The sequence below is a fragment of the Mauremys mutica genome, chromosome 13 (assembly GCF_020497125.1).
Source record: "Mauremys mutica isolate MM-2020 ecotype Southern chromosome 13, ASM2049712v1, whole genome shotgun sequence".
Taxonomy (NCBI): Eukaryota; Metazoa; Chordata; order Testudines; family Geoemydidae; genus Mauremys; species Mauremys mutica.
Window position 1 is genome coordinate 8,121,672 of NC_059084.1, and position 113,943 is coordinate 8,235,614.

Genomic DNA, 113,943 nt, shown 5'->3' on the forward strand with positions numbered 1-113,943 from the left:
TGAGAAGAGAAGTTAAATAAAACAACATGAATACAAATTGAGAGGTTTAAGAATATTTTGGTTCTGGAGGTAGGGGACCTGTAACAATATGAAATCACAAACCAGGGTCATTCCATTTTTTAAAAACTAGTCCTGGTTAAGAGACATGAAAGCAGCACTAAAATAAGTGAAAAGGGGGAAAGTGATGGCAGTTTCATGATTGCTAACTTATAGTCATTGTTCCCAATTGATAAGGGAAGCTAAAGATATTGAAATCTATGGGCAATAGATGTAAGAACATTAAGGAATTTTCTTACTATTTCAAGAATAAGAAATACATAGCATAGTATAGATCTGTTACTAGACAGGGACATCAAAATTGTCAGTTACGATATACAAAAGGCAGAAGTGTTAAATATTTGTTCTGTATTTGGAAAGAAGCTAGATGTTTGCATGCAGTTTAGAGTGATTAAATGCTTTCTACTCCAGAGTAACTTGGGGGATGTTAATCAGTCCTGCAGATAAATATTTAAACAATAGTAGTTACTGCTAATATTTTGCCAATATTTAAAAAAAGCGTAAACAGGACCTGTTAACCTGACAGATCCCAGGCAAAAAAAACCACAAAAAGGCTGATCCAGGACAGTTTTTAAAGGGTAGCAGCATAATTAGTGAAATTCTTCATTGTTTTATTGAACATTGATGAGACCTAACTTTATTTTTTATGAGAGGATACATTTGCTTTGTAAAGGCAATTGTAATATATTAGATTTCTGTAAAACATTTGATTTAGTACTGGCATGTCATTTTGATTAAAAGTTAGCATAAAAAAAAATCAATGTAGCACAGTAAGTGGATTTAAAAACCAGCAGATCAACCTTGAAGTAATTGTAAATGGACAGTCAGCATTGGGGGAGGGAGACGGGTTTCTAGTGGACTCCTGCAGTGATCTGTTCTTGATTCAGCTTGTGAGAGCTACCATTTCTCCCGTCAAAGAATCCACTTAAACTAGCTGAGAGCTCAGTGAACAATACAAGGCAGCATGGGTTTGTGAAGTGTCTATGATACAGACAGTAGCTGTAATCAAGAGAAGAATGCAGACTTGAATCAAAGATGATGCAGTTGAAAACTCTTCCAGTAGGACAGTGCAGTTCCTTGCCCAGAGAAGTTCTCTGCTACCTCCTAGGCTGAGACATAATCACTCTTGCCACCAGACAGATTTCAGTCATATCCTCAGCATATAAAACTATAGAAGAAAACAAGCCATTTACTAGGCAGTAATTCTTGAGACAATGTCACACTTCAAGTCAATTGCTTGCACTAAATCAAGATTTTTTTTGCTGACAGGAAAACATTTCAGACTCCTAAAAAAATATTTAATACCAAACATTGCATGTCTTCTTCAAAATGACCTTTATTCAGATTTACAGTTTAACATTTATGTCCACAAATCTGTACAGACTTATCTGAAAAGCTAAATATGATTGATTGTTATAGATGGGTACTGACTTGTTAAATATTATAAAAATAAATCCATTTCACTAAATCATTTTTATTATTTGATATTTTCATGCAACATGGATAAGGCAAACACAGTGTGTAAATATTTAATCAATAGAAATACAGCAACTGAGTAAGGCAAAAGAAAAGCAGCTCCATAAAAGTATAATCAAAGTGGACTGGAATTCTGGGTATAAGCACGTTTTAATTTTTTCATGCTACAAAACATACCAAAAATGAATATTCTATGATAGACCCATTTAGATTTACATAAATTTAAATATTGCTTTATTATACAATGGACCCAAACTACAGGTGTGTTTTCAGAGAGGCAAAGTTACAGTATATTATCAAATTATGTAGTGTTAAAGCATGTTTAGTGTGTGGACTATTTTTAACATTAAGATACATTGAGTACACTGAACATGAGAGATAAGGACTACATTTATGAAGAAATACATCAGGCATATGTACTGTACAGATGGTTACAGATACAAACCATTTTATCACAGACTATTAGTATTTAAAAATTAGTGATCCGAAGTCTTTTATAACCATTTTAGGATTTAGGAAAAATCCTTGAAAAGTAAAACAAAACAAGACTGCAAAGTGTTGAAGAAAATATACCTTTCAGCCATCACCTCTTAATTTATTGAGAATTTTAAACTGTGTTCAAATGGGACACCATTGCTAATAATTTCGGTGGTTTTTCTACTTACTTTGGAATATAATTCCCCTCCCTATATAATCTGGGCCCCAGGAATTACAGAGGTCCAATATCCCAAACAGTTGTCACATATCTACAGTATGGTGTATCCTCAAAATGACCATGCTAGATGCTATGCACTGGCTATAAACTTAAGAGTTTCACTTGTGTTGGAATTTAAAATTTTACCAAAAGATTAATTTACCTTTTTCGGAGAGTTCCATACTGTCCCCTCCACTTAGTGTTTACTTGTTTTAAAAAACCCAATGGTGGGACCTCCATTGTGGGGAACAACATTCAAAACATATCTGACAGACCCACATCCTTTTTTAGGGGGTTGGGGGGAAGGAATCCTGTTTGAGTTTCCAAAAAAAAATGTTTAAATAACTAATTTGTTCTTTTTCAGATCATTTCTTCCTACAGTCATTTTCAGTATATTTGTGATACCTACATTTTCGACATCTATGTTTTTCCTAGCAACAGCCTGATGTCAAAGAATTGAGTCCACTGCATGTTCAAACAGACAAAAAGCTGTGTTTGTAGGGATGAAAGTTCTAATTCAAATCATATGTCTCCATAAGTATCAACGTAGATACAAAGGAAAATGATCAGTCGAGATAATTTATAACTTTTCTTCCCCACAAAAATAGTTGCTCTATTGAGAAAGTCACACTTCAAACATCTTTTACACCATGTATAGGCCTGAAGTGTGTTTAATCTATTGTAGTTTCCTTTAAAAAAAAAATCTATGTAGATGTATGAACACATATCAACATACAGTTATTTTACATACAGTCAGTGTTTAATCAAGTTATAAAAGTGACATTCTTTCAAAAAGGTGCAAAGTTTAGTTAATGTTTTTTAAGAAGTAAAACTACATAGGTGAGTTTTTCATTTAAAGAGCTATTAATGTTTTTCACTGAGACACAAATAATCAAAATATAACATTAGGTATCAGGTGGCCAGTGAAATGTACGCTAACCATCAGTAGTGAGGAAGCATTTTGTAAATACTTTGGATACAGCCTTAATAAGCTAACAAAGAACAAACAAAGATGGAATTCACTTGGGATTTTTAGGAAAATTAACATGCCATGGGGGGGGAAAAATAGAAGTTGTTGGACTTTGATTTAGAATTAGGAAAAATGCCAAAGTAACAGATCTATGCAATGTGGGTAATAGTAGTGGGTGACATTTTTCTTGAGTTTATTTTATAAAGACTGATACAATACAGTTTGGATTAAGTGTGCCTCTATAGCCTTTTTCAAATAAAAAACTGATTTTTGCATAATGGAAATATTTTTAGACCTACTGAACTTAAGCTGTGATTCAGAATTAAAAGATTTCCCACCTGTACATCTTATTTATAAATAGGATTTTTAAAAATCAATCATATTACTATAGCATTTTTTCATTCTGGTGACTTTCTATTTATATGTATGTGCATTAAAGCAGCACTGTAACAATGAACAAACTTAAGTATTTAGCTTAAACAAGTTTTATTCATGAAACATTACAAAAATGGCTTAAAACTTGAATCCCTTCACTGTTTTCACTGATAGCTGAGTACAGTGCTCCTTATGTTAACATCTACTTGCAAGAAAATTGAAGGGGCTTAAAGTATGTGAAATATTAATCTTTTAGGTTTAATTTTACAAAAAAGCTGCTCGGAAGTAGTTTAAGTTGTCCATATGCATTAGTTATGCCTTATAAAAAATCAGAATTGCCAATGTACCTAAATCAGGAGTGAATATTTTTTTCTCTAGCACACCAATATAAACAATATCATCAAGACTAGCCTGCATGTCCAAGAGACTTCAAGGTCAACAAAGTTGATTGCTGACAACAGGATACAGTGACATGAATTTATTTCAGAGTTGTGCCTTAATTGCTTTGAACCTTCACAGCTTACCTTCTTCACTGGAAAAATGAACAAAATGCAACAAATATCAAATATCTCCCATCTTTGGGTGCATAATTTCACATAAAAAATATGTTTCTCTTGGATTCTGTTTATTTTTCATTTTTCTTCTAGCTGGTAATGCACTTCAAAACCTAGTCTTTGGATGACGTCACAAGTACACATCCTCAAATGCATTTGGAAATCAGACTGATTCTTTCATGAATACTCAAAGAAATGCTGGTGTTTAATATCAGCAATCTCTGAATGACTGTAAACTTACCAGCAACACTGCCAGTTTCTATTGGTTACTAAATTGAGAGCTTTCATAAAAGAATGAGCAACTATTAAAACTGGTTTAATTTCTAAACCTAATTGTTTAAGCCCCCTCCCATTCTCAGAAATGTACCACTTTAACAATTAACTCCATACATTTATAGATATCGTCAACTGATTTGCAGAGCAAATCGTTCCAACATTTATATGCCAACAAAAATAAATCTATTTTCTATGACTGCAAGTGGTTACAGAGATTATATCTAATACCAGTTTTAAAATAACTTTAGTTAACACCACTTAGCTTTAAACGGATTGGGTTTTTGTTGTTGTTGTTTTTAAGAACATACAACCAGATGTTACCAGTAATGCTTCAGAACATGCACAAAAACCAAAATAAAACTAAAAACAAATAAGACCATCTGTGGATATATACTGAGTGCTTCCAAAGAAAAGTCAGTCTAGAAGCATAAACAGTGCCTAAGCTGCTTAAAGTAGTGCTGGAGACCCAAGCCTCCTAGTGGTAGCAAGCAATATCCAATATCTTTATCTTACGCTGTAACCACAACTTCTATGTTTCTACAAATCTCTCTGAAGCTTTCTGTATTTTAAGAGTAACATTTTAATTTTAAAAAGCAGATGTTTTTTAATGCACCCTTCCCATCCCCCAACACACAAGGTTTTATGTACTTGTTATCATAGGTATATAGTTTAAGTAATGCTCACAGAGCCCAAAGACACAGACAATTCAGAGTAGCAGTTTTTCAAACTGCAGTAAGCCTAACATTCTGTGTTTTGTGGTTTTTTTCAAGCCTTTGAATTACTGAATTGTACTGAGATAGACCCGGAGCTCCAATCTCTTCAGCTCTGCTTACCATTTGAAAACGTCACATACATCTCTTCACAGGGAATGCTGACTCTGCTCGATTTGATCATGTTTGTACCATACTAATTTACCATTGTTCCAAGTTCTGGATAGTTAGATTCTTTAATGCTGTACTGAGTGAAGTAACAAGGATATCACTGCTATTTTTTCCTCAGTTATAGAATTAAAAGGGTGCTGTAAACTCTATTGGCTACAGCATACCTTTGACCAAAAATTTAAAAAAAAAAAAAAAAAAAGAGAAATAAGACAACCGAAGTCCCTTTTAAAACTTAGTGAAAACGATGATTTCAGATGAAAGCTTTATGGAAAGGATGTAATAGCATTTAAATATTTGGCCATCAAAATTAATGACATATCCTTGATTGGTGAATGATACAATTTTCATTAAAATTTACTTTAGAAAAGCTGTTTTTTGCTATTAACAAAGCCAGAATAACTGGCGTAGATTGAAATTTAACAACTAGATGTCCAGATGAGATGGAGTGATGGGTTCAGAGATTTCAATATATATCTGGACAGTCTGAGAAATTTCTGTCAAAGTATCCGCCTGAATATAACCAGTCTGAAGTTCCAATGTATGGGTTATTGCCTTGATGAAACCATCTGTGAAAAGCAAATGAAGTGGGTAAGGAAACGTGTATTAAAGGGGAAACAATTTTTTGCTTCTTTTACAAACAAGTGTAAAAAGGACCTGAATTTCTCAATCTAACCTATTTTTTCCCATTAGATTTGGGGGGGGGGGAAATCTAGTTCTTAACTTATGTTTATCAAAGACCTTACTCCATTCTTCATAGAATCATAGAAGATTAGGGTTGGAAGGACCTCAGAAGGTCATCTAGTCCAACCCCCTGCTCAAAGCAGGACCAATCCCCAGACAGATTTTTATCCCAGTTCCCTAAATGGCCCCCTCAACGATTGAACTCACAACCCTGGGTTTAGCAGGCCAATGCTCAAACCACTGAGCTATCCCTCCCACCCTTTCTTCTTGACCTTATAGTCCTGGTTTTATGATTCCTGTCCCAGTTCATCAAAGGGAAAAATCTAATTCTTTATATTTTAAATTGCCAAGTCAGTTTTGGCATAAAATATTCTTCATCTTTTAACAGTGTTCACACAGAGGAAACACAGTTCTGTTCTGCATAGCTGCATTTTGTACAGCATATCAGTAGAACCTCAAGTTTAAGCTGTTCTGTGTATTAATTGGTAGCAATAGTTTAAATCAATTGTATGTTCTCTAGAACAGTGGTTCTCAACCTGTGGTGTGCAGAGCCCAGGGGTCCGCAGACTACGTCTAACGGGTCCACCAAAGGTTGTCGTTACCATAGAAGAGTGGTTTTCAACCTCTGATCCAAGATTTCCAAAGGGGTCCTGTAGTGGGGCAGCTGCCCCACTCCATGAGAAGAAGGGCTGGAACAGGCCAGAGAGGCTGTGCAGACCAGCAGCCAATCAGCAAAGGCCTGTGAAGAGCCAATCAGGGCAAAGAAAGAGGCAGCTAATCAGGGCCAGGCTATGCCCTATATAAAGGCTGCCTAGCAAAGGAGAGGGCAGTCTCTCCCTGACTAGCAAGGGAGGAGGACTGGCTCCTGAGGTAAGGAGGTAACACCTTGGACACAGCAGTGCTGGGCAGGCTCAGGGGAGCAGTGGAGAACTCCAGCCCATTACCTCCCAGGCTGTGGTCCCTGACTAGAAGGGCTGAGAAGGTGCAAGGGGCCTAAGGGGAAGCAGCCCAGGGAAGATAATCAGACAAGAGGGGAGAGAAGGATGGCAGAGAGGCTGTTGCTAGAGGGTCCCTGGGTTGGGACCCAGAGTAGCGGGTGGGCCTGGGTCCCCCCATTCCCCACTTGCACTGCACCTGGCCACAGAGTAGTGTGGCCGAGACAGACTGCAACTTGCCCTGAGGTGAGGGGCTAGACTTTGGGGTTGTGGTTGGCCGTTGAGGCAGGTGCAAGTCAAAAGACTGTCATTTTACCACCCCCTACACGCACACCCCCGGAAGGGGGTGAGAATGGAGTAGTGGGTGCTGCCAGAGGGCAGTGTCTTGAAGCAGACACCGCTGAGTGGGGAGCAAGGCGGTTCCTAAATCAGCAGAGCAGACAACAGGCGAGACTCCACTTGCAAAGGGTGCTCCATAGTTGACAAGAGCTAATTCCCGGAGCAACCAGCAGGAGGTGCCAGCAGTGGTGAGTCCTGACCCCGTTACAGGTCCCCACTGCCATTTGAAATTTTTTAGGGGTCTGCAAATTGAACAGAGGTTGAAAACCACTGCTCTAGAAGAGATTTTCAAAGGTATGAATGGGAATTAGGCACCATTTCCCACTGAGTTTCAATGGGAGTTGGGTGCTTAACTGCTCTTTCTGCCTTTGAGAATCTCCTCCTGTTGCTTCAGAATTTAATTTTATCTGCTTACTACAAAAAAAAGTGCAAGAATAGCCTGGTTTCTTTTTCCGATGGGCCTGTAAGGCAAGATTTTGAATCAGACCAATATAACAACAGATGCACTGTATTTCAAGATACTTCTATTTTTTGTTGTAATTTTTAACAAGTATTTCTTTACTGAACAAGAAAAAGGTGGTGCTGCACTATCCAATAGTTAGGTAAATCATTTTCCGATCTGAAAAGTAATACCTTTCCACAACTAAGACTTGATTGTGGGTTAACAGTAGGAAAAGTAAATACCACCCAAATCTTTCAGTGCTTATGCCGGTTACTACACTAAAACATGCCTAAATAGTAATCATCATAATCCAAATGTTCCTTTTCTTCCTTACACAGATGTATTCTTAACCTTTGTTATAAGCTTCTTTTCTGTGGCCAGATAAAATCTTGATTCTTTTTCAATTAAATATTTTCTAGTGGTTTTTGTTTACTATTTAAAATGTAACTGAAGTGTTTATGTATTACAAGGACATTAACAGAGTGAATTGGTGAGTGGGAGCCAGGAGATCTCCATTCTGTTCCCAAGAATGCATCAGAGTCACCATGTGACCTTCAGCAAGTTACTTCACCTCTCTGAGCCCTACTTACCCCACCTTTGTAAAGAACTTTAAAGTTACCTAGGGATGAAAACTGCTTTAGAATTTTAAAGTATTGTATTAGTATTTTTTGGCATTTGGTTATTTTAGGAGATAGCCATTTGGGTTACATGTTCTTTACAGCAATTTGTTTCCCAGTAACAATCTGCACCATTGGGTGATGTGTGTTGGACACCATTTGGTTGGCCCCGTCTATCCTTGGGATGGCTGCTTTTTTTTTTTTTTTTTTTTTTGGTGCTGGCAGTACTACTCAGGGAAATATCCACTGAACACCACCTTCCACAAGAATCTCCCTCTCTTAAAACAACTACTTTGGGATATTCCCACGGTTTTCTTTGTCCTGTAGTAAAAAGGCCAACCCCAGTAGGCAAAAGACTTTGGCACTCCCTTGGTGTGCTTGTGACAAGTTTCTGCCTCAATTTATTTACAGCAGTATGGGTACTTTGGGATGAAATCTACAATTTTGACTTCATATTGCATTTTTCAAATGCCCTTTCCCCACAAGGGCTTTAAGCGACACTATAAATTTTTCTGTAGTGCAAAGAGGAATCAAACAGTAAAACCAACCCATTCGCTAACCTTAACTACATGCCCAACTTTCTTCCCCTCCTCTAATAGTTACCTTGTCCTCCATTCCACTTCATCTTTTGCACGTTCTTTACGAGCGGCTCTTTGTTTCTCTTCTAGTCTCTCTTTTTCTTTGCTAGCCAGGTCTAACAAACATTTAAATAGGAACCGGTTACATTGCAAAATAAAGACAAAAAGAACAAAACATGGGAAAGGCTGGAGAGAAATAAAATTGAATTCACTGTAAGCACAGGAAAGCATTTGTTGTTCACATTCTCTTTAAACCAAAACAGTCACCTCTGACCCCTTCTAGGCAGCAGCACATCAGAGGAGTGGATGATCCAAACAAACATACTGGGAAACCTAAACTTGGTATTTCATTTGTCAGAAACACTGTACTAGATGGGGACTCAAACTGGATACAGTCAGAAGCAGTACATGATGCATTCTTGTTATTCCACCCTACATATTTTTCCAAGCAAACTCCAGGGCAACAGAGAAACTTTCTGACCAGTTTCCCAGTATATGCTTCCAATTGTGCTGTAACACAGGATATCTGTATTCAGAATCTACCTGGGCCTCTTACACTGCCAGACTCTGCTGGCAAGAACAGTCATGTACACTGTTCTGGAGGGAGTAACATTCATGATCGATCACACTGTGGAGATAAAAACAAAGTTACCCTGGAAATACAATTATCGCCCAGAATTAAGAGGTGGGTAAAAACCTTAGGACAGCCACCTCACCCCAAACCAGTTCTCTTCCATCTTCCCTAAGGTCAGGGAGTGGAGGGGTGTAAAGAGACAGAATTAACAAATACCCAATCTCTAGCAAATACACATACCCAGCTCTCCATTTTCCATGCCTCTGATATCTGGACGTAGACGACAATCAGTGGGAGCTAAAACTTCTTCCATGCCCGTTTCCAGCTCATTGAGACTCACAGCAAAACTGGTGAAATTGTACATCTTAAGACAGAATAAATATAATACATATATAGTAAAGTTTGGGTTTTTTAAAATCACAGTAATTTGATTCCCTTTCCCGGGCTGTCATAATGGGATTTTCAAAAGCACTTATTGAACCAAATCTGCTCTCACTGACTGTAGTAAGAGCAGGGTTGGCTAATGCTGAGCACTTTTGAAAATACCACCTTTAATTGTGCTGTGGACTCAGGCAAATAAAAACATGATACTGCAGTGATTGAAGAGTCCTTGCTACAGAGGATCAAGAAAGCTTGTTGCTCCTAGGTTCTCTGATTCTGAGCTGTCTCAAGGTTATCGTTTTTATCATTTATTGAAAAGGACACACAAAACAGACACACTCTCTAAAAGAAACTTGCCTATTTTCCCCTCATATCAAAGGATGATTTTCTGGGTGTTTTTCAAGTCTACCTATAAGTAGGGCCCTACCAAATTCACAGCCATGAAAAACGTGTCACAGGCCATGAAATCTGGTCTTTCGTATGCTTTTACCCTATACTACAGGGTTTTCACAGGGGAGACCAGTGTTTCTCAAATTGGGAGTCCTGGCCCAAAAAGGAATTGCAGGGAGGGTCACAATTATTTTAGGGGGGCCGTGGCATTGCCACCCTCACTTCTGCGCTGCCTTCAGAGCTGGGTGGCCAGAGTGGCAGCTGCTGGCCAGGCGCCCAGCTCTGAAGGCAGCACCCCGCCAGCAGCAGTGCAGAAGTAAGGGTGGCAATACCATACCATGCCACCCCTATTTCAGCGCTGCTGCCTTCAGATCTAAGCAGCCAGAGAGTGGCGGCTGCTGCTGACTGAGGGCCCAGCTTTGCAGGCAGCAGCGCAAAAAAGAGTAACAGTACCGCAACCCTCCCTACTAACCTTACAATCCCCCTCCCCACAACTCCTTTTTGGGTCAGGATTCCTACAGTTACAACACCGTCAAATTTCAGGTTTAAATAGCTGAAATCATGAAACTTCAGATTTTTAAAATCCTTTGACTGTGAAATTAACCATAACGGACCGTGAATTGGGTAGGGCCCTACCCATAAGAATATCATGTACCTAAGATGAGTTACCCTTGTCCATTACGATAATGTTCTTGGAAAAGCCACCATGACCAGAGAGTTCTAATTTATTGAACTAGTCACCTGTGATGAGTTTGGTGGTCTAGAATTTATTCTCCAAAGCAGCTTACTGCCTGGTATGACTTGCACAGTCTCTTGGATCTCTGGCATATCATCGGCCTCATCGTTCCCAGCCTCTTCGCTCTGAAACGAAAACACAATAATTGATAGTGGAATAGAGAAAAATTACATACAGCTCTTCTGCCTCGCGTTCTCTGGAGAGGACATTAGAAATTCTATCAAATTCAAGACCTTCCATTATCTCACCCCACCTGTATCTCTGCTCTCCTTTCCTCTTCCTCCTCATTTATGCTTTTCTTCATCCTCCATACTGCCCCTTCATCTCCTCCTACTCTCAACTTCATGCCTTCTTCCACGCTACCTACTATGCTTGGAACAGCACCTATTTTCTATCTAGCAAAAGCACCTTCTGTTATCAGCATTCGTGTCTTTTCTTTCTTGTTTACTTCACCCTCCCTTTTCTCGACCCATATCCCATTTTTCCTGTCTTCGATTATTAGCTCTTCTGCTGTGGTAATGCATCCATCCCTATATCCACACTACACACCACTTTCGACAGCGTGTGGGGTATGTGTAGCTACAGGTCACAGTGAAAAGCCAGCTGCCTTCACACCACAATGTGTAGCTACATGTGTCAGTGAAAGGCTCTAGCGCAGGTTGGTGGGGGGAGGGAAGGAGGCAGCAGAGAAAAGCTTCAGCAGCTACGAACTTCCAGAACCTTTCACTGCAGTGAGGAAAACTCTGGCAGCAAGGAGGCAGCAGCTGCCACAGTTCTTCCCTGCTGTGGGGAAAGGCTCCATCAGCAGGGCATTGGCAGAGCCCTTCCTCGCACAAGAGCCTTTCCTGCAGCAGGGAAAGGCTCCAGCAGCAGGGAGGCAGGAGGACACTAAAAACAGCAGTGTAGACAGGAAGGCATGGCCTGGGTGAAGAGAGAGCCATGTAGGACATGGGTCCTAGAGAGCCATGTTGTACTTGGGTACAAATCCACACCCTCAGGCACGTTTGTACTCTATTTACCTAAGCCAGGCTTCACCATCTACACTGCTATTTAAACCCATGCAGGGAGGCTGCGTACATACTCTCCTGTGCAGTGTAGACATAGCCTTACGCTGTTATGTAAAGTGGTGCATACAGAGGGAGCACTAGGTAAGCAATAAATCGTAAGACATCTGTACTCCTGAGGCTTGTGTAGTCATATACCAGATTCTGAGGGTTGGTGAGCAAGGTGATATGCTAACGTTCCTTATGCCTCAATGAAGCACACCAAGCACATAATTTCAAGAGTCCAATATTTTAGACCCTCTGACTGCTTCTTTCTTTACCTAAATCAATCTAAAACAAGCCATCATTTTACACCAGGACTCATGCCTAATACAGTGCAACGCTGGTTCTTTCTGTCATCTTTGCTGGCTGCCTAGAGGTCATTAAAGATTTCATGATGCTTTAAAAAAAAATTGAGAACTTTTCCAGGATTCTAACCAACATTCCCACTCTCCATACAAGTAAGACAGGTACTGTTGAGGTGCATATAGCTGTTGCATTTGCCTACACAGCCACTGCTCTACCAGTATAAAACTGATTGTAAGAGATGATGGGACTTCTTCAATCTACAAAGAGGTGGTAAAAAAATTAATACCTTATTCCAACAGAATTAAGGAACCTAATTTCAGATATTCTAGGAACAAAATTTAACAGTTCCTCTCAGGACGAGATTAGAAAGATTGAAAAAGAACCAGGCTTCGTGAAGTGTAAAATGCAGTGGAAAACAAAATGTTCTTAGTCTAAAGTGAAGCTGGCCCATCAGTTTTTCAATCGTTAAAACACAGGGTGTATTATATATGCTGCTTGTGCATAACCCCTACCATATCCGGTAGCTCGATAGCTCCCTAAACAGAAGGCATAAAACCCAACAGTGATGATCCTTAAAAGGATCCTTTCCTTTGGAGAAGGTGACATTGCATGGAATTTTGTTTCATTACCATAAAGAATGTTTTAATTTTTTGAAAAGCAAGAGTAAAATACAGAAAGACAGGCTGTTTCCTCTTTCCTTTGTCCAGATATTTTATTTTTTTCCATTTAGAATTGGAAATGGTATGATTGCAGGTTCCGGGAAACCACCAATCAGACAGACCTCATCCACTGGCCAAATTGTAATTAAAATACTCTACTGCCTTATAACATGAGAGAGGGGGTAAGTTTGTACTGTCAGAGGTAGTGCCATTATTTCAATATCAAACACTAAAGACATTCAGGAATGGTATTATAAATTTTCACCCATTTAAAAATTTACCTATATGGAGCTATACCTATCTCATAGAACTGGAAGGGACCCCAAAAGGTCATTGAGTCCAGCATCCTGCCTTCACTAGCAGGACCAAGTACTGATTTTGCCCCAAGTGACCCCTTCAAAGACTGAACTCACAACCCTGGGTTTAGCAGACCAATGCTCAAACCACTGAACTATCCCTCCCCCCCCAACTGTATGCAAGTCTCACAAGCCACCAGCAACAGTCAACCAAAAACTTACAGCCAAGAAAAATCTGGCTACAAAAATGTAAGATTGCAGCACTGCATCTTTCACACAGTACAAATGAAATTCACACTCCCAGGGTGACATCTGAATAAATCGGCTTTGCAATCTGCAGTGAGGAAATATTCTTCCTCCCAAATCTGAAAACAGGATGTGTGCAACTTAACCACAATCTCTGCCACCACCATCTTTCAGCTATAGATGTAGCTCATCCAGTGTGACCGTGCCCCAGATACTGTCTGTATCCAGTAGATTTATACAAGTCATGGATCATTGGGTCACCCCCCACCCCGCCACCGCACACCACCACCACATCATTCCTCCCCTGGCCCACCTTCAACCCTGCACTCTGAACTCTCACTTCTTGCCACCAGTCCCCTCTATAGCGGAATCACTGTGAATTGGGCCTTCCAGAGCTAAATTGCAGAGAGGTCAAAAGGATTTCATCCCTGAGAGATAATAATTACCTGAAAAATAATAATGACCTCAATAGGGAAGTCCAGTGCATTGACAACCTAGCTGAAAATGTCACACTATTAAAAAACAAACAAGAAATTGTGTCTATCTAGATGACGTACATGTATTTAATCCAGTAATGTGTCGTTTGGTTTGATATGCTTCAGTTTGTGTAATAGATGGTATTCTGAATTCAAATCAAGCTCAAGCTTACTTTTCAAGATTCCTCTCTAAAAAAAAAATCCTTGTGAATGCTTTCCATTGGCTTCCTGTTGGGCAACTCCCCTTCTAAATGCAACTTCTTCAGAAAGGGAAGACGAATTTGATTCTTTAAAAACCTTATAGCCCTCATTTTTAAGCTCTTCTCCGCAACATGAACCCTAAAGGCTCAAAACACAGAAGGGAAATAAAAAGCCAAACTTTTAAAATCTCACATGATTTTTCATGCAGATTTTTAAATGCTTGAGGTTGGCAATACTGCCATCTTCCTTACTAGCACAGTAAGATGTAACTCAATCTCAACATCACCAAATATCAACCCCAATCTCCATGACCAATCCCTGTGAGATGCTGAATGCCCTCAACTTTCACTGAAGTCAATGGGAGTTCAGAGCACTCATTACTTCCTGGTATCAGGGCCCTAGTTATGAAAAATATCCACCATTATGGCTATCCGTTCACCACAACCACATAAACTGATGTTCTTCTAACAAGAAATTTGTGCTTTTCTGAAGATACTTCCTTCAAATGGGGGACATATAGCAACACCAGCTCTCTCCTGAACAATTATACTAAAACCTTACCGGCTTCATTTTCTTCTGGTCACCACCTCTTTTTTCATTCTTTTTAGAAGTATCATATGTGGCAGGACTGACACACCACAAGCATTCTGTCCATTTGCCATAGATCACAGAGAGCTTCTTCTTGCTATTTATAGAGGAAAGGAGATTTATTTTTGCTGCCCAATTTCTATAACTTCTAAACTAAATTAAAATCAGCATGATTTAATCCAGATTATATTCAGGTTTTCCTGTTCCTTTCCCGCCCCCCTGATTACTACACATTTCTGGGAAGCCATTTATCAGAACATAAATGTAAAGATGAACATTTCAGTTTATCCCAACATTTATGGTATTCAGTCCTCTGCTATTTTCCATTAAACTGATTATAGAAGCAATAAAGCTGATATTTTGGTGTATAAAGACTAAGAGCTATATAACAGGTTGCGTTTGGGGATACAGCTGTTAGCATTTTTTGATAAATATTTTTAAATGAAGACTAGAAGTCCTAATACCTTAACTAAGGAAAGGACAGAGTCAGCAATTGTATTATTCTCTGTGTTTTCTCTGGATACGTCTCCTTTAAATCCAGATTGCTGCACTAAAGTCCAAGGTGCAAGTGGCATTAAAACTTTGCTAATAGTGACTGAAATGCTCACTCTAAAACCAGTAAGTGCCATGCTGACCCAGAAAATAGAAATGAACGAGAATGGGAGGAGTCTGTACCAATGTAAAAATTTAGCAGTCACGTTGAGCATGTGTCAGTCCAACAAGCAAGTGCTATAAAGAAAGTACTAGGTGCCCATATAGTAAAGACAGACAGAGACTTTCCACTTACTTTTTGTCCTGAACGTGACCCTCTACTCTGTGAAGCTCTTTCCCAAACAGTCCACATGGTTTAAAATTAAGGATACATTTATCTCCAGTACTGTAAAGGGAACAAGTGTACCATTTAGAAACCCAGCATCTAAACGTCTGAAGTGCGGTGTTCACCAATGTATTTACTTTACTAAAATGAAACTAACACTATTTAATGAAATCACTTAGACCTGTGTTTAATATTAGAAATCAGGTAGTAAAAGCCACTGGATTATTGGAAGTCTTTGTTACTCTTTTTTATTCTAAGACAGGCATAAGAGGTAATACTGAGAGCTTGTAAAAATCAAATGAAGACTTTAATGGGGATTTCTGCATAAAGTGTGCATATAAAACTCACTGGAGTCACTAGGAGTTAACAGGAAAAGGAATATAGGACTGTCCCCCTACCCAGGGTATTTCTTATTATATCACTATCAATACCTTTATGGTGAGCTAATCACATGAAGCTGACAAAGCTACTAAAAGGTAGCTCGCACTGTAAATGTGCACTCAAGTGCTACTGCCAAATTACGTTACAGCCAGACGTCAAGCCAGGATTCCTGGCCTAAATTCAGGAAACTGAAATAACTGTGCCCATTATTGACTAGTGTGATGGTGATTTATGATGTGTTGCACGTTACACATAATTCACTGCAGAGCCATTAAATGGCAATTCATTATCAACTGTGTGGGGTTTGAACCGGTGACCTGGAGTTGAAAGATTCTGTATCCCATCCAGACTTCTGCATAATCATGTGATATCACTGTTTTGATATTTGTTTCAAACACAAGAAACTACTTAACCAGTTCAGAAGAATAAATAATTTAGACAGTTTTCAGCAGATCAACAAGAGAGAACATTTTGGACCTACATGATCCATTACAAAGGGGAAGGCTTTTGGATCTGTGATTACTATTTATCAGTCTCTGTAATGGCCAATGCTCATAGCTTCATAATGAGTAATATTACCTGTGATTTACAATTTCTATTGTTCCATACTGTTCTATCCACAGTTTACCTATAATTATGTTATGTACACAACAGGTTGGGTTTGTCCACGTGTAAGCTTCATTATGTCTGTGAAAGAAGCCAGAAAAGTCAAGTCAGATGCCAGGAAACTAAATCCACTTCTTGAATTAAAGATAGAAGGTGAAACAGCATTAAACTCTAATTTGCCCTGAATCTTGTAGTGGGGTAGAACACTTAGTACCCCACTGAACAGTATCTACTTACCTTTATTTATTTATTTTTTTAAAGTATACAGACTTTCTTTGTAACCAAGGCAGTGTGTTCTATCTGAATCTCACTAGACGTTAATAAGTGATTTAAAAAAAAAAAAAGAGAGAGATTGAGAAAAAAAGAGGAAATTGCCTATGAAATCATCTACAAATGTGTGCCCTTTGATGCCCTGCTCTAGAGCTCATGTTATCAGTAGCAATCAAGACATTTTTAATATTTTAAGAGAATCTGATGCTCACAAGAGGGTTTTCACTGACAGCCCTAGACACGGAAGTCTATTCAGCCACAGGAAGCCGCACTGTAACCTTCCCCAAGTAACCCCACCACAGGCCACAGCCATGACCCAGAGAGACCACTCTGAAAGACAAGAAAGTAGTTCCCTCTTCATGACTATTTAATATGAACATCTCTGCTGAGGCTGCCATCAAGGATACTGGTCACGACCAGTTTTGATAGAGACATGGACACCTCTCCACTAGGAACTAGGCAGACCAACCCACTCAGATAGGTTTTCACACAAGCATGTGATGGTAAATGCTTTTGGGCCTAGTTTCAGAGGTGTGGAAGTTAACGGGCTCTGCAGGTGAAGAGTTACCAGTTGGGGCGGAGGGGAGGAGGGACGGGACACATCAGGCCCTTTATCTTAAATGAGTTCTGGTGGAATGAACTGGAAAAAAATGATTGCAATCTTTCCCCTTAAAAAAAAAAAAGCCCTAACATGTAGGGACCCTTGAAGCCTGCACCTGCTTTCACAGAAGTCAGTAGGAGTTTTGTCATTAGTCACTAGAGCTCATACCTCCCTGATTCTACAAGCTATGCAATTACTGACACCAGAAAAATAACCTTCTTGTGTAGGGTTTATACTTGAATAGAATGCCAGCTCATTATCTGAAGGGGGGGGGGGGGGGAGAAAGGATTTTTGTCACTGAGTCCATGACACTATTTTCAGTCTTTTTTTAAACTATGACCACAATCTAATTTAATCCTTAATTCAATCTTTCCACTTCATCCCTATTTTTTTTTTACTACGAGTTACTCTGAAGAAAAAAATCCCTCAGCTTAGTTTTGTATCAAACATGCTCTGTAGCACCAACTTTACAAAGACAGTGTTTGTTGACTCGAGTCCCCCCGCCCCCAAATATGTTTCTAAAAATGGTCAAACTGTTAATCTGTCAACAACTGGATTCCTATTTTCACTGGCTTGGCCAAGTCATATTTCTGCCATTAAGTCATCTTTTATCCCTCTTTCAACACTGATGAAGCAAATACTGTCTGGATTTAACACTGTAAGCAATTAAGACATTTTAGTAATATTGTAAGTCAAACTTTTCTCTCTCAATTCTGTTTACACAGAGAACACAAAGAAAAAAAATAAATATTTTGATACAATGGCAGCAAGAGCAAACAATTAAAGCACCAACCACTTTCTAACCTTCACTTTATATCAAGAAGTGACTGAACAAAACTTTGCTTAAATGTATCTGACTGGTCTGTCATTTTTCAGTACTGCATAGACACAGCCTTAAAGTTTGACTCCTTTAGTGACAAACTGTCTCCCACTGAATTTTAGAACAATAGTTGCATTTTCATACAAGGCTCACGTGGCATAAGAAATTAGAGCACTTTAATATTTCTATTCATCCTGCGGTTTTTGGGATGACAACATTTGTATGGCCCACAAATATAACAAATTGAAGCAACACTCACCTGTCCTAGTTTACCACTTGAAATGTAATTTAATATTTGGGTTGGTGAAAGGTGGCTGCTAATCAAACTACGGATGTTTTGAAAGTGTAGTCATGACTAACACAAAAGCAGCATGTATGTTTACTTACAGCGGAGTTTATTAAACACATTTGTTTCTAATGAATCCTTGCACAATACTGCTGGTATGCTTACGGGTCTGGTTAGATCAATAGAGAGCCTAGTGTGTTCACAGGACAAGTTCAGCATTGAACAGTTCAGAACCCTAAAAAACCTTGAAGTGAATGGCACAGAACGTCAACTTGCTCTTTTGACTGATCAAACCACAAGAGGTTAATGAAACACTTTTCTGAATAAAGGCAATTTTTTCCCATTACTAGCTTTTATTTTGGTTGAATGTTTGTAGTCTACATTTTAAAATGTATTAAAATAATTTACCTACATACCAAGGAATTGGGGTATAGAGGCAAGCTGCCCAATTACTCTGTTTTCATCACAACACAGTTCAGATACCAAGCAGCTCATGTTTTATATTCCCCAGAAAGATCAGATATCATCGTATGTGTCAGAAATTCAACTAAGAGCATAGAGTTACACTTAGACAAGAATCTCCAATAGAAGTTAACCTGTTATAAGGTAAGCAAGTTACCACCTTATTAAAACCAAATGTCTATTTAAAGGTTTCACAAAAGCAGCAGATTTCAGAACCACTTCTCTAAATCTACATCTGTTTAAGAGCTCTTATGAAACCACCTCAAAGTGCTCAATTCCAGAATGACTTTTACTTCACTATCATCCTCAGTACACTCATTAATTCCTTACAGAAAAGTCTAAGGAGGCCTTTTAAATTTAATTATAGCTCGGCCATGCTACAAAACAACTTATGAAATCACTTCCTTCGAAAGATATGCTCTCAGTCAGACATGAACCTGGGAGTAACCTAGAAATAGAGATTTAGTTTCAACAAAGAGGCCTCTGTACACAAGTAGACGAGTCATGTCTAACGGTAGGTAGAAATGCACCTGAATTCCTGGGGTTTACCATGGCATACAGTATCTGTTCTGGAGAAGTTATATATAGTTTACATATACACAGTGTTGACATTAATCAAAACCACCTGGGGGATTTAGAGGCAAAATTCCCAATGAAATTAACGTGGCATCGATTATCTCAGCTGAAGTATTTTTAGTTCTCTTTTTTTTTAAAGGCACCTAACAAAATTTAAAGAACAAGTCATTTTAAATAGCATTTGGTTTCAAGAAATGCCAGTTGCCTTTGAATAAAATAGGGCCAAATTGTTACAGCTGCAAGACCATGGCATCCTTCCAACAAAGCCCTGGAATTAACCGATGAGCAATAGCCCATGCTTAAATCCCTAGTATCTCCTCCTTCCACCCACTCCAAAAAAAGTTTCATAATTAGTTGAATGCTTCTTCAAGGCAGTCATGGCCCTATATTTTTTATATATATATATATATATATATATATATATATATATATATATATATATAAAATATATAAAATGGTCCTTTAGAGCATTTACTATTTTTTAAATACAGATAAGGGATATATGTCCAACAGAGAAAAAAGGTTTTGGTTATACTTACTTTAGAAGCTCCAGAGTAATTGTTCCACGGGGCTCTGCTTCTACACTCTTCCCCCAGAACTTTAATTTGGGGTAGATTGATCCATGAAAAACAAAGTCCTTATTGAGGCCTTCAGAATAAAATGCACTAACAGGTGGGTGGTGACTGACCTGTTCAGATATAAACCTAAAGCCTAAATCCTCCCTAGGCGGGGAAAAATAAATAAATAAATAAATAAATAAAATAAAGTTATGTAGTCAACATTTATCAAGAAGGGACTTATTAAAATTGCAATAAAAGACAGATCACAATTTTTTAAAAACATGCCTGAGGATTTTTAGCCCAAACCTGAACTCAGATCCCATAGTTTCCATAGTGAATGTATGGCAATCAATAAATGCTTACACACGTCCCCCATCATGAAAACTACATCACAAACTGAGCACTATCAGTCTGGGAATGCATATGAAGTAATTTCACTTGGGCAACTCCTGGCAATTCCAAAGCTTGCTGGGCAATAGTAATCCACCTCTGGGAAATTGGGTTCAAATATGATTTACTGGACAATTGACCAGACGAAAGGGTCTCAATCTACTCTCACACTATGTCATCAATAAGGCACTTGCTACAGTAATTAAGAGTCTCTGGTCAAGAGTGGCTCTTGGGAAGAATATAATATACACTTCACTGCCCTTGTATAATTCAGAAAATATGAGTCTACAGATGGAAATAAAGTTCTTAGTCTAAAATCACGATCTTCTCAGATTCCATATTGATCACTGGGGTTTTCAGCTAATTGTGGCTATAGAGATATATATGACTGGTCAGAGTGAACTGATTTTATCTTAGGGAATAATCTATTTTTCAATTTGCCATGAAGTCAGTTTAATTTACTGACCACCCCTCCTCTTCAACTACATTTAAAAGAATTCAGTGTCACCTGATTAATTCATATGTTTCTCCTAGTAGAGGGTTAAATGGTTTGCCAGTTCTCTCCCACTGCGAAGCTACTGCAGAAACTGCAAAAGCAGCTACAGCCTGTAAACAAACACAGCAGGATGCAGTCTTCAGAGAGAGTTCCACTGAAACATGTGCGATAGCAATTTTTAAAAACCCTCTATGTTCAGAAACTCTACCAACTTCTTCTTGTACCCCTGAGGTTCCCCCTTCTCCACATGCACCCAAACACAAGAGTGTGTGTCATTTTTTAATCAGCCAAAGCAGTTGCTGTGTGCTTCTTAAGGTTAACACATTCTCAGATCCTGACAGACCCACACTAGGAATAATGATCTATGATAAGTAATATGTGTGCGAGAGAGAGAGAGAATATTTCACTTCCAAAAAGCAATCATTTTCTCTGGCAAATGTTGCCAGATCACACTGACTACTCTCTGTTCCTCTTCATGCAGCTCTAATAAAGACCTGGACTGCTCTTTTCTGCCCATCTTCCCCTTCTTTTGCCCAGTGACTGAAGTGGAATCTAGTTTAACATAACAGCAGCCAGGTATCATTTCCAACGTCACTACAGAGAAGTCATTTTCACCAGCGTCCCTGGCAAAGCAGCACAGTTTTCATTTTGTTATATTTAATACATCCTGCTGCCAGGTATAAAGGACAACTGTAGCATCACACAGATTGATAAATACATACAGTTTAGGCCCATACACCATTTACCATGTGCTTCTTGTTCTGTACATTTCATTTAGATAAACAGAGTTCCAGAGTAACACCTAAACCCTGATGTACACTAGTTTAGACCCACCATCAACACATCTTTGAGCATGTGACTAACCAAATACTTACTCCGCTCACTCCAAGTATGTAGGGTTTGGGGTGGGAGAGAAGAATGGGAAATAAAGTCTGTCTCCACCACACCACTCTTAAAAACTCTCAAAATGCCAGTTAGCAAATGGATTTGTTTGACGCTGTTCAAAGCCATAATCAGATCTTCACTAAAAATATTCGGGTTTGTGCAAGTTTAAAAACAGCGATTAAAAAGGTGATGGCCTGGGCATGTTTAGTTCCTGACTGTACTCTCCTCCTCTTCCTCCCACTGCAGTGACCCCTTCAACCATCTCAAGGTGACGTATATACCTACTGCAGGGGTGTTTTCATCCTCCTCCATAGCACCTGGTACTGGCCACTATCAGAGACAAGCCACTGGACTAGATGGACCATAAGTCTGATCCTGTAGGGCAATTCTTGTATTTCCTATAACCAGTCCACAGAGTGCCATACCCACCTCTCATCAGATGGGATGCCATCTTAAAGGAGAGACTTTGAGGACACGAAGAATCCTTTCTAAAGCCAAAGAGGAGATGGAAAATGTCACTTGCCTGCATTCTTTCCAGGGGGTTCGCATGACTGCTAGCTTTATGAATGAGGTATATGTGTTCCATGTATTCGGTTATCCGCTGGAGGAAGCTCAGTGGCTCATTGAAGACAATAGGCATTGTAATTTTAGACAGCTCCTAGATGATAAAAGGAGAAGTCATTCCCTTTGACACACTCCTAGGTTACAAACAGGCCAGAACAAGTTTCTAAGATGACCGCTGGGGTGGGTTGGCAATAGTGGTCTTCACTGACACACGATAGGGCCAGCTCAGACCCCTGGTTCTGGTCACTAAGTACCATGGCTGGAAGAGATTAGAAGTACAGCAGAGGCCTAATGAGTATTGATAAAGGGCTCCAAATGGAGTCTTATCTAGCACTGCAACCAAAAAGAGATGGTAACTGCAACTCAGTGCCTTGTGATGGTGCAGAAGAGGTTAAACTTTCCTTCCAACAGATGATGCATTAGCCAGTCATTCACAGCATAATAAACTGGATCCCTTGAAAAATGTAACCAATATTATTGCTGTAACCACCAACACATTCTCTACTGTACTTTGAAACACCTTCAAGTTTGTGGAGGGAACAGGACTGAAGATGTTTTCACAAATTTTAAGTGGCCCTATTTGTATCAGTGCCCTACAAACAAAGCTAAACAGTGTTTCTTATTCTACCTCCTAGTTAGAGCTGAGAAAATCATTGTTTTTTCTCTTCGGTGGCCAAACTTTTTTAGTTCAGCTCGGCTCATTTCAAACAAAAAAATTTTTTCCTGGTTTTTCCTCAATGAAACGAAAATGGGAATAAAATGGTTTAGAAAATGCTGAATCAAAATGATTCACTAAATTTGAGCTGAATTTGCAAATAGTTTTGGTGCCCTGAAAAATGCATTTTTCAGATAATTTAGTATTCGCCAAATAAGTTTCACCCTGCTCTACTGCTGATATGAAGAGACTCATTGCTTGAGCTTCAAACAAGCAGATGTATCAAGCCCCAGGCTCTTTTGCTATCCAATGCCTCTTTCTAGCCAAACAAAGACAGGCCATTTTTAAAAAAAGGTGCATTGATAAGACAGGGATTCTCTCTTCCCATTAAGATGCAAGCACTGCAATAAGTGACTGCAAATTTTTGAAAGGATTAAAGAAAATGTTAGTGACTGACCATTAAGATTGGAGACCAAGTGTCCTTTACATTGGTATCTACTGCTAATTAGAGTTCTTTAATCCTTAGTGTCAAAAATAATCAGGTGACCCAATTCAGATCATGCCCACTAGCTTGAGTTTACACCATGAACTCTCTCAATAGAGAAACAGGGCATAGGATAGATTACAAATTCCCTTATTCCGTCATTCAGTTGAAAGTGAAATTTCCTGGTGTATCACATCCCCTTAAGCTATGCAAAAGCCAAAATAAAGCCCCAAATTATTATATTTTGACAACTGTTGTAATGACAAGTAGAGCTATGCAATTTTATATTCTTCAACCCATGTTTGAAGAATACAAATTGAAGAATATACCGGTAAGTTTGAAGAAGTTTGAATACAAGTTTGAAGAAGTCTTTTAGGGCATTACTTGTAAAATAGTAAGAAATTATCAGTTCGACATACGTAACTACTGGGTCAGATAATGAAAATATTTCTTTAATGAATCTATTCAAGCCAATATGATCAGCTCTGACAAAATGTCAAATACTGTATTATTCAGAAATTGTGTTTATCAATCCTCAGTTTACTAAAGGACACTAAGATTAAAAGTCAGAAGTTAAAGAGTTTGACATAAATTGTTAACACCATCTTACCTTACAGAGAACAGAGAATTGAAAGTTTTTTAATTTATGCTGCTTACTTTTGGCATTTCTCAGCTTGAGCAATAAAACTAGTCAATTTCACTTTTGTCTACCATCACTTTCAAGTTCTTCAGTACCAGCAGAATACTCCATTGTTTGGGTGCCTTTGGTTTTGCATTTTTGTACTTCCAAACTTAATCTTCCTCCCTTTAAGATAAACATTTTGCTAAGAATGCTGGGGAATCAAAGCTGGGTCTCCTCTGACTGCAGAGAGTGACTTACCAGTCCAATGCATTTTTTTAATATACTCCACACACTGAAATCACTCCTAGAAAACATTGGTGCAGGTAATGATGTTCTGTAGGGGGGAAAAGCCATTAGAATAATTAACAAAGACCTTATATAAAACAAATTTTTCATCTACAGATCTCAAAGCATCTTACAAAGGAAGGTAAGCCTCACGTTGCGAAGAGGCAAGGGAGGCAGGGAGGTGCAGTGACTTACCAAAGGTCACACAGTGACCAAGCTGGGAGTAGAACTCAGATATCCTGCCTTGCAGCACATTGAACTATTCAGTGAACTAAGTAGCCTCCTAAGCTAGTATATTTTATTTGTAGCATGTACACACACACACACACAATCCTCCTTTCAAAACACATCTAAGAGAACACAGTCTGTCCTTTGAGTTCCTCCCCGTAAAGCAGGATGATCCAGGCAGGAGAGAAAGGGAAAGGATGGAACCCAATGATAATGTGTTCAGTTACCAGGTTAATGAACATGATACAAATACCAGGAAGCTATGCCCTGATTAACAAAATAAATAAGATTCCACCTTTCACTGGGCCAGGTCATCCCACCCCCATCCATAGAAAGACCTGCAGGAGATCTCGGAGAAAGTCTCCATGAACATCCCCAGACCTTTCATATTGTCCTGTAGCCCCCCCCACACAATCCCCAGAGATCAATGGGATGCCCCACATCTCCGAAATGAGTAAGTTCCCTGGAGGACACCCCCCTCCAAAACCCTGGCAACACAACTCCAATGAAGAACCACTATCAGACATACCTCAAAATCACAGCAACCTCCACATCAGGAGAGAATTGAGACAGCACTACAATGTAGGACTGTAGCATCTTTTCTAGGTATTCCTGACAGGGACAGCTAAAAGGTAACAAATCCTCCCTAGCCAGCACAGCTGCCACCCCCTAGCCCAAAATGGATCCTGGTGCCTTGGGGGGGTGGGAGGGGAGAGGGTAGAATGCTGCTGCAGGCGCATCTGACCTGACTTCCAGAAAGACGCATACATGGCTCAGGCATGGACCTTGGGAAGGGGACAATCAAAGCCATTATTACATGGGCTGAAGTGGTACTCTGAAAAAGCTCTGGAGTCTGTCAATTTTTATTTTCTTATACGGGACAATGAGTAAGAGGGACACATACTGAGGATCCCGTCTGCCTAATGGAAAGGCTCTTGTACCAACTGGTTACATTCAGGCAAAGTGCTCTGTGAAATGCTGCACTTGAGCCAAGAGGTTAAGCTCTTGAAAGGCAGCTATTTAATGTGGTCAAAGGATTTCCTTCTCCTTCCTCAACCACCACCTGCAGGATGGGGGAATGCAAATGTATGCCAACACCTATTGTGTGTATTTACTTTAAGGCTACTTGGGGCAAATGGGGATGGGCAGCGGTCCAGGGTAGTCAATTCGAACACAAGAGAGCAAACTTGTTTCCAGAGCCATGAGAGGAAAGAGAGCTCTCTCTCTCAACACAGAAGGAAGAGGGTAACCAGGAAAAGGTCACAGGGGACTGGTTCCAGGAGATGCAAGACTTTCTTTTCTCTGTAACTAAGCTAAGGGGCACCCCTCCCTCACTGGGCTTTGTATAACATACCTCATCTGAATACACTGCAAACAGTTTATTTTGTTTTATTAAATTTAAAGATGGACTTATTGGATAATTTCACACAGACCACCCCAACGATACCTATCAGCACTTCTACATAGAGGTTCTGATAACTAAATGCCTAACATTCCACTCAGTCTTGATCAATAGGCACGGCCAGAGGTATCCTCTTCCCCTGGGATGTGTTGCAAAGGGCCGAGGTCAGATGCACACAAGGGGAGAAAACCAAACATGCCAAGAGTTGAGAGGGGTGCAGGTGACAGGTTCTCTGGGAGAGTTCTCAATAAAAGCAGACACTGTGATTAGCATTTGTCAGAGATACTGTATGGCAAAATCCTACAATATCCTTGAGAAACCTTATTGTATTAAATGTACGTATTGCTGTGGGCTTGGATTGTATGTAACTTCTCTAGGTGGGAGATGTGACAGATACAAGACCTAGGAGTTCAAAAGTCTATACTGAAGACGTGCCAGACAAGTATGGACTTTTGGGACAATAAGAGTTAAGTGGATTTCTTGGTGAATCTCTAGGGAGAAGTTAATGCAAAGTTCCTAACTTTGGTGATGCAAAAAGCCAGCCTTTCAAAACTACGTGCCAAAGAAAGGGCCATTGTCTGCTGATTACCTATTACAGAAGGCCAAGATCAAAGACTGAAGCTGTATAAAGCAGCAGCTAACCTATCCAATCTGAGTTTTTGTTTTGGATCTAAGACGGATATGAACTTGTAATGATGGGAAAACCCAGCCCTAGGTTGGAACTGGGGGGTGACCGCTGGTAAGTTTTTTAGCATGCTTGTAGGAATTTTTGTTTTATTATGTTTTCTCTGTAATGCTTAAGAATAAAAAAAGTGACTGCTTAGAAGAAACTGTGTGGTAACTTGTAAGTGCAGGCAATACACTGGTCATAGCCTTCACAGAGAAAAATGTGCAGGCATAGGCCTGTTTAGGCAGTCTGGCAGTCACAGTGTAAGGCAGGGAGCCATGCAGCCTTAAAAATCCCCAGTCAAAAGAGAGCGAGATGCAGGTCTCTGCACAAGCGAGGTGACAGTTGGGAGCCAGGAACCTTTAAGTGGGTGCCCTCAAGCAAGCACATAAGGGTAAAATACGGTACAGTTACCCTGAAATTGTAACTGCATCTACTGGAGAGGTTTCCGTTACTGGTTAGCATGCACTCTGACATACCTACCTGTGTTTCTTAATTCCATTCTCATGAAGCTGCCTCTCTCCATGATGTTTTCCAGTCCTATTGCTTTGGGGTGGATCCAGATCAAGCATTTCTGCAACTTTATGATTTGTTTCTGAAAAGTCTCCTGAAGAATTGTCGGAATCGAAGCCTGTATACAACAAATACAGGTCAGTAACTTTCTCAATAAATTTATGACTAACATACAGTACCTGCTTACACTGCACACCTGTTAGTAATATACTAGCAGTATATACACTTACCTTAAAAACCTAGACATACACAATGCATTTTACTATGTAATATAACCAAGTCCAGAACCTTTGTTATATGATCTAGTTTCCAAGAGCATACAGAGCCATGTATCACTTTAGTATCAAGCCCCTTCAACCAATTTTTTCATCCTACCAAACATAATACTGTGAATTGCTCAATAGCTTCTAATCTGATTAAGTCTACAGTCTTCCCTACTTCAGAGCTGCAATATAAGTACAATTATAATAATTTTGTTCAACTACATGATTTTGCATGTCCTGCCTTAAGTGCAGGGGACTGAACTAGATGACCTCTCGAGGTCCCTTCCAGTCCTACTCTTCTATGATTCTACTTTGTCATAGGTCTTCAAAAAGCGAAGATGACCTATTTATACAAACAGTTTTATTACTAAGAGACGATAGACAAACAGACATTGCTAAGTCAGAGTGAACTGGCACATACGTAATTGACTTTTAAGTCTATTTTGTACAGTTTCTTTATAAAATGAGATGATACAAAGAAATAAAATGCTGAAATAAGGAATACACAATTTTTTAAAATCTAGTAAGATGACATGAAAACAAGAAAAGCATAGCCCAGAGAAGATTGTTTGGATGGCTGATGGGCTGGTAGCATCAGGGAGCGGATACCTAGTTATGCACAAGCAAGTCTCTCTCGCTAGAAGCAGGGGGTAACAAGGTGACTCACAGACCTAGTCCTGGGCACCCCGAGAACCATCACACCAGAACGGAAATTGACCAGATTCCCCAATATGTGTCCCCACCTCACGCCCAACCTCTATGACTAAGCATGCGACCTCTTTGGTGCCATCCACATCTATTACCAAGGGGCATATCCTCAGCTGTGGCTCAAGATGTCTCATACTGCAGGAGTGAATCCACTAACACACACACACACACACACACACACACACACACACACACACACGCACACGATTTGCAGCAATATTTCACAAATTCAGGGTATATAGGATGCTGTGATGTAACAATTTTGAAAGAGTGCTTAAGGAAGTGCAATGAAACAGTGTAAATTATACAGGTCTTTTTAAAGACATTTTTAGACTTGGTTCTAAATTGTGATATTGGGAAAAGTAGGTGCTCTAAAAATGGGAATGAGGGAAATCTGGACGTTGATCTCCATTTTACAGGGAAATAAAAAATGAAGGCACTTTAAGTGCATCCATTGATCCATACTCTACAAATGTAAGTCAGATAAAAACACCCAAAATAGAACTCCTGAATTTGTATGACAGGCTGTTCTACAGGAAGTTTGCCAGCAGAAATGCTTCACCTATCAAGACTTTTACTTCCTTCAACTCACTAATCGATATTTAGGGCATCAGTATAAACAGAATCTCTCACACATCCCAAATGTTTTCAAGATTAAAGCATCCGTCCTTTTCAGTGAATAGAAGAGCGCACTTAACTGATCAAGTGTCCTTCTCCCGTTAGGGCCACCAGAACAGGAGCTCATTGGGGATGAAAACCAATCATGAAAACTAGAACCCACGCATCACCCTGTCTCCTTTCACCAGTCACGTGGTCTAGGATTAAAAAACCTGCATGGAGGAGTCAGCCAGAGACAGGAGTTGGCAGGAGCAGCTGCAGAAGCAGTGCACTGATGCCAGAGTGCTTTTTGCAGTTTTCCCCCTTGGCCCTCTCTTCCCTATGCCAAATGGCTATTCACTCCTACCCTCTCTCATGTTCCCCCTCCCTCTTTTGTCTCTTTTAGGTAATCCTCTAACACAACTCCACCCACAAAATTTAAAAAACAACCACCACCACCACCACCACCGACGGAACTAAGGGTATGGCTACACTGGCGATTTGCAGCGCTGGAAAGCCTCTACCAGCGCTGCAATTAGTAAGTGGCCACACCTGCAGGGCACTTCCAGCGCTGCAACTCCCTGGCTGCAGCGCTGGCCGAACACCCCTCTCGGCATGGGGAATAAGGATTCCAGCGCTGGTGCTGCAGCGCTGGTCATCAAGTGTGGCCACACACCAGCGCTGTGATTGGCCTCCAGGGTATAAGGTGTATCCCAGAATGCTTTTATAAATTACTCTCTTTGTTTTGTTATGCAGCCTCTCTTTGTTTTGTTGTGAACGAGCTCCGATCGGAGCTCCGAACAGAGCTCCTGTTTGCTGTGATCATCTGTACCTGGCTGTAAACAATCAAATGAGAGGCAGGGAGAGTGAATGAAACAGAACCGATCGGAGCTCCGAACAGAGCTCTTGTTTGCTGTGATCATCTGTGCCTGGCTGTAAACAATCAAATGAGAGGCAGGGAGAGTGAATGAAACAGAACCGATCGGAGCTCCGTTGAACTGCTAATCTAAAACAAACACTGATCACAGCAAACACCACAGGGAGTGAGTGAAACAGGGGGGGGGGGGAGTCCGTGTTGGGGGCAGGCTGTATGCAATTAAGAGTTAAGACTAAGGGCTCATGAACATTTTGTGATTTTTCCAATCCAGGAAGCTAACACACAACAGTGTTGGCTCCAAAAATCCACTCTATCTTCCCCGCTCCCTGTCACAGTACACCACCCTCCATCCCCCTCTTTAGAAAAGCACGTTGTTGCACTTGAATGCTGGGATAGCTGCCCATAATGCAGCACTCCCAACAGCGCTGCTAATACTGCAAATGTGGCCACACACCAGCGCTGGTAGCTGTGAGTGTGGCCACACACCAGCACTGCTCCTACACAGCTGGATGACCAGCGCTGCAAACCGTAAGTGTAGCCATACCCTAATATGACACTGGCAACCTTCACCCTGCTTATATGAGAAAGAGTCCAATTAACTTTAGATCAGGCTTTCGGAATAAGAATCAGGTTAGGACAAGGGTAATTCAGCTTTTAACTTGCTATGAGTTTAGTCCAACAATAAAGGGTTTTAATACTAATAAACTAAGGGAGAGCTATTATTTTCATATTATTAAAGCAGAAGTTGTATTTTTAGCTCCCATGAAGTGCTTTCATTCTATTAGTGCAATTCCTTTCAGAAAGCTATACAATTCTAAAACAAAAAAATTACATTCCCAGCATGCTAATTTTAAGCAATCTCAGAAGCAGAGGGAAGTATCGGTGGTGTGATATTATTTCATAATTAGCATAAGGCACAGAGGATGAGGTCACTCATTAATCCCTTCTGCTACACCCCAATCTCCCAGGTGTGTAATTATGTAATGACAAACTCATCCCAATGGGATTTAACACTTAACTGGGAACAATAATAGATGTAACATACAGATGATTAAAATAAACACTACTTTGGAACACCTGTCTCAAACACATGCTTATCATTAGCCAGTCCACAGTAAAAGGGACATTCATTTATAATAAAAAAAGTGTAGTTAAATCTCATAGAATACTATAATTCTTACCAGCTACTGCCAATGAGTTAAACATGCCTTTAAAAAAAACCCTGAAAGCTCCATAAAAGGCTGAGTCAGTCTACAAGGGTATGATTATCAGACAAGCATCTCACTGTGGAATTATATAACCTTTGATTGTGCCTAGAACCTTGCAATTTCTTTGAGGGAATAATTATTTCAGAATAACTGAAAGAGTGTCCCAGTGTCTACATACCAATCATTCTATTTCACCTCAGTAAATGAGTCACTCATGCTGTTCTCATACGTCAACATGTATTTAGTTCAGATAGAAAGGGTGATTACACACAGAACAAAATATAATTTCATCCGGTCATCATCAATGACTATACAATACCAAAACAAATATATTCAAATTTTGAGGACAGGCAAAAAACCTTCAACCCCAACTCCGGTAGAACTTATCTTAAATATGTCAGAAATAAGTTAATCTGCTCTCTTAAGAGTTTATTTTCACTTAATTTTATCTACATTTTAAAATAGGAAGCACAGGTAGGTAATCATTAAATATGGCAACGACTCCATGTGCACTCTAAACCAGTTCTCAGAAGCTGTTAAGCTTATCTACTGCAAGTCAGCTGAGAAAGTTTTACAGTTGTTAGCCAAATTTTGTCCCTGCATGTAATTTTGAATTTTAAAAAGGGAGTAGAAGACTTTGTAGGACTGCTTAAAAAAGGTAAAAGTGGCTTTTTAAAAAAATCCAGAACATGTTAATGAGAGGGGAATGATAAACAACATTTGAGTGGGACTTTTTGAAAGAATATATTCTAGGAAATCTCTCTTCTTTGGACATCACTAAGTAATGCCTCCAAAACATAGAGGCATTCACCAGATAAAGATTAGTTACAGGATAGTCATTCTGTAGTAAAAAGGTGTAAGGTATAAACCAGGTGTGGGGTTTTGGAGGGGAAAAAATAAGAAGATTGTGAAGGCAGCAGTGGCAAAGTATCAACTTAATCCTCTAACACAACTCCCAAACTATATGTTTTAAAGGTGAACCAAAATGCTTTTAAAAAAAACCTGTAGATCCAAAATCATTCATACAACATATATTTAGATGCGGTCATAAATTAATCCATTTCAAGAGTTTAAAGAAAAATAACTTACCAGTAATTCTGTTTTTCATAGTTCTCTTCTTCCCCATCCTGCAAAGGAAAATGAGCCCATTCAAACTATGCTATACCTCTACCTACCAGGAAGCAAGGAGGCAAAGTATTCCATGAGTCACAGAGTATGTACGACATAAGACCTCCCCTTTTATCAGTCATCAGCTTCCTAAGCTTAAACTCCAGGTACTAGTCACTAGACAGGAAGAAAATCAAATTCATGATGTAACCTATTAAGAGCCTTCAGACCTAGAGAGGGCACGTGGGAGAGAACCTGAATGGCAGACCATGATAAATACAAATTATGGTAACTGTATTTTGTCAGAGGTCACCACTCCCCGATCCTTTGAAAGAAAACAAGTTTTTACAGACTGCGGTTGTATTGAGCCACTTTCAACAGGAGGCAGGGCTTACCTTTCACAAGACAATTTGAATGCACAATCAGAGGCAGAAAGTGCTGATATAGTCAGATCCAGATGGTAAAAACCATGAATGAACCAGCAACTGAATAGCTGATGCTTCAATCCCTCCTCCCCACCCCCCCAAAAAAAATAAAAAAATAAATAAAAAAGAGAGAAATGACTTAAGTTGAACAATTAACAGTAAGAGGAGAAGAGCAACCTGTTCAGGTACATGCCAGGCTGAGAGATTAGTGCTTGCATGACAGCTGAAGGACATTTCATGGTATTCAGCATTAACCCTTGGAATAAAGGTAAGAGCCCATCAACAAGACCATTCTTTTTGGCAAAGATGGAATCATTGCAGCAACTAGCCAGGAACTCTTCTCTTTCTATGGCAATTCTTCCACTCAACACATCTGATCCATTGACCTGAAGTCTGGCAGAACTGATGAAGGGACTAGAGTCTCACCACAGCAGGTCCAGATGGCATAGAAGTCCTTAATGAGTCCAAGACAAGCTTGACAGAGTCAAGAAGCACAGTAACCTGGGCAAGAAGTGAGTGATCAAAGTAACCCGTTCCCTGACCTGCATAATTTTCCTGAAGAATCTCTGGGCTTGTCTACCTGGTGCTTTAGTTTACACTAGCAGGGGTGTAAATTCTAATGCACACCAGTGTGTTGTGCACTAACTAGCCCATATGGATCCTACTGATGTGCATAAAAGTTCCCTAATATCATCCCTGAATGCAAGGAAACTATTCTCCACCCAGAAACACAAGATAGAAAATTTGTGCTCCAAGTAACAAGCTCTGGGTTCCTTGATGCCTGCTCACATGTGCAACCACCATTCACTTAGTGAGGATGACTCAGGACACAGGTGTCACAAAGAGGAATTCTCAAAATATGCAAGGACAAGTGAGCAACACGCAGTTTTAATCACACAGGTCCCCGGTGAACAGTCTGTTCCCCACTGAAAAACCACAGACAGAGAAGTAGATTCCCCACCCCAGCAGATTGGCATCCATTCTTGCACAAAACAAGTGTCCACAGGGAGAAGATAAGACACAAGCACAGGCAGGATGTCACAGTCACCATTGCAGAGAGGCTCTTGCTTCCTGTGAGTTTGGTACTAGTTCCTCATATGAGGAGGAAGGACAACATAACTTGGGCTATTGAGGACCTCAAGTGTATCCCGGTCCTCTTAGGCAGCACAGTGGTCTACAAGATGGACATCTGTACATCTGAAGGTCACATCTGCCCTTTTAATGGCAAGATCAGTGGAGAAAGAGCATATCCAGGGAAAGAGCAGACTGCTGGTTCTGCTAAGAGCATCCAGCTTTGAGGGTCTCAGGTCCCAAAGAATCCAGAAATGATCACTTCAAACTCATCTCAGACTGGACACGCCACAGAATGATCACGATCCAGTCTGACCACGCACTCCTTGGAATATATATCTAAATCAGGGACATGTGGACCAACCAAGAACCCTGATAGGTTGGCTAGAATCAGGACCTACCAGAACCTAAAGAGGCCCAACAAGGGGAGCCTGTGGCAGGTGCACACTCTGCAGGGTTGGGTGCAGCAAAAAGACGGGCAGGCACAAAGAGGTGAGGTAGACAACTGCAGAAAGACCTTAGGGCAGTGGTCCCCAACCTTTTTCGTCTGGCGGGCGCCAGACGAAGGACCGTGGCAGCGGTCGAGCATCTGCCGAAATGCCACCGAAATTCGGCGGCATTTCAGCGGCGATGCCTCTGGATGACGCTGCTTGTTGGCGGCAAGCGGAGTCATCCAGAGGCGTCGCCGCCGAATTCGGCAGCATTTCGGCGGTGACGCCTGTGGAGGATGCTGCTTTCAGCGGCATTTCGGCGGATACTCGACAGCCGGCCAGGATGCGGGTGCATTTAGATGCCCCCGCGGGCACCACTTTGGGGAGCTCTGCCTTAGGGCCTGTTCCAAACACTGGTGAGACACCACCACACCGGCAGGTGGGTCTAAATAGAAGTCCTGGGATTCACTCCAATACGCTACAGCAGTGGTGCTCAACCTACTTACCATTATGGGCCACATATGCATGTTTTATGTGGACCACATCCACCCAAAATAATATAGACACACACACACACACACACACACAATTTGTATGGCCTTGAGGATGTCACATGGGCCACAGCTGTGTGCTGACTGGGCCACATATGGCCTGCAGGCTGAGAACCACTGCTCTACAGGGTTTGGGACAGGCAGTCCAGACTAGCAAGCTGGAAGGTTACCCTTAGAGAGCAGCATGCTACAAACCACATGGCTAGACAGGAAAAGAGGACAGCAAGGGAAGGAGTCTGCTACTGGTAAGATAGGGGCCGAAGGGGGAGCAGGAAAACCTGCCACAGAAAGTCAACACTGAACATGGCTCCCCATCTAAACCATGCCAGAAATTTAAGGACAGGGAAACTTACGCCAGAACAGTGTGCTGGAGGGAAAGACAGCAGCCAGTGAGAGAAGAGGTCTGGAAGCAGCAAAACCCACAACAGGAAAAGCCATGCAGCCCCAGCTCCCTGAATCATGAGAGGCCAACTTTGAAAGCACTGTGATTCCAAGCCCACACAAAAAAACAGTTGGATCTGGAATGGGGCCTCATCCCTTTAAAGGGCCTAGGCCTGGCCTATGCTTAAAAATTAGATTGACCTAGCTACATCACTCAGCGCTGTGAAAAGTTTCATGACCTGTATGATGCAGTTAGGTCGACCTAACTCCTGGTGCAGACACAGCTAGGTCAACAGGAAAATTATTCCATTGACTTAGCTACCATTCCTCAGAGAGATGGATTAACTACACAGATGGAAAAACCTTTTCCATTGATGTAGGCAGCGTCTACACCACAGCTGTGCTGCTGTATGTAGACATATCCCAAGACCTGGAGCTTCCTTTGCCTAGACTTTTTCCTCCCTCCCATCATCTTTCTAAGAATAAGATAATCACAGGGTTAGAGGGGTTCTCAGGTCCAATGCATGACTCCACACTTCCAGCAGGGAGGGAGCAAATCACCGGAGTCAGCCAGCTTCCAATATTTCCCATTCCTCAACATTTGAAAAACCATTCAGGAAGTTGGAGGTTAATACCTTGTGATCTTTAAAAGTTTTTTTTTAAAACAAATTTATTTTTTAAAAGCATTTCAGTTCACCTTTAAAACCATGTAAGGTTATTACAAACAACCAGTGTTCCTCATTAGTTCAAAGGAAAGTACTGTGACACAATGCTCAGGTGTCAAGCGGTTCATGTTTGCTTTTCTGAGGGCAACACAGAACAGCAAAGATTTTGGCTCCTTACACTAGGAGTGTTGTTTTATATTAATGAATTTCTAACTAGAAAACACTTTCCACTTCAGCACCGTGGGACAAGTTCTCCACTGAAGTTAAAACAACACTCAGCACTTACGTAACAGTTTTCATTTTCAAAATGCTTTACAAACATTGAGCCTCACCAGTCTAGTGAGTTTATCCCCATTTTACAGATCATGAAGCTGAGGCAGAGGGGCTAAACGATTTATTCAAGGCTATAGGGAGAGACAGCATTAAGAAGTTCCTCCCAGGCTCAAACCAGAAATAAAAGGATTCCCTTTTCTTCTCTTTAAATGGTTTTCCTCACAGATTAATGGTGATGGTGCTCGATTTCCTAACAACAGATTTTATACTCTGGCTTGCCACAAGCACATACAAACTAATTTTATTTTGCAGTTTGGCTTTTACTCACCCGTAATGGCATCAAAGAACTCCTCTTCACTATTCATCCTTCAGTATGAAATCTTTGAACCGCCAACTTGGCTTCCTCTAATGCATCATTTTGCTGGATTTAAAGATTAAACATTTTTGTAGAATGGAATCTTCCTTCATAAATACCAAGACACTTTAGATGATCTATTTGAGAAGATTGGGGGGGGGGGAGACAGAATATTAGTGCTTTCACATTGCTTATTTTGGGGAAAAACCTTACAAAATCCATATCCTCCAGTTTCCCCATCCCTGACAAGTGAAAACCTAGGCACTTGAATCCTTATGTTTATATCCACTGGCATTTAATAACAGTGTGTGGGGGGGAAAGAGATAATGAATATAAATCCAAAATAGGTTTCTTTAATTAAAAAAATCAAATCATTCCAAAGATGGGCAATACAGCCTCATCTAATACTGTAAGGAATGGCAGAACAATTTAGCCACACTATCATTTTCTATATATTTATACTATATACTGCCCACTGGCTTTACAGTCTATACTGGATTCAGAGTAGCAGCCGTGTTAGTCTGTATCCGCAAAAAAAACAGGAGTACTTGTGGCACCTTAAAGACTAACAAATTTATTTTAGCATGAGCTTTCCTGAGCTGAAGTGAGCTTTAGCTCAGGAAAGCTCATGCTAAAATAAATTTGTTAGTCTTTAAGGTGCCACAAGTACTCCTAGTCTATACTGGAGACTTTATACTAAGAAAAATAATTGCAAAAACCACTATTTTTGAATTTACTTATATTTGTATTTAAAATGAGGCCAGCAGCAAAGCTAGGTCTCATACCGCGGATGGAAGCCAGGGCAGTCAAGTAGCAGCAAAGGGCAAAAGTGTTTGGTAGAGGAAAATTTGCCCTCTTAGAGGGCAAAACAGATTATCAGCACACTTACCACCCAGGATCCACTCTGTGTGGAGCCAGGGAGAGAAAAGTGACTATCAACCCTGGAAGTCACCTCCGCAGAAAAGCATGGCACCACATAGCTATTTCCATTCTGGAGACCTGGAAAGTCATTCGCAGTCCAGGCACTCGGTTGTGTCAGCCACTGCCAGACTCAACTCTTGCACCAACTGGCTGCAAGCCAAGATAAAGCCAGCTGGTGGTTTTGTTTTTGGCAAGAGTGAATAAGGAAGAGAGATAATGCTGCTTTCTCACATACAGTGCAGCTAAACACACTGCAAACAAATCATAGGTGTATGAAATCCACCAGGTAGACTTGATGCACAGGCTAGATTTGATTTATTTCAGTTGCTTGGCATTTATGTATCCAAAACATTACACTTGGTTCAGTTTCAATTTAGCCCAAGCAGAAAAATCAGATACTTTGTACTATATGCAGTTTTCATAATACTGAAGGCTTAAAGATTCAATAATTAATCAAACATGCACTAAGTTAATACATTACACTAGCACTGAACAACAACAACATAATACAAGAAAGACAGAACTAGAAGTCCTGACTATTCACAGTCACTAAAGATCCCATTTCACCTGCAAGAGGAGCAGTTTTCTGGGGGGAAACAAACTCTGGCACTTCCACTTGGATTAACAAAACCACTGCCATTCGATCCTTCACCTGTAATGTCTTGGGATAGCTCTGTTTTTCTTATCCAGTTTAGCTTCTTGCTGAAGTGACTCCAGCTGCATTTCAAATCCCTTTAATTTTTCCTCCAGAACAAAAACCATGCGGCTCCCGATACAAATGCAACCTTCCTGCTCTTCATTCAGACACAGGAACTTCCACAGTGGAACATTCCAGTTTGTTTAGTACCGTTCTATAGCTCACTGAAGTTATTACTTCAAGGCAGGTTCTTAAGTCACAATCGGTCAAGTACATCTATACAGCCAATGGCTGCCCACGACAGCAAGCCTCCGAGCCCACGTCAACAGACTCAGGCTTGTGCTACCATGCTGAACATAGGTGTGCGGACAGCACGGGCTGTGAAGCCCCTCCCTAGGCTTCAGAACCTGAGCTGCAACATTACACAGCTATTTTTAGACAAGACAAGACCGGCAATGCAAGTCTATTGACCCGGGCTCAGAGGCTCAGTGCTCCAGGTTGCGTAGGCATACTTCAAAAACCAGGAACTTAAGTCTCTCTCTCCCAGAACTTCCTCAGAACTCCCCTTCTTTTTGCTGAGTTATATGCCTTGGTATTGGTCTCAGCACCGCCCCTTGTCCATAATCATTGCTCAGAGCCTCCACTCAGCCCTTAAGAGTAATACACCCATAGCAACAATTCTTATTTACAGTCCCTCACCCCAAGTCTAGAATTATTTGCCACTGCTGCTCTTGAGATGTCTACAGGAACGTAGTAACAAACTCAGTTGGTTAACGTTTCCTTCTTTTTCCTGGGCACTACCAGAATCTGTGCAGTTATAGACCTTTATACCTGCTTCAGCTCCACTAGTTATCAATTGCTCACAGCTACCAGCTTGCTCATTATAGACTAACAGACGTTCTGCAGCATGAGCTTTCGTGGGTGAATACCCACTTCTTCGGATGCAAGTCTGTATTCACCCACGAAAGCTCATGCTGCAAAACGTCTGTTAGTCTATAAGGTGCCACAGGATTCTTTGCTGCTTCTACAGAACCAGACTAACATGGCTACCCCTCTGATACTTGACAGCTTGCTCATCTGACTCACACACACTTTTCAAACAAAGACACTCCACCCCCAGCAACCGTTCCCACTTTCAGTGTTGTGGAGGTGCAAGAAGGTACATAGAAGAACAAGACAGCTAGAAATATTAACTTTAAAAAAAAATCAGAGGGACACTTAAAAAAATTTTTTTTCTAACCTAATCAATAAGTGTTCTGCCCTAGAGGAGGGGAAAAATGAGTAGCAGGCTAACATAAGCCAAATATGGGCATTTGTCCCTGATACCATTCAGGATTATTTTCTAGTGTAACTTCATGGGTCAAGATGAAGAACCAGCTCAGATATCTTTGGCTCAGCTAAAACAAGAACAGGATAATATGCTCCCTCTCGAGTCCATGGCAGAGCTACCAATATTTCAAGAATACCCTGGCCGTAATTCTCTACCAGCAGAAGCAACATTGGAAGCAGTAGCACTAACAGTGCCACAGTTCAGGGCAACTGCACCTGAATTTCCCCTCTATGGTCCAGCAAAAGCACTCACATTAGGCTCCCAGCTTCTCAGCCCACAGCTCTCTTGGGTGGAGACCTGCCTCTCTCTCCCCATTCTGAGCAGGGTATTTCTAGGCAGCATAGCTCTCTGACTATACTATGATATTCCCAGCAAAAGACAGTCTGCCTAAACGCAGGCCTTGCTTTGCTTCTCTCCTCAGAGCTGGTACACATTATTACGGCCACAGTCACAATTTACCACATAGTTCTTTCTAAGAAAGAACTTTTATTCTTAAGATAAAAGCATTACAAAGAAAATAGATTAAAAACAATAAAAGAACCTACATGCATGCTAATAAACTGAGAGATCACTCCCCTACTCCAACAAGGGCTTTGGTTGGCGATTAGTCCTTCAAACTCCACACAGGGCTTTCTCCTGTGGTCACAAGTTCACCAGTGCTTCAGCTCAGAAGCTGAGGTTAAAAAAAAAAATCTGGACATGTTTAGTCTTGAGAAAAGACCACCAAAGGGGGACCTGCTAACAGTTTACACAGAAGTTAAGGGTCGTTATAAAAAGGAAGAGATCAGTTGGTCTCCATGTCCACTGAAGCCAGAAGTTATGGTTTTAATCTGCAGCAAGGGAGATTTAGGGTTGATATTAGGAAAAACTTTCTAATATAAGAGAGTTAAGATCTGGAATAGGCTTCCAAGGAAGAAAAGGATGCAGAATCCCCATCATTGGAGGTTTTTAAAAACACGTTGGCCAAACACCTGTCAGGGGTGGTCTAGATTTCCTTGGTCCTGCCGCAGCACAAAGGGCTTAACTTGATGACTTTGAGGTCCCTTCCAGGCCCATATTTCTAGGATTTGCATTTGATTACAATGAATTCCTAAAAATATAAGATTTAACTTAATTCAATAGAGTTTGTCCAGAATGTTGCAGGATATTGTCACATCTGCCACAGACAGGTGTCAATGTATTTACCATTGTCATCTAACCCTTAGACAACCCAACTGAAAACATGCCTTGAGTCCACTAATGAGAGAGAGAGAAAGAACCACATTTCATCAAGGCAGCCTGCAACATAGGACTTTTTCTGAACTGTTCAACACCGACAGTTGACATAGCCATATCTACAAGTAACAACTTCTGCCATCTCCAGCTGGCTAGAATGCCCTTGTGGATGACCACCTGTCCTCTATGAAACACGCCTTTGTTGCTTCCCATCTAGACTGTAGCAATGGAGGCCACGAACTTGAAAGCATCAACCTTGAGAGAATTACAACTAGTTGAGAAAGCCTGGGCTCTAGGTCCCACTCACGCCTCAGGGTCCTAGAGCCTGGGCTGCAGCCTGAACGTGGAAGTCTACACAGCAATAAAACAGCCCCACAGCCCGAACCCAGCAAGCCCATCAGCTGGCATGGGCCAGCTGCAGGTTTTTCTTTGCTGTGTAGTCATACCCAACCAATCGCCCTAAGGGTTCCTTTGTTTTTTCTGAGGGTAAGGGGGTGCACTAAGAGAGAATATGTTTCTTTGCTGTAAATTTAGCAGTCTGTTATTTAGTGTGGTTTACACTGAATATTCTCTCTCTGTATCTGAATATATAGTGTTTGTAGAAGACATAGCTCTCAGACTATTCTCCTCCTTTTCCATGTTGACAACATCTTAAAAGGTTTTGCATTACATTCCTAACTCAAGAAGTTACCTACCTCTATTGAACACAGAAATATTCAAAAGACCAAAAAGATTTTATAAAAAACACTGTTAAGAATGTTCATTGAATTAGTTATTTCCCACTGTGTGGCCTACACAGGTTTCACTAAAGCCAATTTTTATTATACACATGCACACACCAGGGTGAGCAAGAGCAGAAAAGAAAGGGGGGGGGGGAAATCTCAATTTCAAACTAAACATTCTATATGCCATGTCCACTCCATGTTCATGATGACCTACTGAAAGCAGAGTTGTATGCCATTGTGCTAAACATGTTAAAAGTATGTGCTTGTTTTACATAGAAACAAAATCTGCGTACCTAGAACAGTGACAGCAAACATACGGTGTAATATGCCAGTTTTAAATGGCATGCAGTTGTACTTATAAATTGTGCTAATTTTCATGTGCAAGACAGGGCTTCTACCCACTGAAAACATGGCACGTCCACCTCTACCCTTACCCACTCCCAGTCTGTGTTCTGTTGAACAGGCAAGAAGGAGAATTCTGTTATTTAGAGCCAATATAGAAGTTGCAGTGATGTGTATTTCAACATAAATGTCAGTGTGTAAAAAAATCGTGAGAGACAGTTTTTTCCATCTTGTTGCATTTGCAAGCAGGAGCAAAGGTTGGACCAGTTTTCACTCATTGTTTAAGTAACAGACTGAAGTTTTATGTAACACTTTATGAAAAGCAGACTCACTTTAAAAAGCAGTCTTGTGTATTAACAACGTTGAAAGCCTGAAGTATCCCTCAGTTGCAAGCTTGAGACGAAATTACTGTTTTTCTGGAATAAAACAAGATAGAGAGATCATCATTTACACTTCATACAGGACTTTCAAGTACAGCAAGCTCTCCTGCTGTGCAACCAAAAACAAAGACTTCAAAAAAAGAGCTGCAAAAGAAAAATACAAAAATGTTGTGGGAAAGAACTGGATGGCTCAAGATACTGGTTTAGCACCTTTTAACTCCAGGTCAAAAGTATGCATCCAGTTCAGAGATATAGTCATTAGAAGCTGGGGGAGTCATTGGATTTATTTGCAATCAATTATTAGAAATTTAGACAACTGTCCACCAAGAACCAGACTGAGATCACAATCCTCGCTGACAACCAAGCATGGAATGGAAACAAAAGGGTGAGCTACATGCCACAGAGGAAACAGTGTGCTCTACCTGTTCTGAGTAGATAGGATCTCAGCCTCCAGGGCTGTCCAACTACAACTTTTTTTTTTTTTTAAAGTAGCAAGAAAGTTTTTGGTTTCACTACTCCACTGCATTCTCTCATCCACTGAACTCTAGGACATTTTGAATTGTTCTGCCCAGGCTCCCTCTTGACAGTCTTCTGCGGGGTCTTAATCTTAGGTTTAATCTTGATTGTACAAAGCAAAAGAAGATTAAGCAACTTGTCCAGGGTCACACAAGAAGCCATTCCAATTCCTGTTCTCCTCAGTTCCCAGCTGTCTCATTTTTGTGGTGCCATAATTAATAGTCAAATATGTTGTCGGGGTTAATAAACTGATGAAAACAAATTTCTGGGATACAGCTTGATAATGAGTAAGGGAACTGGAGCCCAGATATGTAGGGAAGTGGTTTGGTCGGTTTTGAAATAGAAAGCAGATAAGACAAGACAACAAGGTCAAACTAATGGTTTGATACAGTGTTACTCTCTCAAAAAAATAAAAAAGGATCTTTCAGAACAAAGCCTGCAAGCTGAAGCCAAAGCACAGTCTAATACAGCCTCTTATCCAGATACAACATGGGGCACCTGGCATTGGCCACTGTCGGTAGACAGATACTGGGCTAGATGGACCTTTGGTCTGACCCGGTACGGCCTTTCTTATGTTCTTAAAGGAGAGGTAACCCCTACTGAGGTCAATGAACATAAGAACGGCTGTACCGGGTCAGACCAAAGGTCCATCTAGCCCAGTATCCTGTCTATCGACAGTGGCCAATGCCAGGTGCCCCAGAGGGAGTGAACCTAACAGGCAATGATCAAGTGATCTCTCTCCTGCCATCCATCTCCATCCTCTGACGAACAGAGGCTAGGGACACCATTCCTTACCCATCCTGGCTAATAGCCATTTATGGGCTTAACTTCCATGAATTTATCCAGTTCCCTTTTTGATGGCATTACATCAGTACAAATGAGAAGCAGGTCCAAGAATAGGGTAAAGAGGAATGTTAAGCTGATAAAGTTATTTAAAAAAAAAAAGTTTAGAGCCCAAAGAGCTAGAACTACTCATGGCTGGACTGAAGTTACAGATCCTTTCGGAAGGCATTGCCCCCTTCGGTTACCTGCCAAAGCCAAATCCTGGGTTCTGCTTCCCATGCAGCAGCCAATGACATCACAAACACCTATATAGTGCTGGAATGAGCTTCCTGTTCTATTACAGGAATCCAACTTTATCTGGTGGCAAGGCTAAATGCTGCAAAAATCAAAACTATTCAGAGTCAAAAGTTGAAGCTAAGCAGGTTGGCAACTGGTGATTTGAGGGACCTCAAAAAGAGTTTAGACACTTTAGAAACAGAGGTTTTAAACGTAGGGTTTTCCACCAGTATCATATGCTAATAATTCCCCTCCCCCACTGTTGTTCAGTGACTCCGTTTATTGCTGCTGTCCATTCCCAATGGTGGCTGAATGATAAGTATGTACAGCAGCTCTAAAGCACTTTGGGAGCCTTTCAATTGAAAGATTCAATATCAATATTAAATATTGCCTGTTCAATAACCCATATGCAGCAGGGAATTTTGGCCTTTTGGCACCTTTGTGAATTTAGCTTAGACACTTACTACTTTTAAATGATCTGAGGTTTAGTTCCTCTTCGTTCCTATTCTCATTACACTGTGATGGGCTAGCTGTTCAGAACATCTCAACAGTATCATATTTCCTAAACCAGAGTGGGAATAATTTGATGCTTATGTCACTTTTTACAAGACCACGCTAGCGACAGTCATGTGGTCTCTCCCATACAAACCATAATAGTATTGAATGGATTCCATCTCTGTTTGCCAGAAGTTTACAGGATGTTATAGTATCTTCTGATCAGAGGATTACCGTTTTGGTCCCACTTAAATAAGCCTTGTGCTTTGATGGTGTTGTAAAACCAACTACAAACAGGTTAAACAAGATATCACAAATATCAAAGTGCCCTAGAGCACAGTTTAGTAATGCAAACACCAATCTTGAAATAAGAATTCTAGTGCCAAGTGACTAAAAAAGTAGAACACTTAGGAGACTGAAATCAAATTCCAAACACTAGTCATGTGATCACAAACTCCACTCAGTATTAAATTTGTAAAGGTTGATGCAAGGTTTAAACTACCTGACTCCCACTGATCAAAGCAAGGTACATAACTGAAATGGCAATGCATTTCCAGCAATTTATCTGGGAGTTTGTACACTTTGGCATAGCCAGGTACCTGTGGATGTACCTCTGAGCAAAGCACTGTAAAACCATTAAATAGGTTCTAACACTGCAACTGGTTCCAAGAGGCCTGACCACTGAAATCAACTGGCATAAGTGAAAGTGCAGGGCTCTGCCCATGCAAAACAAGTTGCAAGATCAGGGCCTTACCCTTTTCTAGGGAATAACTTCACATTTATTTAATCCCAAGTTTGGATAATGTACTTTTTTCCTTTTTAGAAATAAGGATCAAACCACTTTTAAAGAAAATTAAAAAAAGTTTAAAAAGTCACATTAATTCCTAGACAGGTATTTTTTCTTATTCAACCTTTTGAGTTAGAACATAATCGTGGTGTCCTGTTTGTAGAGCACATCACATAAGGAAAACAGACTTAATTGCTCTTTAAATCACAAAGGCCAATGGAAAAGGTTCTGTTAAGGCTCATTATTTTGTATAAATACTATGTCAGTTATTACTAAAATCATGTGACCTCTGGAAAGATATTCTGTTTTTAAACTTCTTTCTCCCTTTGTTAATGCAGCAAAAAGCCACCACAGTAACGAACTGATAATTTAGCAGAAATAGTTTGGTCAGGCTTTAAAGTTACACATAGCGTTGGCTGGCCTAAACATGCCACGAGAGTTACACTGCTCTTAAAAAGCATCTTCACCACCACAAACTGACAACCCATATTTATAAAGTGCAACTGCAAGGGACACTTTTCATGTTAATATAAAGGCTACCAGGAGAACAAAGAATAAGAATCATACAACAGGATTCCTGGAAAGACAGCCGGGGTTCAAATTCCTGCAGATTCCACTTCAACCAAAGCATACCAGTTGGATTTCAAAGAATAGAAATAAATATTCATGTCTGTTTCTTACAGCTCTCCTGAAAGTGCCAAAACCTAGTGTGTTCCTCTCTAAATGAAAGCTTCAATAACTGTTAATCCTAGGTGTAAAACAGCATTACAAGTTCACCGATTAAAACTGACTATTTCAATGCCTGCTGCTATCATCACGCTCTCACTATTCTTTCAACCAGAAAACAGCAATGCAGATATCTAGTGAAACACAAAAAAGAGGAATTATTCAGCAAGTTAGACTTGTTTCCTCTCAAAGTCTGACTGCAACAACATTCTCAACCATAATCTGCACTGGAGAAATTAAACAGGCAAGTCCAACATGGAGAGCAATGTAAAGTGCTTCTGTGTGTTTTCTATGTATGCTTCGGGGGGAGGGGGGGAGAGAATGGTTTAGGTGAAGCCCAGCTGAAATTTTGGCCCTCTGCCATTTTTTAATCTTTTCTGAAGGGTGCATTTATTTCTATTATAAAATCTAATCTTCAACCTGATTTGTTATGATTGTTGATTAGGTACTCCAGGCCCTTCATTTTTGAGTGCCATACAAATGGAGTGTATTATTAAACTGATAATTTAGTTCACAATCTCATTTCTAGAATGCTTGATGTGGTGAGTGGCGGCGACACTGCTAATACAGCTCTGAAAGTTTGGCGTACAACACGTCAGCCAAACATATCTACAAACACACACATTACCAAATTCTCCTTGCAAACATCCTTCCTCCAACCATGCAGTGAGAGATGGCAACACTGCACAAGCACAAGAAAGCCAACCAAAACCTCTCACTCCACAATAACCTTGTTCACCCATCTCACGCTCATCTTAAGTCCAGCCAACCATTCTGAGCAGCTGGAGAAGCTCTTCTGCATCTAACTTCAACCCAGAAGACACCTGGCAGATGCTATGGGCAGGCTCTGATGTAAACAAACACCTCATGATGAACCCACTGTTGAACTGCCTGGTTTCTTGCACCACCAAAAACAGCAGACAACCATCAACCACGTTAGGACGTTACACAGAAGATGCATGCACTTGATGCACAAATGGAGAATCAAGAATTCGCCACAGTGCAAAAGCAGAGACCTCCAAACCATAAAACACATTGCCCAACCTTTTCATTTCCAGGAGGTATAACAAAGGTGCACTTCTGCATCTCCTGAAGCCCTCCAATGGATTTCAAATCTTTCTATCAACTTGTAAATGTTGCTATTTCCATACAAAATATTATGATCAATTTTTCCTCTCCTAGGTATGCAGACCTTCAGTAATATTTCATCAGAAGACATTGCTGCCCTGTTGTTTCTGAACCTTACATTCACCTTTACTCCTTTGCCATCTGAGTCCATCTGAAGCCATACTGTATTGGGATTATGCTAACTTTAACCTTACCCTATGGATTTCCCTTGAGAAATAACGTAGTGTTGTACTGCCCTCCCCAATAAATGTTAACGCCCATGATGTTACTTTGTTCTTTATATTCACAAAGCCCCTAGTGAACATTATTTTCAAGGTATACGTTACACTTACAGAGATGAGACAGATAAACCAATCCCTCATTACTGATCCTGGTAAAAAAAAAAAAAAAAAAACTCACATTTCTTCACTACATTGTAAAATTCATGGTCCCTTATTGGTTCCTAGAGGAAATTATCTTGTGCATTACCCTTTGGGGGGAAATGGTTGCTAATGGGTTAGTGGTACAATGAGAGTTGGCTAGTAAATTCCATCAGAACAAGCCTAGTGTCTGTACATGTGGTGTTATCTCTGAGCCACTTGTAGGTCATATTAATAAAGACTTTCCCTAGTATGGCAAGAGTGAACCTTAATTTGATCTCTTTTCTTCCCACTTCTACTGACAAAACTTAAAATTTAAATTTGTTTCATCCTGTCACAAATCATGCAAGTCTTTGCAAGATTTTCCTAGGTATTTACCTTCAACCAATGTCTGTATTTAGTTCACAAATCCACAGCCAAATTACTCCCCACATAACTTTTACAGCAAGGGATGTTCATTTGTTCCTTATAAAGCAATGAATATAGTCCATGATCTTTATCTTGAAGGCTTTGCATGGTCTAGTGCTAGTTCCTGTCTGACTGCCTTAGGGCTTGGCTACACTGGAGAGTTTCAGCCCTGGTGGAGGCTTTACAGCGCTGCAACTTAGTAACTGTCCACACCTGCAAGGCACATCCAGCGCTGCAACTCCCTGGCTGCAGCGCTGGCTGTACACCTGGTCTGCTTGAGGTATAACGAGTGCAGCGCTGGTGATGCAGCGCTGCTCGTCAAGTGTGGCCACACACGAGCGCTGTTATTGGCCTCCAGGGTATTAGGAGATATCCCAGAATGCTTTTAACTAAATTACTCTTTGTTTTGTTATGATGCCTCTCTTTGTTTTGTTGTGAACTCGGGGCTCCGGGAGCTGCTTATCTTAAAAACAAACACAGCTCTTGTTTGCTGTGATCAATCTGTAACTGACTGTGAACAATCAATTGAGATAACCCACTACCTTGCTGTGAATGAGGCAGGCAGGGGGATGAGTGTTTGCTTGAGGAGAGAAACAGCGGGGGGTGGGAGGGGGAGAAAAGCAGCTGCTCCAACGGACTCCCTATCTGGTCTGCAGGCTGTTTGCAGTTAAGAGTAAATGAGGGTTCGGGGAAATTTTCAGATTTTGCAAGGCAGGGAGCTGATACACAGTGTCGGCTCCAAAAATCCACTCTCTCTCTCTCCCCCACGCTCCCTGTCACACTCCACCCCACTCCCCTCTTTTGAAAAGCACGTTGCTGCCGCCTGAACGCTGGGATAGCTGCCCATAATGCACCACTCCCAACACCACTGCAAATGCTGCAAATGTGGCCACACTGCAGCGCTGGTAGCTGTGAGTGTGGCCACACACCCGCCCTTTCCCTACACAGCTGTACGAAGACAGCTGTAACTCCCAGCGCTGCACACCTGCAAGTGTAGCCATACCCTTACTTATAAAAGCAAGTACACTACCCTTCCCCTTCGTAGAGAGACTCTTTAGGGAACACTAGAAATGCTGCTGGCATTGTTATACAATGCCTTCCTCCCATTCCCACCTCACCAAGGGATTTAAATGCTGGAAGATCTGTTCAAAAGCATGGCTATAATTAAGGTTAAGATTTTGTCTGTTTCTTTTAGTAAAAGTCACGGACAAGCCGTGACCTGCCTGACTTTTACTAAAAATAACTGGGGGGGTGGGGAGAGATGAGAACGATAGCTGGAGCCCCATGGGGGGGGGAGCAGAGCAATGACAGTCCAAGCCTCACCGCTGGGAAGCAGCAGAGCCCCAGCTTCAGCTGAAGGGGCAAACAGCCCCGGCCGCAGCTGCTGAAAGCCGAAGCTGAAGAAATCACGGAGGTTTGGTAAAGTCACGGAATCCGTGACTTCCATGGATCGTATCCTTAACTATAATATTATCCTACAGTCTGAAATGAGCCTGAACATTGTCTTCCCCCCGACACACAAAGTAGTTTAAAAAAACAGAAATAGAATTAATTCACTAGCTGTGAATGATGCTGGATTGTTGTAAACAGAGATGGAAGCAAGTAACATAAAGCACAGTCAGTGGCACTGAAAGTTTCACCAACACACTCATGAGGTCATCGGTGTGATTCAACACTGACATGCAGAGACCATATCTGATGTGAGAGGGCAGTTCAGTCTCAACGCCAACCTGCCCTAGATTTATATACCTTTACTAATCTCATATGCCACTGAGTCCCTCCTTTAAGCTTTTTCTTAAAAACACACTACAACACAATATTTTTAAATGCACCAAAATGTACAAAAAAAACTCCAAGTTTGCCAACCCCCTCCTCCATGTCAGCTAAAACTCCCTAAGAAAGAGTCATAATAATGATGTCTGTTTAAAAAAAAAATTAAAAAAAGAATCGATGAGCTATAGTTTCATAATGACCATTTTGGGGACAATTTGCTTTCAAAAGGACAAATTTAAAAGAAGAATAGTTCTTTTATCCTAAGCAGAACAGCATTAAGCAATTGGTACATGAGGTATAATAGCAGGACTACCCACCCATTTTGCGGCAGTACGTAAGCACCTCACTGTAAGCCCACAAGAATCCTGAGCTCTTAGCAACAGGCAAATAATCCACGGGATGGTTTTGAATTCCTACCATTTGCATACCACTTACTCTAGCATGTTCAGTAAAAGAGAAAAGCAACATACCCATTTGCTCACATATTTTGCTAGCATGGCATCTGCCTAATCATACTTAACATTTTGTGACCAACGCCATTACTTGACCATTAAAGTTTAAGGATTACAGGAACAGTTACTGTATATAACAGCAAGGCAGAAAACAACACAGAACAGTAAAGCGTAGTTACAGGTTTAGTTTATAGGCATCAGCACCCAGAAGCATCTCATCAAGCATAATGCCACTGCTCATCAATTCTCTTCATATATATCCAATCATACGTTTGTTCTGTATGAGGTACTCCACTATCAGCCATTTCCATGGAGACCTACTCTTGAAGCATCATGAAAATAGCCACGATACAAAAAAAGTCAGCTGTTGTAGCCCTAGCGACTTACCAACATAGTGCAAAGTGCTACCAGTAAACAACCACGCTTCTATATACATCAGCAATTACTGGGACAGAACCCAACTGTCTAGCACTAACACATGCAAACAGTCCTACAGATAGATTACTTAGTGCTTCACGATGAGAACTTACTGAAAATTAGTAAAATCAGAGTTTCTACTATGGTGTCATCTCTTCAAAAGCAATATTCATAACACAGATGTTTATGTAAACGGGAATCAGTCTAATACGTTTGTGGTCTTCAAGAATTAAAGTATTAAGAAAGTTTAACTTCTTGACCTAGGATATCTTTCTATTTATAATAAAATTTTAATAAAATAGCCGTTCCTCTTACTTTTAGTCCACTTTATTGGCTAACCAGTTTGCAACAGTGTCAATAACCCTGACACTCAGTCACTAACAAATGTATTGTAGTTTCATTTGTAACTCTAGAGGTACAGTAGACAACACTCTCGTTTTACTATAAACAATTGTTTAGCAACACTTGATTTCTGAAAATTTCTAGAAAAACCTCGAGAAAAAAAATCACAGTTCAAAACAAAACTCTCCCTTCAGTACATATCTCTTTACCAATACTACTGAATAAACACCACAATTACCATCAACAAAGATATCTAACATCTGAAACTTTGATTCCTAGATTTATAATATTGATAACGATAATATGGAAAGGACCAAATTTAGAAGTGCATGCCCATTTCTGAAACTGCATGCACCATTAGCCACATGTGCATGTGACTGCTGTATCTGCAAATACAACAAAATGGAGGTACTCAAACTCATGTACATTTTGTGGGTGAAAGTGGTCTCCTACCCACTGAAAATTTGGGACAAAAAATAAGCTTATTAACACCATTAGATTTTTAGACAACTTTAGAATTCCTAGTTATCTTACCTCCTACTGGAGTACTTATAGCAGGTGATAAAATCAAATGCTTGTACACAGTAAAATATATTGAAATACTTTGCAGAATTTGCCACGGCCAGGGATTTGTTTTCTAAAATAAAGGGAAAATAAAAGTATGATTAAACAAATTTAAAAACAGGCTCAGTTTATTCTTATACCTCATTAATCCTGAAAATTAAGACATTAGTTTTGTACACCTGGCTCACAGTGTATTTTTAAAAGCATATCTGAGACCAATATTAAATCCCCATTTGACACATTCTAATTGTTTAGCATACAATTTGCTATGTTGACTCTTTTAGAATACAAAGAAAAACTATTCTGTCCTCCCACTCTTTCTGGAAATGAATTATTTAAAAGAGTGAAGGTTGAGGGCAATATCCTACACTGCAGAATCCACAGCAATACATGCCAGAAGATTTTAAACAAGATATGTTTGTATAAAATCCTACATTCATTTACAATCAATTTTTACATTATGCTCCAGAAAGTATTCAAAATACTGCATCTTCCAATAAACTCTGTCTACAAGCAGATTTACCAATTCTCTCATTGCTCACACTTCACATTTCTTTCATCCAGATGAGGAAGTTCCTGTGACAAGCTTGTCATCAACCCATTTAATTTAGAAAAAAAAAAAATCTTGGCTGTTCTGAATTACAAATGTAAGGCAGATTTCTAAGTATACTTACCGCATGATTTGGAAAAATAATAATTCATGCAAAAACACAGAATGCAAAATCACACATACTAGTTATTTTGCAGAGAATATGACAAGAATTGTAAACAAACATACTAAGAATCTGTGACACTATGGTGTCTAAGTATCTAGAGCAGAAAATTCTTTTCAAGAGGTATTTTAATAAATCAGGTGACAAAATCAATATCGACTGAAGGACAAGAAAAGAATGCTGACGTGTAATAGGAAGTCTTAAATAACAAGGTGTTTGATGTAACACTGGTATGTTCAAGGGCAAATTGCCTTACAAGGCAAATGCAAATGAGTTATTCACTTAAAACTTCAGAGTACTTATGTGCAAATCCTGGTTTCAAGCAGTTATCTATATGGAATATATTTATATCTGTGCAAAACTACTTAAATACTATACAATGTCTTAAGGCCAAAAAAGATTGCTGAGTGTGCTTTGAGACACTAAATGAAAGATATTGTGAAGCTTATTTTGTATTTAGTTTGATGAGTATGAAGTACAACATTCATCTGAGAAAAAAAAAAAGAGACACATGCAAGTAGCATTATAGTTTTATTTATAAAAGCTGCCAGCTAAGGTAAGAAATTATTTTGAACTGTTGTGGAAAGCTAATGAGAACATGTAGAAGCAGCAAAGAATCCTGTGGCACCTTATAGACTAACAGAAGTTTTGCAGCATGAGCTTTCGTGGGTGAATACCCACTTCTTCGGATGCAAGCAGAAGAAGTGGGTATTCACCCACGAAAGCTCATGCTGCAAAACTTCTGTTAGTCTATAAGGTGCCACAGGATTCTTTGCTGCTTCTACAGAACCAGACTAACACGGCTACCCCTCTGATAAATGAGAACATGGTAATTGTTCTTAAGTATGAAACTAAGAAAACAAGTATAAACATCCAACAAAGAAAGCAACCCTGAATGGCTACAACAATTAAACCAAGTACATTTATGTAGCCAGTAATGCACACAATTAAGCTTTTGGATCAGTCTCAAGACTCTCATCCTTCATCTATTTTAGGAGTCCAATCTACAGTAAATTACTCCAGAATAATGACTGTTCTTCAACTATCCCCAGGGATGGAATCTGTAATCTAATTAGCTTTTGGTGCCTTTAACTTCTGCGATCTGTTTATGAAATTGCATTGGCATGTCCAAGGAACTAATTTTGGAAAAACAGCGTCTTCTGCTTCATGAAATACATGCCATATGTATTGAGAGCAGCTGTTTCAATATTTCCTTTTCAGAATTCATCATCAGATTGCCTTTTGAAGTTAAGTCAACTGAGGTGTGCTGATGGGCAGCTTCCCTGAAACTTCCCTCAAGAGTCAGAAGGCAGCTACACGTCAGTTTCTGCTCAACTCTCTCACTGTACAGCCCAGAGAACAACTCATCAGTCTTCCCAGATTCACTGTCCATTATGTTCAGCACACCTTCATTTAAAATTCAGGAACTATAAAACTTTATTTTGCTTTAAGTGAACAAGAAGATACAAAGGTTAATACATTTCCTATTAGACCATTACAAAGAGTCACTCACACAACTTGAGTGAATAATTATTTTGAGGAAGGCTCTGTCTACACTAAATGAAAAGGCACTGTAAGAAACAACAGCTTATAATGCCTTGTGCTTCAGTGCTACTTCAACCAGTCCTCCTATCACTATCCCTGCCTCACAATGCCTCAAATTTGGAAGTTGCCAAAAAACTCCTGCTTCCAGCAAGCACACTGTGGCGTTTCAGGAGTCCCAGAACAGTTGTAAGATGTGATGCATATGGCTGCCCCCAGGTGTCAATGTGAACGCCACAGTGTAGATGTGCTCAACTTTTGCAAGGATCAGTAAAAGAAACAGCCATTCATGCAATCAGTATCCCTGAAACATTTTTCTTGGGGGTGCAGACAATGCTGAAAAAAGGGAGACGTGTGAGCAAGACAGATGGGGGAAAAGATGAAACAGTGATACCCTGATCGTAAATACACTGCAGATCAATGTCCCCTTCACTTCTGCTACTTGAAGGTTTAAACAAAACATGTTTTAATCAAGAAAATATCTATTAGCATTATACATACATTTGCAGATATTCATTTGGTGGAGCTGCAAGACTGACACAGGCACACACAAAACCATATGTGCTTCTAGGCATGCAGTTCTCAAGTTCTGGCCCGTAAGTGTTGCAGGAAGACAGACCATACCCTCAAGGAGTTCACAAGCTAAATGAACAGACAGTATAAATAAGATTAAAACCCATGTTAGACAAATGGCCACATACTTTACTTTTTTATTAACATGCCACGCAAACCTCTGTGAAATATAAAAACAGCCTTTTTCAACTATTTTCCAGGTTGCCTGCTACTCTGCAGACGCTCTGCAAGAGGGGGATGCTGGGGACAGCTGGAATAATAGAGAATCAAGGGGTACGTACTGACAAGGACTGAGAGTGACAGTTGGGGGGGGGTGACAACTTCAAGCAGGAGGCAATCTGCACCCCGATGCTCCTGAATCATGCTGAAACCAAGCTCCACTTCTGCATATTATAGGAGCAGAGCAGGCTCTTTTCCCTGCCTTACTTTCCTTCCCTAAGTCACACAGGAATGGAACTCTGTTCCGACTTGACATAGGATGTCAGCTGTTCGCCTTACAAAAGGTTCTTCAGCACCTTCCGCCCGTTCTTGTTCCCAACTCCTCCAGATTAGAAGCCTTCCAGTTTAAAGAAGAATGTGTAGTGAAACACATGGCCCCGTATGGTGGTGAGGCTCAGTGCATCTCTGCAATGTAAATTAGGGGCAAAGGGGGCTAGCCATAGGATTTAGGTCTAACGTTATTTGTTCAGCTTTACCGCCTTAGATAGATGGAGCCCTAAGCCAGCCACCAATAAGCAGCTATAGGAAGGGAGCCCCTTCTGCCAGGGAAGCAGTGACCCGTCACCCCGAAGCACGCAGACTAGCTCCGTGTCTCCTGCGTGACGGCCAAGCTCCCCGGGCAGCGCACCGGGCTCCCCGCCCTCCACCCGCCTTTCGGGATCGTTTCTACCCATCTGCCCGCGGCAGCAAGTGGCCTCCCCCCGACTGACTAATCCGGGCCTCCCCCTGGGGCTGCTCCAGGGGCTCCCCGCCAGGGCCGGGGTCCCGGGCTCCTTCCCCGGGCAGCGGGTCTCCCCCACGGCCCCCGCAGGGAGAGGGTCCCTCCCGCCAGGCGGCGCGCTCAGGGGCCGGGCGGCGGAGGGTCCCTGCCCCGCGCTGAGGGAGCCCAGAGCGGGGCCTGTTTTCCCCGGGCGGGAGGCTCAGTTACCTCCCCGCGGTCCCACCCGGGCCCCGGCTGCGGAGGCCCCGCCAGGGCGCAGGCCGCGGGCGCCTCCTCTCACCTGGTCCCGCAACAGCCCCGGGCCCAGACCCGCTGACACCAAGGCGGAAGTGCGGCCCCCAGCGTTCCCCGAGTGACAGCCCAGACCGCCAACCGGAAAGCCGGGCGAGGCTATGGCAACCCCCCCCCCCCCAACTGCCTAATCAGTGCCGGCGGGGCGGGGCACATGCTAATGAGATGCCAAGGCCGGGACGCAGAGGCCCGACCGTCACTGGCGAGCCTGCTGGCCAATGGCGTTCCAGGAGGGCGTGTCTATGCAAATAAGGGAGGAGAAATCTGGCCTAAGCTTGGTGGCTGCTGGTACGCTTGTAGGAAGTGACACACCCTATTACATGTAAGTCTGCTTAGATTGCACTGATGCATATTTTACATCTAGTGCTGCTGCATACTCACATGTCACTGCATCTATTATCTGTACTACACTTTGCACATAGTGGCATCTGGTATGTATTATAGACCCTGCTTTCAATGGGTCTGTGTTTCTTTTGCATACTCCATGGATTTGGATGCACTGTATAATATTTTGCATATATTAAATCTCTTGCGTAATTGCATACTATGACACTTTGCGTATTATGTCTTTCATGTGTCAAATGTATACAAATACAAGAATGTATATTACATAAAACCTGCATGTTTCACTATTATATAGCTATATTCTTGTGTTACCCACTTACAAATATTCAGTATAACATTCTAACTTTCTTACGGGTGCTAAATGCTCAAACTACATATACTGTATAGTCTTATATTTGTTACATATTCTTCCAAATATATACTTATGTACAGATTGTACATTTTTTATATATCATATTTCCTGTTTTAGATACACATGCACATACACACAAGTTTTTATATTGTTTGTCTCTTCAGGCCCTAATATTGCAATCCCTTATGCATGTGCTTAACTTTGTGCAGGTAACTCACTTCAAAAGAAGTGCTCCTGTTCGTTAAGTAATTGGGACTGTATCAAGTATTGCCAACCCCTAACATTCAAAATCATGTCAGCACTCCAAAAAAAAATAAAAATAATAATAATCACCACCACACATTTGGCTTAATCATGAGATTTCTTAAAAATAATAAGTATTAGGTTCATTTTATTTGCCTTCGGATTTCTGAGCCCTTAGGGTGCACTTGGCTTCATATTTTCAAGCTTTTCTCCACCCCCCATGAGGGCTAGAAACAATTTTTTTCAAAAGGAAAGCTGAGATTCTTATGCATTTCATAAATCCAGCATCTAAGGAAAACCCCAAATATCACATGACTTGCAATAAAAATCACAAGAATGAGCAACATTGCTTTATATAGCACCATAACTGTACACAGAGCTATATGGTACCTTAACTGTGCCAAACAGATAATGTCTTTGTCCTGAAGAGCAGACAGCTAGACTAGTGATTAAATCCAGTCAGGCAACAGTCTCTTACTACAGCTGATTCACAAAACATGAACCGCAACAATACGAGCGAGTGCGGGGGGGGGGAGCAAGAAATCCACAGCTTAACCCAATGACCTACCTTTAATGTGCCCTAAACATGTGGCACGTTACAACAAACAGATAGTGATCTTCTGTCACCAGTTTTGATACATTCTGAGACAAGTTATGCTCACAATCAAGCCTTATTTGCAAGCATGGCAGCTTTGAGCATGGCCTGTGTGAGGAAACTTTAGCATCTGCCAGCCAGACATTCTTTTCAGATGGGAGAGCTAAGCAAGCCAAAGACATTTCCACTTATCCGGTAGGTGCTCCTCCAGCTGCTGCCTGCAATTACTCTGCAGCATTCTCCACCTGTGGCACTTCCCTCTCCTGCACTGGGTACTGCTGCAGCCCAAGTACAGTCTTTCCTTACACTGAGGGTATATCTACGCGTTACAAGCTGGGGATGTCAGTACCAGCTTGAGGAGACACTCTCACACTAGCTCTGATTGAGCCAAGGCAATAAAGAGAGAGTGTACCCAAGCCATGGGAGGGGCTAGACACCCTGAATACATAGCTCAGGGGTCTCAAACATGCAGCCCACGGGCTTATTTCCTGCAGCCCACCAAGCTCCCCTACCCCCAATGTCCCATATCCCTGCTCCTCTGCCTGCCTCCAGGCACTTCCTATCTCCAAACACCTGTTTGACCGCACTTAGGGCTTTCCACCGGGGAGGAGCCAGGCACTCAGGGGAGGCGGTGGGGCACGGGTGGGGATTTGGAGAAGGGATTGGAATAGGAGCAGGGAGGGGGTGGAGTTGGGGTGGGGACTTTGGGGAAGGGGTTGGAATGGGGGCAGGGCCTCATGGAAGGAGTGGGGGTGGGGGCAGGGAGGGCTTTTGTATCTTTATATGAAAAGGTGTCCATGCTGCCCTTGGGCCAATGTACTAGTCCTCATGTGGCCCTCATGGTGATTCGAGTTTGAGATGTCTGACATAGCCCATCCAAGGCGCTAGGCACAGCCTCCGGGCTGCTAGCCTCTCCCGCTACTGAGGATGCTGCAGCTACATGCTATGATACTAGGGTGATCATAGGTCCTGTTTTGGCCAGGACAGTCCCTTTTTTAAGGCCTGTCCTGGCAGTCCTGACTTTTTTGGCAAAAGGAGGCATTTGCCCCATTTGTTCTTGCCAATTTGATCAGTTTGGGCAATATAGTCCCCCTGTACTCAGCCAGAGCTAGTGGGGGTATATTGCCTCAAGTTGGGAATTACACCCCTAGCTCAAAATGTAGATGTACCCTGAGCTTCTTTGGAATTGCCTGATGGCCTGGAGTGTTATAGCAAACAATGGAGCAAATCCAGAGAAGGACCAAGCACCTGCATCTCCCCTTCATGTCCATGAAAACTGCAGGTGCACAGCATCCCACAGAATCTGGGCTGAAGGCACTGGGTGACATAGACTGTCCCTCCCTCATTAAGCCATATTAACAATCCCTCTGTGGTTTCCAAACACTATCACCGCATAGGAACGTAATGACCAGATCCCCAAAGGTATTTAGGCACCTAACTCCCACCGATGTCAATAACAGCTAGACTTAGACCACAGACTCATGCTGCCCTGGCCGGCTGTGCAATCCTCTTCCTTCCCGCACGTGCTGTCTAGTTCACTTCTCCACTGAATAGATATCAGGTGACCTCTGTTTTCTGCCGCAGTCTGGAGAGGCTATAACATACCACTGGCATGCCACCACAGTGCCTTCTAATTTATCTGCTGACCATGGATGATAAAAAAATGAATAGAATATAAAGTATTTGGCAAACTTGGCAGCAAGAGTGTCTGATTTAGAATTAATAAGAATGTCTGGACTCTAGCTGAGAAGAATACTGCCACATAGTAAGTTATCATTGAACTCCGTGGACCAAATTCATCTCCACCGAAGTCAATAGAGTCAAACCAGGGATTAATTCAATCCCTTATTTTATCCTGTGTTTTTGGAGACTAAAGTCAATAGAGGTTAATCGCAGTAGTGCAGCTGAGAGGAAACGCAGGTAAAAAGATTGCCCACTTCTCACCTGGGAATTATGGAGTTTACTTTTGGTTAGTTTGCCCACCTTTTTTTTAAAAACCACTGCACCACCGTAAGGGAGGGGAGAGCATGCCACCGAGGAAGGAGGCAATGTAGTGAGCGGGGGTGGGATCTTGGGGCAGGGCTACTGTGTTCAGTTTTGTAGGATTAGAAAGTTGGCAACCCTAATGGAGAGCTATTAAAGCCTAATGATTAATCATGAACTATTTTAAATTCCATTTGTCAACACACAGTGGGAGTTGTTTCGACAATGTCCCTGCTGAGGAAAACTACCAGATTCTGCAGAGATTTCACAATATGGCAAAATTTCCTGACGGGTTTGAAATGTGACCATCAGTCCATTTTCACAGCTGATGTCAGGCAGAATTTGAAACTCATGCTCCAGGTGAAATGCTTGTGCACAAACCTACTGAACTACTGTAAAGACCCCATCATGCCAGTTATGTCTAAAAGATCCTGGAAAAAAATGGACGTAATCCTGATTGAGACGGGATTAAGCACTGAACAAGTCTTTCAGGGGTTTGTAAAATATCCAGCATCAAATGAGTGCATTAAGTAGACTGCATTTGTTCTCTGAGTGCTTCTGAAGTGGCAGCTTTCAAACACCCCTGAATCCTGGGAAGCAGATTACACAAAATGACTAATGATATTCTCTGCTGCCACAACCCCTTTCATATGAAGATCACAATTTACATTACAAACATTAATTAAGCCTCACAACACCCTTGAGAGGTAGGTGGGTGCCATTATCCCTGTTTATACAAATAGGGGAGGTGAGGCAGGGAGATGTCAAGGCCAACCATTTCTAAGCTGGTTGCTGAAAGCTTGTCACCTAGAAAAAAAAATCCATAGTTAAACAACTAAATTAAAGTGGTCAAATTTTTAAGAGGTGCGGCGCACACTCCACTCCCGCTGGGTTTCCATGGAGGAGACTTCAGTGGAAAGTGCAGATCCTCAAAAACTCTTAAAACCAGGTCTGTTATTTAGGTACCTATGTTCAGGCACCCAAGTTTCAAAACTTTGGCTCCCTAACTTGCCCAAGATCATGGAATATAACCCAGGAGTCCTTTGGACTCCTACCTATGTCCTCTAAAAAGATGGGCTGAGGCAGTAATATTTCCAGCTGGGCTCAATTAAGCTAGAAGTGGGTTCAAGGTTGGACTCAACCGCACCAAAGTCTAGCAAGCTGCTGCTCTTCAGAGATTTTGGCTCCAAACACTGGAAATCCCATCAGAACCAGTCTAACAGTATTTTGCAAGCTCAATGTTCCAACCACTTCTGAGCCAGAATTGGAAAATAGGCATATTTGGTTTGGGGCGCAACCTGGAGCCAAAATTACACAGCCCGGGGCATCTGTGGAGATTTGAGTCAGAAAAAGTGCACACACGCACCCTTGGAGTCAAGGTTCCAGTTTCCATCTAACTCTCGTCCCCAAGACCTTCTTTAGGGCAGGAGGAGTCCTGGAAGTTGCTCCTATCCTGCCACAAAAGAAAAATGCTTCTGTAGCAAAACATGCACTCTGGGTTGTGGGTGTGTCTACCTGGCAGATAGTCAGCATTACCAGTGGAAATGTAGTTTTGCCTGGATGCCAAATGATGCTACATTAATGGTATATTTTGTTTGTATCTTTGACCAGATGCCAGGTTACCTGCAGTAAACAACTATCTGCTCACCAAGTGGTTCCCTGTGTCACTTTCTATGGGGTGTCATGGTGAGATGCATTTCCCTTTATCACACACCTGTCCTTTGAATGACATCCTCTGCTTACTGCACGGCTCCTTTCTTATCCCGCGGTTACTCACTGAAGCATCTGGGGGCTTGCCTTGGATTAATTAGTAATTGAAGAAGCATGGTTCTATTATCGTCCTACAATCCCAGTTGTGCAGTGGGACCTGGCCTGGAAAGTTTAGAAGGCACAGGGCTGTTTATTGATGCTACGTCAGTTAAATGTCTTTAGTCAGCGAGGTTATAGAAGGCACATCGTGAGCAAGGGATTTGTTAATTATTTTTTCACCTTATTCTACAGACTGGGACTGGGGTCCAGAAGTCAGGATTCCTGGTTCTATTCCCAGCTGTGGCACAACTCTCAAGGTGCAAAGTTCAACCCTGAATTCAGTTGTAAACTTCTCAGAAGTTCAGGGTCAGAGGCTTTGGCCTATTATAGATACAGACCTATTGCAAATTTAAGATCCAGATGCAAACTACTCCAAAGTGTTTAAATATAGGGGGTCCAATCATCCCACCGCAGAATACAATATCTCCTATGGGAGTAACTAATGTAATATCCGGGGATGAGGGGGAAGGGTAACCAGGCCTTTGGACTTCATTCATCAACACTGCGTATTACCCTTGTGGAAGCCAGTAAATAATTAACAAGGTTTTGAAGAGATCTTAATGAATGTTAGTTAGCAAGAGTCAGGCCATACTGTGACCCTTATGACGTGAGATTTGTAGAAGCAAGATAATGTAAGACAGAGTGAACTGTGTGAAAGTATTACGACCTTGCAATGTGCAATCTTGCTTTTTCTAGTAAGATAGCAGAGAAGCTTATGTATAAACAAAATGTATTTGTTGCTTTTTACTGTCTCCATGATTGTCTAAGCTTGTCTGTAACAAAGATATAAAGGCTTGATGTAATTGTTTACCAGTTGAGAGACCTGTCCAGGACCCTGTGTCCTATGGCACTCTCTCCCTCCATGGTAATTACTGGAGAAATAATAAAGTATTTAATTTTGCTGCACCCAAACAAAAAGCGAGAACTAAGTTTTTCTTTGACAATTTGGGGGCTCGTCCGGGATGGCAACGCCCACAGACCCACAGACGGCTACTACGGATCATTCCCCTTCGAACCCCATGGCGCCACATGAGAGGTATGAGACCTTTTGAAATCTCTATTGGGGTATCGGAGGAGGACTGTCCCTGAGGACGTCTGTCTCTCTGTTGGGCTCACGCCATCTGAACTTATTGACTGTGCAGCAGGATCAGATGCAAAGTGGTATTGGGGAGAGGCCCCAATAAGGTTAGTTTATAGCAGTACTGGGAACTGCTGAGTTGGCCAAGGTAAATGCATAAGGTAATGCATAAGGTAATGCATAGGTAATGCATTAGGATGCACCGGTGCTGAGGGGTTTTTACCGCCTCAAGAGGGGTTGTCATACCGCCTCATGGTAATGGTCCGGACCAGGTAAAGATGCATCGTGGTTAAAAAAAATAAACAAAAAAAAAATTTAAAAAGGTTAAAAAAAGGGTTAAAAAAAAAAAGAAAAAGGAAGAAACAGAGGCCTTGGTGTGTGTGTGTGTACACCAGTGTGAGTGGCTGTTACCGGGCTAGCCCGGTAACTAGTGGATCTTTAGGAGATCCGACCCACGGTGGGCTGACTCGGCCAGGCATTGTCACCTTATTCTACAGACTGGGACTGGGGTCCAGAAGTCAGGATTCCTGGTTCTATTCCCAGCTGTGGCACAACTCTCAAGGTGCAAAATTCAACCCTGAATTCAGTTGTAAACTTCTCAGAAGTTCAGGGTCAGAGGCTTTGGCCTATTATAGATACAGACCTATTGCAAATTTAAGATCCAGATGCAAACTACTCCAAAGTGTTTAAATATAGGGGGTCCAATCATCCCACCGCAGAATACAATATCTCCTATGGGAGTAACTAATGTAATATCCGGGGATGAGGGGGAAGGGTAACCAGGCCTTTGGACTTCATTCATCAACACTGCGTATTACCCTGCTCAGTGTGTATAACATCCCATGCAGTGCAGAATGTGGAACTTAAACCTAGCAACATAAGAGTCAAATACAGCTGCTAAAGGCTGTGCCCTTAGTCAGTCTGCAAATAAAGTATCTGAAACAGAAAAGAAGAAATCTATCACTGTGACTCCCTACAAAAACATCTTGATTATGGACATAAGAGGGGAGACACGTAGATGGACTATAGTAAAGAGGACAACTGGAAGAGACCAGTGGCAGAGCTAAAACTCAGCTGGCTTCCAGTCACTGTCATTGCCCCCAAAGGGTATGTCTGGACTGCAGTCACTGACTGTGATTGCAGTTCAAGCTGACATACCTGAGCTAGCTTTAATCTAGCTATCTTGGGTCATGGAGCAGCAAAACCATGACAGTGCAAACTTCAGAGTGGGTTAGCCCCAAGAGTGATTAGCAAGGGTTCTGGGCAGGTTTGTATAGCCTCACACAGACACTCATGCAGTTAGCTTCACTGGTCCAGGACTCAAGCTACCTTTATAATCTAGCTAGCTAGCTCACTCGCTCAAGGAGGTTAGCTCAAACTGCAGCCACACCCATTGATTGCTGTTGAGATACATCCAAAGGCTCTGGAATGGATAAAAACCACAGAGCTGAACAGGGTGATAGTTTCTTTGTGCATCAGATCTTTCTGCTGGCTGGCTTGTGCAAAGACCATGTGGCCAAATGATTCACACTGAAATCTTCAAATTTACACCAAGGATAATTTAGCTTATGATGTCATTCTTCCAGAAGGCAGCTTGTCCACCCTACTTCCTGGAGAACAAGTGACCCTTGTTCATCTCTTTAACAGACAAAGAGGGATTTATGGATGTGGGGGAATCATGTATTCTAGGTAGAGTTGCCAACTTTCTAACTGCAGAAAACCAAACACCCTTGCTTGCCCCTTCTGAGGCCCCACCCCTTCTCTGAAGCCCTTGTCCCTGATCACTATCTCCCCTCCTCCTGTCACTCACTTTCCGCCACCCTCACTCACTTTCACCAGGCTGGGGCAGGAGGTTGGGATGCAGGAGGGGATGAAGGCTCTGGCTGGGGGTGCCAGGAGTTGGGGTGAAGGAGGGGGCTGGGACGTGGGAGGGGACCTCAGGCAGCTCCCAGGAAGTGGCCAGCATGTCCCTCTGGCTCCTTGGCGGAGGAGTAGACAGGGGGATCCACACACTGCCCAGATGCCACATGGAGCTGGGTACAGAGCCTGCCTGCCCTGCTGAGGCCAACCGGACTTTTAGTGGCACAGTCAACTGTGCTGACCGGAGCCATCAGCATCCCTTTTTGGCTGGGCATTCTGGTCAAAAACTGGACATCTGGCAACCCTAATTCTAGGGTGTCACTAGAACTTCTCAATGGGTTTTTAGCTTCTAATTCACAGCTGTCATTGTTTATTCTAGGTACACGTAACTGGGCCAGAGCCCTACTGAGCACCCCCATGTGGGCAGAGGTCACTCTGCAGCACCCTGACTCTTTAGTAAGCAGGTTGGCAAGGCCCAGGCCCTCCAGCCCTTAAGATACTGCAACCGGGGAACTTTGCTACTTATGGAAAAATCCTATAGATTGAATAGGGATAAAACCAATTCAGTTATATAAAAATTGGATAGGGTTTCAGGGAACTGAATTGGAGTTTTATAGAAATTAACATAGAAAGGTATAGTGCTCTGTAATTTTTCTACTGGTCCAAGATTTAAAAAAAATAATAATAAAAAAATAAATCACTGGGTCAGAGCTCTCCTCAGCCAACTCCTTTAAAACTCTTAGGTATGTGATTTTAAAAATGTTTAGTAGAGGCTGTCTAACACCTTCCTCAGTTACTAATGGGCTAGAAAGTACTTTATTATCCCCATGTGATATGAGTGCAACATCCTCCTTTCCAGATACAGAACACAAATATTTATTGACTATTTCTGCCTTTCCTGCATTATTAACAAGTTTACTACCTCAATCTAGTAATGGGCCTACACCCTTGCTAAGATTTCTTTGGTTCCTAATATACTTAAACTCCTTATTGTCTTTAGCTCTGCTAGCCACAGATTTTTCCCTGATCTCTTCAGCTTCCCTTATCAGTATTTCCACCTTTTTCTATTTATTATATACTGCTTTTCTGTATTGAATTTCTGCCTTCCCTTTTTCTCTGAACCACAATGGGCTTTTAGCCAAAGTTGTCTTTTTTTTTGTGGGGGAGGAGAGGGTGGAATTATGGATTTTTGGCCACCTATAATTTTCCTAAAGAACTCCCAATTTACATTCCCATTTTTCTGTCTACATTTTTTCTCTAATCAGTTTCGCTTATAATTTTCCTCAGTTTTGGGAAATTAGCTTTTTTGTGTTAGAATTTTTAGACATGCTAGATAATTTTCTAATAATTCTGCAGGTTTTTTTTTTAATCTAAATAAAGGTTCATTGTTAAATGCTACAGGATTTTTTTCCAGAAGAGCAGGTAGAAAAATAAAGAAATATGGGCATGAACAAAATTCCAAGATTCAGTCTCTTTTACTTGAAGTTTGGATCCAGATCTGAAGTTAGCAGCATGCACCAATTATTCTTCCTCGATTAGGTTCTGTGTTACAGCTGACTGTATTTACTTTTAGCCCAAAAAGGAAGTTTGGAGCAGAAGAAAAAGAAAAACCTTCATTGATATTCACAATGATGTCTCACAAGTCCAGCATTATTTTTGTCTAAGAGAGTTGCTTTTAGAAAATGTGAGAACACAAGTTATTAGGTAGAAGAATGGCTGTCAGAAGTGAAGAAAGGATTCTGCGGAGAGGGGGTATTACTGTATTAATTAAACCATCAGGAGCCATTTAGATTGCTATGTGTGTATCCGGTGACTGAAAAGTGAAATTGACTGAGCCAGGTCACCATAGGATAATATAATTTGGAATTTTAGCTACATTAAATGCAGAATTAAATCTCTAGTAATCAAGGCAGGTAGATCGATTTTGCAGTTGACAAATAAGTAACAGCTTCCTTTACACACAGTCACTGAATGAACAAATTCTCTTTGTCCTCTATTTTCAAGCCAACTAAAACTTCTCCCGGCACCCAAATGCCCCCAATAAAATCCCATGATCCCCTAAACTCTATTTTAGAAAATGCATTCAACATTCATTAAGCTACTGTCACCAGGCTTTACAGGTATATCACCACCCTAGTGTCTACATGGCTAGATTCAAAGCAAGACTATTTCCTCAAGCATAGGGTACAAATACACCGTCATTCCAGGCAGCAGCACTTACCGAACTTTAAAAGCAGAGACAGGAGAATGCCTTGCCAGTTGGCTGTGTGCTAGGGGTATACAGTAGCAAACAGCCTGAACAAAGGTGTGTTTTACAACACTGTCTGAATATGGCCAGCTTCAGGCTTAGAAATATTCTTAGTAGGAGCTAATTCGGGGGGGGGGAGGGTAGATTTGTTTTTGGTTTTTTAAGTCAAACAGCCAGATTTTTTCCCCCACCTCAGCCTCCATGGTGGCATAACATCTATATTTATCACACATACAGTTCTGGAAGCTAGTTTTGAAAGTATATGCTCATTTACAGATAGTAGGGATTTTTCCTGGACAATGGAGGTTGAGATTTTGGCTTAAAACATGTTGTTTACATGAAAGCAATTAATGTTTGACAATTCACAGGAAGCCACTAATTGACCACAATGTGATTCAGCTTCAGGCCTGCATTATCTGAATTAAATCATCATTAAACAAAATAAAAGGTTCAGAAAGCAAATGCCTTAGTGACTTACCTCCCACGAAGGAGAAGGCTGGAGCTTAGGTTGCAGACCGTAGCATTTTCAGTGCTCTTACATTGTGCTTGTGCTATAGTAATGAATTGACGTAGGCCTTTACCTGGGGCCTAGAGGAAACAGCACCACATGCTACTACTGCATTCTGTACACAACTACTCAGCCTGGGGGCAGACTGTCAAAATAATTTTTCAAGTAAATGGTCTCTAGTTGGGGAAGTCAGTAACTGATGAGGAAGTGACTCCACCATGCACTCAGTGAGGATTTCCAGCAATGAGGAGACAAGTCAGGGATTGCTCCATTGAGGGAAACCCCTTCTCCCCTACCCCTGAAAACAAATACTTAGTAAACAGCTAGAGCTAGATCCAGCACAGCTTAGGGATGCACAACCCAGAAGGGGCCATGGCTTATGCCATCTGATCTTCCCATCTTCAAGTTTCTGGGCTGGTCCAGGGGCCAGTGCGGTCCCCAGCATAAGTAGAGCATTTGTTGAACATGTGACAGCTGCCCACTGCCACCAATGGGCTTCACTGCAGGTTAGAAGAGCTGGAGTGCAACATATTCTGGCTGCTCCCATTCCTACCCTCGCATGCCCCTGGCTGGTGACTGCCTGGGGATGGTGCAGGGCTACCTAAACCAGCCTTGTGCCACTCCATGCGCCAGGTGTTATTCCTCAAGGACCAGTCAAGCCAAGTCTGAGGCCTGTTTATGGTGAGATCACAGTACTTAGGTGTGACTCTTCCTTTAGCTTTAGTGGATCTGACAGACACTAATACTGTTTGTTCAAACCACGGATTAAACTACTGTTCTGATCTAGTCTAGGTTCTTATCTCTTAGGCTCATCTCCCCGGGATCTGTATTTCCACATTTTGATGAAGTGCCTGGACACCTGCACTGAAGTCAAGCCTGCCTTTTTCAGTTATATAAACACACCACATGTAGCAATCACACAGTATAATGTAGAACTGAGAGGAGTAACTAGAATCCATTTAACTTTTATAGGCAAGAGATGCCAGGCCAGGCCAGGCCTGCCCTCAATTGGATGCCATAGGCAGAGCACATTAGCTAATGACGTTTTTCTATGCCAGTCTCGGACAGGGACAGGCTTCCCCTGCAGAATAAATCATTAATGGACAATCACAGGCAGACCCCAGAGTGGGAGTTCCAGTCTAGCTAATTAACATGTAGGGGAATAACTAGATTTCATTTTAGTGGTTGTTGTAGTAAAGAGATCTGACACCATTAGGTTTTGAAGGTGATCAGAGATCAAAGCTTGCAGAAAAGACTGTTTGCTATGTGTTATGCCTGACCTGAGCTTTACTGGCGTGAGTTGTGTCTTTTCATGTGACTGACTGCATATACAGACGCACAACAGCAGAGCCGTAGCAAAAGGCAAACGAGATATGGCAGATGCTTAGGTAGCACCTGATCAGCAAGGTTAGGAGAAAATAGGCTTTTAAGAGGAGAAATGGGCTAAGACACAGAATCCAGATCCGGCTTTCTAGACGCCAAGTGTTGAGATATTGGGTGTAGCAGAGGGGGGGGTGTGTGTGTGTAATTATTAGTGACCAGTGACTTCCACTTTCCTCCAGGTAAATAGAACTTGTATCATTTCCCGTTGTTGTGCCTGGTTCAGTTGTTGAATGTTTGACCTTGAAAGGGGGAAAATACCCCATCTGTGATGCTGCAGCTAGCTATCTATATTGTGGCAAGGCACATTCTCAGTCTCACCAGCCTCAGCTGCTTTTTGCCTCGGTGAGACAGGCTTGGGGTAAAACAGTCCCTCATGGCTGCACAGCGGCAGTCCATCCATCCGTCCATCCTTCTCTCAGCCAGTGTTTTGGGCTTGTTTTTCTCCCTTAGGGGAGGGAATGCAGCCTCCCCTCCTGGAGAGGCTTACACCCTTGCTACTAGTCACCTACTGGTAGCTTAACTCCTTCCCCCTGTCTCTCTCCTCCCCCTTCTCCCACCAGGGGAGGGTTTTAAAAAGGGCTCAGGCAGCCCTTAGTTGGAATCAGTTGATCCTAGTTGACCTCAGGTGACTCCCTCTCAGCTGAACCTGATTGACCCCTCCTCAGTTGTTAGGGGAGAGCACTCTTTAACCCTCTCAGACTGTTTTCTACCCCTCCCCCAGGAGCCGTCTTCCTGAGTTTATCACCACACACACGCGCGCACACACACACACACACACACACACACGACAGCTGCAAACTTTGTTGAAATAATTCTGGACCAGCTTTCCCCAGTCTTGATGCTCAAATCCCTTCCCCTCCAGGGCTTCAGTCTCACATGCTTTGTTCTTCACTAGGTGATTTCCTGCACGGACTTTAAGTGTATGCTTCAGTTTCTTCCAAGAGCAGTTTCCTTTCTGCCTGCTACGTGCCCCCAGGCTGCAAGAGGAAAGCAGATAAGAGAGAGCAAAGTTCTTATACACTCAAGGAAAAATTCTGGCAGGCAGGTTTATCCAGCTTGCTGTTGTGTTATACAGGTCAGACTCGACTTCTGAGGTTGGTTTTTATGAACTGTGTATTTTCCATAGCAAACATCTCATCACGTCAGACATTCATCGGGCTGCCGTGTGACCCACAGCAGGCTCTTAAGCCCGGATAACTTCAATACAAAGTACTTGTACGATTCCCATTTGAAGGCACATCTCTCTTTGTCAGCCCCCTGCCTTAAAGATCTGCCATGCAAGACAAGCACTGACACCCAGCTCTGGAATAAAGAGACAAAATAACTGCAGTGTGGATTTCAGTGCTTCTCATGTGGTTTAAAGGAATGTGTTAAATCACAGGTGGGCCTGAGTGGCGGAATTCATAGCTGGGCCTGGGCCTTCTCAGCACTTGGGGGAATTTGGTTCCGATGCTCGGCTCTGCGTGAGATTGGGTCTGGAGACAATCCGAACTTTTTCAGCTTTGCGGGGTTCGGGTTCAGCCCATTCAGAGCCTATGAGGCCATTTGTAAAATCCCGAAGTGAGCTCAAACAGCCCCAGAGCCCACAGCTGTTCACATCCAAGGTCTTGGGTCAGGCCCTGACCCAAAGTGTGATTAATGTCCCTTATAACATGATTGCCATTTTAGAGTCTGCTCTACACAGGTGTCACCCTATTTTGAAGACCTTTATGTGTCTCCTGAATTTATCATAATTGATTGCAGTGGAAGGAGGAGGACAGATAGATTGGACTCCAGGGGCTATTAGGTGCTGAGTAGCTGGACGTCCAATGTACAGAATTGGGTCCTAGATCCTGCAGTCCAATTCTGTGCTACCTGCTGCTGATCTGGTGCAAAAGCATTAGTTAAACTATTGGTGGCAGGCCAAGGCAAACGTCATCTGCCACGACATGTTCAGTTTTTCCAACAATACAGATCATCTCCCACCCCCACCCTCAACATCAACCTTCTAAGGCTGCACTTGTTCCTGCTGCCCCAGGGAAGCAGAGCATGGGAGGGCTTCCCCCCCCCCCCCTCCTTTGGTAAGTGCAGCCATTATTTCATGTAAGAGTGCTTACCGGAAAACAGAACTACCACTCCCTGGGTAGTTTTATACCAATCTAGTGCTTACGTTATTAAAGTGATACTCGGTAGCAACGCTAGAGTTAAGGATGGGCTACTATTCTCATGACAAGAGACTAGTTTTAGGGCTTTCAAACTCCGCCTCAAATTTTTGCTACAAGTAAAAGTGGAGCTTGTTTGTTTCTTTTGCCTTCAATGTTGTAACTAGTCAAACAGCAGCTAAACAGAGCAGCAGCTTTTTGCACTCCCATTGCTGGAAGAAAAAAAAAAAAAAAGTAGTCGCAAGAAGTAAGCTTCCTCCAGACTTGTGATACTATAGCTGGCACCAGGATAATTGGTTGCCTAATGTGTTTGCTCTGAGACCAAAAGGAAGTGATGCAACCACTTGTTTCCTCTGATGACAGCCCCTGGCTGGGAAATAAACAATCTGAGAGCAGTTGTACAGGCTCTGATGTCAAGAGGGCTCAGGAAAGTTCTCCAAATTTGCAGATGAAACATTGTTTATTCCCTGTAGCTATTTGCCCCATCTGTTTTTCTTGGTGTGTGTGGAGGGAGGTGAAGTGTGTGGGGGAGGAGGGGGTGTTAACGTGATAGTTTGATGTTTTATGTTGTCTTTTCGGTGTGATACTTCAAATCACATTTGTTATACTTATACCCAAAAAAAAAATTGATTAAGTTCATCCACAACATAAAAGCATGAGGAGCAGCATTTCACAGGGGGAACATCTGTGCCCTGACAGTCAGATCCCACTATCTGGGACTTCTCCAGCCCAGAGCATGCTGGGGTATATTGGAAGAGGAAGGGTGTTGCCAGAAGGCTTGGAGTTTTGGCTGTTTGAGGCTGAAGGGCAGCCCTGAGATGGCTATGGTATGCCCCAAGGGCTGCTCAGCTTATGCCAGAGGCCAGTCAGGCCCATATCATCCAAGCCCAGAATTCAGGATGCGCCAAAGTAGGATAATGTCACCCCCAACCTATACAACATGGAACAAATATCTGCAGGGCACGAGGTGGTCAGGAATATGTTATGTTTGCCCAGAACAAATGCTTCACAGAAAGGCTTACCTGCCACAACAATAACCCTAGGCCAGGGATGCCCTACCAGCCTCAACTCTAGGCCTTGGCAGAGGAATCTTACTGGCTGGGGTCTTAACTCTTGCCCTCAAAGCCCTCCCACCCCTACCCTAACAAACCTTGGGGCCCCACCAGCCCACAACCTGAGCACTAGGCCAGGGAGCCTCACCAGCTGCAATCCTAACCCTGAGCCAGGAAGCCCTCCAGGTCTCAACCCTAACCAAGGTCAGATTCATCTGTCAGCTCCCATGCCCCCATCTGTCAGCATGAGGAAAGTAATATCGACTCATCTCCTAACATTGCAAAGATAAAGTTTGTATTTGAACTGCTCTGCATAAGAGCCAAGTATTATTGCTATGCATCTGAATACCACAGATTTTGTTTCTGTATAATTTCATATAACCACTTTCAACTAGCCCTGGTTCCCCTCTTCCGCCCCCCGCCCTCACAGTCCTTGAACTATTCCACCAAAGATGGGCCTTAATTTCCTTATTTCTGTAATCATCTTTCCCCTGATGTCATCAGCCCTGCAGTTGCGCTTGAAATATAAAGATTAAGGAGAATGGAAATGCAATTTCTTTTTTAAAAATGTCTTCATTTTCAACCAGCAGCAACAAAAATTACATGAAGATCAAAGGGAAAGGACACTCTACTTGGGAACAACTCAAAAAGAAAATTGACAGTTGATGCACTATTCCACAATGTAAAATATTGCTATACCATGGTACAGCTCCCCCGCATCTGTACCAGAGTAATTGTGGATAATATTAGTCTTGCAAAACCTAGCTGAATACCTGGGTAAAATTAGATCTAAGGCTTTTGCAAACAGCCCCCCAATTCAGGTCATTGATCTTGCATCTAAAGCACTTATTGAAAAATAGACTATGCTTTTTAAATTGAATCAACTATTAAATATTCTGGTCTCATTCCATATGTTCTCAGCACCTTCTTTTTTTTAAAAAAGGCGAGGTAAATAAACAAAGTTCCCATTATAACTTGCTTAATAATTATTCTGGACACTGACAAAATCCTAGATGTGAGGCTGTCGTCTGCTTTGCATTGCTTCTTATTTTGCTGTGGCTGTTCTTTAAAGCCAATATATCACAATCTGTGCACAATGCTAAGTTCATTCACATAATCAAGGTATTGTCCATTATCTGGACATAGCTGTGACATGCTGCCGAGATCAGCTCACTTCAAAGTGGTACCTAAGGACTCCCTTTATCTTTACCTGCTTTTATGCCCCTGTTCCTTTTCTGTTACAGATGCAGAAGTGTTTCTATCTGCCGAGCAGCAATGGAGAGTTCCCATCTATGGGGATTTACTGGCATCAAGATTTCACTTGTTCAGAATCGTATCAAATAGCAAAATACCATGAAACTAGAATACCGAGACTAAGACAGTGCAGCTCACACATGGGCATAAATCAGTTCATTGTAGTTCTTTTATTCCTTTTGGATTCTCGGAGGACAAGGTGTCCAGATCCTAGACAGCCTGTGAAGTCTACGAGCTTCATTTTATTTTTCCTCCAATATCACCAAGTTCATTTAAGGCTCACAAGAGTAAAGGATTTATAGTCCCATCTTGGGCCCGGCCGATGAGGAGGGCTTAGGGGAAGTCTCTCACACACATCTGTGCCAAAGAGCATCTCCAGCACAAATCGTTGGCTTCCTATCCCCGTCCTGGGCCCCTCCTCAACCCACAGCCTTACTCAGGCCAAACGGAGCAGCATTTTTGTGCTATTCAGTCCTGTAGACTAGGATGATTCCATCTCCTTCATTTCACTTGACACAAGATGTGCTTGTGTCTCCAGCAGGTGGTGGGAGACTAACAGAGATTGAACTCGCCATCTGCTGGATCCAGGTAAGCATCTCCACACCTGGCCGTGCACCAGCTGAACTACATTTAGAGGAGTGAAACTGGCAGCCAACCTAAGCATTAGAGCAAGGTTGTTTATCCTGCCTCAGGGGTGTGTACCTTGGAGGCTGGCTCTGGGGAGGAGCTTTGGGCAGAGGGGCAGATACTTGTTCCAGACTGGCCTAGGCACTGCTGTATATTCTGCAGTGTTTTGAAAAGTGATCCCCCCCCCCCCCCGCCAAGGTCCCTGAGGCACTGTGCCATCCCTTAATGAGCCCTGCTGCTGTTTTGGATGCTGGTGGCAGATCTTTGGGACTGCCTGCTCTTGCATCTCCCTAACTGCTAAGAGGAAGAGGGGACAGCAGAGTCCTGGTGATAACACTGCAGTTGGGGAGGACATACCAAAGTAGAAGAGTGTTGTTCCTGTTGATCAGAGTGGATGATGAACATCACTCTAGGCAGGGGCAGAGCACAGGCTCCCTATGGTGCAGTGACAGGCATAGCTTAGAGACCCAGCACAGTATCTGAAACACGGCCAGAATCTCACCTCCCACTCTAGCTGCTTTGCACCACAAAGCAGTGGGAAAGATACCCTTAGCGGCGGCGCGGAATGCTGCTGCTTTAGGGGATTCTCCAGTTGGTGTAAAGGTAATGTAGCCAGTGTGATGCCATGCAGTTGGCACACGCAAACACTCTGATAATGGCCCTGCTCTCACCTGTGCCGGGGGGCCAACCTGGCCCAGTTTGCAGGGAAATGAAAAGCTGGTGTTAAAAGCTCTTTTGGTCACTCCCTTGGTTGCTGCACTGAGCAGAGCTCAGCTGGACCATGTAACTACAGGCCTGAATCTCAGCAGGGTCAGCTCAATCTTTCATCACCAATCAGCTCAGTTTAATGGGTGGGGCTTTTTTAGACAAAGCCTTTAGATCAGAGATTCCGAGTTGCTAATGCTCATACGCAGTAAGCATGGCACTCAGAGAAGGGTTTCTCCAGGTCCTTATCCCCTCACCCCAAAGAAACCTCATCTTCCCTCCCCCCCACAGTGTTGTGCAGACTTCCACAATTGCGAATGTCCATTTGCCTATACAGTTACTGTGGCTGTACATTCCTGGGTACTTTTTGCTCTGTGCATATGCTGTGACTGCACAGGCAGCCATTGTAATGAGGTATAAAATGGGTGCACGCAATGCAGGAAATCTTGTCCCAGTTATCTACCAAGCTGTTGCTTTCCTATGCCCATCACTGGCACCATTTCAGGGATGCTGTGGAACTAAAGCTTGGGACAGACCCTGACGAAATCTAAATGACTCAAAGGAAGCAAACTGCTTTGAGATCCTTACTGGGGATCACAGCCTAGGGTCCCTGCTCTTTCTAAGTGATCAGCAGAATGAAAAGGCTGGAGAGCCACCCTAGGAGGAAAGGGGTTGATTTGACCATTGCAGAATACAGTATGCAGGCAATCCAGGCAGTGTGCATTATAACACTGCTTTTTTCAGTCAGGCCCTAATGCACTAAAGATGCACCTTCACTCTTCCATAGAGGGCAGTGTTGTTCAGACTACTATGCTTTCAGGTAAAGACACAAACATTTAAGTAAAAAACAATGAGCAGTCTGGTGGCACCTTAAAGACTAAGATTTATTTGGGCATAAGCTTGTGTGGGTTAAAACCCCACTCCTTCAGATGCATGGAGTGAAAATTGCAGATACAGGCATAAATATATTGGCACATGGAGAAGGGAGTTACCTTACAAGGTCTTTAAGATGCCACCGGACTCAGTTAGTTTTGTGGATACAGACTAACACGGCTACACCTCTGAAACATTTAAGTGTTACAAATTAAATATTTTCCCCACTCCATGCTAATTCGGTTCACAATGGCAGATAATTACAGTGAGCAATTACAGGCACAATCCTCTGTCTCTGTTGTTCGCTGTCCGTTTTTCGACTGCAAGAGGCTTGCCGTGAGTCTGACAGGGGGTGACCCTAAGAGTAAACACAATGAAAAATGCCACAAAAGAGATGCTTGAAGCACATCCCATGAAACCTTTATCAAAGAAACAATGCCACAAGCACAGGCCCATGAGGAAGTTTCATATTCACGGCAGAGGCTTCTGAATGACTGCAGTGCTACCGCAGGGTCAAGGGAGGTCAGCTTAATCTAGTCAATGCTATTAAAATTAATGTCTTTTTTTAATCTCCCTCATGCTGCTTGAATGAAAATGGAATATTCTGTCTTGTTTCAAATTGAGCCAGTGACTAGTTGAATTTTTTTCAAATTCTTACCTCCCCACATGGCAACTATGGCTTTTGTTGAACTAAACTCCCCCACCAGTTTCATTCTTTTCCACTCTCTGCCTTAACCTTTGGAGTAGATTGCATTAGGACTGTTAAACACAGCTGCCATATTCAACTCCAGAGGTACCAGCATTTCGAGGGTGCAAGAAGCAAATCCGATATAAAAGGATCAAAGCATTTTGTAAACCCAAGTTGAAAAGTGCGACTGAAAGAGCCAGTGGGTGACCCGCTGGGCTAATCATATGGATAGAGTCAGAATCTCCTCTGTTCTTATTCCACTAAATCACAAGGTGGACTTGAGCCAAATTTTCCAAGAGTGGTCACTGATTTTTGGGGCCTTATCTTTAGACATCTTGGGTCTGATTTTCAGAAATGCTGAGCATTCAGAATTCCAGTGAAAGTCAATGGGCGCAATGGGTGCTCTGCACCTGTGAAAATTAGGTCAAACAAATCTCCTGTTGGATACCCAAAAGCTAAGGCACTCAAAAATCAGTAGCCATTGTTGGACGTGTTGACTCTAAACTGTGTCCACACCTCCCCTGACAGCGAAACTAATGATACCCACCTCAAAAGGATGCTCCCAGAATTACACAGTTTAGATCCAATTTTCAATAAAATGTGCACTTGTACACAGCTAATTTGGATATGCAAATTCCCCTCAGTGTAGGTGTGTACACACCCTGATTTAGGTGTGCAAATTCCCCCAGTGTGCACGCACAAGACAAACATGTGCAAAGGGATGAGCACACTTTTGTATGTGCAAACCTGCTCCTGACTTTGAGTGTGCACTTTGGAACAGTTAAGAGTGCTGTAAAACAGCAATGCAATTTTATTAAGTGTTAAATAACATTTCATACATCACTGCTTCATGTCCTCAGCCTGTCTGCATACACAAGAGGGAGCATAAATCACCAGTCTTGGGCATGGGAAATATTAGCTCTTCAAAGCTCTTTCCATAATTCATTACTAGCAACCACAATTATAGATGTTATTTCAAATAACCACTCGGAACAGATCCTGCTGCCTCCGTGATCCGTTGTTTGCAGAGTGACAGCTTGTAAATTGATTCAGACAATTCAGCTTGTACCTGAACAAACAAAATTAGTTTTGATGCTCTGCATTTCCTATTGTGTTACACTGTGGTGTGGGACAATGGTGAACATGGTACAACACAGAGTGGGGTAAATGTCATCTAATATTGCAGATAGTGGCCTTCTAAAGAAGCCATATGCTTTATCAACTTAAGTTATATCAAAGCAAAGGGAAATTGAAAAGAGGAGTCAAGGGAGGAGGATATTTACAGCTGACATTGGAGATCAAATGGAGGGCCAAATTCATAGGTGCTCTGCATGGTGGCAAAAGCTGCACAGTGGTAAGTGGGTGGAGAAGGTAAAGCCACAGCAGGAACAGAATACATAAGATTTATTGTCTGAAAGTAGATTCCTAACCTCCTGGTACCTGCTTTTCCTGCTACAACCCCCATCCTTTCCACATCCTCAGCATGTGATGCAACCACAAGCCAAGCTGTAACTCATATCATTTGCATCACTGGTAAATTTTACCTAGAGAATTCATATGAAGATGTGAGTGACAAGGAGACTTTTCCAGGTAATAAGAGCAGAATGGAGAAGTGGCAAGACTCTGTGGAGACACCAAGAGGCGGCAGGTGCTAGATCTTGCACCCACTGAATACCAAAGCGCTCATCGACTTCAGTGGCATGGGATATGGGGCTGGATAAGCAGAGGGAGCAAGGAAGGCAGTGAAGATACCAGGGCTATGAGGCCGGCTGGAGTAATTCAGTGCTGGGCTTTAGAAGCCAACGAGGGCAGCTGGTTCCCTGCATTGTCTGCGATAGGCAGGAACTGACAAACTTCATTTAGCTAGAGACATACACGTGCTGCATTCAGAAGGTTTGTTCGTTCTTTCAGTCTCCTCTTGCACTCTTGGTTGCGTTCTCTTTCTAGAGCTCTCCAGCCACCATTGTTAGAAGAATGGGAGGCATTCAGGGAAAGGGAAGTATGTCATTTGACGTCACCAGCCTCTGAATTGTCCTGCTTTCACTTTGGCCTATTCACGACCAATGTCCTACAGCACTGGTGCACACTCCTATGCCAAGGAGCATGGCCTGGGCATTAAAGCCTCCATAGGTAGTAACCCAAATCTTCTGTCACTCCTGGAGCTCCAGCAATTCTGTCCTACAATAGCCCTTCATGTCTCAATCTTCTAGAGAGCCACCAACGCTTGTCTTGGGAAAGGGGAAGCAGCAGCCTGCTGGTCTCATCATTACCTTCTAGCCTACTCCCCCATTCATGTACAGCCTGCTCATGGAAGGGCCATTCCTGTGCCAGGGGAGAATGCCAGGGTTTTTTTTTTTTTTGCAAGTCATATATCTCTTATTATTCCCTCACAAAAAGGTGTTTAACCATCCGTGAGGTATTGCATGTGATCTGGAGACCAGAGCAAGCCTCTTCCCTCTCCATGAAGCCACTCTGGGTGTGCTTCCCAGGTTTGGCTCAGAACCCTCAGCAGCCACCATTTGCTATTGTTTCATCTTCTTACTGACATGTTTCACATGGCAATACCCTAAGGGCCACCCAGCAGACAGCAACTCCCTGCCTCTCATCAGTTCCGCAGCAACAGAAAAACTTGCATTTTCAGAATTGCCAAATGGGCCTTTGAAGGCTGCCCTGGGGCCATGAGCTATTGATATCAAGCCAGAGAATTTGAAAGCAATCAAGAAGCAGGTCTTCGACTGATTCCAACCCAGGCTATTCTCTTCTATTTCCCAAGTGACTTATCAAGCCAAAGGAATTCTTTACCAGCCTGACACCGATCCAGCCTTCATTAGCTGATACAGCCAATGTAAATTGTGCACCTGAGTTTTGTTTCTGTATGATATTAATTCCAAGCCTGCCCTTGTCTCATGTGTCCTGTGGAAGAAAGAAAAGAAGAACAAAAGAGACAAGTGGGGAATTATTTCCACCTCACCATTCACTACTAATAGGCAATGTTCCACACAGCGCTGACGGAGCTGAGACATAAGTGATATGACAAAATAAGTGGAACTTGTTTATAATGGCCACAATCTTTACAATAGGTGGCTGGCATCACTAACGACTGGCCATGGAATAACTCCATATATTTTAATATTTGCATTTGCTGCCTTCACCTTGCCTACTGCATTAAATCATTGGGCCAGGGAGAAAGTGGTATGCAGACTGTGAAAGAGTCTCCTTTCCTTTTTAATGGAAGGGACAGGCGCCACTAGAAAATGCCTTTGCTCTCCTAGGATGTGTGTCTAATTCAGTCCCTTCATCACACCACAGATTCAAACAGTCTCTTTTCAGACAGCAGTGCTTCAGGGAAGAAGGAAAATAAGCAGCCTTAGGCATGTTATCTCCAGACCACCGCCAGCCTGGCCAAGGGAGGAGGTCAGCAGTCACTTCCAAACCCAGATCTCCCACATGGCACCATAGTGTTCTGTGGCCTGACCAATGGACTAGCAGATTGGCTACCAAAATGGAGGCAAACTTTGTGAGCTGGTTGAGATACTTAATGTTTGCAAAGCAATTGGACTGACATGTTACCAAGCGTAGCAAATATGTCGTCTTAGGCCTTGTCCGCAGCACTCAGATTTCAGCCACCAGCATAGCTGCTCCAAAGCAAGCCTCTCGTGCAGACAGAGTACCATGCATTTTACACCAGAGTAAGAGTCAGCTGCCTCCTCTCACAGCCAGGTCACGTGGCAAGGCAACACCTAGCTTCTGTTTCCACCTAGGGGCCCCTTATTGCACACAAGCTTCTCTCTGGGTTACCGTCACCCCTGCCTGGAGCTGGGGTAATAGAAATTCTGTCTCTTTGTATCAGCCCAATCAGTTCATGAAATCTAGGCCAAGGGCGCAGCATGTCAGTGGAGCATTAACTCCAAGCCAGATTGTCAAAAGAGCTCAGTCTGTGGGGCCCAGGAGTCCTAAAAATCTGGTGTGGGTGAGAGGGAAGGTAGAAACCTTCTAGGAAGACCTGATTGGGGGGGGGGGGGGGGATTCTTAGTGTGAAAAACCACGTCATTGTGTGCTAGCTGATGCACACTGAAGGTAAAAAAAAGGCATTTCTGGATGCTCCCTGGCTCTTAAATAACATGCTTTGGATAGAGGGACATGGCACTCCTCTCCACCCCTCCTACCTCCCCTCTCCCTCACAGAACTTCCCACTCCCCTAGACAGGTGCACTTCAATCCAAACACAAGTAAGTCAGAGGTGGCTTGTGCAGGGTCTAGAGAAAGAGGAATTTGGTTGCTCTTTACAGCAGCATCCCCTGCTGGCCACCAGGGCTATCATTACTTCACAGCAAGCAGGGGATATGTTGTTCCCAGTGGAAGGAGGGCTTCTAGGAAACCAGAAGAAAGTATCAATCAACGTGGACTAGAATAGTCGGTAAGTTTCACTGGCTTTGCCTTCATTGAGATGAGGTTTCCAAGCTGCCTGTCTGCATCGTCACCAGGTCCCTGTTATTTCCTCTCTAGCATGTTTTCGTAGCTAGGCACCTGGTATTACTCTCTGTATTAGTCTCTGCCACCATGCAATAAACATCAAAGGAAAGTCTGAGTAGATGAGGAATCAAAGATCATGACACAGAGCAATAGCTAATAGAAAAGAATCCATTAGCCAGGCAGAGGCTCAATGAAATCATTATCCATCTGCCTTTATTAGATAGATCTAAGGGCAGGCTTTGTATTGTCATTAGCTGGTTGAGAAAGGGACTTCTTTAGAGAAGCTAGCAGGCAGGAAAATCCCTGATTGGCCAGGGTTTGGTTTTTAAGCTAAATGGGTTTGGACAATGGAAGAGAGTAAGGGCTGTTCATGTTCCGTGCAGGGACGGGAAAGTGACTTGGTTACATACACACACACGCCAGTTTTGCCCTCTGAGAAGAGGTGCCAGGCATGAAGCCAGGGTCACAAAGTGAATCACTGAGGGGTGGAAGAGATAAGGAATCCAATAGAATCAGCAGGATCAAAATAAGACATTTTAATACTGCATAGGAGTGTTTTTTCTCATAGTAGAAACTTGCTTTGCTAATGGACCAGAAGCGCTCATTGACTGTCATTTTCCAAAGGGCCCATGTCAGCTGACTTGGGCTCAGGCCATGCTCACAGGGCTATAAAATTGCAGTGTAGATGTTCAGGCTCAGGCTGGAACCAGGGCTCTGGGGCCCTCCTGTCTCAGAGTCCCAAAGCCCAAGCTACAGTCTTAACATCTACACTGCCCCACAGCCCGAGCCCAAGTCGGCGGACATGGGCCAGCCAGCTGCTGCTGCTGCTTCATTGCAGTGTAGACATCCCAAGTCCTATTGAGCTGCATGGCAACTCTAAGCTCCTGCAGGTATATGATAATTACATTGAGCAGCCTCTTTAGTGACTACCATCTAACCTGCATGCTGGTTCAGAAGTCAGGAGGGATCCCTGTGTCTTATCATTATAGAGGTTAGACACACGTTTTATAAAAGATCTTGGCTGCAGTCCAGGGACTAAAGCCCACAGCCCTACTCTGCAGGGAGAGGGGTGCAAAGGCAGCTGTCACAGCAGCACCTGGATTGTCCAGTGTCCGGGAGGACCCACAACCTCCATTTTCCTTCCGTTCCCTTTCCAGCAGGGCAGCGGAGTCGGAGCTTGTTGGCATTTTGACCTCCCCCTCTGGGGCAAAACAAATGATTCTTCAGCACTCCCCTGGCAGCAATAGGCCTTTCCCCCTCAGTCCAGGGGTTTCCACACCACCTCCCTCAGTGCACTAGAGGGACCTGCACCCATCTTCCTCTACAGCCTCCAGCCCTAAATTGTGGGCAGCTGGCTACTCTAAACCAGGATTACCCCAGCTCCAGCCTCTCTTTTGGCTATTTCCTACAGTGCCTGTCACTAACCAGGGCTTCTCCCCAGCAACCCCATACACAACCACCACCCTAGGCTCCTTTCGTAGCTCTCGGGCCCTTCCCAGGCCTGTTTTCACACCGTTCTTCCCAGGCTTGGTCAGCAAGGAGACAGCACTAGTCCAGCCCTGGACTGTGGCTCCTGGAAGGGCTTCCAGGAAACAGCTCCTCCTGGCAGCTCTTACCCCATGAGAACACGCTGAATTTTATTCCCTGGCAGGCCTGGCCTTCAGTCACACTCTGCGAAAGACTGGGAGGGACCCAAGCACAGGTCTGAGTTGGGGACTCAAGGCTCAGCTTATCTACTGACAGTAACGTTAAGCCAGTTTAAGTTTCTTAATTCAACCAGACTTGGGCTCCATCAGCATCCAGCTCTAGAGGAGCACGAGTGACCAGTGGGTGAAATCTTTAAGTCTATGCCGAGAGGTTAGCCTGGGAGCTGAGTAAGGACTTTAGACCAATGTGTCTGCAGACTCATAGATGTCACCCACAAGTCACGGGCCTCAGTAGCAGCTTATCCCCAGAGTGGAATTTGAAATGTATGTGATTGTCCATTCCTGAGATGGTTTAAGAGCCTCCACTCTCAGAGAGAATCCAAACCAGGGCTAGGTCCGTGAAGCATCAGTTAACCCCTTCCTGGCTGCAGTAAAGATCATAGCCTAGTCAGTGTAAATACTCAGCTGGAGGGTATAACTAGAGCCTGCAGGGGGTTCAAACTCTTTCCCCACCCCCACCCCAAGCTAGGTAAGTTGTCAGAGGTTCACTCACAAGGGGGGGTTGGCCCTCTCAAAGCTGGGAGCAGCATAGCAGCCCCTCTCTGTCTGTCAGGCACAGCTCAGCAATCTGTTCTTTCTTGGCCCCCGCCCTCCAGACAGGTTGCTCGGAGTCACACCCCTTCCAGGTGAACAGGCTTTTTGTTTTCCTTTCCTGAAGTTCACTGCCCCGACACCAGGTCTTTGCTCTCAGTCCAGCCACAATAGTCCTCACTCCTTTACTCTCAAGGTTTCCACTTCCCACTCTGCAGGGGGTAGGGAACCCAGCCAGACCCACACTTCCCTCTGGGTTCCAGCCCACGGCCCTTGCACCAAACAGCTAGGGTTCATTTCTTACACTCCCTCACTGATTCCCTGGGCAGCTTCCTACCTTGGCCTATTTGCAGGCACCTGTTGCAGAAGTCCATGCTCCAGTCCTCTCTCCCTGGAGGTTCAGTTCTCCATGCAGCTTTCTCCCAGCCCCTTTAGCAGAGGGGCTGTTCAGCTGGAGCTACAGCCTTTTATCCCAGCTGTGGTTAATCTGCCAGTTAGTCACAGCTGAGGAGGTAACTGGCTGGTCTAATAACCCCTTTCTGGTTGCCACAGGGTGGGGTCTATATCCTGGTAGCAGGGAAACCACTTCCTGAGCTAGCTTACTTGCTTAGAGAGCTGTACAATCCCTTTGGTGCTCCCTACTGCTCTTTTATAGGGGGAGCATGATCCTTCCCAGGTGTGCCTGTTTGGTAAGCAGGGTTGGCTGGCCTCAGGCACTTCAAGGGGAAAGTCACCCTGTTCAATTGTTCACATGAATGTGCTGAATTGACAGCCCTGGAGACTTCAGTCCTTTGTTTATCTACAGAACAGATGGCAATGCAGGCTTCTGGTCACCACCCTGGCTCTGCACCGCATTCCTGATCTGCAGAGACCACCTGTGTGTGTATGAAGAAGGGAGCTCAGTTTCCACGTTCATTCAATCCTTGCTCTTTCTGCTGTGACTGCCAGCAAGGATGGTGGATTTTGCAATGTAGATAGTTGTCTACTAGGAACTGGATAGATTCTCATAGACCTCTGGATTGTTGGCATATTGCTTCTCTATTTCCATCTCAAGTTCAACCTGTATAGCGAGTGCCTAATGGTCCTCTCATATGGTATATGTTGGTCTAGGTCAATAGGGTTGCACCACTGTATGTGAGATAAGAATTTGGCCCACAGATTTGATTGGCAGCAATAAATTAATCTGAGTTAAACTTTCATATGTATAAGAGATACATGAGTAAATATAGCAAATAATATGCTTAATTAGTTCAGGAAGTTCTTTAAATATTTTATGAGGCTACCAATGAGCTCTCTGCTCCAGGGCCCCTGAGGTATCAGAACCAGCAGGAAGGTGGGAAGGTGACATTTGCAAGACTTCTCCCATATGTACTTTCTACTGGTACTAAAGAAAACTTCCAATTACATATGTGGGAATTAAACTGCAGCCCCCTAACTGTTGAGTGACATTGGATTTTGTGAACTTTGTATTAAACCTTGAGTGACAGACTCTGCTTGTGCTTACAGCAGTGTAAATCCCGAGTAACTCCACTGACATCAGTGAAGTTGCTCCATTCTTACATCAGCATGAGAGCAAAATCTTCTGAGATCAGCATCTATTTAGTCCTGCTAAAACTCCCCTATTTAGCCTCTGACACACATAGCTTAGCCTCACTTGGAGTACCAGAAATCTAAACTCAGCTCTGCTTTTTAAAATGGATCCTAAGTGGAATAACTGGTGTAACTAGAAACTGTTTAAATAGAAATGGGAAGATTGCTCCCTCAGCCTGGTTACCTGAACCTGGCAACGTTTTCAGCAGCAGGAAGTGGCCCCTATGCTTTGTTATTCAGATCTTGCCTTCCCTTTTTGAGAACATTGTTGGGCTTAGCGGCTGACACAAAATCCTTCCAAATAGATGGCTGCACAGAGGATATTATTGCTACTGTTGTTATGCTCTAAACTGTGTATTTAAAAGTGCAGAGCTGACCTGGCCTTGACTAGTGGTTTAAATACTATTCAGTATTTCTCCATTAAGAACCATCTCACATCCTAGCACATCCTGTCCTGTGGAGTTTGCCTGCTCCAGAGATTTTGAACTCAGCATATTAATAACAGCGCAGTTTGTTTGCAAGAAACATGACCCCACCTGAAGACAAGTTGATTTGTAATTTAGTTTCCAAAAGGCATGATCCCAAGCCCACTGACATCAAAGGAAAGGTTCCCAGTGGACTTCAATGGGCTTTAGATCGGGCACAAACACAATCTTCCTGTGCCAAATGGTACATTTCTTCACTTTTTTTGTGTCCAGATTTTTCAGGTTACAGCCAAAACTAGGATTTGGGGGGGGGGGGGGGTTCTCTGGCTTTCACCATTGTTTTCTACAGCAACATCCTACACCTCAACTTCTTCCAGTGTGGCTGCTCAGTGTATCTACTGCTGCAGGAATTCTCCCATTCAAATTCAACTCATACACACTAGTCTGTTGGGGACGGAGAAGTTTAAGTGTCCTGAACTCTTTGGTTCTTCATAGCTAGGATCTCCCCAGTTACCTCTTCTTCAAAACATAGTCACCGTCACCTGATCCTTTTTCCCATGAAACTAACCGGCTGCTATGATTCTAAAATTGCATGTCCTGAAGTGTGCATGCTGGATTTCCAGGTACAATTTCTGTGAGGATTCATACAGCCGTGGTAATGGCTTGTGAACAGTTTACATATACAGGCAGTTACGAAAATCTGGGCCAGGCTTTGGGCCACTCCTTGGTCAGCCCTGGGCCACAGAAAAAAGACTGTGAAAAGGAAGATAACATCATGGACTTGATCCCCCTGCATCTGAGGGTATGTAGAGGCCTTGCAAGTACTGGAAGACTCAAGCCTTGTGACATTTAATTCTAGACTTGGCAAAACACTAGGAAATAGCAGATAGTGCTAAACTTGCAGTAAGAGAGGGATGGATGAATAATAATACCATATGCACTTACGTAAGAATTTCCATCTGTAGCTCTCAAAGTGCTTTACAAAGAAAGCTAAGAAGCATTAGCTCCACAAAGGAAACTGAGGCACAGAGCAGTGAAGTGACTTGCTTGCATTCAGTTCAGTGGCAGACCTGAGAATGGAACCCAGAGCTTCTGGGCCAGTGCTGTATCCACTGGGTCATACTGCCTGGCTTGCCACCACTACACCTCTACGACGAAATCAGCAGGCCTCATTAGACAATCAGTCCTGTGTGAAGATGTTAAAAATACCACTGGGCTTGGATAGGAGACCATGGCCCGGCCTGGGTATCTATATTCCTGATTAGGCATATATGGGTCATACCACAGTGCATTGCTGCCTGTTACATCTGCGGCTCTGGGGAAGGTGCTGATTCAATGCATACAGGTAAATGCTGTTCTTAGACTCACAACGTGGGACATCATAATTTTGAAAACCCACCGAGAAGTTTGTTGTATTTCATGAAGGGCTGCTCTTGTCATTGCCATATTTGTCAAGTGTTAACCTTACTGTATCGACTACCTTGGAACTTGGCAAGGAAGAAACGCATTCTGATGCTAATAGAAGTTGTTCTGACACCTGGTTGAAGCAGCGAATGAAGCATGTCCAATGGCTGATTTCATTGCGTTCCATCGGTGTTTGGATTGTCATACTATTTCCCTTACAATTTTTCAATCCTAATAAATCTTCAAAGCTCCGTGCTCAGCAGCCATCTTTTTAAAAGGGAAACACATTCAGGAATAGGCATTTCTCTGGAAAAGGCTGTAACACATAAAGGAAACGTCCTATTCGCCGATGCTATATTTAAGAGACTCTTTTTCACATTTTGATTCTCGGTTTGTGCAGGAGCAGAAGCACAATGGCCTGGCAAAGCCACAACTATAGGGGTCCTCTTGGCTTCTCCTTCTGCTGTAGCTCTGGGGGTGCTCCTTAGCATGTGGCTGATAGCTTGTTCAGATGGCTGCCGAGATGTCCGAATTTCTTAGAACCAAATAAGTTCAGACAACGATGAAGGGCAAAATAGCTCTTTGTTTGAAATAGGAAGAAAGAGAAATAAAAAAACAGGTTGGGATTTGTAAGTCCTTGTGCAGGTGCCATTGTAGTTTGAACTCCCACCACTAGCGAAAGAAGCACAGGTGGTTTCTTTTAACCATCTCTTGCTCTAAAGTTTGCTTCACGCACACCCCAACTTCTCAGGAGACAGATAAGGAACAGTAAAACTACAGCTCACTCATTGCAAGGGGAACCCCTCTCTTTTGTTTTGAACAGAGATGGCTCTGCGCTAAACAAAATGTGCTTTGTGGCTTACCGTCCATGTGGTTTACACTCAAGACCCAATCCTGCACACCATTAATCACCTGAGTAGTGCCACAGCAGCAAGGGACTCTTCAAATGAGCAAGGATTTGCAGGATCAGACTCGTAGCTAGCGGAAGGGAAGACACTCATCAAGGGGAGTGACTCCAAGAACATCTTTATAGGCCTTTGAAAGTACTAGTAATGCTAACACCCCTTGATGATTCTCGTGTACATTACATTGGTTTCAGGATGCTGTACAGGGCTCCAAGCACATCAGCAGGATACAGCTCACTGTATAAATGCAATTATTATTATTGGACCAAATCCCACTTCCTGTGAACAGCCCAAATAACAAGGCTATACACACAGGGGAGCTCTGCTGGGCAGGTCGGAATCTTGCCTTCCCCAAGCTATAGAGCTGCAGCAGAGTTGTACACCATCAGCTCAGGATTAAACAAAGACTGTGAATGGCTTGCCAATTACAGAACCAGTTTCTCCTCCCTTGGTTTTCACACCTCAACTGCTAGAACAGGGCCTCATCCTCCCTGATTGATCTAACCTCGTTATCTCTAGCTTGCTTCTTGCTTGCTTATATATACCTGCCCCTGGAAATTTCCACCACTTGCATCCGAAGAAGTGGGTATTCACCCACGAAAGCTCATGCTGCAAAACGTCTGTTAGTCTATAAGGTGCCACAGGATTCTTTGCTGCTTCTACAGAGTTGTACAGACACTGCTACTGCAGCCTCAGGGCTGCAATAGCCTCTAACGCTACTGAGCCAGCAGGACCATCCCTTCCCCTGCCCTATTGCACAGAAGGGGAAAGGTTGGCTGGTGGATCCACTTAGTCACAGATCCACTGTCCACACCCTACTCCTTTCCCATCACCCGATGGCTCTGTTGCTAGGGTGCGTGTCTCCTCCCATGGAGCCCAGCTCTGTAGCAGACAAGAGAGTTGCCCTTCCAGCAAAGACTTCTGAGATCCTCCTCCCACATAGCCAAACTACTGCATTTTCCCTACCTCTTTGGCCGTCTGTGTCTATGGCAGAGAGAGGGTTTCCACTGGTTATTATAATGGTCACTACCTTCACCGTGCATTTTCTAGAGGGCTGCTCAACTTTAAATAATGGCAACAAGTTTCTCCCACTCTGAACTGTGGCACACTTTCACTCATTAAAATGTGTCCCATAGTTTTGGTATTGGCTACTCACAACTGCCAGATATTGAGTTTGATTGGCTGTGATCCCATGCTTGTTTGTAACAAGCCAAACACCAGAAACTGGAAACCGTTTTTAAACCGGCAACAAAGCTTAGTTCTATGAACATTTAACAACAGTTGAATTTAGAGTGGCAGGCAGTGCTCAAATGAAGTCAACATCATGCCCCTTATTTGCTTCAAGCCCACTTCCGCCTGCTTAATAAATCAACAAGCCGACGTGTGAACTCACTAACGAAAGGAACGCTGAAAGCTGTTCAGAGAGAACTGCTTTACTTTTACCTGTGCTAATTTGGAGCAACTGCCTTTTTTAGAGCCTTGTTCAGTTTATTTACTGCTCTGGGTTCTGTTACTTCAGGAGTAGGAGGAGTTTCAATCTCTGTTTGAAGGTCTCTCCTATTTATTTATTCATGAAGGGGGAAAAGACACCATCACTAGAGGCTGGACTACATTACACTCGTCTACAGTTTTACTGATATAACTATGTTGGTTAGGGGTGTGATTTTTCCTGACACCATTATGCCAGTGAAAGTCTTAATGTGGATGCAGTTATATTGGTATAAAGGTGCCTTATACCCACAGAGCTTATTTTGATTCCCTAATTGGAATAAGCTATACCAGAATAAGCACTTTTAAGTGTGGACAAGCCCTCCGAAAATGGAATAAAATACAGGGATGAAGTTAAGCTGCAAAGTTCTGATCCAGTTCCATTACTTCCCCACACTGCAAAGTTTGGATCTAGAATTTTGGTTTAGACCCATTTCTAATTGTTTGGGTTGTGATGGGTATGTGAGTGAGAGGTTTCAGCTTACACATTCTTTAAGAAAAGCTGCCTGGAGAATATGCATACTAAGATGAAATCAGAAGTGGTTTTAGTGATCAAAGCAGGGCTATCATATTGTAGGAGAAGCTGTCCATTTAAACAACAATACTTGAGCTGTCAAGATAACAAGAGATGCCTTTCAGCTCTATGATTATTGTGCATAATAGATATCTCAGGGCAAACATGATGCTGTCTGGACTTTAGGAATAGTCTCTTATCTATTCCTCAGAAGGAAAAAGTGTCTCCCAATGAATAAGTAGATTGTATAAATATGATATAATATAAGTTCCACTTGAAGCCAATGAACACCACAAGAATATTTTATTGGATCCTAAAGATGATCACAGCCCAAAACCCTGGATCTAAATTTCTTAGATGGTCCCTATCTTTTTAATGAACCTAACAAAATCTCAGGTGTTTGTCCCTTAATTTGGGATATTGAGATTCTGCAGACAGGTTTCACAGCATGAACCCATCTCTGCATCTGACACCTTGGCACTGGTAAACATCTGCCAGAAGTCTTCATGAATTGCAAATAAATGAAGGCGATAACAAACAGCACTGAGATGCAATAGAGGCATGTATGGTGGGCTCAGAAACCTGGTATGCATGAATGCATAGAGCCTGTAACCTGAATGGCTTCCTCAAGTGATACTATGACAACAATATTATCTAGGTTTCAGAGTGGTAGCCGTGTTAGTCTGTATTAGCAAAAACAACGAGGAGTCCTTGTGGCACCTTAGAGACTAACAAATTTATTTGGGCATAAGCTTTCGTGGGTTTTAGCCCAAATAAAAATATTATCTAGAAGACTCAGCAGAAAACTGGGGATTAAATGGGACTCCAAGCTGCTAAACACTGGAAACAGGAAGAATAAGAAGCACTATCAAAGAATCAACCCTTGAGGGGAGAAGAGATTTCCACCAGGAAGGCTGGATAAGCAGGATGGATAATCAACACTGCCTCAGAGGATAATCAGTCAGTCACTTTTTTATCTGAATGAGAATTGTGTTAAGCACAAGAGCAACTGCAGTGCCTGCCATGCCCAGCACATAAGTCTGTGTGCAAGTCACAGCAGAGACCATGAACATGATTGATGCTGAGCAGAGGAAGCATGTCAAAGGCAACTAAAAATGAGTCCCTGCAGGATGTAGGAATGAATACAGAAAACAATGGAAACAGAGAGGCTGATGGCAATAAGCTACGTGCAAAACTATGAGAGTGCCATGTGTGAGGGCATGACTACAGGTTCCCAACCACCAACCCCAAAGGTTAGGGCCAGTTGCTACATTCAATGTTTAACTTCCCTAAAAATCAGTGAAGTTGGGAAGCCGTTTCTCATTTATACTAAGGGCTTGTCTACATGGGTAAATTAACTGCAGTAGCTATTCCTTAATAGCTCCCTAGATGGACCTTCTTATTTCAGAATTCCAGCACTTTAAGTTCATACCCTACCTTAATCCAAAATAACTTTCAAGTGTAACAGGGTTTAGGGGCTTGTCTACATTGCACTTTTAGCGTAAAGCGATCTTAAAGGGCACACACATTACATTTGCACCCTCTTTAAAAATAGGTGCCAGCTGCAAAGCTCATATCCAGAATGAGAACTGAGCTCAGGAGAGTTGCTATCTGAGTTAGGGCTCATGTCCATCTGACAGGGTAGCAAATTCAAAATGGATAGAAGTATAAAATAATTCTTCAACCTGTGGAACTCACCACCTAGGGAAAAATTTTTTAAAGAGGTTAAATATTTATTGGTGAAATGTACCACTGTGCAGAATGCCCACACAAGGAAGGCCCTATGCATCCCTTAAATCTCTCTTTGGACCCTTGAGCATACGTGGGACTTAAGTGGTATATAAGCCCCAAAGGCCTAAGTGGCACTTAAATCATGCATAGGACTAGCATGGACCTTCTGAACAGTGTTAAATTTCACCTTATATGTACATGTCGATGATATGCACTAGATGGGCAGATAGGTCAGAAAGCTAGAAGTTCTATTAACCCTCATGCATCAGGGTTTAATCTGATCACCTGTGGGGGGCAGGAGGGAATTTTTTTCCTACTGCCAAGGTATTGCACAGTTGTCCCAAGCACATTTTTACGCATTTCTTGCCTTTCTCTGAAGTAGGAGATAGAGGTCATTGCTAGGGAAAGATACTCAACTACACTGATAGTCTGCTTTACTATGGCAACTGTCATGTCATTAATACTGCAGGGAGAATTAGTCAGGGTTAGCCATAGTCATTAAGAATTTAGGCCATATTTCAATCTGCAGATTGTTTGCAACCATCTTAAAATACCTTAATCACCCGGTACTGTTTCTGCTTCCTGATTGGATGATGGAAACTTTGTGAGCAGGAGAACAACAAGTGATGAATGGTCAATAGTGAATAACTAATAACAAATCATTAATAATGCATTCACAGACCCAGAATCATTAGGAGATCATAAACATTTTCATGACTACCCAGTGGCTGCCTGAATATTTACAAGTGACAAATAATATGACCCCCCTCAAATGGCAGCAAAGTGAAGCTGGCCTGTTTGTTCATTAAACAGTTTATGATCAAACACTCACAGGAATCTGAAGATCCACTCACATTAGTGCCAATATAACACCCAGTATTGAAAAGGGGATCACCTGTTCTAAATATAGCAGCAGATCTATTGGAACATACTGATATTCAATCAAACTTATCTTTAAATCTGGTCTCCTCATAGCTTCCCTGTAGTCATGCATGAAGTTATCTGGAGTCTAACTAATGCACAAATAGCCACCTTCATCTGCAGTCCTGGACTATTTCAGGTAGCAATATTTTTATCTCACATATGGTGCATTTTCTCTGTATTTTTCCCTCTTTGCTTTTAATCTTATTTAGTTTCTTGTGCTGGTGGTGACAAGCACACAGTGACATCCTCTGACAGGTCTGTGAAATGACTGAGCAGAACCCTTCTGTTCTCAGGCTTTGTGGTACTGAGTTGAATCATTACTTCCTATACATATGGGGAAGCTTCTCTCACTACTGCAGACCCCATGAAGAAACAGAAGCAGAACATTTTGTTCACTCATGAACATTGAAGATGTTTTATCTAATATCCTTGAGCTGCCTTTCCCAATCTGTTCTTCAAATACAATCCACATAGTATGCAGAGTCCAAAGTTTATCCTTCAGTTTGTTTTTTAAATGCAGAAAATAATCCTATAACATAAACTGTGACCCACCAAAGAATTGAAGCATACACATAGTTCCAGGAATGTTAAAGTGAAACACATAATTAAGTTCTGTTCTGGACTGGGGCCATTAAGATCAGCTTGAGCCTTCTTCCTAGGTTGGACTGCTCCAAAGGGTTCCTCCCTCAAGACTGCTCAGCCCACACCCTTAATCTGCTTTCTTCAGAGAGCTACTTCCACCTTCATTATATCCAGGCAAAGCAATGAGTCACCGTGTCAGCAGAATCCTCTTAGTCCTTTCCCAGCAAGATCAACCACTGCTAATAAGGTGGTGGTGTGGGTTCCCAGGTGAACTCTGCCAGACAGTTACACGTCACTATGTGAAAATATGTTTTTGAGTTATGAGAATTCCACAAGTCTCCTACAGCATTAGAATCATGCATGTTTTAGGGTTCATGATGTTTTCTAGTCTTAGTCCTTCATTGCTATTCTCTAATAATTTACATAATATTTCATAGTTAAGAATTTTTCTAGAGAATAAGCGTTTGTCCAGGGCCCTCAGCCAATCATTTCCTGCCTCTGCTGCAGCATATTAGTTGCCTCTCTGGCTGGCATCCTCTCCCCCAGAGGTGGCTGCATTTTAGTGGGCCCAATCCAATTCCCCACTGAAGTAAATGTCAATGGAAAGACTCCTAATGGGAACTGGATCAGGTCCTCTGCAAATAGGTTTTACTGTACTTGGTGATTCTTGTACGATGAAGATACCATATAGTAGACACTAGCAGAGTAAAGATTATTCTTATTATGAAGTGAAAAGTGTAACCTGGAGGAATGATGAAGCATTAAGCTTGTATTTTTCTAATGAAAACTAACCTTCTAAGAATGTTCCAAACTTGTTTTTAGTAAGATTGAGAATAGCCAGCAACAGAGCATCCAGTATCACAGGAATCTCACATGTCTTTCTCTCCTGCTGTGTGGGTAGTGCTTTAGTGCCCAATTCTACTAATTCCAGAGGAGTTACTCCTAATTTACACCTATAAGAGAAGAATCAGGATGGGTGGTTCTCATTGACACTACATGTCATTGTGGCCAAGAGCATGGTGGGATTCAAAACGACATGGGATCTTTCTGTGGCTATTGTGGACATCCACATTCGATTGGATTAAAACATTGGAAGGGTTATAAACTCTTCTGCTTCGGGGCATTAGCGAGCCACTAACTGAGAGGGGCAAGTTATTCCATAATTGTCCAGCCTTCTTGAACCTTCCTTTGAAACAGCTGATAGCCACTGTCAGAAAAAGGATACTGTACTGGAGGGACCATAGGTCTGATCTGGTACAGCAATTCCTATGCATATTGTATACAGAGGATCCCATTAAGGACCTGGGGTTTACTACACCCTGGCAGGTACCTGTCTCCTACTGTTTGCTGGATTCCCCATATTTACAGTGTGGGATCCTGTGGATCCCGCCGCAACTTCACCCCCGGTGAGTGGGAAGGGTCAGGTGGGATGTCCAGTGTCACTGATCCTCCAAATTCTTAGTGAATTATTTCTAAGCCTGGATCTGTTCCTTCCTCATGACAATGGGGCCAGTTGTCTCCTCCGCGCACAGAAGCCAAGCTCCCCCCGTTGTCTCCTGGCGGGGAGCGCTCAGGGCCAGGGACACGGAGTGGGAAAGGGGGGAAACCCAGCTGGCCGGAGAGGCTGAACCCTCCAGCCAATGACCGCGCGGCCTCCCGCTGGCTCCTGGGCTCTGCAGAAGCAGCGGAGCGTTTACACTGGGAGCCGCGCGTGGCTAACCCAGAGTGGCGGCGGTGCGATTCCTGCCTCCCGCCGCCCGGTCCTCCAAGCACACCGCGCTTCGGGACCCGGCAGCCCGCGGGGGCGCACGGGTTTAGGCTGGTCACCGCACCACGAAGCCACTCCGGCGCGGAGAGAGACCGGGGGTGAGCCCCCTTCGCTCCTTCCCCGCCCCTGCCCGCGGAGCGCGGCGGGCAGAAGCGCTTTGGTTCCTTCTGGCTGGTGCCTCTCAGGGGCTCCGGAGACAGCGGGGACCGAGGCAGCCGCTGGGGCCGCGCGTGTGTGACTCTGCCCAAGAATCGGGCCCCGCTGGCAAGCTGGCTCAGCCCCCGCTGCCGCCGGCATGGTGCGGCGCGGCGCTGCCGCCTGAGTGGCGGAGCGGCGCGGTGCTGAAATGGACAGCAGCCTGCAGGACTGGCCCCTCAACGCCTCGGCGGCCGGAGGCACCGGAGCCGGGGGCCAGCTGCTGGGCAGGTTCGGGGCCACGTGGACCGTCTCGCTGGCCGTGCTCATGGCTCTGCTGATCGTGGCCACCGTGGCCGGGAACGCGCTGGTCCTGCTGGCTTTCGTGGTGGACTCCAGCCTGCGGACCCAGAACAATTACTTCCTCCTCAACCTGGCCATCTCCGATTTCCTAGTAGGTAAAGTACCACGTCGGTTTCACTTTTCCCACCCCGCTTGGGGCTCCCGGGGCCAGCAGACCCGGGAACAGCAAGTCGGACACAGCTGTCCCCGCCGGGCTGAAAGTTGTGGGTGTTTTAAAGGTAGCGGTAAAGATCCCAGTGGCTGGGCTTTATTTTAGGGGCTGCGTTATCCGCCACTCCAGGGAGAAATAGGGGACTCGCTCAAGCCATTTCCCTGTGGCTCAGGTAAAAATGGTCTTCCAGGCAAGCTTTGCAAATGTGTGAGCGCCTGCTGTTCCCTTGCAAAGGGTTGTCACCCACAGCTAACCGGCTTCAAACAGCAGAACAAATGTCACTGTAATAACGTGGGCAATATACAACATGGGTTTTCCCCCTTTCTAAGTACTGGACTTCAACTGGAAATTATCTATCACCGCAGCTTCTTTCCACCACGTACTCTGGATACGGCTGCGCACCCCGCTAGCTAAGCAGACACCTTTGACACGGCACACGCACTTCCCTCTGCAGCCTATTCTGGAAAGAAGATGCCGTTTGAAGTCCAGTTATTTACACGTTTGGTGATGCCCAGTTAACATGGCAACACTGATCTGAGGCCGGCCACAAGGGCCTGCTATTCGGTGAGACGCGCATTGTTAAAAGAAAAACCAGAGCCCAAGGAGGAGATTTGGTCTGTTAGTTACGTCCGTGGGGGTGGACAGTAAAATGAGCACTACAGGAACTGAGCACTTTTTTTGGGGTCTTGCAAGGGGTTATTTAGTGGTGATGCATGTGCAGTGGGAGTAACCGCGCAGACTTGTAGCTAGCCAGATGTTTGGAGAGCAAGTTGCATGCCTCACTAAAGGAGAAGGGCGCACCGGCCCATTTCTCTTGCTAAGTCAGAGAGCCCGGCTTTGTGAAGCTGAAAGCAAAGGGCTGAGTTCAGATGGGCTCTGAATGCAGCCTTGACCGATCCCCCGAGCCAAAGATTAGTAGCTGCGACAAGCATCTTCGTGGAAGGGGGATTAAGCAGGAGGAACGCTGTGGATTTCTTTATTGATGTTTAGCTCCGAATGGATAATGGTCCCAACTTCCCAGAAGGATTATAGGCCATCAAACTGGTGAGAGATTGCTTTAGCTTCTAGACACAGCCAGCCAGCCAGCCACCACCCTTCAGACTTACACTTCAGAGACACAAAAACAGTTTTTTTCTGTCATAGTCACACTGATAGGCAAGGACATTATTAATGTATCATATGCAAAAATAGGAAGCCAGAGTTACTGAACTGTACTTCTATGTGGTTCAGAACGTTAGACAAATTAGGTAGTGCCTCTGAACATCCCCTGGTTTAGAGCTAAGCTGCAAAGCCCAGAAAAACCTTGATTCAGTCTTTCCCTGCTGCTTTGATACACAGATGAATCAGAGAAGTATAGGACTGGAAGGGACCTCAAGAAGTCATCTAGTCCAGTCCCCTGTACTCAAGGCAGGACGAAGTATTATCTAGACCGAGTTCAGTGATTGTTTTCAACATCGATTTGTATTTTGACAGAACTATCATGCCCTCACTTCTGGCATGTTGCTGGAGAATTTGGGCAAAATCATTGCAGGGTTTGGAGCTGTTAACTGTGATAAGGCAGTAAGTTGAGATTCAGCTTTCCCTGTGTGCCAGTTGCAGGGAGAGGGTACTCATCTTCCCCTCCCCTTCATTAAGGGAGCAGAGAAAACAGCAGCTCAGGTTGCAACCTGAGTACCTAGTTCTGCAAACGCACATGCACTGGAGTCAACTAGCCACGCACGAAAATTCACCTGTGTCAGCTTTTGTAGGATCAGGCCTTCAGATGAGAGCACTGTTGAGCCCCTCCGAAAGAACTGACCTGGGTCCTCCAGCAAAGAGAAGCTCAGGTCAAAATACAAGCCAAGGAAGCTTTGATTTTTAAAGGAAGATCTGGGAGTCTCTCCTTATGCATCGCCATGAGGCAGTAACGGGTAAAAGAAAACAAATTACCTTTCTTTACAGCTTTCCTTTAAAACTCAGATTTCAAGCTTTTCCTGAGGCATTTGGGCACCCAACTCCCATTAATTTTCATAGGAGTCATGCAGCGAAAGCCCAGATCCTCAAAGGTATTTAGGTGCCTATCTCCCACTGAAATCAGTGGGAGCTAGGCACCAATGTCTTTGAGAATCTAGGCCCCAAATCCCTTAGGCCTCTTTGAAAATCACAGCCGAGATGTTCATGGGCCAGAATTCTCACCTAGTGGGCTCCTTTCTATCTTTCCAGCCTATGCTGCTGCTGCTGTGTCACAAGATTAGCTTTTGAAGAGACTCTCACTGGGAAATCACTAACTGTGACCCAACCAACACCAGCCACAAGCTGGCCATACACAACATGGCCATCCAAGGCCACTGAGCAGACTTGCAAATGACATCACATACACCAACAGTTATTCTCAGCATTCATTTGAGTGAGTTACTTTTTTCAAGCACCTGCGCATGGTGCAGAAGCCCTTTCAAATATAAACACTTCTCATTGCAGGTGCCTTTTGCATTCCCTTGTATGTGCCCTATGTGCTGACAGGAAGATGGGCCTTTGGGAAAAGCTTCTGCAAGCTCTGGCTGGTAATTGATTATCTGCTCTGCACCTCTTCAGTCTTCAACATTGTACTGATTAGCTATGACAGATTCCTCTCTGTGACAAGAGCGGTAAGTACTGACATGTCAGAGATGAGAAAAGCCTTCCCCCTCACTTTATTGTCTAGCATCATCTGTGCTAAATAAAAGCTGTTTGATTCCTTGGGAAATTATGAATCTTTTAGTCTGGTGATGGGAAAGAAAAATTCCTGGGAAACATACAGTTCACTTGCAAACCTTGTTTAAAAAACCACACACCTGAAGTCAATCAAATCCTTTGAGGTTCAGAACCCATGAAGCAGATTGTCCCTCAAACGCCAGTCAATCCAAGTGGGGTAAACAGTTTATTACCAACTTGCAATGGTTATTTCCAGATTAAACAAACTGACTTCAGTGGGAGTTACAGTCAGTCTCACTCAGGAACTGGCTCACAGGTTGCAGTGGAATCTTGCAAGGTGCCAAGTGTCCTAGATGCACAATTAGTACAATGGGAATTGAGGGTGCTCAGCACCTTTACAGGAGGTGAACAGCAACTCACAGGCTAGAAGGATTCCAAGTACAGTACAAAGCGACAGAGTCCTGTGGCACCTTATAGATTAACAGATGTATTGGAGCATGAGGTTTCGTGGGTGAATACCCACTTCCTCAGATGCATTTGACGAAGTGGGTACTCACCGACGAAAGCTCATGCTCCAATACATCTGTTAGTCTATAAGGAGCCACAGGACTCTGTCGCTTTTTACATATCTAGACTAACATGGCTACTCCTCTGATACTTGACAAGTACAGTACAAAATATCTACAGAGGGGCCCAATGCATAAAGTTCAGCAATCCGGGGCCAAATTGCAACAAAGCTCACATTTGTTGGACACAGGAGTTTGGCGTGGGCCCCTCTAACAATTTCAAAGTGCATTCAGGGAGACCATAGGCATGTGGCTGGGGCAGCGGACTAGACATTGAGGTTCCCTGGATTCTGTTCCCCGCTCTACCACTGACTCAGGGTGCGGTCTTGGACAAATAATCTCTATCTGCCTCATTTTACCCATCTATGAAATGGGGTTAGAAAGCAGATATCAAATTTGGGCTGAGATATGTATCAAGAATGATCCATTGACATAAAAGGTGAATATCTCTTTGAAATGTACTGACTCAGTTCAGGACTGTTCTAAGCCAATCATGAGCCAAGTATGATTTGGAGTTAAAGGACCAGGTCCTAGCTTTTCTCTGTGGGAGTGTGATTTATCTAGTGATTGGGTCTGCTGTCTCCAGCACATGGATTTGTTACACTGCAGAGATATTGTATAGCAACTTTGCCAGAAATTTTACAGTTTGTAAAACAGTCTAAGCCAGTTAATGAATTTGGTCATATCTAAGAAAAGATTTTTCCCCTCCAGGTCACATACCGAGCTCAGCAAGGTAATACCAAGCAAGCAGTGCTGAAGATGGTAATGGTGTGGGTCTTAGCTTTCCTGCTCTACGGACCTGCAATTATCAGCTGGGAATACGTAACAGGCCAGAGCATCATACCTGATGGGGAATGCTATGCTGAATTTTTTTACAACTGGTATTTTCTCATGACGGCCTCCACACTAGAGTTTTTCACCCCCTTCATCAGTGTATTGTTTTTCAACTTAAGCATTTACCTGAACATTCAGAAACGCACCAAAATCCGCCTAGATATCTTCCACGAAGTACAGAGCCAGTCGTTCATGGAGGAGATGGAAATGAGCCAGGAAGGAAAGCTTTCCCTGAAATGCTGTAAGTGGGACCAGAAAGAGGCAGCTGAAACCCTAGACCTTCCCAAATGTGAAACACAACAAGCAGCTGCCAACGCCAGTCAGAGTGTGAAAGACTCACAGACATCAGACTCAAAGAGCTCTGGGCCCTATAGTGGGAAATCAAAGTCTTTCAACAAGAGGAGCTATAAACACTCAGCGTCTACAATGTCTTTAGAGAAACGGATGAAGATGGTCTCCCAAAGCATCACACAGCGTTTCAGGCTCTCCAGAGACAAGAAGGTGGCAAAATCACTGGCAGTTATAGTGAGCATTTTTGGGCTTTGCTGGGCACCATACACTCTCCTCATGATCATCCGAGCTGCTTGCCATGGCCACTGCATCCCTGATTACTGGTATGAGACTTCCTTCTGGCTCCTGTGGATCAACTCTGCTGTTAACCCTGTCCTGTATCCCCTCTGCCACTACAGTTTTAGAAGAGCTTTCATTAAACTCCTGTGCCCCAAGAAGCTAAAGATCCAACCTCACAATTCCCTCCAACACTGCTGGAAGTGAGTCAATCCATCCATGTATTTGAGGAGCTGTCTTATCGCTTTGTCATATTTTGCAAAACCACAGTAGTTCATTTCCCTTGAAGAATGTGATGATAGCACTTTCGGGGGGTAAGGGTGCTCAGTATTAACTTCTCATGCTCTCTCTGCAGGGACAAAAATGGGCTGAATGGACAGATGTGCGTTAATCCCATGGCACTTATGTCTGTGTTCACTCCCCTACACATGCACAGAAGAGCTCTACTGCCACCTAGCCAGCCAACAGGGGATTGGTACTTATTACAAAAAAAGAAGCCCAAAATGTAAATCTAATCTTGCTCACTGTAAGTAATATATAGTTTAACCCAGAGGTTCTCAAACTGTGGTCCATGGACCACCAGTGATCCGCAAGCTCCGTTCAGGTGGTCCGCCGATAGTTCCCTCTAAGGTGCGTGCCTGGGCAGCCGCACTCATGAGAAAATAAAGGGCCACCCACTTAATTAGTGGAGCCGTGCAGGAGAAGATGCACATATAAGGTGAGGTGGTGGCCTTGGGGGGAATAGGAGGTAGGTGGGAGGGGACAGTGGGGTGAGAAGAGGGGGTGGGGGAATTTGGGACGTGCACGGCTGTGAGGGATAGCTCAGTGGTTTGAGCATTGGCCTGCTAAACCCAGGGTTGTGAGTTCAATCCTTGAGGGGGCCACTTAGGGATCTGGGGCAAAAAAATTGGTCCTGCTAGTGAAGGCAGGGGGCTGGACTCAATGACCTTTCAAGGTCCCTTCCAGCTCTAGGAGATTGGTATATCTCCAATTATTACCTAAAGAGGTGACTTTCCCCAGCACGAGGGCTGCAGCTACCGGGGAGCTCTGTAGCTGCTGTGGTGGGGGAGAGAGGGAGAGATCCCAGCTCCATCTTAGGGGCTGCAGCGATGGGGGAGAGAGGGAGAGACCCCCCTCCTTCCCAGCCTCAGCTCTGTGTCTGCTGTGGCAGAGGAGAGAGGGCACATCCATCGCATTAGAAAGGTAAAACTACTGATATGAAAATATGAGTTGTGTGCTTTTATTTGTAGAACAAAAACAGTTAATTATTATTAAGTTTTCATATAGCGCTTTTATCCAAAGCGCTTTACAATAGTTAGCTAATGATACAAACAACATTAGGAAAGCTCATTAAGTGGTCTGCTGAGACCCTCAGCAATTTTCAAGTGGCCCGCAGGGAAAAAAAAGTTGAAAACCACTGGCTTAACCATTTACAAACCAGATATTTGCCATGAGGGTGAGGTTCTCTTCTCCTAGCCAGTGTACTACATGTGCATGAGAAGGAGCAAACATTTCAAACATCTCCCATGTATAATTATGTGTATTGTGATAGCGCCTTGGGAACTGTATCACCGACCAGGACCTCACCGTGCTGGGCATTGTATACACACACACACACAAAACAAAAAGACCTTCTCTGTCCCAAAGAGCTTACAATCTAAGTCTCAGACAAGCCAAGACAAAACAGATGTGGGAGCACAAGGAAGCAATGAGACAATATTAGCATGAAAAGCAGTGACCACCGCACTCCAGCTGCCTATTGTAAATAAAAAGTATGTCTCACTCTTAGAATGGTTAACGGACAACATTAGCCCCACTAAAGTTCACACGAACAGAACAAACTACATTCACACATCAGTTCACTATTGCCCTGTTAGTCTTGCATGATTCTTGCTGAAAAACTGATAGAATTTCCCCACCTACAGCTATGATTGACTCCATGGACCTAGAGCCTCTCTGCTCTGAGCCCTCCGGCATCCACTGCTCCTTCAAATCCCTCCATAAATCTCACCTCTACAGGAAATCCTTCCTCTCTTTTTCTCCCCCTATACCCACCACTCCTGAAGTGCTGTCCTGTGTCTGTCTTTTCTTATGTAGACTGTAGGCTATTTGGCTATATCACATCTCTGTTTGCAAAGCACCATGTTGATTTACAGGTGCGCTCTATAATAACCGTCATAATAGACTTGCATAACAGTAATGAGAAATACAGCAAGACCCTGGATTGTTATGGGACTGGGGGACTCAGGTCAGACTGGTGGGAACTGGCCAGTACCTCTATACTTTTTCATTGAACTATAGCACGAGTCAGCTACTAACTTCTTCACACTCACAGCCCCCCCTGTGAGCAGACACTGTTGGGTGAGGCCCAGTGAATGGCCTAAGCCTCTTCTCCAAGTTTTTAGAAACACTTTTTGAAATTGATTTATAGAGTGGTAACCCCTGGAATAAGAGAGTTCCATGGCTGTCCATTTCAGTAAGTCCCAGCCTGTGGTCTTGTGCTTCAGAGCACTAGTTTCAAGAAACCTGGAGAAATCTATCCCCAGCCTGGTGTATGACCTTCGCCAAGTCACTTTACCTCTGCTTTCCCATCCTATCTGTTGTCATTCTTCCCTGTTTAGATGGTAATATTTTTGGGGATAGGGATTGTCTCTTACTATATGTTTGTACAATACCTCCTGATCCCAGGCGGGGCCTCTTGGTACTATCATAATAGAAATACATAATAATTAATTACCACAGCAAGAGCTCAGATTGAACAGGTCTGTAGAAAGGAACTAGAGTTCAGGACCCTGAAAACTACATTTGCAAATAGGAACCCAAAATGTTGAAAAGTAGCCCTAAAAAACCCTGACATTGTGATTCCCAATTACATTTAGCTGCTGTAAAGATAACTGTGTTTCTTGGCCTTTGCTAGGGATAAAAGAAATGATATAATCCAATCATTCCAGTCACATTTGTTGATTAGATAAATAGTGCCATTTCAAGTCAATTTTTATTGATGATATTCTGTTTTGTGTCTATGGTATTTGGATCTGTAATAGTCTCGGTTAAGTGACTATTACATACTTGTTAAAAATGTATCTTTCAATCAACGTAACAAGTGTACTAAGACCTGTGGGCTTGTGTATTGTGAAGTCTACTTGTAGCTTTCCTTGTGCTGCAGAGAAACTCAATAAAAGTTATTTTTATATAAAGTGTGCTGAATGCGCTATAGAAAACAAGGTGTTAGTAAAAAGTATAGAACATGTTTGAAAAGCAATGAGTGCGCAGTGATCTGCATGGGGAGACAATTAAGCCCAGCTGTATCATAGGAGAGACAGCTCCTGAAACAGCCAGATTTCTTTTGCCATATATTAACAGGAATTGGAGAGCACATAAGGTCCATAGAGTGAGCACACTGTACAATTCTTTTTGAAGTCCAGCTATTTTACAGCACTAGTTTCATGAAATCATGGTCTGAAAAGATTGCATTAACATTATCTCCCCGGGTCAAATAAAAAACTGCATTGGTCTCCTTAGAGTGGAGAGAAAGTACCCGTGCGAACAAAGTTACTAGCCTGCAGCTGTGATTACATTATCCATGATATTTTAGAAGCTCTGTTACAACTTAAGGGAGAAAAGGGGGGTTGTTTTGTTTATACTTCATGGTATCTAAAGATTGCCTCGATTTTCCCCCACTTCCTTCTCCTGCCTCCCAAAAAAGAGTTTTTGTTTTCTTCTTTTTTAATCTTAGAAATATTGGGAGTGTCATGTCTGATCTACCCTGGCTTTGCTGGAGGACTCATTGGGGTTCTCTGCTGCAGAACACAAGATCTCACCTCAGAAAGGATGTCCTTCTTTCCCTGCCCTCACTGTAGCAATTTAGTACATTTGCATTTTCATGTGACTAGGTGGTAGAGTGAAATTCACAAGCATCTTGTTCTCCGTGGGAATTCCAGAGGAAGAATCATGAATATATGGTGCCTGCTCACAAGAATCAGACATAACAAGGGCATGTCACACAGCTTCCAGACAAGTGTCATCCAAGTGACTGGAAGCCTTCTGCTCAGAAGGCAGCAATGGGACCCAATGCGGGACAGAAAAGCTCAGAAGGGGGCGCTGCTGTTGATCCATTTGACAAATCATGCGCATTTGGTGGCAAAGCAGCAAAGGGTCATGACCTGATGTATAGCCTTGTCTCCAGTGTGACACAGATGATGTAGCTAAGGTTGTTCAGAAAGAATGGGCTATAGGCAGCCCCGAATGGCACTAGAAGGCAAAGTATCCTCACCCCTGGTGTGGTGATTTTCAGCATAGGAATGACAGCCAGGGCAACTGCTTCCTTTCCTTGGGCTGTCTCCTACCCGACTGCTATCTTTTCTAGAAGATGACGACGATGCTGACACCGAGGCTGAGCTAGTTCCTTACTATGATAGGCAGGGTCAAATCAAGGGGAGAATCTAAAACACTGTGATAAAGAATCTCTGATTATGGACCCTTCAGCCCCAGTCCGGAGTTTAGAAACCTGGACTTTTTGGACTGACTAAGTGACAATTAAAATATTGCTAAACTGGTTATAAAACAGAACTCACAGGCTCTCAGTTCAGCTGGCCTTCACTCAAACAAAAGATGACATTTCCAAGAAGCTTCAGCCAGGATCCTAAAATAGTGCCCACAGCTTTTGGGCCTACATCCCTCATGTTCACAAACACAAAAGGGCATTTTCTTGCACAAGTGGAACAAATAGCCATCTGATGGCCTGATTTCTACACACAAACCCCCATTCCCAAGTGCAAATGTATGTTTCCTGCATGCAAACTATTGTGCACCAAAATGGACAAGTTAGAGGCTATTTATGAAAGCTTGGGCCATGCATTTACTAATAAATAGCTTTTTGCCAATGACATCTAACTCAAAACAGCCATCAGTTACGTAGTTTAACAAAACCTAACACAACTGTAGTGCAAGACATCCCAGGCAGCGCTCCTCACTGTCACACCAGCAGGCCTTTCACGATTTCTACATTCAGGAGTGGGTTTGTGAAGAAAGCGTAAGCTGAGCAAGATTTTTATTGGCATAGATGTTTCATCTCCCAGATCTTTAAACAGAGAGGAAAACTAGGACAAAGGATATACAAACAAGCTGTCTCATCTGCTTGTGGTCAATAGATAAATCTCCTGCAAATTAATTAGATGCATGAGATTGCTTCCCCCACTGTATTTCTATTATTGCTAAGTGAGTAACTATAGAACAGAACAGAATCAGGGAACACTGAGTAGAGTGCTCCCTGGTCTTTTCATCCTACAAAGCCTCTGAGTCTGAATAAGAGCTGTGGGATCAATGGGACTTTGCCTGAACCAGTGCGGCAGGATTGGGCTCTCTAGCTATTAAAAAATCTAAAGAGCCTAGAGAGAATTTTCCTGCACCATATTCCCAGACACATTAAAAGGTTATTAAGCAAGATCCAGGGCATAGCAACAGGGAACATAAATAGGTCATTTACGGATTCTTCTTCTGTAAAGTGCCCCTTCCTGCGGGGGTTGAATTTATTGAGCTTGTAGTGAATCAAATAAAAAGCATTAATGTTCTGAGTCCCAGAGCCATTCAGTTACCTACTGCACCTGACAAACTAAGCAACGAGTCAGTTAACTAGAAGCTTAAGTCTGTACTTAGGGTAGGAATAAATGGTCAGTTTTCAATGTGCAGAGAGGTAAATAGTGGCGTCCCTCAAGGGTCTGTACTGGGACCTGTGCTGTTCAACATATTCATAAATGATCTGGAAAAGGGGGTGAACAATGAGATGGCAAAATTTGCAGATCATACAAAATTACTCAGAATAGTGAAGTCCAAACCTGACTGCAAAGAGTTACAAAGGGAGCTCACTAAACTGGGCAACAGATGAAACTCAGTGCTGATAAGTGCAAAGTAATGCACTTGGAAAAAGAATCCCAACTACACACACAAAATGATGGGGTCTAAATTAGCTGTTACCACTCAAGAAAAAAATCTTGGCATCATCATGGATAGTTCTCTAAAAACATTTGCTCAATGTACAGCGGCAGTCAAAAAAGTGAACAGTGTTAGGAATCATTAGGAAAGAGAGAGATACTAAAACAGAAAATATCATAATACCACCATATAAATCCATGGTACGGCTACACCTTGAATACTGCATTCAGTTCTGGTCATGCCAACTCAAAAAACATATATTAGAATTGGTGTAGAGAAAGGCAACAAAAAGAAATAAGGGTATGGAACAGCTTCCACATAAAGATAGATTAAAAAGACTGGGACTATTCTGCAAAGAGATGACTAAGGGGGATATGACGGAGGTCTGTAAAATCAAGAATGATGTGGTTTGGGGTGGCTAGCCCCTGGCCCCACCCCTTCAGCCTGAGGCCCCACCACCACCATGGCCACTGCCTGGGTCGCCTAAATGGTTGCACCGGCCCTGGCCCCACCCACCCCCCAAACAATGTCATTTCTGTGAGTGAGGGATGAAGGAAACCCACACAGAAAACCCTGGGATTGACCCGAGAGAGGAAAGGACTCCCCCGTAGAGCCCACTCCGGGAGAGGGCGTGGAGGGGTGAACCTGGTGGTTTGAGAACCGGGGGAGATGTGTGACAGAGGGCTGGGCAAAGGGTTGCAGATTCAGCCCTCTGTCATGCCTGCTCCGCATTAGGGGAACCAATTAGAGTGGGGTGGAAATAACCTGGCCCTAATTGGGGAGGCGGAGACAGCTGCTACCTAATTAGCCTGGGGCTGCATAAAAGCCTGAGGGGCAGTAAGCCAGGGAAGAGCAGGAGGGAAGGAAAAAGACAGGGAATGGAAGCAGGGAGCAGTCTCTCTCCCCTCGCGCCTGCAGACTGTGAAGGGTTACTTGTACGTGCTGAAATGGTGGTGGGAACAAGCCTGAGAATAAAGTGCATCAGTGGTTACAAAACCCAGGGTCTCTGAGTGACTGTGAACCTAGCAAGGGGGTCCTGCTACACCGTCCCATCAGAATAGGCAGTGTTTACACTGAAGCACTGCATTGGCTCAGCTGTGCTGCTGTAGTGTTCTGTGTGTAGACAAGTGCTGAGGCACTGAACTCCAGGGCTGGGGCTTAAGACACATGCTTTTGGTCAGCATCTCTCATTGGCTAGTTTAGGCAGCTCCCTGCCTAGCATGCTGGTATTTGTGGATGGCATTCCCAGGTGCCTATCCTCCCCATTCAGTGGAGAGGGAGTCTAGGTGCTTAATTTGATCTTTGTGGATCACAGTTTTGTTCCTGTGATTTTCTAGCCACCTAAAAGTTAGAAACCACGGCACACAGCACTGCAACACCGAAGTTCCTTGCGAGCTCATTTGGTCCTTGGACATACCATCGAGGGTGTGAGAGGCTCTGAATGGAAGCCTCGGGGGAGGTGGAGAAAGGCCTGGAGCACATGTTCCCCTGTTCTCCATTTTTACAGCTGCCAGGATGAGTCACCTCTCTGAAGTTATCCTGTCTGCGTTAGCTGAGTGTTAAATAAAGTTGTGGCCAGCTGGCCAGAAATTCCAGATATGTGTGTGCATGCTCCTGTTCCATGCCATTCACAAGGACAAGTGAAGTAAACATAAGGAAATGCTGCTTCACATCATCTGTTGTCAGCATTTGGAATTCACTGTCACAAGATGTAATATACTGTAAATGGAGTTTGAAATGGCTATGATCAGTAATAATTGTAGTTATGCTGGCTAATAGGTCCAGTAAAATATGCTTCAGAGTGTGAGCTGATCACTAGGAAACCATGTCCCCATTACACATACAGAATTGCACAATTAGGCAGGTATATTATAATGTATGGGAAGAGGTTTTTGCATCAGGTTTTGATCATTGCCAGTGGCAAGGTCTCAAACTATATGGTCTGATCCAGTAAAATTACCTTGTCCCAGCGAACCTAAGCCTGATCCATCTGCTTCACTTATCCAAACTTTTCAGGAAGCTTCACACTGCATGGAGCCTAGGAAAGTACATATGTGCAGGGGAGAATCTCTCAGTAGCACATCTGTTGGAAGGACAAAATGTACAAATGGATTCAAATTGTAATGCACTAACCCTCTGCATCCTGGTCCCCCTTGTGTGAGCACCAACCAAAAATATGATTCATTAACACAACTTGTCTGTGTAACTAGTTCCTGCTGGTTCACTGTGGAACCAGGATGGAGGGTGTTTAAAGAAAACCAAAGCCCTGAAAAGCCCTCCCAAGTAGTCATTCAATCCTGTACGCTAGTGCATAACAGGGAACATTTTGAAACAATTTTGCTCGCAATCTCCTATAAACCACAGGTATCATTCCTCCTTCCTCCACACTGGTGGAAAGTGGGTTAGGGTCATTTCCAAATAAGCATTGTTGGGGAGATGGCCTTTATTTTTATTAATCCATAATAAAATGAAGAGTGAAGACCAGGGACATGAGGTAAAGGAATCCTATAGCTACATTTAAAGAAAAGAATGCAGAGATGCTGCCTTCCTCGTATAGATGGAGGCAACATTTTAATTTTTCCATAAGCATTGCTGTACTGTGAATCTTCAGAAAACAGTCCCAAATCTAATAGAAATTCTCAAATCCAATATGAGAAAAGTATCATTTCTTTCTAAAGTAGTTTCCAGGGAAACATGATTTTCAGGACTTTTGGCATGCTGCAGCATACCTGCACCCCCCTGGGGTATGAGCAAAAAGACTGACACGTGTGTGTGTGTGTGAATAAACCTGACTTGTATCATTTAATACAGTCATGCCACATTATAAGAAATTAGAAGTTTCAACATATTAAATGCAAAAAGCAGACAAGCGAGTCCATTGGGCTGAGCCTACCATCCCTGATCTCTACGGGAGATGGTATCAAGGCCCAACTTTTGAATCTTATTCCAAGCATCCCAAAGACTGGCGTGTTCTAATCCAGGGTTTGGTTCACTTGTCAAACAGAAAGGGCCTTGGTCATCTGGAGCTGGGTTTGGATTTTGAGTACCCTAAGGTTCAGGGCAACAAACCGGTAGATAGTAAAGGAAGAATTCCTGAAGAGATCAGATATCAGCTTCTGCATAATGATGCAACACACGGAACGTTCTAGGGTCAAGCACATCAGGAGAGGAACAAGCTTGAAAAAACACACTGTTTAATATTCTGTGGTGTTTACTAAAAAAATTATCGCTCCGCAATTAAGCTTTTAAACACATGCTTAAGTATATCCCTATTCAACAAGGCATGTGAACAGGTGCTTAAAGCCAAGCACTTGCTTAGGCACATTATGCATTGGTACCCCCAATTCAGCAAAGAAAATCCTCACCTATTTTGAATGACGGGATTTAAAAAATTATTTCTTGTTCTTAGGTCTAGACCAGAATTTACAATCATACTATTTAGAACATGAAAACTAACCTCCCCTCCCTCCCCCTCCCCCGCCAAATAGAGCATACATAAAATACAAAAGCAGGTACTGCAATCTAAAAGATCAACAGAATCATGTTTTGAATTGGTCTGACTCTTGCATGCCTAATTGGCAGTTGGATGCCTAATTTATACATGCAGTGAGCTGGCTGGCATGTGCGATCACAGAAAATGAACACACAATTCATATAATAGTTGTGGAGGGTGGAGTGTACACAGTCAGTGTTAATTCCCGCTCTGACCCATCCCCCCCACATACACACACACACATAACGCCTATAGACTTCTTCCCAAGAAATTCCGAAATGAGTGTTCCTCATTCTGAAATGTTGTGTTAAAACCAACCAAGGCTGGAGCTAGGCCTCCAGGAGCACCCTTTACAACAATGTGAGAGAAAGGAAATTTTAGTTAGCACCTGGGGAAAATTCTCTCTTGCAGAAAATGCCATGAGCTCTTTAATAATAAATATTTGTTTTTAAGGATTTGTCAGAAAGATCCACACAAAGTAAACAAGGAATTTAATTCATCTACCTAGCAAGCTGGAAGGAGTGAGTCAACTGTGCTGAGATTTTACCCTGTAATTCCTGGTCATTTAGGTGTTTTATAGCTACTTCTCAGATCAAAGCTACCTCCTCTGGCATCTGAGCTGACTGAGAGGAGGACGACAGGTCAGGTTGGATAATCTAGTATTAATGTTCTTGCTTCAGGCTGGAAAGAAAAATACTTTGGGGGAAAAAATACAGCCCTAAACTTTGCCGTTCAGGAAAAACTCCTTTTTTAACAGCATTTCTCACAGTTCTGAGGTCACTTCTGATTGAATTACAGTGGCGAAGGTTGAAAAGCGTTTTCAGTCATTGATGGACTGTGTGGGGAATGTGCTTACACTGCTTCCTGCCTGCAACGCAAGCTAATGAACTGCAGAAATAAAGGAAAAACAGCTCTTCGTGCCTGTATCTGAGGTCAAACTCGAGCCCTGGTTTTCATACCAAACAAGTGTCATGAGAGACACAGCTGTGCTTGAAGCTTCCTTCAAAGTGGCTGATGACTAATGCAAAAATGCCCTCAAGGGTTACTTACCATTATGCTGGATTTTAGTGTTTAGAAGATACACGTCTGTCTGAGACTGACTGGCAGAAAACACTGAGTGGTAGGAACTTATAGGCAGTAAAGCAAATTCATCAATTAGTCTAATAGAATTTTAGGGGCTGACCCTCAACCTTCATTCATGCAAGTAGCTCTTGCAAACACGATTCATCCTACTGTCTTCTGCAGATTTACTCCTATGAACAGGGTACAAAACTGGTCTCAGAATTACACCCTGGCACTTTATACACACCAGCTAATCTTTGTCACCCACTTGTGAAAAGGGTACTCTCATTTCTATTTTATAGAGGGGGAAACTCAGGCCCAGAGGGCCTGGTTTTCAAACACCTGTAAGAGGAGTTGCCATGATGGCATGCATAAACCAGATATTTGTGCAAGCACACAGCCTGCTCGCTAAACAACTCTTTTCATGCAGAAGTATCCAGCTTGTGCAGCCAATGTTGGCAAACACACAGACATTTCTGCGACCATGAAATGTGCACATGCATTTTTTCAAAGAATCAGGCCCTAAATGAATTACTCTCAAGGGAAGTAGTACCAATCCCTTTCTCTAACTACAAACACTATAGGATGTAAAAGCCACAGTAATGAGGTCTCAGTCTGATCCTTTCGCAGAGCAGCGTCTGCATATTAACAAGCTATCAAACAACATTTTTAAAACACAGCTACCCCCACCCCCGCATAGTGCTGGAATACTTCCTCCCTAATCACAGATAATGAGATGTCTCTGCTCACAGAGAGAGGAGCTTTGCCCCTGCAGCCCCTCTTTAATGCCCTTCTCTAGTCATGATTCCTTACTTGTGCTTTCCTAACCTGGGGTTACATAAATTGCTCCATTATTCCAAATATATCACTGAGGCTTCATTAGCTCAAGCAGGAGGCAGCAGAAAGGGCAACAAACGAGAAAGCTTTTGTTGAAAAACACCTGTCTGGGATAATTAATGAGACTTGCCAAGCAGGATGTTCTTTGAAATCAGGAAGATGTGATTATATTTTGATTTGTCAGGATGCCGAATGGTTCCCTTCCTTGTTTGCAAATGAACACGGGTTTTACATCGCAGAACTAGGATGGAAGGATGCTAGATTAGAGTCAACGTGTCATTTCTCAGTGATTCTGAGGCTGAAGCTGACAAACCCAAATGTTTTTTTTTAAATCTAGGCTGGATCCTGCACAGGGCCGCCCAGAGGATTCAGGGGGCCTGGGGCAAAGCAGGGGAGCTGCGGTGCTTGTACTCACCTGGCAGCAGTCCGGGTCTTTGGTGGCATTCCAGTGGTGGGGGACCCTTCAGTCGCTCGGCGACTTCTGCAGCACTGAAGGGCCCCCTGCCGCCGAAATGCCTCCGAAGACCCAGACCGCTGCTGGGCCAGGGCTCGCGGGGGCCAGGGCCTGGGGCAAATTGCCCCACTTGCCCCCACCTCTGGGCAGCCCTGATCCTGCAGCCTTTACTCTGCTCACTTCAATGGGTTTTTCCCCAAGTAAGAACTGAGTGTGGATTGCAGGACTTGTCCTTTAAATGTTAACACACAGCTTATCCCAAGGATACTAAGATCCACTCAGTTTGCTGCATGCAGCTCCTTTTTTACGTCAGTATTTGCATTAGGATAGTGCCTAGAGGCCCCACCGGGGCTTAGGACCCCATTGTGCTAAGCACTGTACATACACTATACATAGTAAGAGACTGTCCCTGCTGCAAAGATCCTCCCATCTCAATAGACAAGACAGACAAAGGGTAGGCAAAAAATAGTAGTATCCCCACTTAAAGATGGGGAGCGGAGGCATAGAACAAGTCAATGATTTGCCCAAGGTCACAAAGGAAGACTACAGCAGAGCTGGGGGAAAGGCCCCACCTCGTCCTGAGTCCCAATCCATCATAAACCCATCCTTTCTCTCAAAATTTGAGAGGCGGCTTTATGGGCAGTAAGGAGCCCAAGTTTGCCATTGGATTAAATCTCCCTTTTTCCTCTATGCTGTTATACAGCAAATGTAGCCACCAGCCTCATTCTCAGAAGTGGCTGCATTTCAGTACTGGATTAAGTGATTCCTGCATGTGAAGAAGCTTTCAGGGATCCTCCAAGATGAAAATCTAAAATATATCATCATTAATCCTTTGTATTGTAATATCATATGGAAACTATCATTCCACAGTTGGCTTCAAACAAAGTCTTCTGATGTTAATAGGGGGGGACATGTACATACTTGTCCTTTAAATGTTGCTTTAATTGAAAGCTCCTTGGGGGCACGGACTGTCTCTTTGTTCTATATTTGTACTGTGTCTAGCACAATGCAGTTCTGGTCCATCACTGGTGCTCCTAGGAACTATGGTAATACAAATATATTCAATAATAATAATACAGGGATTGAAGGCAGAGGTCCTAAATCCAACTGGACTATACTTGGGAGTTTCTCTTTGTGCTGCAAAGTAAGAAATTCATATTGTCCATTAGATCAGCACTTTTATTGCCATAGTTCAGTGTACATCAGTAGTTCCATTGTGGCCTTTTGTTCTCAGGAATTTATGGGCAGACTATATGGTTTTTGCTCTGTAATTTACAAGCCACTTCCAAGGTCTGAGTCCAACAGGGAATTAATATTTTAATCCAATTTATGAATAAATATTATAGGTTTGGCTATGTATGTTCACATTTGTGCAGGTGGGAGGAAAATAGGATAGCATTTTTGTTGCTGGTTGGTTTGCATTTGTAAAATTTTGGAACCTGCTTCAGTTTAAAAATGTGCCAAGTAGTAGTTAAGGCTGTAGTATTAAGAGAGAGAAAAAATCACATCTGGAAAAACTCATCTGAAGTTAATCATACTCTATAAGTATATGGCACTATTCACCCACACATCTTGAAGAGCTCTTCTGAGGTTGGTAAGAATTACTACTCCATTTTGTAGATGGGGTAATTGAGGCATAAAGAGCTGAAGAGATCTGCCTAAGATCACACAGTAAATCAGCAGCAATCAGGAATAGAAGCCAGAGTCACTCATACCAGAGCTGCCCCTCATTAAGGGTTTAAATTACCTGCTGTGCAAATGTGGTTAGGAGAAAATTTTCATCTGCTGACGGAATAGGTGTGACCACACAAATGCATGGACAGCCTTTGCATTCACTAAGCTGCAATTAAATTTTTTTTATTTGTGAAATAGACACTCAACAATCTCTGAGCATATTGCAATAATGTACAATCGTACACCAAAGATAACAGGAAGTGAGATCTGGATAGTAAATGTGGTCCACGTATGTACAAACAATGCACAGGCACTCATTATATGCATGAACATACCCATTTCATGAGCCAATGTGGGACCTCTTTTGCAAGTACATGTCTGGCTCCCTCACCTGGATATTTGACCTTATTTTAACACATCTCATTTGGATTTTTAACAGACTTTCGACTAATTTTTTAGTGTGATGCCGGAGGATTTAGCTATGTGAATCCCACTGAACAAAATGAAAGGTTTTTATTCAGTGATATTTATACTCAATATCCCACAGCCTTTCACAAAACAAGCAGCTCTCTGCTAGAAGAGAAGTGGCTGTTCTGGTAAACACTTTAGCCATTAAGAGTAAAGTAAAAGCTCATACCGAGCATTGGGTATTAGAGCTTGTTTACTTAACAATAAATAATAACAGGAATTGCATGCGTAATTCCCTGATCATCAGGTTGCATATGCACCCTGCAGCTTTCATGAATTGACTGAGGATTGACAAAGTGGAGTCATTACTGTCTATTGAGAAAATAATTTACACACCAACAAGCACAAATTTAATAGACCATTACAACTAAAGTGCTATTTTATATGTTTGGTGTAACAGTAGTTTTATATAGACCGTGATAAAATAATAATATGTATACTACTGGGTCTTGAAATCTAAATTGTACCTTCTGGAAACATGAACTTTAGCTATTACTCAAGAGATGTTATACAAGTCAAGTCCAGGACACTCCTTCAGTTTTTTTTGTTTTGGTGATAAATTTTGTATTATTTTCATAAAGAAACAGAGAATGAAAAGTGCAAACTGGTAAATGACTTGTAGCTTGTATGTGTGTTTCCTAATACTGCACACTTCTTGGGATCATCAAGAAAATTATTCAATTACACAATTTTACAACTTGTCAAAGCTGCAAGACCAGACAATAGCACAGACATTACACGTGAGGTTGGGGTTAGCAGTAATAAAATAAGAGAAGAGACACATAAAAAGGAAGAGATGGGAAGGAGGAGACCAGAAAGGGAAAAAAAGAGGTGGGTAGGTGGAATGGAGGAGAGGTATTCTTTGAGCCATTTGAATATTTTTGTAATCAAACAAAATTTATCTAGAAATGGGGTCCAAATGTCTTAGAATTCATATACTGGCTCTCTACATCAATAAGCTATTCCTTCTTCGGATGCGAACTCAGACAGGTCCAAATAGCACAGCTCTCTCTTTGCATAAGCCTACTCTTCCATTTTGGAAAATCATGCACTGGATGATCATTGCAGCCCTTAGGAACCAAAGTCTTGATGGTGGAGTTAAAGCCCGCCTGGTAGGTACATAACCTAGGATATGATTTTGAGCTGAGGCGTCGTTGCTGAAGCCAACTACTAGTTTCAGTCCTGTGTCCACCTCTTTCCACAGCTGCCTGACTGTTGGACAGTCCCACAACATATGCATCAGGGTTCCTTGTTCTTTGTTTCAGCACCAACAAACATCAGCAGACAAGGGCCCCCGTCTCACACCACAACCTTTGTGGTGTCCAATACAGTTTGAATAAAATCTTGTGTTGCATCAGGTATAGCCTAAGATCCACAGAAGCATTTTTAACATTACATAATACTTTGCCAATAGGATTATTTTAAGGGCTGCAATAACTCCCCTCCTCATGCTTCCACAAAACTCCAGACCAATGGAGTTCCTCTTCATTAGCAAAGCACACATGACAGACATGGGCCTGGGGAGTTTATGCAGCATTTCTAAGGTTCTGAGTAGCTCTGGGCCTTTGACAGCCCTAGGGGATCTGGAACAAAAGTAGATGTTAGGATGTGTTTTAGCTGTAAGCACTGCCACTCCACAGAGGGTAGCAAGTAATAATGTTGCTTTAGCATTGGAAAAGGGACAAAACTGGGAAATCCTGAAGCCCCTGTTTTGCCAGTCCTTCCAAATTACAGATTTACTTCCAGTTTCCAAGTCTGGGCTGTGTCAAATAGATGCTTTTGCATGGATACAAGGATCAACTTGGTGCCTCACAGCTTGGTTAGCCCTGACCCTTCATGCAGTCCCATTATAGGCATCTTATTTTTCTCCATCGGACAAAAAATGAGGAGGCCCATAGGGGCAGTTGGATGCATTAATACACGTTCACTTTCCACCCCCAGTGGGCAGGGGCTCCATTCTTCTTATCGTGTGGCCACTTGCAGAGCACACAGCTGTCAAATATTTAGCTGCTGACATTCTAGAGATTTGGAGGTACCTGTTCCTTTATTCGGGGTAGGGGGAA

The 113,943-nt window shown here is 42.9% G+C and overlaps 2 protein-coding genes across 7 annotated transcripts; one reads left to right on the forward strand and one right to left on the reverse strand.

Moving 5' to 3' along the window:
- Positions 1-1,375: 1,375 nt before the first annotated feature.
- Positions 1,376-54,985, reverse strand: OSBPL2 (oxysterol binding protein like 2). Of its 6 annotated transcripts, none has more exons than XM_044985470.1 (17): positions 54,881-54,985; positions 53,589-53,729; positions 50,803-50,905; positions 41,759-41,842; positions 36,230-36,393; positions 27,315-27,462; positions 24,508-24,583; positions 22,448-22,582; positions 21,052-21,149; positions 20,133-20,315; positions 16,552-16,659; positions 15,562-15,651; positions 14,748-14,871; positions 10,962-11,081; positions 9,690-9,813; positions 8,901-8,991; positions 1,376-5,849 (listed from the first exon to the last, which is right to left on the reverse strand). In XM_044985470.1, the coding sequence occupies exons 5-17, from the start codon at positions 36,264-36,266 to the stop codon at positions 5,747-5,749; spliced, it is 1,437 nt and encodes a 478-aa protein (XP_044841405.1). In that variant the 5' UTR covers positions 36,267-36,393; positions 41,759-41,842; positions 50,803-50,905; positions 53,589-53,729; positions 54,881-54,985; the 3' UTR covers positions 1,376-5,746. The 6 variants fall into 6 exon arrangements, with proteins under 6 accessions (XP_044841405.1, XP_044841411.1, XP_044841407.1 ...); XM_044985476.1 differs by lacking the exon at positions 54,881-54,985 and adding an exon at positions 32,087-32,124; XM_044985472.1 differs by lacking the exon at positions 54,881-54,985 and adding an exon at positions 39,690-39,817.
- A 38,036-nt stretch (positions 54,986-93,021) lies between these two features.
- Positions 93,022-98,168, forward strand: HRH3 (histamine receptor H3). The gene is made up of 3 exons (XM_044986413.1): positions 93,022-93,268; positions 95,782-95,948; positions 97,272-98,168. Exons 1-3 carry the CDS (start codon positions 93,022-93,024, stop codon positions 98,166-98,168), a joined length of 1,311 nt encoding a protein of 436 aa, XP_044842348.1.
- The last annotated feature ends 15,775 nt before the right edge of the window (positions 98,169-113,943 follow it).

Bases quoted from the DNA above. Each gene is read 5' to 3' on its own strand.
- OSBPL2 (XM_044985470.1), bottom strand. From the start codon at position 36,266: ATGAATAGTGAAGAGGAGTTCTTTGATGCCATTACGG. The intron at 21,150-22,447 runs GCAAGTGACATT...GTTTGTTTACAG, and splicing joins ACCCCCTGGAAAGAATGCAG to GCTGTAGCTGCTTTTGCAGT. The intron at 5,850-8,900 runs GTAACTATTAGA...TGCTTTTCACAG, and splicing joins GAAGTGGAATGGAGGACAAG to ATGGTTTCATCAAGGCAATA.
- HRH3 (XM_044986413.1), top strand. From the start codon at position 93,022: ATGGACAGCAGCCTGCAGGACTGGCCCCTCAACGCCTCGGCGGCCGGA. The intron at 93,269-95,781 runs GTAAAGTACCAC...TTCTCATTGCAG, and splicing joins CATCTCCGATTTCCTAGTAG to GTGCCTTTTGCATTCCCTTG. The intron at 95,949-97,271 runs GTAAGTACTGAC...TTTCCCCTCCAG, and splicing joins TCCTCTCTGTGACAAGAGCG to GTCACATACCGAGCTCAGCA.